Source organism: Macrotis lagotis, chromosome 1, assembly GCF_037893015.1.
Source record: "Macrotis lagotis isolate mMagLag1 chromosome 1, bilby.v1.9.chrom.fasta, whole genome shotgun sequence".
Lineage (NCBI taxonomy): Eukaryota > Metazoa > Chordata > Mammalia > Peramelemorphia > Peramelidae > Macrotis > Macrotis lagotis.
This window is the reverse complement of record NC_133658.1, coordinates 162,118,591-162,262,769: the sequence shown is the minus strand read 5'-3', so window position 1 is coordinate 162,262,769 and position 144,179 is coordinate 162,118,591.

Below are 144,179 nucleotides of genomic sequence, written 5' to 3'. Positions count from 1 at the left end.
TTACCCTCTGCTTCTAGGATCTCAGGGAAATTTTGCTGCATTATTTCTTGAAAAATGAAGTTTAGGCTCTTCTCCTAGTCATGGCTTTCAGATAGCTCAATGATTTTCAAATTATTCCTTCTGGGTCTTTTTTCAAGGTTTTCCAATAAGATATTTCACATTTTCTTCTAATTTTTCACTTTTTTGGAAGAGTTTTATTTCTTCCTGCTTTCTTGCAAAGTCATCAGCTTCCTTTAGTTCCATTTTGCATTTGGAGGAGTTCTTTTCTTCAGAGAGCTTTTTTATCTCCTTTTCCAACTGGCCAATTCTGCTTTTTAAGGCATTCTTCTCCTCATTTGCCTTTTGTTTTGTTTTTTTTCCATTAGGCCTAAAGTGGTTTTTAACACATTATTTTTCTTCAGTATTTTTTTGTATATCTTTCACCAAGCTTTTGATTTGGTTTTCATGATTTTTCTGCATTGCTCTCATTTCTCCTCCCAAATTTTCCTCCAACAACCTTAATTCCTTTTCAAAGTCTTTTTTGAGCTCATACACAGTCTGAGCCCATTTTCTATTTCTCTTGGAGGTTTTGGATATGGAAGCTTCGAGTTTCTCATCATCTGAGTATGTGTTTTGATCTTCCATAGGACTGAAGTAATTCTCTATAGTCAGATCCTTCTTTTTCTGTTGTTTACTCATTTCCACAATCCAAGACTAATTTTTACAGCACTTCTGAGGCTTTGGGGCTGTTTTTTTTTGGGGGGACTGGGACCTTTATTCCTCCAAGGTCTTATGCTCTCTAGCCTGTGCTTTGATATGTAGATGACTACAGCACTGCCCTCTGCCCTGAGGCTATAAGGTGGGATCCTGCTATCTTAGTATGGAAGCCTAAACTGCACCTTGGGTCTAAGTGTAGGCAAACAGCAGAGCCCTACCCCAGGGAGAGCAGAGAAATCTCTGCAGACTTCCATTACAGTCTCTGGGGGTGCAGGCTGCTTTCTGTGTCCTGTGCTCCTCATTCCATGTTTACCCAGGTGCAGCAGAGTTCTGTCACTGCTCTTTCAAGCTGTTGTTGGTGATCTCTGAGCTGGGCTGAGCTGGGCTGGGCTGGGCTGCACTGGGCTGCACTGGGCTGTGCTGAGTCATGTTTTCCAGTCCTAGTGAAAAATATCTTTCCCCTGAAAAAAAAAAACAATAAAATTGATAAACCTCTGGACAATTTGATTAATAAAAAAGAAAGATGAAAAGCAAATTGCTGGTATCATAAATGAAAAATGTGAACTCACCACCAATGTGGGGGAAATTAAAGTAAAATTTCAGGTTATTTTGCCCAACTCTATGCCAATAAATTTGATAATCTATGTGAAATGGATGAATATTTTTTAAAAATATAAGTTGTCCAGGTTAAATGAAGGGAAAATAAAATACCTAAATAACCCTATCTCAGAAAAAGAAATTCAACAAGCTATCATCGAAATCCCCAAGAAAAAAAACTCCAGGGCCAGATGGATTCACAAGTGAATTCTATCAAACATTTAAGAAACAACTGGTTCCAATTCTATATAAACTCTTTGGAAAAACAGGTAAAGGCAGAACTCTGCCTAACTCTTTCTATGACACCATTATGGTGCTGCTACCTAAGCCAGGAAGAATTAAAACTGAGAAAGAAAAATTAAAGACCTAGCTCCCTGATATCAAGGATTCAATGGGAAAAAGGGGCAAAAGAAGGTGGCTTAGCCCTTCCTGATCTCAAATTATATTACAAAGCATTAGTCATCAAAACTGTCTGGTATTGGCTAAGAAATAGAGTGATGAATCAGTGGAATAGTCTAGGTGCAAAAGTAGGAACTGATTATAGTAATCTGCTTTTTGATAAACCCAAAGAGTTCAGCTATTGGAATAAAAACTCTCTCTTCAATAAAAATTGCTGGGAGATTTAGAAATTATTATGGCAGAAACTTAGATTAGACCAACAACTCACATCCTATACCAAGATAAGATAAAAAAAATGGACACAGGATTTAGACATAAAAAAACAATATTATAAGCAAACTAGGAGATCAAGGAATAGTTTACCTGTCAGATCTTTGGAAAGGGAAGCAGTTTATGACTAAGGAAGAGATGGAGGACATCTTTAAAAACAAACTAGGTAATTTTGATTGCAACAAGTTATCACCAGGATAATACATTATGATCAAGTAGGATTTATCCCAGGAATGCAGGGTTGGTTCATTATTAAGAAAACTGTCAGTATAATTAATTAAATCAATAACAAACTTATCAAATCATATGATTATATTGATAGATGCTGAAAAAGCTTTTGACAACATACAGCACACATTCCTACTAAAAACACTAGAGAGAGTAGGAATAAATGTATTATTCCTTAGAATAATAAGCAGTATCTATCTGAAACCATCCACAAGCATTATATTCAATGGGGAGAGGCTAGAGGCATTCCCAGTAAGATCAGGGGTGAAACAAGGATAACCATTATCACCACTGCTATTCAATATCATATTAGAAATGTTCAGTTCAGTTATAAGAGTATAAAAAGAAATTGAAGGAATTAGAATAGGGAAGGAAGAGACAAACTCTGTTTGCAGATGACATGATGGTATACCTAGAGAATCCAAAATATCATCTAAAAACTACTCGAAATAATTAGCAATTTTAGCAAAGTTGCAGGATATAAAATAAACCCTCATAAATCCTCAACATTTCTATATATAACTAGCAAGATGCAGTAGAAAGAGCTAGAAATAGAAATGCCATCTAAAGTAACCTCAGACAATATAAAATACCTGGGAGTTTACCTGCCAAGGCAGACACAGAAACTTTTTGAAAACAATTACAAAAATCTTCTCATACAAATAAAATCAGATTTAAATAACTGGAAAAATATCAACTGCTCATGAGTAGGCTGAGTTAATATAATAAAACTGAAAATTCTACCAAAATTAAACTACTTATTTAGTTCCCTACCAATCAAAATTCCAACAAATTGCTTTAATGAGTTAGAAAAAAATTTAAGTAAATTCATATGGAAAATAAAAAGTCAAGAATCTCCAGCAAATGCATGAAAAAAGTGCAAAAGAAGGTGACTTAGCCCTAGCAGATCTCAAATTATATTATAAAGCATCAGTCATCAAAACAGTCTGGTATTGGCTAAGAAATAGAGTGATGAATCAGTGGAATAGACTAGGTGCAAAAGTAGGAAGTGATTGTAGTAATCTGCTGTTTGATAAACCCAAAGAGTCCAGCTATTGGAATAAAAACTCTCTCTTCAATAAAAATTGCTGGGAAATTTAGAAATTATTATGGCAGAAACTTGGATTAGACCAACAACTCACATCCTATACCAAGATAAGATAAAAAAATGGATACAGGATTTAGAATAAAAAACAATATTATAAGCAAACTAGGAGATCAAGGAATAGTTTACCTGTCAGATCTTTGGAAAGGGAAGCAGTTTATGACTAAGGAAGAGATGGAGGACATTAAAAACAAGCTAGATAATTTTGATTACATGCAATTAAAATTTTTTGCACAGACAAAACCACTGTAACCAAGATCAAAAGAAATGTAGTAAAATGGGAAACCATTTTTACACTTACTGTTTCTGACAAAGGACTCATTTTCAAAATATACAGAGAACTGAGTCAAATTTTTAAAAAGACAAGCCATTCCCCAATTGACAAATGATCAAAAGATGTGCAAAGGCACTTTACAGATGAGGAAATCAAAGTGATCTATATTCATATGAAAAATTGCTCTAAATCACTAATTATTAGAGCAATTCAAATTAAAGCATCTCTGAGGTACCACCTCACACTTCTCAGACTGGAAGAATATGAGCAGAAAGGCAATGATCACTGTTGAAAAGGATGGGAAATCCAGGACACTAATACATTCTTGGTAGAGCTGTGAACTCATCCAACCTTTCTGGAGAGTCATTTAGACTTATGCCCAAAGGCAACAAAAATGTGCATACCCTTGATCCAATCCAACAATACCTCTACTGTGTCTATACCCTGAAGAGATTATGAAAAAGTATAAAAATATCACTTGTACAAAATTCATAGCAGCCTTGTTTGTGGGAGCAAAGAATTAATTGGAAATTAAGTGAATGTCCTTCAATTGGGGAATGGCATAACAAATTGTGGTATATGTATTTGATGGAACACTATTGTTCCATTAGATATCAGGAGGGATGGGAAATCAGGGAAGCCTGGAAGATTTGCAGGAAGCGAGATGAGCAGAACCAGAAGAACATTTTACACCCTAACAGCAACATGGGGGTGATGGTTAACCTTAATGGACTTGCTCATCCCATCAGTGCAACAATAAGGTGCAATTTTGGCGTATCTACAAGGGAGAATGCCATCTGTATCCAGAGGAAGAATTGTGGAATTTGAAGAAAGACCAAAGACTATTAACTTTAATTTTTAAAAAAGTTATTTTATTATGTAATTTTGCTATCTCTTATATTTTATGTTTCTTCCTTTTAAGGATATGACTTCTCTCTCTCACCACATTCAACTTGATCAGTGCATTCCATGAAAACAATGTAAAAACTAACAGACTGCCTTCTGTGGGGGTGGGGGAAGGGAAGCAAGATTAGGGGAAAAATTGCAAAATTCAAAAATAAACAAAATCTTTCTTTAAAAAATTGCCTTACTAAGCTTCAAGTGCTATATAAATTCAGGTTATAATTGATATTGGAGGAAGTGAGGAGTTTCAAAGTCTTTTTAGGCAAAGAACTCAGCAAGAGATAACTTGCCATATATAGGGAAAGTCAGTTCTTGCTTGAAATAACACATAAATACATATAATAAATAATAATAGTAAATATAACACATTTACAGATAAGGACATATAGCAAGAAATAGAAGATAAAGTTTTAGACATGCATGTATAGCTATGAATATAAATATAGATGATAGAAATATAGATACAGCTTGACTGAGAATGAAGCAAGCCACTTGTACTTGAGAATAGAGCATGAAGGGAAAATCACTTGAGATCTGTCTTACCAGTGTTTATGTATGTGTGTATGAATTATACGTATATTGTTTGCACATCTATGTCATCCTTTCCCCCCCTACTCTGTAGAAAGTCAGATATGAGTAAAATAAGTGTTCTCTACTTTATTATGTATGCCTTCGCCATTACTTTTGTGTAAATGGAATAGCTTAGACTTAATGGCTCCCAAATGACTCTTTAAGGCTCTGCTTCTCTGAGGGAGTCCAAGCAGTTTTCTGGTCCCCCAGGCTTCTACCTGCCTGCTATATTTAGGGTTGAAATTAGGATCTGACCTAACCAATAAGTCTTTTTTTCCCCCTTGAGGTTTCACAGCAGCTGTGGTATATCCTTGAGCTCATCTCACAATCTCAAGGGGAAGAAGTAAATCATGAATGGAATAGAAATAGGAAGCTAGGTTCAAGTTTTTTATTCCCTAGCCAGATGTTTTTTTCTTTTTTTTTTTAATCTATATTTCATTGTTCAGAAAAAGGGTCAAAAAGTAGTAGCAACCTGTCTTTCAGTTCAATTCATATCAGGTGCTATACAAAGATAAAGTAATTTTCTTTATGGAGGTTTCTGGAGAATAAATAAGGATGTGTTTGTGCACTGTAATTAAAAAAACTGGAATCCAAATGACAAGTATAAAAAAAATAAATGTTAGCATTATCTACTTAGCATGGTGAAGTTGGAAAAAGCACTGAATATAGAAACAGGAGATCTGAGCTTGAGTCCTCCTTCTGTTATTTATTAAATATATGAACAAGGACACAACTTTCTGAGCTCAGTTTCTTCATCTGTCAAATGGAGACAGCATTTTCACTACCTACTAAGGATGTTGTGAGGAAAGAATTTTGCAAAGCTTAAATGGCTATTTAAAACTAATAGATGGAGAACTGGCCTCAGAAATAAAAAGAACTTAAATTCACATTCTACCTCTGATACAAATTTTATGAAGTTAGGTAAATCACATAGCCTCTCAGTACCTTCAAAGTCTTTCTCAGATTAAGTTGTTGTGCTTACCTTTATTAGTAAAGCTAGTTTCTTCACTGGGATTCCTCTGCCCCCCCAAAATAAAATAATTTTATTTACTTTAATATAAATTTAAAAGTATTTTAAGTTATTTTTAGCCATTAAAAGTAAAAAATAAAATTCCAATACAGTATTACAGTATTTTACTCTGTTTTGAATTATATATTTATTTCTTAAGGCTTAAATATATATATATATGTATATATATATATATATATATATATATATATATATATATATATATATTAGGTTTTTGCAAGGCAATGGGGGTTAAGTGGCTTGCCCAAGGCCACACAGCTAAGTAATTATTAAGTGTCTGAGGCCGAATTTGAACTCAGGTACTCCTGACTCCAGGGCCAGTGCTCTATCCATTGTGCCACCTAGCTGCCCCATGGCTTAAATATTTTTGAGGTCATCTTCCTATTGGTGTTTCTTCTCAGAGTTGCATCTTTCCTCTGTTTCATTATCCATGCTCCCTTCCTTCCACCTTATCATAGTACATTGCCTTGTTCTTCAGGTGGTTTATATTGTCTCAGGTAATTGGCTCAAAGCTTTAGAGTTGGCAGAACTTTATGAGTCATGAAGTCTAGTCCCATTATAGTACTGTCCTGTAGTATTTAACTTGTTGATATAGTTGACCATTTCATCTGAAAGAGGAGGAAAGAACAATCTGTTCCAAGTACAACCAAGAATTGCCACATTTTGGGTACTCTCTTGGGTGATTAGCTCAAAGTTTTAGAATAAGCAGGACCTTAGAAATCATAATGTCCAGCCCTCTTATTTTAAATATGAGAAAATTCAAACACAGAAAAAAAAGGATAGTGATTTGACCAAGGTCATATAGTTAGTGAATGTTTAAGGCAGGATTTACACCTAGGAATTTTTGCATTGAAGTCTTATCTGCTATCTTACATGCTACATCATGCTGCCTCTAAAGACAAAGATGGCATATCAGAGCACCCTTTATACCTTCTTCCTTATATTTTTCCTTGCCTATTCAGGATATAGGGTACTAGGTTTGTTACAAGAAGCTTAATGTTATGGAAAGAGGTTCCTGGCTGTCTCATTTTCTTTATAACAGGCAAAAGGCTTAACAGGCTGATCCTGATACAACTGTCCCATCAATTTTAAGTAGCAATTTAAGATTTATAAATTTTTTTACTTCACAACAACCCTATTATTATCTCCATTTGATAGATGGGGAAATTAATGCTTGGAGAGATTGCTCCATGTATATATACACCTAATAATCTACAGAAAGAGGACTCAAGCTCAGATTCCCTGTTTCCATTTCAGCCCTTACTATATATAGGAAAGGTAACTGAAAATGCCAAAATGTAAGTTAACTTGCTCAACATTTTGATGTCTGAGTTCAGTATTAATTTAATCTTCCTGAAAATAACCTATCCAATTCAGTTCATAATTTTCATTCTTGTTCTATTGACCATATACTTTGAACTCTTTTAAGAGGAAAAAATTAACCTCTTTTCCTTCATAATTGGTCTCATCTCTGACACTGGTTCTTTTTGTGATTAACAGCTCAAAAATCCCTAATACCTACATTCAGAAGATAACAACAATTTCTGACAGAAATCCCTAACATTCTGAAGCAACTCCCAGTTAGTCCCCAAATATGTGTGGGAGATTTGGGGAAAACATCAATCTTTTTTTCTTTCCTTGAGTTTGGCTATAAAATTAAGGAAAACTTTAAGATTATAGCTTCAAAAGATAACAGGTCAAGTAAAGGGATTATTTTTTAGATTGAGAGACCTGGGTAATGATGAAAAAGTAAATTAGAGAGAGGGAAACAAGCAGGCAGAAAGACAGATAGGATAAACAAATAAACACTTATTATGTGCCTGGAGCTGTGCTCAACATTGTAAATATAAGCAACCAAGGTAGCCTGTCCTCATATTGTTTACACTCTAACCAAAAACACAGAAAGGGTGGGAGCAGCTAGGTGCTTTAGTGGATAAAGTACAGGCCCTGGAGTCAGGAGTACCTGGGTTCAAATCCAGTCTCAGACACTTAATAATTACCTAGCCATGTGGCCTTGGGCAAGCCACTTAACCCCATTTGCCTTGCAAAAAAACTAAAAAAAGGGTGAAAAGGAAAAGGGAAAGATGGCATCAGTAAGGTTGATGTTTGTCCTTCATTCTCTAAGAAGACCATGACATGGGGAGGGGTGATGCCATGTCAAGCACATAAATTGGATTTGAGTGAGAGGGTGCTGTGCTAAGTCACCAGCCTCATTTTCTCTTCCAGAACCATCTGGGTCCAATGGTTATATATGAAACAGGATGACTGGAGATGGCTCTGATTGCAAGACAGTCTGGGTAAATGACTTGCCCAAGATCACACACAGTTAGTAAATGTCTGAGACTGGATTTGAACTTCTACCTTACTGTCTTGACTTAAAGGCTAGTGCCCTATCTGCTGCCCTTGGTATGACTGAGAAGGTATGATGAAGAGAGTGTCCCAGAGAGTGTCACAGTGTCATGATGGTATAGTCCTTGGAAAGATGTCAAAAGTTTACCTCTCAGTGATGAGTGAACCTGTGTGTGGAAGATGGAGTTCATGGATGGTAATCTGTTATAGAGGCCTGGGCCTCAGAAAAGTGAGATTGAGGTCATCTATAAGAATCTGAGGATGCAGGAAGCTAAAGTAGATGGACACTGAAGATGTGAGGGAAAGAAGAAATAAGTGAAGGGGACAAACTCTTAGAGATGATAAGAGAAAATGAGATCAAGGTTCTAAGTAGAGGAACTGACCTTGGTAAGAAGTCTTCAGATACTGGAGCAGAGGCCAAGAAAATGTAGAATTTAGAAGCTCATCAGTGAGGGAAAAAATAAAAGTATCATTATGCAATGAGGTTCCAGAAGAGATTGGATAACATTCATTTGCAGAAAATCCAGTTCTCCAGACTATTTTACTGTCCTTTCTTCCTTGGTGGAGTAGTTTTTTCAATATTTAGAAATCAATCAGTTGTAAAGCATTTATTTAGAACTTATTTAGTAAGAACTGGGAATAAAAATACAAGTAGAATGAAAAGTAGTGTCGGTGCTCAAGAGTTCACATATTAGGGGCAGCTAGGTGGCACAGTGGATAGAGCACTGGCCTTGGAGTCAGGAGGACATGAGTTCAAATTCAGTCTCAGACACTTCATAATAATTACCTAGCTGTGTGACCCTAGGCAAGTCATTTAACCCATTGCCTTGCAAAATACCCCCCCCCCCCAAAGGAGTTTACAATCTAATAAGAAAAGGCAACACATAAAAGGAAGCTGGAGTCTGTAGAAGATAGCATGAGATATTCATTGCAGGGGCATGTAGAAGTCTGGAGTGTAGCTTAGAGAAGAATCCTGAATCTGATCTCAGAGGAGTCATCTACTGAGAAGAAGATGCTGAGAGAGAGAGAGAGAGAGAGAGAGAGAGAGAGAGAGAGAAGAGAGAGTCTAGAGTGAAGCGTGAAGAGAAATGAAAAAAGACCTAGCCAGTCTAGGCACCTTCCAAAAAAAAAAGTCATCACAAATGGGGGGGACAGTTTTCTAATCTAAGGTACAGTTAATGATAGAAATCAAGGAACTTAAAAGCTTTATTCCTTCCCTTCTTTTGTCACAATTCAATTCAATTCAAAAAGCACTTTTCAATGTCTTCTAAGTGTCAGACTCTTTACTAGGTATTAGTCATAAGAAAATAAAGAAAAAAATAAACAATCTCTTCCCTTGAACAAATTTTCTGTTATCTTCTCCTTCACTTAATTACACTGAAAAGATGGCTCAGCTCCTTATCAAGGTCCACATCTCCATCTGAAAACAATTATATCATCTTGTCCATTTTCCTCCAAACTTTTACTGTTCTGGCATCTGCATGTTATCATTTATTTTCAATCTCTCTCTCTCTCCATACACACACACACACACACACACACACACACACACACACACACACACACAAACACATATATGTATTGACTTTTCCCCTACTATCTACAATATGCTCATGTCACCACAATCCTCAAAACACTCCCTTGATCGCTCCATTTCCATTATCATCCTAAATCTCTTCTGTCCATTATGGTAAATTTCTTGAAAAGGCCATCCATAATAGTTTCCTCTGCTGTCTGTTCTTTCATTTTTACTTCTTAACCCTTTTCAGTCCAACTTCTGGTCTCATCATGCCACTAAAACTACTCTCTTCAAAGTTACCAATGATTTCATTTGTCAAATCCAATGACATTTTTCAATTTTCATTCTTCTTGACTTCTCTGCAGTGTTTGACCCTGATGATCATTCTCTTCTCATTGATACTCTCTTCCCTCTAAGTTTTCAGAGCACCATTCTCCTCCTACCCATCATACTTTCCCTTCTCAAAGTATCCTTTGCTAGATTCTTATTCAGGTCATGCCCTCTAATCATAACTGTCCCAGGGCCTTCTTTTCTTCTCACTCTATTGTGCTTCACTTGGTGATCCCATAAACTCCCATAAATTTAATTATCATCACTAGGCTAAGGATTCTCAGTTCTATCTATCCTGCCCTGCCTTCTCTATTGATCTCTAGTCTTATATTCTCCAGATATCTCAAACTGAATGTCAAATTCAACATAAACAAACTCAACTTATCTTTCCCCCAAACCCTCCCTATTTCTATATTTAGCTATCATTCTTTCAGTCTCCCAGAGACAAACTAGGTATAATCCTTAAGTTTTCACTCTCTCTCCTCCCTTATTTCCAATCTGTTGTCAAGACCTGTCTATTTCACTAATATGACAGCTTTTAAATATATCCTTTCTCTCCTCTGATACTGCTAATATTGGACTAGTTTAATAACCTGTTTATGAATCTGCCTATCTCCAAAATTCCAAAACATCCTCTACTCAATGTAACTCCTTACATTGTCATTCATTACCTGAGCCTCACCCCACCAACACACTCAACACTCACTCAATAAATTCCAATGTCTTCCAATCATCTTCAAAATCAAATCTAAAATTCTCTGACTACATTCAGAAACTTTCATAATGGACCAACCTTGTCTCTGCCTTTCCTATATCTTAGTACAAATAGAATTTTTATGGATGAGTTTATTTCCCTGTTTGTGAGAGGAATTCTTTGTTATTACTTTCCTTACTAAGATATTTCATTAAATGTCTTATAAAAATGACTCCTTTGATTGATTTGTAAAGTAAGGGTTCATAATTATTACTTTTGAATGGATGCAGACCAATAGGGTCCTTGAATGTTTGAACACACATTAATAAATATTAATAGGAAATGAATGTAGAAGATACCTATAACTATTATTATAATTTTAATAGGAGTTACCAATGTAAAGTAATTATAATAATGTGACCACAAGAACCTAAAGACAACCTTTGACAGCAAAACCTTTATCTCCCTGACAAATAGAGAATTCCAAGAACCAAGAATAATGTCAATTTAGGATATAAATTCACTTACAAATTCTTACCATAAAAACAGATGGTTGAAAATCACGAATAGTATTGTCTCCTATAACAGTGACAAGCAATAAATGAAAAGCAGTGTCATGTATATAGTGCTGGACTAGGAACCAAGAAAACCTAGGTTCAAATCCTATTTCTGATAAAGACTCTGTGTCCTTAGGTGTCATTTAAAAAATTTCCCCATTATACCATATTAAGTAAATAATGCCCATACTTCTTTTTTATGCTTCTTTTGGATTCCAGGTTTTAAAATTACAGTGCTTAAACACATCCTCAATCATTCTCAAGAAATTTCCATCCCAGTCCACTAATTTATAAAAAAGATTGAGTATGATCATTGGTTTCTAAAATTCCTTCCAGTTCCGAAGCTATGATCTTATTTTTCTTTGAAATAAAAGTTCAAGAAAGTATGACAAAGTGTGACAAATAATCAAAATCAAAAGCTTTACTTTAGTAACTTCTCCAGAATTCAGTGGGCATTCTCATTCGCTCACTTATTGGTTTCTGTCTTCACCCCAAGTTCTGAATAGTATCCTTTGTACCAGATGTTGTTACCAGTTTCCTGACCTCTTTTCTCACATCCAGGGACTTCAGCATATCCATCTTGAGCTAGATTATCCATGGTCCAATATTAAGTTGCTCGTGCCTTCTACGAAACAGGTCTTGAGGAAGAACCTTCCCTCAAGAGATTTCTCCCCAACAACTAATATTCTTTCTAGACTCATTCTCATATTCCCACAAATCTATAATCTCCCCATTTAAGTGATGATGAACCCTGATTGCCATTGTACAAACCCTATTCTTTATCCCCAATGTCCACTTCCTCACTTCTTTACACTTCAACCTTAACCCTATCACCAATGTTTCACTTCAGCAATTTAGGACATCCTTTCCTCTGTACCCTCTAAAATGTCTATCCCACAATAATAATCTTCCTTTCATCCTAAAACATTTCCTCAGTCCTCTTACTCACTCAGAACCGGATCCCTACTGACAATAGTATACCCCTTGGCCAGCCTTTCTAATATTGGTAGTACTTTCACTCATAATCCCAATCATTTGTCATAAGGGATAGAAGGAATCAGAATATCCTTTCTCTTTATCCATACTTTGAGAGTTTCCCTCTACTACAATCATTCCAAAGCATCTTCTCCTTTGAAGTTTATTTTAAACAAATGTATTGCCCAATAGAGATACCATGGTTTTTATTTATTGATCCCCAGAACATTCTCCTTCCTTCCTCAAAGACTTTATTTCCTAATTCACAATCTCTCTCCTCTCAATCCCTGTCCTCATACTAGGAGACTAGATAGATAGATAGGTAGATAGATAGATAGATAGATATAGATAAATAGATAGATAGATAGATAGATAGATAGATAGATAGATAGATAGATATTTTGATGGATGGATGGATGGATGGAAGGATGGATGGATGGATGGACAGGCAGACAAGCAGGCAGGTAGAGAGGTGATAAATTCTGACTCAAATATCCTAACTTCCTAATTCCTCAATCTACTCAATTCCCATTGCAGCTCCTCAGCTACACACAGAGATGACACCCCTGGATCTTGTCTTCATACAAACTGTTCTACTCCCATATCTATTAATTTCAAAATTCTTTTATTTTTCTATTTATTATTATTTATCATTATATCAGCTATATTCCACCTTTTGTTGTATCCCCAGCTCTTAGCAGATTGCATGGCACATAGAAGGCACTTTAGTGCCTATTAATGACTGATTATTACTTATAACCCCTTTGCCTTTCTCCTCATTATGACTTCCATTCTTCTACTCTTCAGTTCTTTTCCAGGTTATAATATTTATACTGGTTACACTCTCCTCCCTTCCTAGTCTCAATTACTTGATGGACCAGTTCAACTTCATATTATAATCCACTCAACTTCCTTGCCTAACTTTCATATTACTATGTAAACCTGCTAGAAGTCAGTTGATCATCCTCATTCATTCACTTCTTTATTTCTCTCCTCACCTCAGGTTCTTCCCTAGCATTCTGTAAGGCATCCTTTGGACCACCATGAATTACTTCTTCTACCTCCCTTTTTAGGGCTTATTCAGATGCTGTTGAATTTAGCTGGAGCAAATCACAAAACTGTGATGATTCAGTGACTACAAATTTATGTTACACAATCTCAACTGGGCCTTTACTGAACCAAAGCAATCATTTTATACTTCATCATGAAATTCCCATTGACATTCACCAAAGGAGTTAATCTAAATCATTACTTTAGAGGAAAAGTTGAGGTCATTCCCTCAAGATATTCTCCCCCTTATTTCACTTATCACTCATACATCTTCTCCTATTATCTCTTCATTCATTCCTATATTTCATGAAGAGGTGGCCCTTTTCCTTGTAAAGGAACACAACATTAACATTGGATTTCATCTCTTCTCATTTTGTTTAGACATATTGTCCTCATCATTATCCCCCAATCTTTTTTTCTAATCTTTAATCTTACCTTATCTACAAGTTTCTACCTTGCTGCCTACAAAGACATCCATGATTACCCTTTTAAAAAATCTTTCCTTAATCAGACTACTCCTCCAAGCTATCAACTGATATCTATTCCTTTTTCAGCAAAAGTTCTCTCATCTATACTAAGTTCCTCTATTTCCTCTCGATTAATGACATTCTTGACTTTTCTCTCACTTCCCATCATATCCAGTCAGCTGACAAATTGTATAATTTCTATTTCCACAAATTATTTCACATGTTGTTCCTTCTATCTACTCACATAACCCCCACCAATTCAGGCAAAAAATCATTTGTGTCTGAGCAGATGCAATGGGAAATGTACTGTATACAAAATAACAGCATTGTTTCAGAATGAACAGCTGTGAATGATCTACCTTTTCCAAGCAGTTATGATCCAAAAGAACTCTGAAAAAGAATAATAAAGAATAAAGAATACTAATCATCCCAACGATCTGATGGTTTTTGAATATTGAAGATTGAAGCATACTCCTTTTCATTTTATTTTCTTGATGGAGGGAGTTATGTTTATGTTTACAACATGACTATTGTGGTAATGCTTTTCATGACTACACATTTCTAATCTATATAAATCAACTTACTTTCTCACTGAGGGGAAGTAGGGTGGGGAGAAGGGAATTTGGAACTAAAGATTTTAGAACTGAACATTGAAACTTGTTTTTGCATGTAACAGGGGAAAAGTAAAATAAAATATATTAAAAGTAAAAAAAAATCATTTGTATCTGAACTATTGTAGTAGCTTCCCAGTTCATTCCCCTGACTCAAATATCTCTGTAGATCTATACATATATCTACCTCTATAGAACTCTATCTATAGCTATCTCTATATGACTATATCTACATAGCTATTATATATCTACAGAGACCTATATCTATATCTATCTATATAGACATCTTGTATATACATTAGGATATATAGGATATTCAGGAAAGACTAGCAACTCTGGTATTCAGGGTTGCTTATTTATCTTTGCTGTCCCCTATCAACCACTTCTCACTTGTGACTTCAATAAGTATGCACAATGGTCATACCTAGCAAAACTTATCTAAATAAATGGGCTAAATCTAAGCCTCCACTGAATTTCAGGTCATCACCAGTCATTCTAACTTTTGTCTTGCCTCCGATGTTAAGGATGATTCTGGAAGAGAGAGTGAGACTGATGACTGAAGTTAAAAAGATTGCTTTGTGGTGCCTTTGGACCTTTTTACATATGAAGGATGAACCACATGTTCATAGCTTTTTTACATTTTGGCTCCTCTATTCAATTGTTAGGTCTTTGGGACTGTGTTTTTGCTTTTCTCCATATCCCCAATTGGTTAGCAAAATTTCTGACAATAATAAGTCCTTGATATATCCTTATTAACTGACAGGCATCCCTAACATTTAACAATGAAATGGAAAGCCAATAAACAGAATTTGCAGCAAAATCTTTTCACAAGGATAGCATATAGATAGATAGATAGATAGATAGATAGATAGATAGATATACATAAAATATATCTATATCTTATATATATGTACATAAAAGCATGTATAATATGAACATATACATAGATTACTTATATGCAATTTACAATTCAGATTTAGTACTGCTATACTGTATTTTATTTGATCTTCACATTAACCCTAAGAAATAGGTTCTCAAAATATTATCATTTATTTTACAGGTGAGGGAATTAAGGCTCAGTTAAGTGACTTTCAAATATCTTTTACTTGCATGTGTCCCTTATATGAATAGTCACAATAATGTGACCTGTTGTACATCTCTGGAGACCAACAGAAAGCCTGTGGGTTAAGCAACTTCCTTCTATCCCTATTTCCAATCGACTTATTCCTGGCTTTTCATTGTTACTTGGACACCACTCTATTTTCTCCCTCTCAGAATCAATTTATAAATCATGTGAAAAAAATGAGTCTCATAACTTTAGAATAATTCCTTGAGGGTTTGGTTTTGTTTTTACCAAAAATAATATCATTAAGCTTAAATATTCATTCCTTCATAAGACTTGACTCCAAATGGATCTTGGCTTTTTCCAAAATCAAATCCAAATTCCTCGGATAAAGGCACTGTGTGGGCAGAAGAAAGAGTTTTGAATTTGGGAGATAGAATACCTCTGTCAAAATACTGTAACCATCACTTCATTCCACTTTGACCTTAGGCAAACCATTTAAACTCTCAGACCTTCAGTTTCTTCAATTGGGAAGTGAAAAGGTAGGTTCTGAAAACCTTAAATTTCCTTACTGTTATAAGTCTGAATTCTATGAAGATTTGACATCACAGAGGACAATCAAAAGAATACGTCAGAATTTCTGAGAGAAAATCCTGAAAAAAGAGCACCTGATATGTTTTGAGCTATGGTAGTGTCCTCACAATAGAGATCATTTATAATCTTCTAGAGAAAAAAATTTGAAAACTTCTTTGGGAAAGTTCTGAGGTGTTCATGTAACTGTAGACTGTCAAAGCTGTAGAATAAGGAAGGGATCTTAGAGATCAGCCAATCCAAGCCTTTCATCCTTTAAGATTAAAAAAATATTTGTAAACCAAGAGAATCTCAGAACTTATTCTCCTCTGGTATTTCAAGAACACTTTTGTTTTATGAAAAGCTTTCTTAAAAATGTCAGTGATCCAATAAAAATATCTCTCTCTGCTGAATTCAAAGCAAAGTTCACAGGTGATGGAAAATCGTTAGCTGTGTTCTAATGTATCACAGATGTGTGAGGGGAGGCGAAAGTAAGCACACATATCCAGTGCACCAAATTCTAAGAGTCTCCCCTTAAGAAGAAAATGTCAAGCAATAAAGCTAGTGACCTCTCAGTTTTGGTTGAACTAGGCAAATACATAAAGGAAAAAGTCAATTAGACTCCTATCTCATTACTATAGTCATTTATAGTAAGTATAAGAATTGATATAGCATCTACATAGTGCTAGAGCAACTCTGTGTTTTATTAGAAAAATTAAAGCTATAAATTTCATATGCTGCATTTCCTCCCACCTCACCAGTTTAAAAGTTCCCAACATTAACACTATAGCTGCTCTCATCAAGAATGATCAGCCTTACCTCAAAGTAAGCTGTAGAGAAACAAGTGAAACAAGGGACTAAAAAAAATATAAAAAAGATACAAACTACCTAACAGGAATGTTAAGTCTAGAATGGAAAGGATGATGATAATGAGGGTGACAATAATAATTATTATTATAATTATGAAAAACTAGAGTTAAGATGGCAAGATGGATTGGGAGGGAAGATGAAGTATCCCTGTTTTACCTATGATGAACTAATTTGACAGTTACTTTGCCAATAAACATTTATTAAGTCCTTATTTTGTGTCAGATTTTGTGCTCCTGAAATTAATAAAGAAGTGTGGAAGATGTTAGTATTTGAAAGAAAATAGGAAGTTCTGTTTTGGGATATGCTGAGTTTGAAGTGGCTATAAGACACGTAATTGGAGATGTCCCAAAGGCATACACTGAAGTGCAAGAAATGGTAAAGCCAAGCATATCAATATTATATAATGAGCCACCTCAGGCACCAGTAGATACCTGCTTCTCCAAGGATCAGGAATGGCAATTCTTCATTCTCCACAGGCTCTATTTTTATAACCTTAAATCCTTTCCATGCTTCCCTCTCCTTTACCACCTCTTATAGCCCATAATGTGCCTTTGTGTCCCAGGGGTTTCTGGTCTCTTTACCAACTCTAGTCAGCCTTGAATAACTAGCCTCAGGTTTCAGTGTTATTTTTCCTTCTGTATCAAGTTAATTTGTCCTACTTTGAGCTAGGGCTCCCTGAGCTCCCATCCTCACAGAAGCCTCCCTGAATGCCACTACTCAGTGAGCATGGTAAGAGCATAAAGTGACTCCTTGTATTCTCTTCCTCAGAAAGGAAAAATGCTCCCAGAAACCAAAGACACTATTACAGAAAAGAATGAAAATGAAACAGTTGGTGAGTTTTTGTTTTATTTTGCCCATATTCAGGTCTCCATCATATTTTCTGTCCATATCCATGTCATGCTTTCCCCTGTTGGGGGTAAAAAATATCTTTCTTCTTCCCTGGAACCTTGCACTCTTTCCTCTGGAGCTAAGCTGGGATCTTATCTTGGCTGGCTTCAGACCTCTACCTCACTTCCTGGTCCATCTCCCCAGTACCTGCTTTACAGGTTCAGCTCTATGTTACCTTCCTGTGAAGATTAGCTCAATGAGAGCTGTCTCTATTGGTCTTTGACTCTGTTTATTTCTTTGTTTCTTTGTATTTCTCTAATTATTGGGCCCCCTGAAAAAGGCTACATGATCGATTTTTATCATTTACAAAATGAATCAATGAAAACAAAAGTTAAGATCTTAATCAAAAAGTATTTCTTTTAGTATATGAAACAACATGATGAGATATGCTGAATGCTAGATTTGAAGAAAGGAGAATCTGGGTCCCAATCCTATTTCTAACATTTCTTAGCAACATAGTCATGACCTAGTCATTTCTTCTCCCTGAGTTTCAGGTAAATGTTTAAGACCTATTTATTAAGTAAAAAATGCTTTACTATCTGTAACAATAGAAGGAGTTCTCTCCAATGTAACTGCATATACTTATATTGACATGTTGATAAGTTGATAATATAACCAATTAATAAAATCATCTATTGCAATAATTTCTTAGCAAATATTCTATAATTAACACCTACCATTTTAGATTTTCATATGATACTCCAACTTCCAGCAGTAAAATTCTCTGGTTCTGGAAGTATTCTGTGAATCTAGTACCCAAATGAACAATTACTAGGAGGGAGACGTGACAAGAACAGATATATTAGTTAGCTACCCAGATGAGTGCAAGAAGGCAAAGTTGGGAGGCACATATGAGGTATTTATTTACCCAGGGAATCTGCAAACAACGAAAAATCTTTTAACTTTCACAAAGAATCAGTCCCTCTGTCATACATCACTAATAATAGTCTTTACAAAGGTTTCATATGTTTAGATTGGAAGCATATAAAGAGAATCATTTGTTTAAAGGATGAAATCCTCTTCATACATTTCAAGCAAGCAAACAAATATATAAGAATCAAGATAGGATAGTCATTTTGTATTAGGAATACAGAAATAATAGCAAAATACTCCCTACCCTCAAGAAGTTTACATTTTAAAGAAGACAACACACACACACACACACACACACAAACACACAAACACACATGCAAACATTTTTCAGAGAACAAAACAAATATAAGTTTATTTTAAACCCCAAGACCCTGTAGGTTCATGAAACTTCTATCCTGAAGAATAAAGTTTTCCCTAGCATGTAGCTCTATGATTTCTAGGAGGCCCAAGGCTAAGATCTCACAGAATAAGATATGAGTTATTGTGATCTGTGCCTGTAGAGAGAATATAATTGCTAATTCAAAGTTCATAGATTAGGGATATGATACCCTCTAATATACACCTTCATCTTACAGAAGAGGAAACTGTAGCCAAAGTCATTAGAGAACATCAGAAGTCATGTAGGAATGCGACTGTCAAAATTTAGATACTCAGTGCTCAAAGTAGTGCCTGACCCAGAGATGGCACTAAATTAAAATTTATTGACTGATTCACTTGAAAGGAGACCCTCTCTTCCACTTTATCATATCCATCTAAAAACCTAGAAAAATTCCTTTAAAGAAGTAGACCCTTAAGTAGGCATGAGATTAGGCAGCTTCAATCCTACCTTAGCTTTTCTTCCTTTTCTCTACTTTCCTTGGATGGGATCAGTGGTCTCAGTAATTCATGCCAACCACCATGCCCAACCTATGTGTAGATATGTTAGTATATTTGGAAAAGCAATGAATTGTGAAGCCTGGGATACTGAGATAAGATCTGGAGCTGGTTAATTGTCATATATGATCTTGAATGAGTCATGTCAACTCTCTGTTTCTCAGTTTCCTTACCTATAAAATTAGAGGTTTGGATTATGTGACTTTAAATATCATTCAACTCTGAACAGTAAAACTCCATAATCTTTTGGAGAGGGGAGAGGGAGGAGAGAGAGAGAGAGAGAGAGAGAGAGAGAGAGAGAGAGAGAGAGATTGTTTCTGGATTTTTCCAAAGAAAATAGGCCAAACAAAAATTAGAGATAGCACCTAGAATCACTTAAGTTACAGAACAGAAAAGCTCAAGCCTTCAATCTGGGCATAACCAGTTTCTTTGACTAACTATAGCTGCTTCTAATTCCTTAAGACCTAACATCTCATGGCCTAGATGGTATGTTCTTCTCAGCCTCTCTCTAACCTCCCCATACTTAAAACCCTTCTCCAGGCTTCCAATTCAAAACAAGTGTCTCTAGAATATGCTCAAAGATATTCCTGGATAATGAAATTAGAGAAGTCCAATTTACCAACTTCAAGAGAAAAGTCTTCAAGACTCTTCAAGAGAAGAATCATTTCTCCTCATGTCTTAACAATGTTATTTCTTGGCCTTTTAACAGCTACCCCCCCATCTAATTCTAGAGTAATGCTGTGATTCCCTCATTGTTCTCTTTTCACTGAGCACTCCTCTTGAAAACTATGAATCAGAAATTTTCAGTCTACTTTATCAGAGGCACTTCATTTTGATGTCAGGGGAAGAATAGAGTGATTGTTACCACATTACTTCCCCATCGTTTACTTTGGATTCAATATTTAATGCTAGATGCTATATGGTGACAGGCTAACAGACATTAACCATGGGACATTTCCCCTTGTATACTGTAAAGCAATGAGGGATTATATTTGACCTTTTTGAAACTGCTAAACTTTTTTCAGAGAAAAGGCTTAAAGGAAGAAGGCATAGAGTGCTCCAATAATTCTTTCTTTAGTACTGTGTCACAAATGTGTTCAAAGTGAAGAAGGAATCTGATAATGATGATGGATAATGTTTCAAATTTACCACCTGGCTACTGTTATCCAAGATGTTTATGTTCAAACTCATAGAGAATCAAGAAAATAATTTTTCCAAGTATTTTTAACTAATTATTTTTCTTCTCAGTGCCCCTAAAGATGTACACATGTGTCTTCCAGATATCATTATGTTGTTGAAGAATATGACTGGAGCATAAGTTCCAGAAGTTACTACCAAGCTATGAAGGCTTCACATATGAGCCAAGTACTAGACTTGCTTGTCTGACAACTAAGAATTAAGTTATTCTTTATTGAGAAACTCATTGTCATGTAAGTTGCTAGTTGATCAAATTTTTCAGTTATAGCAGTTCTTGCAAACAATTTCATTAGACCATAGGAAGGTTAATAACCACATTAATGACATCATGAATCCCTGAAATATAGATATATGTGTATCCCTTCGAGTTTGAAAGGAGGCAGTGAAAACTGGATTTGTATGTTAAAAGTTTACCCCATCCCATTACAGAGAAGTAAACACACTCACATGGACATAACACATATACATTCACACATACACACACAAAGTCACCAAATACTGAGTGAACTTGCAAGGTCAAAAGAAAACTGGAAAATTGGTTTGTTTTCTAAGACAAGATTTTTGCTATTGCCTGAGTTTGACTTTTATAACTCTGGTATTGTTTGACATTAAGAAAAAAGAATTACTTCACACTGAGAGTCTCCAGGGAGATTACAGAATTATGTTATATTTTGTTTTGATCAGGTTGCAAGTTTTAATCTTTTTTTATTAGATTTATAAAATACTCTAAATTCTACATCCCAACCCCAAAGTCTTTGCAATTATAAAAGTGCTAGACAAATGCTGTTATTTTTTTCATCATAATCATTATCATTAAAGGCTACATTGAATTTGATCACTCTGTTAGATCACAATTCAAAATCAGTCATCTGGTTTAAATAAGAATCTTCTCTACAATATACCTGAAAAATGTGCACCTGAACTTTGCTTGAAGAGCTCCAGTGATGGAGGAACTGAAGGCAATATATTCCTATAGACAACTCTAATTGTTGGGAAATTTTTTTAAATGAAACCTAAATTTTCATTTGGGCAATTTTCATGCATTACAGCTAGTCCTTTGGGACCAAAATGAAAAGTCTAAACCTTCTTCCAATGAATAAATAGTAAGTGCTTAATAAATATTCGTTTCACAGCCTTTTGAATAGTTGGACTGTCATATATTTCCTCTAAGTTTAGTTTTATTATCTTCATCATCCTCTAAAGTCTAAAGTCTTCCCTCAATATCCCAAAGCTTCCTTGTGGTGTAGAAGTGACCTAGGTTTTCAAATTCTATGCCAAAGAGCACAAATTCTGTATATCCTACCAAGATGTAGCCTTCAAAGACAAGAACAACATGGATTATTATGCCAATTATTTGTGCAACAGCCTAAATTCTGAGAGGCTAATCCACAGATTATGGCAAAAAAGCTAAAGGTGATCACTTAATTACAGAAATTCTTGATGACTTTCTACCAATTTATGGAGCAGTTATGATTTTGCTTCCATGGACAGTGTATCAACATTAAGCCAAAAAAAAGGATTATTGACATTTCAAGGTTAGAGGTTTTTATGAAATACTGAATATGGAAATAAATTCCATTGCCTGCCAAATAGCTTTTCAGTATTTTTTGGTGTTCCAAGAGCTTTCCTTGTTTCTGAAAAATTGTGAATTAGACATGAAAGAGGCTCAGTCTGAATCATCTTAGTATGTAACATGTCTACAGCTAAATGTTGGATGGTGATTATGGAGAAGGAGAAAAGAAAGAGAAAGCAATAAGATAAGAGACGTGAGTTATATGGGATGGAAGCAAGATATGTGTCCTGTGCAAAGAGATCAGCATTTTTATTAGGTAATACAAAGTCACAAGAATTACAGGTAAAAGGGTTTCTCAAATATATTATGACTGGAATAATGACAGGTAATATTATGGCTGGAAGAAAGACAGTAATGGAATTCATAGGCAGAAATAAATTTTGAGACAAGAACTAAATCAATAAGTCATAAAGTCAAAAGACAGATCAATTGTTACATATAACAATTTGCAATTTGTCATGCTATTTGTTGGGAAAGGAGAAGGGAGGGAGGGAGGGAGGGAGGAGGGAAAGGAGGGAGGGAGGAAAGGAGGGAAGTGAGGGAGGAAGGAAGAAAAAGGCTATATTTGTGTTGAGTCCATCAGTTCTCACTCTGGAGATAGCATTTTTTCATCATGGAAGTAGATAACATTTTTTATGAATCCTTTGGAATTGTCTTATATCATTGTATTAATCAGAGTAACCAAGCCTTTCTTAGTTGATTATCAATACAATGTGACAATGATCTGATTCTTCTCAATTCTTTTTGAATTAATTCATATAGGTCTTGCCATGTTTTGTTTGTTTTCTTTTTTTTCTGTTATTACCATTTTCCTCATTCCTTATGGCATGAAAGAACCCCATTACAATCATATACCACAACTTTTTCAGCCATTCCACAACTGATAAGCATGCCTCAATTTAGTATTTTTTGCCACCAAAGAAGAGCCTTTGTAAATTTTTTTTGTACAAAAAGATCCTTTCTTAAACTTTGTTGGGATACAAACTTTGCAGTGATATTGCTGAGTCCTCTAAAATGAGCATTCCAGTTCACACCTCCACCAACAATACATTAGTGTACCTATTTTCCATCATCCCCTTCAACATTTGTCATTTTTTGATAGGTGTGAAACAAGATCTGAGTTGTTCTGATTTACAGTTCTTTAATCAATAGTAATTTAGAGTATATTTTCTTATGACTTATGACTATAGATTTGATTTTTTTCTTCTGAAAAACTGTCCATTCATGTCCCTTGACCATTTAGCAGTTGGGGAAAGGCTCTTATTTTCATTCAGTTCCCTACATATTTAAGAAATGGAGCCTTTATCAGAGAAACTTACTATAATTTTTATATTACTTCATTGTCTTTGATACCTTTAAGTAAAACATTATTTCCCTGATTATCTCTTTCAATTGGGTCTAGTTTTACTTTTACTTATCTAAGATCATAATTGCCACCCTTATCCTCTTCTCTTAAGCTAAAGTATAACAGTCTCTGCTCCTGCCCTTCATTTCAACTCTGGGTCAGTATTTCTAAGTCAAGTATATTTCTGGGACACTGCATACTTTTGGATTTTGCTTTCTAATGCATTCTGCTCTCTGCTTCTATTCTATGAGTTACTTCATCCTATTCACATTTATTGGATTACTAATTGTTCATTTCCCTCTCTCCTGTTTTCCTCTTTTTTTTCTGTCCTCTTTTTTATCCTTTTTTTTTTTTTTTTTTGCCAAGGCAGTGGGGTTAAGTGGCTTGCCCAAGGCCACACAGATAATTAATTATTAAGTGTCTGAGGCCAGATTTGAACTCAGGTACTCCTGACTCCAGGGCCAGTGCTCTAATCCACTGCACCACCTAGCCATCCCCCCTCTTTTTATCCTAATCTCCAAAATTTGTTTGCTTCTGACCACTGCCTCCTCCAATTCCCTCCCTTCTCACATCTCTTATTCGCTTTCTCCTATCTCTCTATTAAAAAGAACAATTTCTAAACCCTAATGAATGCTCTATTCTCCCTGCATGCATTCTGGTCTTTACCTAGAAAGGGTCACTCCCCTGCAGCTATTGTTCTTCTGTGATAAGTTTTCTTGCTCTCCTGCAGCCACAAAAATAGTGCTTCTTTCTGCTTTAGAACTATGACCAGGTCCCCTGGTCCCTTATGACCAATTACAAGCAATCCTCACTGCCCTAGAATTGCAACCCAAAAGTGATTATGGGTAATAGTCGCCAATCATTACCAGCTGTACCCAATTCCAGCAAAAAGTCCCTCGGTACTCCCTTTATGACCAGCTTATGACCACTTTACACTTTACTAAGAACCATTAAAACTGGGCTGTTGCAGTTGGCCAACTATTGCTGCTGCCATGAGTGCTCCAGGCTCCAGGCTGAAACCCACCCTTGTGTCACAGACCCCTCTCCTGCTTTCCTAAATTGTCTTGGGCTAGAAAAAAAAAAAGTCTAAATCTGACCTTTTCTTGGTCCCACCACTACCAAATTTTATTTGAGGAGCTATTTTAAAGTTATTTGGAGGGGAATATTAGAATTGTTCAACTAAATTGCTGCCTGTATGCTACCATTTTAACTTCTGGTATGTAGAGTTTTTAAACTTTAAATTCAAAGTAAAGAAATAGACTGGAAAAATAAGCAAAAAACAAACAAAAAAAAGAACAAGATCATAAAAAGTTACTGTGGTGACAAACTTAGAAGAAAACAACAATATCAGAAGAGCTACAAAGAAAGACTCAAAGGCAAAGAGAATGTGAATTTGACCCAAACCTAATGAAAATTCCTAGAAGAGCAAAGAATCATTTTTCAAAATCAACACAGTAGATAGAGCACCAGTCCTGGAATCAGGAGGACCTGAGTTCAAATTAAACCTCAGACACTTAATAATTGCCTAGTTGTATGACTTTGGGCAAGTCACATAACCTCATTGCCCTAAATAAATATTTTTTTTAAAAAATCAAATAAGTGTGATAGAGGAAAAATTGGGAGGAGTAATGAGAACAATTCAAGAAAATTCTGAAAAACTACAGCTTAATAAAAGAGGTGCAGACACACAGAGAAAAATGCAGAAGAAAACAAACCAAAAAGTAAACCATATTAATAATAAAAATCATACAATCATGTCAAAAACTACAGAAAATTTTGTTTGACAAAACACAAAACCCAATACTGTTAAAAACACTAGAAAGTATAGGAATAAATGGAGCCTTTCAAAATGGGTGATATATTATCTAAAACCAAAAGAAAGCATCATCTATGATGTACATAAGGTAGAAGACTTCTTCAAGAGACCACGGGTAAAGCAAAATTATTCATTTTGTATTGTACTGGAAATTATAACTTTAGCAATAAGATAAACAGAAATTGAAGGACTGGTAGGTAATGAGTAAGCACATTTATCATCTTTATGGATAATAAGATGGTTTACTTAGTAAAGCCTAGAGAATCTAACATATATAACAATATAAATGGAAACAACTAATAACTTTAACAGAGTTGCAGAATATAAAATAAATCCACGTAAACCATCAGCATTTTTATATATTACCAACAAAAGCCAGTAGAAAAGCTTAGCAAGGGAAGTTCATTTAAAATAATCACAGACTACAATAATACTACAAACTGCAAATACTACAGACTACAAATAACTACAATATCCTTGAGAAGCTACCTGCCAAGACAAATTCAAATACTATATATACACACCCAATTTTGTTATTGCTGTATAGGAGCTATTCAGCTGTTTTCAATTCAACTCTCCATGAACCAATTTAGGATTTTCTTTGCACAGATACTGAAATATTTTTCATTTTCTTTCCCTAATTCATTTTATGATGAGAAAACTAAAGTAAATAGGGTTAAGTCTTACTTGTCCAGGGTAACAAGCTAGTGTCTGAAACTAGATTTGAACTCAAATGAACCCTCCTGACTCTGTTCATTGTACAACCTAGCTGCCTATTCATGTACACAATTAAAAAAAACACTTTTCACAAAAATGAGTCCAAGAACTATTAATTGCTCTTTGGTAGACCTTTCCAAAATAATTAAAATGACAATTATATTGAAATTAATTTGCTCATTTAATGCCATGCCAATCAAACTACCAAAGAATTGTTACATGAAACTTGATAAAATAATAACAAAATTCATAACAAAAAAGCTTAAAAATGGAATCAATGAAAAAATGCAAAAGATTGACATCTAACAATACAAGATTTCAAACTATATTTCAGTCAGAATTATCGAAACAACCTTTGATGAGCTAAGAAATAGACTAAAGGATCAGATTGAGTACATAATATACAGCAATAAATAACCATAGTAATCTAATATTTGATAAGTCCAAAGATTCAAATTTTTAAAGGAAAGAACTTATCATTTCACATAAATTTAGGGAGAAATTGGAAAGAAATTTGTTAGAAACTATACATAGACCAATATATCAATTATATACAAAAAATAAGGTCAAAATGTTACATGATATAGACATAAAGTCTAATACTTTAGGAAGAACTGAAAAGCTTACTTGTAATATCTATGGATAATGAAGCATTTATGACTAAACAAGAGATGAAAAGGATCAAGGGAAATAAAGTTGATAGTTTTGATTACATGAAATTTAAAAGTTTTGCACATACAAAAAACAATGTAGAAGGAAAACAGACTATGAAAAAAATCACAGCAAGTTTCTTTGGTAGACCTGATTTCTCAAATATATAAAGAACTGAGCCAAATATATTTAAAATGTTAGCCATTTTCCCATTGATAAAAGATCAAAGGATATAAAAATATTGTCGGAAGAAAAATCAAGACTATCAATACAAAAAATACACAGTTGATTAGAGAAATGCAAATTAAAGCAACTCTGAGTTACTATCTCATTCTTATTAGATAGACTAATATGAGATAAAAGGAAATTAATAAATGCTGGAGAGAATGTGGAAAATAGGTACACTCATGCATTGCTGTTGGAATTGTGAAATGCTCCAAATGATCTGACGAATACCCATATAGGAGAACAATTTAAAACTATGTTCTAAAGGCTACTTGTGCAAAAAATATTTTAGCAACTCTTTCTCTGATGGCGAAATTGGAATTATACCCATAAAATGGAGAATGGCTAAACAAGTTGTTATATAGTACTATGATAAAAATACTATTGTGCTAATATAAATGATGAACAGAATGGTTTCAGGAAAAACAAGGGAAGACTTATATGAACTGATGCAAAGGTAAATTAATATAATCAGGAGAGCATTGTACAGAGTAATAGAAATATTATAATAATGATCAACTATGAAAGATGTATATATTCTTATTAAGACAGTGAACCAAAACAGTTCCAAAGGACTTATAATGAAAAATTCTGTCCATCTCTAAAGAGAGAAATGATGTACTCTGAGTGTAGACTGAAGCATGTTTTCTTCATTTTCTTTGTTTCTCTCTTTTGTATTATTTTTTAGCATCTTGGCAGAAATCTGTTTTGCATGACTGTACATATCATATTGTTTGTCATCTCAAGTTTGGGGAAGGAGAAGAGAGAGGAAAATTTGAAATTTGATTTTTAAATGAATGTTTAAGCCAAGCAAAAATATATTCCCAAAGTATGATATTTAGATCATTATCTTTTACTTTCATATCACCCTCATTTACAAAAAAAGTCCTTCACCTCCTATATAGCTATCCCTTCTAACACAGAGCAAAAGAGAAAAAAAGATTAAACAATAATATGTGTATTAACCATTACCAACATTATGTAAAATTGCATGTTGATAGAAATCTTCAAAGAAAAGTACTTGGAAGGTTAATTCTTATACCTTCTTCCCCAAACCATTCTTTGTATTATAAGTTCCTTGCATTCATGTTGGGTAGTTCACTTATTGTTTTTCTTTCCATGTTCATTTATTATAGTAAATATGTATACTCTTTTCTTACTTTTTCTAATGCCACTTCACATAAATTCAATAAAATCTTCCTGTTATTCTATATCTTCTTCATATACATTATTTGAAACTATGCACTAACTTTCTATGACATCCATATATAATAATCTAACCATTTTGCAATTGATGAACATCGATTTTGTTTCCAATTATTTCTTGACCCAAAAAGTATTTACATATTATTTCATTTACAGAACCTCTAACATTTAAAAGCTGATAATAGTCACAGTAGTAGTAGCAACAGCAGCAGTAGTAGTAGTAGTAGTAGTAGTAGTAGTAGTAGTAGTAGTAGTAGTAGTAGTACTGGTGGTGGTTATAGTAGTAGTAGTTGTAGTAGTAGCAGTGGTGGTGGTGGTGGTGGTGGTTAGTAGTAGAAGTAGTAGTAGTAGTAGTAGTAGTAGTAGTAGTAGTAGTAGTAGTAGTAGTAAAATATGTAGTAAGAAGAAGAATAAAAATAATTTATGTAGTATTTTAGGTGATTTGTACACATAGGTATGGTCTCAAACTCTTATTCTTTGTATGCTCATGGCACTCCTTTAGGTTCATACATATAGAGCTAGAAAGAATTTCAGAGGCCAAAGGTACATATATCTTTTAAGGTTCAGAAAAATACCAGTATAATTTTTTCAAGGTTACATATGTCTCAAGGATCATTGCTCCTCAAGACTTTTTTGGATCTTAACTCTTTCATCTACTATTTTCAGTGACCCTCCCCTCCTTGTGCCACTTGAAAACTTAATAACATACTAATAATGCTTTAACCCAAATTATTGATAAAATAACCTCCTGACATGTTAACATAATTTCATTAAGAACTATTCTTTGAATCTAGCCATTCAATTACTTGTTAAATCAGGTGATGTATTAACATCATGTCTATTTCATATTTTCCCCATATTTTCATAATAAATATAAGAAACAATATAATTTATTGCTTGATGAATTAACTTATTATTAAGCTAATAAAATATTTTACTTATCCAATATTTATCATTTTTCTTTTCTGTCATATTAGCAAATCGGATAGATGTAAGGTAGTATATCTGTTATTTTAATTTGTATTTCTCTAATAAATTCTGATTAAGAGCATTTATGTGACTATTAATAGCTTTGATTTCTTCTTCTGATAATTTTTAATTAATATAATCAGTAAATTTTAATTTGTTAATTAAACATCAGGTTTTGCTAAAATTCTAAATAGGGCAGTCTAGATAGCAGGTAGAGTGCTGGCCAAGCTATTTAACATATATTTCATGTCTATAAAATTATCTGAAGAAGGAAATGGCAAAACACTCCAGTATCATTGAACAAAAAAAAAACTCAACATAACTCAACAACAACAAAAATCTAGGTATACTACCTCCATAACATTTCTCTCATTTTCTAGTAAAGTAGTGTTGTCAGCATAGGAAATGAAGTTGCTCTGACATGACCTTTTTCTTGATAAAAACACATTAGTGTTTTATAATCATTTCTTCCTTTTCTAGATGCTGACTAACCATATCTCTCAGACTGCCTTCTAGAATTTCCCCAGGAATCCAAATCAATATTACTGGAGTATGCTGTATTGACTTTATGAAAATAGAGATTTTTGCCAAACTCCACTCTTGTGATATCTCTCCTTCTTTGTCTGCTCTTTCAAATATTGTTGACAGTGGTTCAGCAAATGAATCGGCTAGTTCTTTCAGGACCTGAGAATGCAGTTCTTCTGGACAAGGAATTTGAGTTCATCAAGGGTCTCTATGAATTCTCTTCTTATATTTTTACTTTCCTTCACAACTGATAGAGTGAAATCTATGCTTTTGATATCTTTCTTTGTCAATAAAGAAAGCACATATGGAAACCATCTGTATTTATAATAGTTCTAAATATTCCAATGATAAAGACAATTGTGTGAAAAATTATTCAAAGCAATTGTTTCACATTGTAGAACCAAAACACCTGCCTGTTTGATGACTCATTATTTCATTTTCAATTAACTTAAAGATGCACATTTAAAATCTGTGTTCTCTATAGTTATTAAAAATCATTAAAAAATAGCAATCACTTAACTCCACTGCCTTGCAAAAACAAAAAAGAATAAGAAAATACTAAGACAAAACATATATCATAGTGAATCAGTTTTATCTAAAATTTATTTTATTGAAGTAGTTTCTATACTGGATATATATATATATATATATACATATATATATATATATATGAGAAGAAAACAAAGTATAGAGAAGTCTATCAGTATAGATATAAAGGGAAAGAGAGAGGTAAGATGCTCTGGTAGCTTGAGGAGTTATTAGGAGCATGAGATTTTTTTTTAGGATGGTCAAGCTTTGAACATATTTGTAGACAGAGGGGAATAAACCAAAAGAGTAGGAAGTTGAAAACAAAAGAATAATGCACCAGGGAATCAAAGTCCTAGGAAAGACATGAATTGATGTGATCTAAAGCATTCAAGATTATTCATTTATCCTGTCTCGTTTGCATAAACTTAGGTACCCAAAAGCCAAAAACATGAAACCCATTCAGGTTCAAACATTAAGAATACTCAACAGCAAAATCATAGTAATGGAATTTAATTTCAAACTCAAATTCTTGTAGTAAATTATATAGATTTTATTTTCACTTCACTATCCTTCATAAAAGTTCTCAAGTTGTGGAAGAAACAGAAGGCATTACTCCCGGAAGATTTGTAGATTGGATATAAACTTGTGTTCAGTTGCCTAGAGTGAGACACTCTAAGCAAACAGATGTCAAAATGAAAAACATATTCAATCTTAAGAATCTCACACTTCTAGTAAGTGGCAGTCACAGGGCAGCCTTACAACCTGTCAACACTGTTCTCACTAATCCCAGTGCCATACCTGGCTTCTTTAAATGGAGTCTGCATTTCAGAACTTCATGCCAGAGCCTTGTGGCAATGGGCAGATGATGTAATTTTCTGTGCCTTATAAAATTTATACATAATATAAATAACAGTATGAAAACTAGAATAAAAATACTTCCTACAATATTTCTTCCAAGATTACACTGAAAATGAATGACTTTTTCCCCTTCATTTGTGCACATGGCAGTATGATCAAGAGAAAAAAAAAATCAGTTTGGCAGACAGGGCACTGAGGTTATTCCATGGATCCACTCTGAACCTGTAAGGCTTAGTAGGAACAATTGCCCATTCTACAAGAAGCAATTAAAAGTGTCTACCTTCCTCCTAGCACCACCTCATTCCAAGATACAATATAGGGACATAGCATGATAAATAGTGAAATAAATCATTCAAAGTGTCCTGGGATAGGACGAGTTTCCTCAATAATTAAACCACAAAAATTCTGAGCTTCACAAGCCACTGCAACAACATTTATCTTTATTCAGCTCCATTTTCAATATGTTAGCACAGTGCCTACATAAGCAAGTACTTAATAAATGTATGTCAACTGACTGACTTGTGGAGGTTATTCACTAATAGACGAGTCACATGTAAGTGCTAAAGAGTGAAGCAACCTTCCAACAAGAGGGTTATAAGGAACACTGCTTGGAATACTTTGAATAGCAATAGAAGGCTTGTAATACACTCATGTAAGTCTTTGACTTTTTCTTTCCTAGCTAAGAAAATGATTATCAAATTTTCAACTTGTACATATAGTACAAATGAAAATTTGAGATCAGTAAAGAGAAAGCGAAACCATTTACAAACTTTAACAGAGTTCATGACTCCTGCACCAGAAATACTGTATGCCAGGCTTCTGAAATTAAAGAAAAAAACTTGGGAAATTGGTCTCAAAAGTCTAATCAGTAATTTTTCATAAATCAAAAGGAGTAAGAGAAAACCTAGAAGTCTAGAGATGGGATTCTCTTTTCAGGAGAAAAGTGACATAGTCCAGAATAAACCAGAGGTTAGGTCAAACAAGTCAAATTGAAGGAATTAGATGAGAAACAAGAAATAATATAAATCATAACTTAAAACCCAGGAAGTTAAAAGGGTATTTACTATCTGGGAGAAACTACTATAATAAGTAATATTAGGTGTTGATATAATATGTCTGATGCCCTAGGGAATATTATTTTATTACTATAATACTTTCCTGCCTCTCCTATATTAGCTTGAAAGCTAATTATTGACCATGTAGTACTTTTCTATATGCTGATAAACCAAATGATAATTAGGAGTCAACCTGAATTGATTACTAATAATTATTTATATTTCTACATTCAAATAACATTTTTCTCAATTCAACTTAATGAGCATTTATTAAGTGAGTACCACATGCATTGATGACCTTTGTAAAGTCCCCATCCCTTTTAATATCTCCATGGTCTTTGATGCTTCTGATAACTCCCTTTTCCTTGATACACTATTGTTTTCTATGACACTTGTCACTTCCTGGTTCTCCTCCCATCTGTTGAACCATTCATTTTCATGCATCTTGTTAAATGCCCATCCAAGAAAGGCTTACTAATAATAGTAGGTATTGCCAAAGATTTTGTCCTGGGTTTGCATTTCTTCTTCCTCTATACCATTTGATTAATTTCAGTAAATCCAATGGATTAATTTTCATCTCTATACTGATGATAAGATCAACTTATCCAGTCTCAACCATTTTCTTAATATCCTATCTCACACCTCCATCTACTTACTAAACATTTCAATCTGGAAGTCCTGTAGACATCTTAAATTTAACATGTCCCCAAAACTGAACTAATTATCTTTTCCCTAAGCCCTCACCTCTTCCTAACTTTCCTATTGCTATTGAGGATACCATTATCCTTGAAACACCCAGGCTCTCAACCTGAGTGTTTCCACACTTTCATTCACCCCTTTTCTCCACATCCAATCTATTGTCAAACTCTATCAATTCTACCTTTGATATATTTCTCATATATTGCTCCTTCTCTTCTCTGACACTGTCACCACCCTGATGCAGATTTTAACACCTCAAACTTAGATTCCTTCAATAGCCTTATGATTGGTCTCCCCACTCCAATCTCTACTCTACTCAGCTACTTAAATCCTTATCTTTTCATTTTATTCTCCTTATTCTATAGATTCAAGCGACTCCTTATTGCCTCAAGGACTAAATATAGAATTCCATTTGACTTTTGAAATCCTTCATAACATGAACATCTCTTACCTTTTTCAGCATTCTTATGCCTTGTTTCTCTCCAGGTATTCTCTAGGAATTCTTGAACAAGATACTCCATCTTCCAACTCTGAGTATTTTCCCCATACTTATAATTCTCTCTCTCTCTCTCTCTCTCTCTCTCTCTCTCTCTCTCTCTCTCTCTCTCTCTCTCTCTCTCTCTCCTATTATCCCTGGCATCCTTCAAGTACTTCTCTTTGATTGGTCAACAATGGGTCCTCGGCTAAGCCCACTTGCTCAGTTATAAAGATTAAAGTAGTCAAATTGTGTCCTGGGAAAGACATAGCTTTAAAAAGCCAAGGTCTCCCACTGCATCCAGGGTCATCCAAGTCCTGATCCATATCTGGCCACTAGACCTAGATGGCTCCAGAGGAGAAAGTGAGGCTGGTGACTTAGTACAGCACTCCCTCACCCAAAATCTAATTCACTTACATGTCACAGCATCAACTAACTGATGTACTGGTTCCTTTTGAGGAAAAAAGGACAAACAACAAGTACCAATGTCTCATCTTCTTCAAGAAGCCTTTCCCAATCTCTTTTAATGTTAATACCATTCCTCTATGATCATTTCCCATTTATCACATGTACATATATATATATATATGTATATATACCTCATATGTGGATGTATGTAAGTATATATATATGTGTGTGTGTGTGTGTGTGTGTGTAATTTGCCTGGATATAGTTATTTACATTTTTTCTTCCCTGTTGAAAGCAGGGACCCTATGTAGCAATTAGTGAAATGTCTGGCACAGAGTAGGTTTTTTTAAATTTTATTTATTTAAGGCAATGGTTTTAAGTGACATGCCCAAGGTCACACAACTAGGTAATTATTAAGACTCTGAGGCCAAATTTGAACTTAGATACTCCTGAATCCAGGGCATGTGCTCTATCCACTGCACCACCTAGCTGCCCTTCTAAAGTAGGCATTTTATAAATATCTGTTGACTGACTACATATTCCTAGGTGCTGAAATGGAAAAAAAACAAAATTGTTGGCACTAATAAATCTTGAATTAATATAATGACTCCAAAAGGCAGAGATAAGAAAGGAGTACATTTTTAGTGACAAGTTCACACAAATATACAGAGTGGCTGGATACAGTATATAACTGTATACAGTTATCGCCATTTAATAAGTTAAGAAGAAGAGCACAGAGCTTAAATTACTTGCCAAAAGTAAATAAGAAGTACATGTTAGCAACCCAGATCTTCATATACAGGATGCAATACATTTTCAGACTTTTTTCCCATTCAGGCTTATGCAATGGGTACACTAGAAGAATGTTATAGACACAGTTGAACTTAAAGCACTGACAAAATCTCATCCATAATCCTTGAGAATGAGATAAGTGAATGTAGGTGATAGTAAAAAAATCAGATCAGAGATCTCTACTTTTCAAAATTTTGTTCGGTGATTTGTATGATTATGTACAAAATGTATTATAACAAATTTTAGTAATCATGCAATTGTGGATTATAATTAAATTCTGTAAGTGACAAAACCAAAATACAATAGACAGAGTTCTGAATTTGGAATGCCAACCTTGATGTCATGAGACCTTAGGTGGATTCTTCTTCTGTCACTTTGTACCTGTGTGACCTTCAGAAACTAATCCACCTCTCTGAATCTCAGTTTCTCCACCTAGAAAACTAAGAGAGTTGGACCTCTAGGGTCCCTTCCAATTCTAAAATTATGATCTTGTGAATCAATATTTAAAATGATCTTCACACTCTGAAACATCATCTCTAAACACACACAAGCTCAAAACATAAAAGTTCAGTATTAGAGTCAAGAATTCAATTTCATTATTTTGGATTAGGAATAGCTGACTTGATAACAGTTCAAATAAAAATATTATGAGATTTCAAAGGACTGGAAGCTCAATTTGAGTTAACATTGTTATGTATATTAATAAAGTTCATTTAAAAAACTAACCATTTTAGACTAAATCAATTGAAATGGACTACTGATATAAAGGGAACTAATACCTCCATTATTCTTAGCACTAGTCAGAACACATCTGGAATTTTATGCTCAATATGCTTTACATTTAAGAGGGCTACTGGATATACAAGAAAATATCTTAATTGATAAAGTGTACAGAAAACATGTCTAAAGAAGAAACCAGATTTTTTGTTGGAAAAAATGGCTTAAGAGAGATATGATAAATTTAATTGATTGAAAAATGTCACATAGAGTTATATATGGACTCAGGAAATAAATTTAAGGGCTATGACTATAAGTAAAAAAGGGAAAGGTCTATCAATATAAAGTAGACTTCCCACAATTAACCATAATGTGTGGTATTGAGTTTCCAATCATTGAAGATATTGAAGTAGAAAGTATCTATGTGGATATCAAAGAATCATAGATGTTAGAATAGGGCGTGATCTTAACCCATAACTGAAAGGAATATGCACTATAAAATATGCTATTAGAAAGAACCCATTACCTCTTTTAGAACAGTTTTATTTTTAGTAACACTTTCCTGACATCAAACTAAGAGATTGAGGCAGGGATTGAATTATTTGATGAGCAAGTTCTTTTCCAAGAAATCATGGAGAAAAAAGCTGGAATTTCAACTTCAAATTATTGTATTCATGCAAAATGTATGTTAAGTATTGACAGAGGTTTCATTAAAGGTACTATTTCCATTAAAGATAGTCATTATTATCATCATCATCAAAATATGCCCATATTCTCAAAACCAAAGATATTATAATACATACTACTTAAATTGTGCTTTGTGTGATTTAAAATATTTTATTTAGATCATCTTTCCATCCTTTTAACAATCCTTTGAGGCATATGGAGCTGGCTAAATAATCCCATTTAGCAAGTGAGAAAACAATTCAAGGACATTTAGTGAACTTATACAGCTATTTAGGAAGAGGAATAGAACTAGAGCAAATGCATTAGGGAACTTTATCTGTACCTTTTGATATTGCCTGAATACCAGTAGAACAAAAAGACTGTCCATATGCTAATCGTTCAATCTTGCTATATCCATTTCCTCTTCTAATTACATATTTTCTAGATGATATTTCTTATGTGAAATATTACACTTGGATCATCTTACAAAATGCAAGACTTATTTATGCTCACCATAAATTAGTGACTGGGGAGTATAAGAATATAAACTTCCATGGTTCACCATATCTAGCTGGCCCCTGCTTCACATTCCATCCAAACCCATCAGCTCTGACTCCCATTCTAACTTTCTACTTTTTGCTGTGGGAACTGTAGTTAAACAATAATGTCCTTGCTAATAGAAAGTCATATAAAAAAAATCACCTAAGACTCCCCTCACTATCCCTTAGACTTCTTAGAACTTAGAATGGTGTTCCCCACCATTCTATTTAAGGTCTTTGAAGACAGGAGCCTCTAATTTTTATAATTGGCCCTGATCTTAAGGCAGTTCTTGGATAGAAAGAGCTTAATATTTGCTTTTTCTTTTATTTCTTCATTTATTATATATATATATAAATGTATATATATATATATGTAGGTATATGTGTGTATCAATATAAAATATATTATGGTTATCATAGGTGACATATTTTTCATTTCTGATTTACATTTTTTGATAATTGAAATAATTGTTATTTGATCAATTTTTTCTCTTATTTTTTCTAACTAGATTTAAATAATGAGAAATAATGGTTCTAGAATCTAATTATAATCTTATGACAAGATTTAATTCAATCACTTCATTTTTCTGATGACATTCAAAAGAGTCAGCAATCTTAGGGTAGCTGGTTGGTTCTTGCCCTTCATTATCAAAGAAAACCAAAATGATATCACTATGTTTGAGACAAATTACAGTGTGTTCAACTGTGACCAATCAATATGAGCTTGGAATGCTCTACCCCAGGTCAGACACAAATATTTCCTGCAAACACCTGGGATGGGTACTCTAAACTTAATGTATGTCACTTTTCCTTTGAGCAGCTTCACTTCTGCCTTCCTCACAAAGTGCAGCACCATCACTGATAAGGGCACTCCATACTGGATGGTCCTGCCCCATGCTGCACAATCAGTTCTACAGTTCTTCAGTGAGACTTTCAGTTTGTCTCAATATTGCTTCTTCTGACCCCCTTGGGGGCATTTGCCCTGTGTGAGTTCTTCATAAAATTGTTTTGTTTTGTTTTGTTTGGCAAGTGTACATCTGGCATTCTAACAACATGTCCAGCCCATCATAGTTTCACTCTCTGCAATAATAATGAAATGCTAGGCAGTTTAACTCAAGGAAAAACTTCAGTGTCTGGTATCTTCTCCTGCCAGTGATCTTCAGAATATTTCTAAGAAAATTTAAATGGGAAACTATTCAGTTTCCTGACATTTCACTGATAGACTGTCCAGATTTCACAGGCATATATAAATGAGGTCAGCACAATGGCTCTGTAGACCTTCACTTTGGTAATCAACCTAATGCCTCTTCTCTCCCACACTTCGTTTTGGAGTCTCCCAAATACTGAGCTAGTTCTGGCAATTCGAGTGTCAACTAAATTGTCAATGTATGCCTCCCTAGAAAGGACACTGCCAAGGAAAGCGAACTTATCCACAGTACTCAAAACTTCTCCATTTGCTAGAATCAATGGTTCCATATATGGATAGGGTAATGCTGGCTGACAGAGCACCTTTGTTTTTCTTGGTGTTGTTAGACCAAAATTAGCACAAGCAGCAGAGAATCAATCCATATTTTGTTGTATCTCAGCTTCAGAGGTTGTATTGAAGGTCCAATCATCTGCAAACAGAAGATCACACACCAACACTCCTTCCACTTTGGTCTTGGCTTGCAGCCTTTTCAAGAATTTGCCATCAGTGTGGTAGCTGACCTTTAGGCTATGTTCATTCTCAATGAAGACATTTGATAACTTGGCTGAAAACATCATGCTAAAAAAGTATGGGAGCAAGGATACATCCTTATTTCCTTTTGTTGGTGACTGGGAAATCTCAAGAGCTCCATTCACTATCCAGAACTTGGACATGCATGCCATCATAGAAGCAATATACAATTCAGATGAACTTCTCCAGGCATCCAAATTTTGACATAATTTTTCATAAACCCTTATTATGATTGCTGGTATCAAGGGTCTCAGTCAGATCTACAAATGTTGTATACAGACCTCTCTTCTTTTCCTGGTATTTTCCCTGGAGTTGTCAGGCAGCAAACACAATATCAACTGTACCTTGAACCTTTCTGAATCCATACTGGTTGTTAAATGTTTACCAGCACACCTCTACTACCAGTTCTCACTATCTGTACAAAATAAAACATTATAGTTTAGATAAGCTTGCAACCCAGTTGCAGAATATAACCAAGTAATTTTCCACTCTGTAGTTGTCCAGTTGTGAGGGGAACCTGCCAGTTTTATAACACACTTCTTTGGCTGAATTTCAGTTTATTGTCTGAGGAATACAAATACACTTCCAAGATAGCAGTCGCCAGCATTTTCTGGCAAAATGTCACTTGCTGCTTGGGGGTGGGAATCTTGAAACAGTTTCCTTGAAATTGTTCCTTTTTAAAGGGCTCCTAAGGCTTTGCGGACATTGCAGCATACTTAGACAACAATACTGCAGTAACTTACATGCAAATGAGTCAGAAACAGATGGGTTATATTTTCCTGGAAATGCAGATGGGCCGTCGTGTTGAAAAAGAAGAATTTTTGGAGTTTTACTAACCCCAAGCAAGAAAAGCCTGAAATCACTGTACAAATGTCAATTATAAGCACCCATCCACAGTCACCAGGGTAAGGGAACACAGGCAGACCAACATTTTACAAAGTTTAGAGAAAACTGCTTTCCAAACTATATCTAAATAGGATGCAGCTTCTATCATTTTTTTGTTCAACACTAATGATATCCAAACCTTACCAGTGTCCTATTCAGAATAACTAGTCTCATAGGATGGTACTTGAGAAAATACATCTCTTTTGTTTGCAGCATCCAAATGATCTGATTTGTGATTTCACTCAAATGATCTACTCCTGAATATATATGCTAGCTCCAATTACCTTACTGACAGCACAAACCCTAGAAATATAACAGGATTTGCTAGCAAAATCATTAAGGAAAGTAAACTTGTCCAGTAGCTTTAGCTGGGTGACAAATCAGAGAAGACAACTGTTCCTAAAGGAAGAAGGCAAAAAAGACTATTAGGTCAGATGCAGACTCAGGGATCAGAGGGCAGTAGGAATAGAGGAATAGAGGAGCACAATATTTGAAATAGGTGTTTGCATTGTTTACTAGTGGATGGCAGAACTGCTTCAGTGTTGAGAGTGGTGAGGGAGAAATGAAAGAAGAAAACAAAAGAAAGAAAGAGAAAGGGGGCAGAAGGAAAGCAGATAAAGAAAAAGAAACCTATATAATGGTACCAGAGAAAAATAGTTGTTCAAAACTGAACAAATAAACAAAGACCAGATTTGTTTTTATCTGAGTAAGAGCATGAAAACGTTGAAGGAGCACCATTCACTATATCCTTGGGTGATATTGGTGAATGGTTCCATGCTAAATAAGTAGATTCTATGTGAGTACTCCCCAATTCCATTATGTTTGCTGTTATGTTATAGTTTGACCAAGTCTCTGAACATAAGAGATCAAAACACTATGTCTGATCTCTTGTCTCCATGTCAATGCACAGGCTGTCCTTCATGCTTGAATTACACACACACTACCTTGTATAGATTGTGTATTTATTTCTATTCATATGTATCATTTCTCCCAGTAGAATGCAAGTTCTTGGGGAGATAGTAGTTATTTCATTATTGTCTTTTCATTCCAGATAAGTTTTTTGGCACATAAGAAGGGATTAATAAGTGTGTTTGTTGATTAATTTCAAATGTAATACCTCCTCTGGAACTTCTTCAAATTAGAACTCAACTGGATGCCCTAAGGGATGATCACCCAAAGTTCAAGTTATTCTATGGGAGTTTTCTCCTAAAACTGTGTGAGATAAACAATACTCATAGGAATCAAATTCTAGAGTCTGAGAGTTGTAAAGGGTTTATTTTTCTTCAAAGTAAAAAGACACCAACTTCCGCTCCTCCCCATTGCCAAGTAGCACCAGCCAGGGAATGTGTTGAAAATAATCATTTGCAGGTCATTTTTATTGTAATTATTTATTACTATAAATAATCCTACCTCTAAATTCTGTCTTATCCCACCATTGGCTGCTAAGACAAGTTCGCAATCTCTTTACTATCCAACCTGTGCAGAACAAATTCAATCCTCATTATCCTAATTATTCACTAATAATCTATATCCTATGGGAAAGTTGCAGTTTTCAATCCCCTATTACCCAAATTATTGATAGCTAATCCACATTCTATTAAAAGTTATATTTTACAAAACCTCATGATGCATTTCCTTTGACCAAATTTGGAGACATCCATTCAGAAAGAGAGAGAATCAGTTTAGTTCTTCTTAAGATTACCTCATGTTCCAAGAAGCATAGTGCTATGGAAACCAGATAGTATTTTCATTTTGTATTTGCTCAGTGACCCCTAAGCTAAGAGGAAGCTTTACTTGAAGGTCATCCTATGTGGTTATCCATCCTCATAAGAATGCTTTCTTTCTATATATGAACAATAAAGCCCAAGGACAAGAGAAAGAAAGAGAAATTTCATTTTAAAGTAACTGTAGGGGCAGCTAGGTGGCCCAGTGGATAGAGCACCGGCCCTGGAGTCAGGAGTCCCTGAGTTCAAATCTGGCCTCAGACATTTAATAATTACCTAGCTGTTTGGTCTTGGACAATCTATTTTATCCCATTTGCCTTGCAAAAAAATAAATAAAGTAACTTTAGACAACATTAAATTCTTGGGAGTCTACCTCCCAAGGTAAAATCCAGAAACTTTATGAGAAATATTTTAATGAGGAAACTTCCCAAGAGACCCATCTCTTATAAAACTATAACTCAGCAAGATCCCATTTACGATCAATAGTCAGAAAAGGGAAGGGAGAAATGTTTATTAAGTGCCTACTATGGTCAAGCCACTGGCCTAAGTGCTATATAATTTCATTTCCCACAACAACCTGGGAAATAAATATTATAATAATTATTATTATTCTTATTATTATTCTTATTATTATTATTATTAGCCCTATTTTACAACTGAGAAAGCTGGGACAAACAGAGATGAAAGATGAAATGACTTACCCAGGTTTATTCAATCAGTAATTATATGGGGCTGGAGTTGAATTCAGATTTTCCTGTCTCTGAAACCCAGTGCTCAACCAGGATATAACTAGCTAGTTAAACATTTCTTAAGCATTTAATATGTAGCAATCATTGCAATGGGGACACACACAAAAAAAAAGTCAAAATAGATTTTTGCTTTTAAGGAGTTTACAAATTAGTAGAATGCTCAAAGCAAAGGTATTAACTAAGAGATGGCATAGTAAGATTAGTAGTTATAAAACATTCTTTTCACAAACCTAGGACTCTCATAAGTATAACAGAAACATTTGGAAGAGAAAGATATACACACAAGATACATTCTTAGAGAAGCACAGAAATAAAGAGCACAAGTAGTCAAGACAACTTATATCTCCAAAAGTACAAGGCCCAGATGATTTTCTTTTAATGGTGTCCTTATGCTGCTCCCCCAGGACACAGTATTTCCTGTCACAGGCTACTCTTCTTCTCTCTGGATCTGCTCCTCTCAACAACTCAACACAGTTCCATAGTTTTACTTTCCTATTCTCTTTATATGGGGTATGCATTGTTCCACTGCAACGCACAATTATCAATGGGGGTGAGGAAACAGAAGAGGAAAAATTCCTTTCTTCCTTGCTGCACTCAAGAAGAGGTCCAAGGGAAAAACAAACAAAAGTGATCCCCTCTCATTTAGCTGGTAGTTTTCTCAACTGCGAGGTATGAGTCCTTACTACAATGCAGGCAAGCTTGATTTTTCATGGTCACCATCATCAAATCAATAGCTAGGGAGTGTAAAATTCCATCAAGTTGATGAAGAAGCTTCTTCATACTTCCTAAAGGATAAACAAAATAAAATTTCTTCCTATTTTCTTTACAAGTTATGAAGTGGTCACTTCCAGTTTCATATTCTTTGTAATCTTGGTATAGGACAATCAAGATGCTAATCAATCAAGGTTAACATTGACTCTCCATTACCTGCCTCTGAGAATCCAAGAATCTACTGCATATCCACGTAGAAGACTGTGGTGAACCAGCTTCTAGAAAAATTCATAATCATAGTCTCCTTTCTCTCTTCAAATCAGAGTATGTACTGGTATTTGATATTTTCCTGTATGTTTATTACATGGCAACAAAAAAAAACCTTTTACTTAGTTGTTGAGACCTAACTTGTTCATACAGAAGAGCCTCAAATTTTGAAGGTCAGAAGAGTCACCAAAATTCTAGCAAGAATATGCTGCTAGCTACAGCAGTCAAGTCTGATGAGAAGCCAGCTGTGAGGAACAACCTGATTATTTCTAGCAATGAATCTGAAACATTAGTCCTGTAAGCAAGGAAACCATTTGACCATTGACTGGATCCCATTCTGACACAGGAGAATATTTGTAGCAACTTCTTTCAGTTTGAAACCAATTATTGCAGGGACTAATGTTTCAAAGGAAAGTGGATTTCAACATTAAGAATTTTTTTGTATTTTGGGTCTTGTTATATCTATAAATATCCATTTGTAAAATCTAATTCATGTCAATTGGGGAAGTTGATGGTTAAGAGATATTGAGGAGTCATTGATAGTGGGGAGAAATTTCAAGATAGGAATTGCCCCCTAAAAATGTTAGTTGAAGATAAAACTATTAATGAGATGTAGTAGGCTTATTCTGGTGATATGAGCTGGTGGTCAGAGTACAGGTTAGAAGAGTGATCACAGAGATTACTCACTATATATTTATATTATTAAATAATAGTATTTATTGCTTTTATCAAAAGTTCTACAGCATTTATACAATGTTATATATGCATTGTTTCCATTAATACAGGCCCTCATAGGCAAATAGAGAAGGAATTGTTATCCTTATTTTATAATGAGCCATTTCCTGTGAAGAATGAGCTTAAGGGTGACTTACTCTATCCTTACTCCAGTCATCCAGTGGCTATGAAGACATGGAAGATGTCTAACTTAGGCAAACTTCAAGAGTGGGTTTTAGACGGCATCTTTTGTGTTTGTGTTTGTGTTTAGCAAAATGCTTAATCAACAGCCTTACAAAATGCTTTAAGTTCTGATGAAGTTTAAATATCAACCTCCTGAGAGATTATAACAGTAACTTTAAGCTACAAATAACTAACTGTTTATGTCTTATCAAAGAATGTTATGAGTCTTTTGGACTATAAACATTTCTTTTAGCAAGTGTTCACAAACTACAATGGGAACAATATAGCTAGCCTTCCGCTTGCTTTTATAAGGTTCTTGGAAAAGGAGAGTGCAGTTCCTTAGGCCCAACAGTAGTTCTTAATATTCTTGAAAAGACAGACTCCTGTATCAAAGTGGAAAATTCCAATGTCCTTGTCACCTCCTCTATTCAACAATCCCTGGAACCTGATTCCTAAGCTTTAAAGAGTAAAGTGAAAGAGCAGGTTACCTAGTCAAGAGAAATGTAGGTTTGAGCCCTGACTCTAATATTTAGTAACTGTATGGCCAGAGGCAAGTCATTAACCTCTCTCATCTTCATTCCTCATCTATAAAATGGGGGAAATAATATATACTAGCTTCCAATTTTATGGTAAGATGCAAATTAGATAATGTATGAACAACTCTCTGTATATATTGACTTTTATTCTTTGTACTAACCTTCATTAGAGTCAGAGACAAATAAAGAGAGGGTACATATCCTTAGAGTTCTTTCCAACAGAGCAGGCTCAAACAGGTGCTAACTTTCTTCAAAGCTGTTTCATCAATCAAGTCCCTTGAGGACCAGACCTTAAGAGCCAGCAACTAGTTTACAAATCCTAACAAGAGCCTTTATGTCCATTTCCCCAAAATGAGTCCCAGTAGAACTAGGGATATACTAGAGGATTAAAACATGTGCCTTCCAAATGCTTTGCTTTTGACTTTAAAAATTATGCCTCCATGATATCAAATACAGAGGCAATTTTAGTCAGAAATTCAATTGAGCCAGGTGTTCAATGTCACCTAGTCCAGATATATAGATAATTGACTCAAATTTTTGCCTAAATGTACCAGATGTTTCAATATAGACATATGGCCTGTGTATCCTTTAGAGATCTAAAAACCATGAACCCCATCTCTTTCAGGAAACCAACCCAAGGCCAGTTACTTTCTCCTACCTACATTCCACTGGAAGCCAGGCAAGGACCCAACATAACAGCCTTTAAAGGGTAGAAAAGACTCCCTGAGGGGTAGTTAAATACAGCTATGAGAAAATTGGATCTTGTATTGCATAGGGCCCTAGTCCAAGCCTTTTTGTGATGATATATTTATTTTTGCTGGAATGATATTCCCCAAGCTTTCTTTGTTTGGTAGTCTCAAGTTTCAAAGAGCCAAGATTTTAATGCCAGATTCAGTTTGAACAGTTTGGAATTTTACCTGAAAGTTTTCAGAAACAACCAAATTCATCTAGACCTCAAAGAAAGCTATCAAATAAAAACAAACATATTCTGCCTGTTTTTAGCATCCTTATACTCATATGCAAGACACAAAAACATATACCCTCCAATGATTCAAGTCAATTTAATAAATATTTATTAAATACCTACTTACCAATACTAAGTATATACCATACAGTATGCTAAATCTTGGGAATACAAAAAAGAGAATACGAGAATACAAGAGAGAGAGAGAGAGAGAAAGAGAGAGAGAGAGAGACAGACAGACAGACACAGACACAGAGACACAGAGACACAGAGACAAAGAGATAGAGATAGAAGACACTTGCTTCCCTCAAAGAGCTTCCAATCTAATAAGACAGAGGATATACAAACAAATATATCCAAAGAAAACTAGATACAGGATAAATAGGAAATTATCAAAAGAGAAAGCACTGGAATTAAGAGTTAGGAAAGGTTTCCTGTAGAAGATGGGATTTTAATTGTGACTTAAAAGGAGTCACATAACATACCGAGAGCCAAGAGACGAGTGACTTGTTCCCAGAACATTCAGAAAGGCAATGTCACTAAAATGAAGTGTTGGGAAGTGAGGCATAAGAAGAATAGAAAGGAAGGAGAAGTTAATTTATAAAGGGCATTGATTAATAAACAGAGGATTTTATGTTTGATTCTGAAGGTTTTAGGGAACCATTAGAGTTATGATATAGTATGGAGGTGGGGGTGAGAGAGAGGTGACATGATCAGATCTGTCTTTTAGGAAAATCACTTAAGTTACTGACTGAAGAATGACTTAGATTTGCGAGAGACTTGAGACAGTGGTCTGGCAGGCAGACCCACCAGCAAGTAAGTGCAATAATCAAGATGGTGAGATAATGAAGGCTTGTACTAGAGTAGGGGCAGTGTCAGGAGAGAAAGGAGCATATTGGAGAAATGTTGCAAAGATACAATAAAAAACCTGGGCAACAGCTTGGATAGAGGGGGGTTTGGAGTTGAGAGATAGTGAGGAATCCAAGACGATTCCTAGGTGGTGATCCTTTGGCTCAGGAGGTCACAGTATTAATAGGGAAGGTAGGAGGCAAGTGAGGGTTTAGAGATAAAGAAAATGAATTTTGTTTTAGACATGTTGAATTTAAAAATGTCTCCTGTGCATCTAGTTTGAGATGTCTGAAAGGCAGTTTGAGATGTGAGATTGGAGAGCAGTAGACGGATTATTTTAAGAATCATCAACTTAGAGATAGTGATTAAATCTATGGCAGTTAATGAGATTGCTCAATGAATAAGTTATAGAGAGAGAAGAAAAGAGAGTACAGGACAGAAACCTGAAGGACACCTATTGCTAGAGGATGTGATTTGGGAAAAGATCCAGCAAAGGAGACAAAAAAGGAGTAAATTGATAGGCAGGAGGAAAACCAGGAGAGAATGGTGTTGTGAAGACCTAGAGAGAAGGGAATATCAAGAAGAAAGTGATCAATTATGTAAAGGGCTTATGGGACAGGCATTCCATGAGGAAATGTGGAAGGGCTGGGAACTATTATAAAATTTCATAAAACTTCTTTCCTGAGAGCTTCATGAAATTCCTCCTAATGAAATTCCTGGTAATGAAACTCAGACTAATAGTATTTTATGATAGAAAGAAAAGGAGACATAGAGGTGGCAGATACTCAATCCAAGTTCAATATGATTATATTTCTTTGTAATCCTATGTTTTTTATGTTGGACATTTAAGAACCTTCAAAAAATTTTCCCTAGAATTCATAATAAAAGAGCTCATGAAATAAAAATAAAGTTAAGAATCTGTGAATGTCATGACAGAAAAAGCTTAATCTGTTAAACCTAATGGATGTAAAAGTGATCTAGTTAAGTGGGATTCAGTGATCAAGTTTAATTCAGCTTAATCATCTGGTTAAGTAGGTGTCCATAGCCTTTATCTCTATTGCATATGTGTATTTTCAGAAGTTACATTCAAAATCAAAGATGATAACCTTCACTGATAAATATCTTCTTAATTCAAGAACATACAATAATGATATTTTCATTATAAAAAGCCATATCATTGCTTCCTTAATTAGATAAGGTCTCAAACTATTATAAATTATAAACATTTAAAAATCAGTACTATGGGCTTTACCTAGACATTTTCCCCAAAACCAATATTAGTACTCTCTTCTAAATGGGTCTCAAGTTTCCTAATATGTTCCATGCCACACTGATTCCCAATGGAGGAGAAAATATAGTTCCAAAGGCAGTTCTACTGTTTCAGATACTCAAAGTAATCATTAATGAGTAGGTTTTACAAAAGTCAAAAACTTGCATGAAATAATATAAAACCTAATTTAAGATAGCTTCCCTCTCATGAGGACCATGTCATCTTTAATGTTTTGCTCTGTATGAGTCCTTTCTAAATGTTTCTAAGTTAAATTGAACTTTAGGTATGAAAGACAATGATGCTGTGCAACTGCACATAATGAAAAGCCAAATTCTCTTAAGAATCAAAATATTGTGAAGCAAAATATTATTTGTTCTCAGTAGCTGAAGGATATATATATATATATATATATATATATATATATATATATATATATATAATGTTCATTAAGCCCATCTAATTATACAGATGAGCTGTAATGAAGTCAATATCAGTGCAAAATTTCCAATAGGGAATTGTGCAAGGTAGGAAGATGCAATTGAATCTTTCATAGTCCAGTCTTCCTTCCCCAACCCCACTCCGACTACCAATGAGACAATCCATTACACAAAACGTGAGCTAACTGATGATAAGCAGCATGGATGAATGACTACGATTGTTCTTGAGGACTCCTGAATAGATCCCTCCTGCCAGGAACAAATAGGGTCTCTTCAAGGGTGAATTGCCATTGCTGGGGCTGAGAGACCTCATTGTGTATAGCAGCTGTTCATTTGATAATGACAAAGATAGTGATGAAAAAGAACACCAAAGCATAAGCTTTTGAGAACTCTATGAATGATTGCACTTTAAATGAGGAGAGAAGGAAGAAAAAGAAAAAAGGGGAGAAAGGGAGATTGGTATTTTTTTTACCAACAATTTGAAAAATTATTAAATAAGAAAATTCAGAGTTAGAACTAATGGATGAGAGTTAGGGATGTAGATTTAAGCTAAACATAAGGACAAAGAAGGTTATGTTTTTACCAACAGTGGAGAATTTTTTTTCCCATGAGTAAAAAAAAATATACACACAAACATATACCCATTCATATAGATATAGATATAAACATACATATGTATATATGTGTCTGTGTAGCTATTTTTCTGTGTATCTGTGTCTGTGCCTAAACATGCATTTACACATGAGTACATTTGTACAAAGAATAATAGGATCAGAGTTGCAACCTCAGAGTTCATTTAACAAGAATCCCCTTATATGATCTCTAAAATGTGATCATTTTCCTGCTGCTTGAATGCCCCCAAAATGACTGAAGAACTCACTATATGAAAAGTGGGTGTGTCCATTCCTTTGTCATACAGCTCTAATTGTTAGAAAGTTTGTCCTTATGTGTAGCTTAAATACACATCCCTAACTCTCATCCATTAGTTCCAACTCTGTCATCTGAACCTAAGCCCTATCTTACATCATATAACTTTATTTTAAGAATTGTCTTATTTAATAATTTTCAAGTTTATATACTAGATTAATCCCCAAAGTTATGCATCATGTATACTGAACCTGACAAGACATTGTACAAGGCCTCTATCTTGAGTCTCCATAGTTAGAAATCAATAAGTTTTTATGTTATTATACTACCTCAGGTTACTACAACTAATAGTTCCAATGTAGGCAGCACAGGCAGCACACTAGACAAATCATCAACCCTTTTGTGGAAGGAACTCATTTTAATTCCTCAAAGCTAAAACATACTACGTGTCTTAAATTAAATATTTATAGAATATGAATACTCTTTTATTGATGCCACATGACTGAAAACAATAGAATATTTAAATTTTCCTAAGAATTAAAATTATAAGTAACCCAAAAGGAAATGGAGAGATAGCTGACAAGTGTAAATATGTTGGCCTTAATGACTTGCACATAGGAACTAGCATAAAAGAATCAGAGTCATAGATTTCAGAGTTGGAAGGGAATTTAGAGAATTTCAAATATGATCCATAAATGAACAATAATTCCTTCTAAAAGTACTGAAGTAGCCTTTCAGCTTTTGCTTAAAGGAAAACCCCCTACCAACAATCAAATACAGCTAAGTTCTTACCTATTCTCAGCCACTTAACTTAAATTTCAACCCAAACATCATTCTCCATAACACAAAAAGGATAGGAGTATAGATCTGCTACTTCAGTGCTAAATAGAATTCTCAGATGGAGAAATTACTTCTACCAATGCAAGTTGGCACTTTTCCTGCAACTAATAGTCTTAAAGAGCTACTTGGAGCACTAAAAATTATGTAATTTCCTAGGTCTTCCTAAATACAAGACTGGCTTGTTGTTCATCATAGAATTCAACCTCTCTAGTGCTCTGGACATAATAATAGATATCTAATTATCTATTTGTATCTGTACATATGCATATCACATTATGGTTATGCATATACTTATACAGAGAGATATGCATGTGTATACATATATTTATATATGTACATACTCAAGTGCATACACTAAAACTCTACTACAGATCCCTTTTTCTAGAAGTTCATAAGCTTAAAAAGATTGAACTAGAAGAAATCTCAGAGACCAAAAAATTCAATACAAACACACATACACAGACACACACACACACACACACACACACACACACACACACACACAGAAACTGCTCCATCTTATAATTGAGGAAACAAACTCAGAAAGTTTGTGGCTTGCCAACAATCATATATGTCATAGACAAGGTGTCCCACAACCAACTGTTCTAACTTTAGAACCAATGGTCTTTCCCCTGTATCATTCCTAGTGACCCTAAGGATCTCGAAGATTATGACAGAAAATGGCAAGCTCTGGATGTTCCCACTGTTAGAAAGGCTTGAAATACATACATAATTATAGAAAGCACATCTATAGTCTGATGATTAGTCTTTTTAAATTTAGAGGTATTTATTACCAGGATTACTACAAGTAATGAGGTTTTTGGCCACAGCAACTTCAGAAGACTATTTACTAATTGTGGAAAACTTATGTTCTGCATCAATAAAGAGGATAATCACCTCGCAGAATCATAGAAATTAGCCATATTGAAGAATTTATGAGTATGCATTTCATTTGGTCATAATAAATATTCCCAAGAGGCAAGCTAGGCCAAAAATATTTGGAGAAAAAACTCAATTTCATATTTCTAATACTTAAATCAGCAAATAGTGAAAACATTGGAAAAAATGTTTCAATTACAAGAATTATGTGAAGTTTTCCTATTTTATGCATTTAGCTAGGTAGCAGGCACCATTTTTCCATTAGTTTTCCCAAAAGCATTATGATTTTCAGCTTTATGGTCATCTAGAGCTGAATTGCTCAGTCTGTTAATATCTCATGTCTATGATTTAGTCCGTTTATGGGTTCACATTCCTCCATTCCATAGACACTGACAGTTTCCCTACTCATGGTCAGTCAGCTAAAGCCGAAGTGATTCAATACAACAACTATGAATTAAATGTCTACAAGGGGAAAGGCAATGTTCTAGGAAAAGCAGACACAAAGACAAGCTGAAAAATGTTCCCTATCCTAAAAGATTTATATTCTATAAACCATCTGACAAATATGAGCCCTTGGTCAAAGATGGATCTAGGAAGAAAAAGTAGAACATCTCTAATAGAAAAATACATATTTATATATATATATATGTATATATATGTATGTATATATATATAATATATTTATATTATATATATATAATATGCATGTGTATATACAGGTATGTATATTTATTACATACACACATATACATGCATATAAACATGTATCAGGTCTCCAGGGTAATTTTCATAGTTATATATATATATGTAGGACAACATTCTGAAGTATAACTGCACTGATAATGTTCCAAAATGTCACTCTAGATTTGCAAGATCTAGAAATTAAGATAATATAAGTAAGGACCTATAGGAACCAGCTAGGTCATGTAAGGAAAAGAGTATTGGACTTTGTGTCAGTAAGCCATGAGTTTGAATCCATTTATTACTTTCTCAGACATATTTGCTAAATGATCCCAGGTAAGTCATTTATTCTTTCTATACCGCAGTTGCTCATCTGTAAAACAAGGATAATAACACTTATTTCACTGGGTTGAAATGAGGATCAAATGAGATAATATAAAGTACTTTTCATGGCTTAAAGTGCTATATAAACCCTTGCTATTATGAAGTAAATGACTGAATCTCACTTGCCCATTATGTAAAACAGCCCACATTTGCCACACCGCTATATAGGCAGTGAAACCTCCTTCCACTAAATAGACATCATGAATTTACATGCATCACACCTGGATTTGGTAATTCAGATCCTTCATACATTTTATTTTCATCTTCCAAATATGTGCAAAACATACCAATTATTTCCCAGATATAAATTACTTGGAGCAGTAAAGTCCTGGACCTATACTCCAGAAGACTTGAATTAAAAACCATGCTCAGACATTTACCACATTTACCAACTGAATGACCTTCTGTAATCATTTAATGGCTGTATACCTCAATTTCCGCATCTATAAAATAAGGATAATAATTGTACCTAATTCACAGGTTTGTTATGAAGATTAAAAAGTAATATTTGAAAAATGTTTTATAAACCTTAAAATACTATGTAAATAACTATTATAATAGATATTATGTTATATAGCTAATTATTATTATTATCCCAGGCTCATAAGATTATCTAAGAGGAAATGGGGTTTGTTTAAGCATAGCTTCCACCCTTAGTGTATCTCAATTTCATCCTATTAAGAAACTGAGTGGGAATGCCTCCTGTGACCCCCACTCCCCCAGTATCCTTCTCCATCAAAAATGACTTCTGTGAATAGGGAAGCAAAAAAGGAGGAAGAAGAAATCCAAGGGGAGAAAATATCAAGCTATTTCAGTAATACTCAGTAAAGACTGTGGGGAAAATTCTAATATCCAGGGCATAGACAAAACTTGGCAGAAAATTCATCCTGAAAAGCATTAGACAAATGCATACACTTATTAGCAAATTTTTCCTATCACTGAATATGACCAAGAACATTTCAATAAATATTAAATATTACACATTACAAATTCATTATGTAGTGAAGCCCAGGATGCTCAATTTGTATTGTTTTGCCTTTTCCCAACTTCATCTTTCTTTTTGTGATAATGTTTATTACACCTTGGGATAGATCTTGGCTTGAGTCTAATTTATTCATAGACTTTTGCTATTCTGCTATTTCAGAGATGCTTCATTTGTAAGATCACAATTCTTTGTTCTTCTTTCCTCTTATGTTTAACAACTTCATAAACCCTTGTGTTTGTGTATGACCATAACACACTTCCTCTTTTCTCCTTATTTACTTGGCCAACTGAAAGAAAAATGTCTGGAATGCTCAGAAATGAGAGATTACTGAGTCATCACTTCACTTACTCCTTCCACTGAGCATATGTCCTTTCTCCTATTCCAGGATGGAATTAACCCATCATTTTTGATGTGGAACACACCTTACTGCCTTGCTGCAATATCTCTTCATCCTCTAAAGTATTTTACAATGTCTTCATTTTCAATTCCATTAAGGTCTTTCTGTAACAAACAAATCTCCGTGGATATTTCTCTGCATGATAATTCTTTCATGACTTTCCATGTTAAATACTTGACCTTTATCTCCTACTAAGTCATCTTTCCTGCTGTTTTTCTTATAGATCACCCTCATTAGTACATCATTTCTCTTTGGTAGAACATTCCCAGCATTTTTTTAATGTGAATAGGTGGAAACTGGTGTCTATCCTTCAATTGTTACATATTTTGCCTTCTTATGGTCAGATGTGTCAAAAAGAGGACTCTGGTTTCATATGAGTTGACCCTCATACCATCCATCTGGGTTCCCGTGCTCAAGTACTTTGTTCAATGGGCTCAAGAACCTATGCCATTGAGAATAGTTACGCATGTTTTTTTTTTTCTCAACTCATTCAACAAATTCATGTTGTTGAAATCAATAGTGAGGAAGTAGTGAGTGTCTAATGCTAGCCTAAGGAGATAGTAGGGCTATATGTAGAATGTTTTTTAAAGATGGGGGAGACCTGAGAAACTTTGTAAGTAGTGGCAAATGCCATGTGAAAAGGAGGACAATAAAGTTTAGAGAGAAAAAGAGTAAACAAGATCCTTTAGAGGACAGGAAGGAATGGGACAAACAACTTGAACGGGAGAATCTTTAGACATATGAACTTTATTTTCTCAACAATAATGATTGGCAGTCCTCTCCTGAAAGAGAAAGGAGAGGTAAGGATGTAAGACAAATGAGGATATAAGAAAATGTTTGGGACAGTTACTGCACAGAAGAACCATCTTGTTACAACAAGAATTTATTCATTCCCAATTTTTTCTGTCAATTTTTTTTGACTTTTGAGTAATTAATTTTGACTGTTTTCATTGCATCATTAGAAATGTCAATATCCTCCACAACGCATTGAACAATTTTCTTCATCTCTTATATCCTAGTCATATTAAATCAATTGGCCACCTTTCCTGGTTTGTAAATATATTTCACACTGTTCACATGTATAGTTCAGTAAGTATATTTCAAACTCATATCCTTAAAGGTTGATTTTATAAATTTAGTTTCGTATATCTAATTTTGGTCATTTAGAGCTCCTACCTTTCCCAAAAGATCCTTACAATCCTCTTTGAATATCATCCTTATTGCTGTAGAGAAAAGTTTCTATTATCCTTAATTTTCCTCCCACAGTTTCCTTTTAGTGGGAAGAGGGAAGGAGGACAGTAAAGGGAGAAGAGAGATTTTAGATTCATAAATCGATTTTTCTCTCATCTATTCATATCATGATCATGTTTCTGTTAAATCAAATGATTGCATGTATATGCACATACAATGTGTCCCAAAAGTCTTGGTGCAGGTTTAAACCTTAATGTCTTTTGAGACCACCTGTATATAGAAATAATTAATATAGGGAATTTTCAGATGAGGGAACTACCTCTACTAACACAAGTCAGCACCTTATCAGTGACTTAAAGTCTTAGAGAGCTATACTGAGAAGTTAAACAATTTGTTCAGAGTCACACAACTTATACATATCAGAGGCAGGACTTACATCTCTCTCACATGTCACTTTCTTACATACATACATGTACATTTGCAAATCTGCACACATTTATGCATATGTGTATGCTTACAAATTTTGCATGTAAAATGTGTCTGTAGAATGTAGACTCCCTAAAGGAAGGGACATTTATATTATTTTCTTTACTTCACTCTAGCACAATGCCAGGCACCTAGCAGAAACATAACAAAGGCTTGTTGACTACAATGAGTTGTTTTTAAATTTTCAACATTGGTTTGGTTCAAAAAAAGTAAGCTTCCATGCCTAAATGGTTTTCTTCATTTAAAAAAAAAATCCACAAGCTAGTCCCTTACTTTAAAATGAATTACCCTTTCCATAACGAATGTCAACTTTGCTTTCTGTGATAAAATTAGAAGCAGTTCTTATTCACAAGAATGCAGTGCTAGCCTTCTGTATTTGTATGCTTTTTTAGTCTATTCAATTTACTTAAAAAAACAATTATTAAATGTCTACTCTGTGCATACACTGTACTTGCTAGGTACTGGGAAAAGTACCAAGTTCAGATAAGACACTCTCTGTCTTCAATGAGCTTTCACCAAAGGAGGTAAAAATGACTCATCCAAAGATAACTAGAATGTGAAATAAAATCAGAACTTTAGAGCTGGAAGGTCTATTAGAGGTCATCTCTGATTTATCCACCTCTTCTTACAGTTGAATAAATGGAGACCAGAGTGGTTAAATGAATTATTGTTGTCCTTTCCAATACAGCTAATATATGGTGGATTAGAAGGCTATAAAAAAAGTTATGGGGGGGTCTAGGTGGCGCAGTGGATAGAGCACTGGCCCTGGAGTCGGGAGTACCTGAATTCAGATCTGGTCTCAGGCATTTAATAATTACCTAGCTGTATGGCCCTGGGCAAGCCACTTAACTCCATTTGCCTTGCAAAAACCTAAAAAAAAACTCATTATTCAAGGTTGATTAGAAGGGGGAAAGTATTAAATACCTTTTTTCATATATACATAAAAATATATGTTAATGTATATATGAGAATGTGTATACATGTATACATATATACATATATACATATTTATTTTATGTGTATATCCATGCATGTGTATGTGGGTATGTTATATGGTATTTACATATATAGACATGCATATATATATATACATTATATGTATATGCATATGAATATATACATGATGATATTTAAGTCTGGTAGTGAATAGAAGGGAAAAAGCATGATACACACATATATATTATATATTATTTATGTATATTATATATACATATACATGTGTATGATGCATTGGTCCTGTCTGACAGAATGTATATAGAACTAATAAGAAACAAGTCTGAAACGTTTAGAGCTAAATTTCTAGGTGAAAAGTTCAGTCTATTAATCTCATGGTCTTTTTATCCATTTACTGTCTTCATGGTCTCTCCCCACATTCCTGTTTTCTTCCTTAATGAATTCCAGATATCATTGACTCAACTAAAATAAGCAACAAGTATCATTGTCTCTGCAAAAGTTATCTACTCTCTATTTTTTCAATTCTAATCCCTTTTTAAGTTTTCTTACTTTGTTTTTTTTTCACCAAAACCCAAAGTCTATTTTCTTCTTTATTTCCTTCATCTATTACAGAAATTGTTTTTATACTATCGGAGGACTCCCTGCATTTCCATACTAGATAAGTGTGTTTTTTTTTCTCTTCCCCTTTTATCCTGGACCCTTGAAATTGTTCCAACTCTGTCTGTCACCTTTTTACTATGACAGATTCTTGATCAGTTTGTAAGCCTGGCAGAAAATCAAATATTTAAAGTCTGTCCAAGCTGTGAGGGATAGAGAGCTCAGGATTAGTAAGTTCTGATGACAACTGTGGGCTCTTGGTCACTCATTTGGGGGTAAATAAGAAAATGATATGTGAGCATCTTTTAGTCTTCAATAAGTTCAAGGCACTTAGAAATAAATGGATGAATTACTTCCCTGAGATTCAAAAGAGCTTGCAGTTATTATTGCTAAGATAATCTTTGAAATATCTTGGTAAACTGCTAAACATATACCCCCAAGATGGCCAAAGATAAAAAGAAAGTCCCAAATTTAGCAAAATATTTATTTTGTGAAAGCAAAGTGTATAAAGTGTATATATATATTATATATATATATATATATATATATATACACATATATATATTCATCTCTTGGAAAATGATTAATACTAATTATAGTATAGAATTATAATGCAACAGAACTGTACCATAATAAATAATAATACAAAGAAACATTAAAAGGCATATGACTTGATGTATAATGAGGTAAAGTAGGCAAGCAGGGTACATTGGTACATGTCAATTATTTCTGAATCAGTTGAATTGTTTGAGTTCATTAATTGAGTTACAATGGACTCATTGAATACAAAGTAAGACAGGTGCCAATATGATGTCCCTGGTAGCAAAAGGCCATCAAGAAGGGACAAACTATTCCAAGACATAAATGAAATTCCTTTAATTAATATTGGGATTGGGCTCAAGAATTACCACAGCTCTTTGAGCTTGGGTGAGTTGGAAAGACCCAGTCTCAGAAACAAAAATATAAACCAATATAAAATATAAGCAAAACCAAATAAACAAAATGGATGAAGTCTAAGACAAAATAAGTTAAAAAATAAAAACTTAAATCTTGATAATTAAAATGACCAAATTTGCATCTAATAAATATTTCACCATGTCACGTTTAATTCTTTGAGGTATACTTTTTTGTTCTTTGTTAAAAGAATTGTTCTCTGGGTGAGGGAGTTAGAGGGGTTATTTTAGATCATGAAGGTGATCTAAAAACAAAAATATCAGTACAAATTGAAGTTAAGAAAAGGTCTTGGAGAGAGAGAGAGAGAGAGAGAGAGAGAGAGAGAGAGAGAGAGAGAGAGAGAGAGAGAGAGAACTCTCTTAGGTCTGGTAAAAGACAAATGTTATCACAATTTTTAAAAAAAGTTATGGGTGGATTATGATGGAATGCTATTCTTCTGCTTATAAGAAATGGTGAGCAGGATGCCCTCAGAAAAACTAGGAAAGATGCACATGAGCTGTTGCAAAGTGAAATATCCTGTGTACAGAGTAACAGCAATATTGTAGGATGATCACCTGTGAATAACTCAGCATTTCTTAGCAATACTGTGATCCCAAACAACTTTAAAGGACTTAAGATAAAGAATGCTATCCATCCCCAAAGAAAGAGTTGATGGTGTCAGAATAAAGATTGAAGTATACTTTTTTTACTTTATTTTTCTCGAGGTTTCTTTTTTGGGGAGGAGGGGGGCATCCATGTTTTCTTTCACAACATGACAATTATGAAAATGTTTTGAATGACTACACATTTATAACCTATATCAACTTGCTTTCTCAGTGAGGAGCGCATGGGGCAGGAAGAAGGGAGAGAATTTAGAACTCAAAATTTTAAAAACCAATGTTAAAATTTATTTTTACATGTAAAGAGGGAAAACTAAATGCTAAAAAAAAAAATTTAAAAAGGTTGTGAGTGGGAGTGAAAGAAAGGGTAGAACAATCCAATGAATTGAATTCAACTCTTGCCAAAAATTCTAGAACAAGTTATTTAAAGGTATGTTTTAGGAAAGAAAAGTGTGATTTAAAAGAAAAAAAAACAGCACAGCTCCATTTATAAAGAATAGAACCTGCTAAAACTAGTCTCCTTCCCTCTTTGATGGGGTAACCAGACTGAGATAACAGAAGAGTACTAAGGAAAGTAGTATACCTAGATTTTAACAAAACATCTGACAGTCTTTTTTTACAATTACCTTTTATTTTTTCGCAAGGCAATGGGGTTAATTGGCTTGCCCAAGGTCACATAGCTACGTAATTAAGTGTTCTGAGGTCACATTTGAACTCAGGTCCTCCTGACTCCACGGAGGACTCTATCTGCTGCACCACCTCGCTGCCTTTTTTGCAATTATCTTGATGGACAGGGTAGCAAAATGTGAGCTAGCACAGGGTAGATGCAGAACTAGGTGACAAACTATTCGAAGTAGGAATATCAGAATAATGTCCTCTTCAAAGGTGTGAATAGGGTGCACCAATATTTATCCTTCATCCTATGCTGTTCAGCATACATTAATCATTTCTTACATTATCAGCTGCTTTTGGGAGGGTTTAGGAGGGAGGAGAATAATTTACATAGGAGCAGTAAAAATTTGTTTTCTGGTCAACCTTGCTCTGAGTTATTCGTAATCTTTGTGGAATAAAACTTCCATGAAGAAATAGAGTAGAAAGAGCATTGCAATTCAAATAAGAGGATTTTGTTTGGAGTTCTGGCTCTCTCATTCACTAGTTCACTGAGTCCCAGTTTACTTATCTATAAAATGAGGGCAACAATTTCCCTTTTAAAAAATTCTAGATTTCTGTAGACTAGACTTTTTGCTAAAATGCCCCAGAAACCTCTTGATCTGAAAATTCTAGTATTCACCCAACAGAAGAACCACCAATACTTCATCCTCTTTCTCTGATTATTTGGTTTTCCTGCAGGAACATCCACTTAAGGAGGATGCCTATGCCAGTCAAGTCTCATTCTTATCTAAAATTTATTCTAGACCTTTTCTTCCATGATCCCAAGATTCTTCATCTCATCTCCCCCCACTTCATCTTCCTTTTTCCAGTAAAAGTGAGCTCGTAGAAGGCAAGATAAGTCTTTCTGCTTTTATTTGTATTCCCAGCACTCAACACATGTACTTAATCAAGACCTGTTGACTTTTTAAGAACTGCTGTGAAAATCAAATGATATAAAATTTATAAGGAGCTTTGTAAATGTCAGCTGTTATTATTATGATAATGGAGGATGGTGACATAGCTTAGAAGAGAAACAAGTAAGTTACAAAGACTACATTCAAATTCCTCCTCTGGTACATTAAGGCAAGTTATTTAATCTCTCACTACCCTCATACAATTGTTTAATCTGTAAATTGTAAAAAAATATTCTGATTAGAAATGATAGAAGAATATTCTGATTGGTAATCAGATGTTTGGTTTTAAAAAGGTTGAGAACAGAAGAGGCAAAAATAGTGGAAAGATCCAAAGACAGGTCACTCTTAAATATCAGTCACATCCCTAAAATGAGATCTTTAAAAAAAAATACAAAATACACAATAATAAAAAAAACAATACTGATGATGATGATGATGATGATGCAGATTTCACTTTGATTTTTTTGTAAGCCAAATTTGGGTGGGAAATACAATCTATATTTTGATAAATAAGGTTGCTATAGTCCATAATGCAATCTTTAATTCAGATATCTTCAATTTAATTGCATTTCTCAACTCCAGAACTTCAATCATACTAACAATAAGCTTCAAATTAGTTTATTTGACTTTCACATCTTCTACATTCATAAATATTACAAGGAAAATATATGCAATTTTTTTACAAGGAAAATATGTGGAATTAGAGAGAAACAAATTCCAGCTCAAGATAAACGAACAATTTCTAATAATTAGAATCCAGTAATGAAATTAGTTTCAGTGGGAGGTAGTCTGTTTCCCATTACTGAAAGTCTTCAAAGAGAAGCTGAATAACTATCAAAGACATAGAAGACATCATTACTGCACTGAATAAAATGTTGTATTAGATATTCTCAAAGAGCTCTTCCATACAATGACTTTAATTTTAACACTAGAGATATCACCATTCTTCCTGCCATCTGTTATAAAATGCCAGAATATCATTTCTCTCTCTCTCTCTCTCTCTCTCTCTCTCTCTCTCTCTCTCTCTCTCTCTCTCTCTCTCTCTCTCTCTCTTCCTCCCTCCCTCCCTCCCTCCCTCCTTTCCGCCCCCATATTCAATTAGCAGTTAATTGTATCTCTCTATCATTTCCACTTCTAGCCCCTTCTTAGAAAGGACGTGAATAGATCATTAGACCTCAAATTAGAAATATTGGTATTCAAATCTGGCCTCAGAATCTTACAGTGTGACTGGGAAAGTCTCTTTAAACTCTTTACCTCAGTTTCCTCAACTGTAAAATAAGGATAATAATAGTATTTACCTTGCAGAGTTGAAAGTATCAAATAAGATAATTTTTTAAAAATATTTAGCATAATTCCTGGTACACAGAAGGCACTATAAAAAGCCCATTCTCTTTCTCCTCTCAGCTCACACATGGCCTTCCTTTAGTTTAAACACTGAGTACCCTTTGAATAGAATATTAAAGTAGTATCTACTTGATGACTTCTTACCTCTACTAGGATAAAACCATTAGCTCAATATCTAAAGACTCAAACAATCTAGTTATCTACTAATTACTCTGGTATTTCACAGTTCTCTCATTCATGTACATTATTATTCCTAGAAAACTGATGTACTTGCTGACCTACACAGACATACACACACACACACACACACACACACACACACACACACACACACGAATATGTTTTTATATGTATACCTATATGTGTATATATGTTTACACATTCACCCTTATGAATATATTTATGAACACACACATATTTTGAGTAGCAGGAGGAAAGATGGAGAAATCTCACCAAATGAATAAACTGTGTCCTTTACAAATATTTACATAACACTCTGAAAACTATAAATTATTTTCACATATACTATCACAATTAGATCTTATTCTGGCAGGTAATATCATTATTGATGATCATGTTTTCTTTTTGATGAAAATGAGGTAGAGACAACCGTGGAACAAGTTACTTTCCTCCTATTGCTCTTTTTTATATTTAATGTTCTGTCTACATTGCACAGGGCCCTAGGTGGCCAGTGGTTAGAGTGATGGCCTTGGAGTCAAGAAAACTCATCTTCCTGAGCTCAAATCTTCCCTTAGATACTTACTAGCTGTGCAATCCTGGGCAAGTCACTTAACACTATTTGCCTCAGTTTCCTCATCTGTAAAATGAGCTCTAGAAATGGCAAATCACTCCAGGATCTTTGGTAAGAAAATCTGAATGAAGTCATGAAGAGTTGGACATAACTGAGAAAAATGACTAATAGTATAGGGATATAAGTTGATTTGTAAGCTCACTGAATGCTTCTTTGAGATGACTCCAGCCTCACATCAGTCGATGGAAGTGAGAAGTATCTCATCCTATCCCCACATGATGTTGATTCCTTCTGACATATTTCTGCATTTTGAGAGCTTTTTTAGTTCCCATAGTTTGGAGATTTAAGACTGTTTGACATGGCAAGACCTATTCAAAATGTTGTTCTTAAATTTTTATGGATCAGTGTTACAACTGAATGACTAAAGGGAAAATAGCTGTTGCTGATAGAGCTGATTAGTTGAATTCTTAAAAACATATTGAGGTCTATATTTTTAGAACAGGGATTTGTCTTACATTAGTTATTGAAAGATAGTAAGCATCTATAAACAGTTCTAATCACATGATCCCATCATGCTAAGTATTGAGTAGTTGCTAAAATTTTTGGAGCCTGCAGTGATGCATTATGTTTGCTATTTCCTTGCATAATCTATAAATAATAATTCTAGCCTCCTTAAAGATAAAACTTTTAGAAATTCTAATTGCAATACCATGATTTTAATTGATATTAACCCTTACATTTTTCATAAATAAAGGGGAAGGAAAAGAAGGAAAAAGTATTTATATATTATCTATATGTGTTACGCACCAAGGTAAGAACTTCCTGTTTACACATATTATCTTCACAATAACGATGAGAGGTAGGTGCTATTAATCCCATTTTACAATTGAAGAAATATGAGGTAAATAAAAGGTTAAGTAACTTGTCCAGGGCCACATAGCTAGCAAATATCTGAGACAAGATTTGAATTCGGGTATTCCCAGTTTCATGCCCAGCACCTTATCCAATAGACTACCAGCACCTGCATTTATTCATTATTTCTTTGTTGACTTGTTTTTAGTTGAGTTTATTCACCCATGGGAGATCGTTTGAATCCATTTTGAATCTTACTATTTCCCAGATTGCATCCAGAAGTAATTTATTCTCCTTATTGTTGTTGTTGTTGTTTATATAATTTCCCCACATTTCTATAACACTTTAAAGGTCAAAAATTTCTTTCTTCACAGTCCTGTGAAGTGGAAAGAACGAATATCAAAGATCAAATAGCTGATGTTCAGTCAGGTGATTGATATATCCAATGTTCAAGTAGTTAGTCAATGGGGCCTGAACTCAAGTTCATCTCTGCTATCTCTCAGTACATCACTCTTTCTATTATACTACAAGCAAGTACTGAATGTCAACTGAGCTAAACACCTGTACAATGCCTTTTTATGTAGCTATTTCATGAGTTCTCGTATGAAGATTCAGCTGAGAATATTCAGAATTTTAAAAATACATAATAAGGGTCTGATATTGATCATTTTTATCATTATATGATCACATATTTTCAATTTGATAATGTTTGTCAATACACTGTAATCTGTCCATGTTAAGGTTGCTTTTATTTTCCTCCACAACTTCTTGGGATTAAATGATTTATTATAAGTATTATTTTCTCACGTTCTTTAATGAATTAGTATATGCATAATACTTGGAATTTTATTGATTCTTTGAATTTAAAGCTAGAAGTGTAGGCAAAGTCAAAGGAATACCAAAAAATAGTATTAATTATAGCTGATAGTTATATCAGTTTTAAAGGTTGCAAAAACATTTTGCACAAATGCATTCCTCTGAGCCTCTCAATAAGTCCATCAGGTAGGGAATGCCACTATTACTGGCTGAATTTATAGTTCAGAAAACTTAGAAGAATTAAGTTACATGATCATTTAAACCTCAAAAAGGAAGTGGATGCCAATATCTCCATGTTACAGATGACAGAACTAAGACTCAGAGCAATTAATAAGAAATGTTTGCTCACTCATATCTTGTATCATAAATCATTTGAACATAGGTCTTCTCAACTCCAAATTAAGTATTCTTTCCACTATCCTATGTCATTTTCTACTACTATTACACACCAATAAAGATGTGCTGTAATTTCTAAGTCAATTGTGGTAAATTGAGGTTCTCCCACTAGTAAAATTTTGTTGTTGGTTTCTTTCTGCACTTAATCTAACATTTCCTTCAAGAACTTAGATATTATGCCAGTTGACACATCTATTTAAGTATTCATATTACTTCGTTGTCTTTGGTACCCTTTTTGGTAAAATGTAGCTCCCCTGATTATCACTTTAAATTAGATTTATTTTTGCTTTTGTGTTTTTTCTGAGGTCATGTGCGTCACCCTTGCTTTTTAACAATATAAGATGCATAATAGATTCTAATTCAGCCAATTTTTGTTAACTCTATGTGTGTCTTTTCTGTTTCAAAAGATTCTCTTGGAAACATCTTATTTCCAATCTGATTTCTTTTCCAGACTAATAATTTTTTCTGTAAAATAATTTACAAGTTAATTTACAAGTTCTTCTAGTTTTTCAGTCCTTTGACTTTGTTTTATTGTTTCTTGATGCCTCTTGAAGTCACTAGCTTCCATTTGACCCATTTTAAGGAATTCTTCCATTTCCTTTTCTATTTATTCAATTCTGATTGTAAGGAGTTTTCTTCAATATTTTTGTATTCTTTACACTTCACTAATTCTGATTTTTAAAGAGTAATTTTCTTCAACATTTTTGGAACTTTAGTTTACTTTTCATAATTTTCTTACATAGTTTTCATTTCTTTCCCCAATTTTTACTCTTCCATTTTTTAATTTTAATTTTTTGTTCTAAATTTTTTTATTTCTTCTTTTAGTTCTTCTAGGAATTACTTTAAAGCCTCCTGAGTATAATCTTTATTTTTTGAATTTCTGCTTGTTAGGTATGTTCAAGTCATTATTTTATATGAGTTTATCTTGAATTTTTCTCTGTCACTATATTAGTTTTACCATCAGGTGATTATTTTGTGTGTTTGTACACTCTTTTGTTCATCCTACTCAAGATTTTGGGCTTTATTTTAGAGTTAGGCTCTGCTTACCTCTAAGAAGAATGATTGACATGAACTTCAGTTTTTAACATCTTCTACTTTCTCTGCTCAATCTTGGAGAAATCTGTGTTGGTGTGTTCAATGTGGTATGATCCAGGGAGAGATCTAATCACTGCCAACATGGATTGTACCATGTCTTCATCCAGATAAAATCTCTGCTCCTTTATAACTATGACTACTCCTTTCTACTCTAGAATTATGTCTCAGAATGGGGTAACTAGCAATAAGTTGCCAAATAGCATGTGATCCTATACATAGTGCTAGTATGAGGGCCTCCTTGGATATCTTTCTGACCAGGCTCCTTTAGCATCCTTAAGCACTCCATAGCCCGCTCCTGGTTCCACTTCCTGCACTATGCTCCAGTCCAGCCCCTACTTCAGGGGCCTAAGGTTCTCTGGACTGGAAAAATTATGCATTGTGACTTTTTCTTAAAGTTTTACTGCTTAGAATTTTCCTTGCTTGTAGATGTTTTGGAGTTTTATTCTTCTGGATTTGTGTCTTGGATTTTCCAGAAACCATATTTCTTTATCATCAGTGTCTGCTTTTGTTTACTTATTTTCCCAAACATACTTCATAAATTAAGACTTTATCCCAAGACCACATTGTATATACTTCTTCAGAGAATATTGGTGTGTCCTGATCTCTGTTATCTGTCCTTTTGTTGAAGGTGCTTCCAAGTATTTATCATTTTGTTCTTTGAGTATCTCAAGGAAACTCAGTTTAATATATTGGAAACTTTCGGCTATATCTTCTTGGGTATGATCTGATTGTTGACCTCTTGGTCTAAATTCTGCATTCTTTCAGTTCAGGTTTGGAGGGTCCAGATGATATAGTTGCAGATTTGTCCTTGGTAAAGTTCCAGTAGATAGTCATTGACCCCAATTTTTGTCCACATGTATTGAAAGTAAAATAATTCAAATCTGCCCTTGTGATAAGCTCCCTTCACCAGCACACAGATATGGTCATTAATTCAGCCAGAGCACTAGAAGTCTCTATAACTCTGGGATCAGAGGGACATAGTTGCAGGCTCATGTGTTCCATGGTCCCACTCTCAGTTACACAGCTAAAGTTCCCAGCAGTGTTCCTAAACTGAAAGCCCTTCCTGGATCCTTTTATTAGTAAAGCCTCAACCTGTCTTCCTAGACCATCTTCAGAAAAGAAAAAAAAAGACATTGTAGTTTCTCCTTGGATTTACCAATTATCATTCAATCTGATGCTCTTTTTAATCTTTTGTGTAGCATGGGAAAGAACAGAGTTAAAATTCTTCCTCTCTCCCACCATTTTCCCAGTTCTCCAGATAAAAGCTATTCAATGAAAAGTTTCTTCACTCACACTTCTAATGGAGTCAACAGCTTTAAAAAATGTTTCCTTCTACTTACTCTAAAAAATAATCAGTCCTGGAGTAAAGATAATGAAGTCAACAGCAAAGGGTTGCCGGCAAAAGAGCATTAGGAATGTGAGTAATTCTCTTTGCTATCTTGTTCCTATTAGGCTATTTCTTTATCTGTGATTGGATGAATGGCAGCTGTCAAAATAGGGAAAAAATGATTACAAGAGATGGAAGTGGCAGGGAGGGGAGAAGGGAGAAATAACCTATCCCACAAATACATATATAACAGCTGCTATGTGCAAACAGGTCTAATTTTTTTAAATGGAATTCAAATGTGAGGGAAACTGTCAGAATTCTGGAAAGGCCCACTGAAATGTTTGAATTCCCAGTTCAACAGAGCACCTGTCATTCAGGTCCTTACATTCTCATAGCCTCTCCCTGTCACCCCACAGATAATAAAAGGATAATAGCAGTGGTCTCTTAGAACTATTTGCATACTTATTGGGATTGAGATGGCTCTTGGTTTTCACATTTCTCACAATCAGCAGGCAGATCACAGCAAAGAGCCAGATTCTCTCTGCCAGGATTTCACACCTCCCACACCCTTTCCTGGGCTATGTGCTGTTTTCTGGAATCAGATAGGGACATGCACTGCTTGACTACCAATTGGAGATACCTGAGTCATCTTGGAGGAGTTGGGGATGGAGAGATGACCCAGCAAAGGATGCCACATGTTCTCAGCTTCTAATTTTTGAAGGTCAGACAGATAGTGATTATGATCTATAATCATATTTATATGTAGATGCAGGACCAACAGTCATTTTAGATAGTGAGGTAAATTCTAATAAAGCCTCTCAGCTGTTAGCTAATTTATAATAGACTCAAACAAAATTTTGTCTGTAAGAAAGTATTACATATGAGAAATCTACTGTCTTTAGAAGTGAAGTGATTTGTTCAAGATCATATCCATCAGTTTCACTGTCTGCCAAATTTAATCCTCACTCAAGTGACTAATATATATATATATATATATATATATATATATATATATATATATATATGTTTAAAATTATTACTTGGACCATTGATATTAGTTGTATGTTGTGTGATAGGGATGCTGAGAATTTTTTCAAAGAATCATAGAATCTCTGGTGAAAGAGACCTCAGAGGAGATTCATTTAAACCTTAAACGACAATATCCCTGACAAGTGTCAATACATGCTCCATTTGAAGACTTTCAGTAATGGGGATTTGGGAAGATAGTCCTAAATGTTTCTCATTGTCTTGTACCAAATCAATCCAAAGAATGATTAAGCCTGAAGACTCATTGGTTTTATAAATATGGGATCCGTAGCAAATATATGAGAAGCAGAGTTATTGTACTATCAGGCATCATTCATCTCCCTAATTTTTTCTCCTTTGTTATTTTTCCTTATCTGCCTACTTCAGTTTTTAAAAATCTTCTTCCTTGGGGGCAGCTAGGTAGCACAGCACCGGCCCTAGAGTCAGAAGTTCCTGAGTTCAAATCTGGCCTCAAATACTTAATAATTACCTAGCTGTGTGGTCTTTTCTTTTAGGTTTTTGCAAGGCAAATGGGGTTAAGTGGCTTGCACAAGGCCACACAGCTAGGTATTTATTAAGTGTCTGAGACCGGATTTGAACCCAGGTACTCTTGACTCCAAGGCTGGTGCTTTATCCACCGTGCCACCTAGCCACACCCTAGCTGTGTGGTCTTAGGCAAGTCACTTAACCCCATTGCCTTGAAAAAAAAATAAATAAAACCTAAAAATAAATCTTCTTCCTTAACATTGGTTCCTTAACCTACTCTATTTACCTGTCAGCCTGCAGTGCATATATATATATATATATATATATATATATATATATATATATATATATCAGTATCCATAGGGAGGTAAGGATATAATAGTTGTTTAGCCCTTCTTCCTTTAAAAATTAAAAGGAAGGAGGTAGCTAGATGGCACAGTGGATAGAGCACCAGCTCTGGATTCAGGACTACCTGGGTTCAAATCCGGCCTCAGACACTTAATAAGTACCTAGCTGTGTGGACTTGAGCAAGCCACTTAACCCCATTTGCCTTGCAAAGACCTAAAAAAAATTAAAAGGAAGGACAATTCTAAAATTTTCCAGTTTTCTTGAAAATCACTTTTTTCTCAGTCTTCCTTGACAAGTTGAAATATATACATGTTGGAAATGATAGATTATTGAAGGAAAGAAGATATGTTAAGTATTTCTGCATAATTTTAGATGTCATTGCTCTTTAGAAATGAGCATCCAAAAAGAGAAACTCTCAAGATTAACATAGGCAATTTAAGAACAAGATGGATTTGAACACTAATAATTCTGGTCTCATCTCACCATTGAGAAACTTTCTCAAGGAGAGGATTTCTGTGTTTAACTATAGTATTATCAATTTTATTATTTTTGTACATGATAGATGCTTTCCACTATTAAAGTCAGATAATCCCAAACTTTCTTTATTCTATCAACGAGACCCTTTATAAATAATTTTATCTCATAGTTAAATGAATAGAAATTCATTTAAATATCAGGGTATGTAAAACATATTGAAAGGTGGTATGATATAATGGGAAAAGTCCTAGATTTGAAAACAGGAGAACAACCTCAGACAGTTAAAAACTGTGTGATCTTGGACAACTCACTTAATTTCCTTATCTGTATAATGGTCATAATAATACATATGTTGCCTGACATGCAGAGTTGTTATGAGGAAAATGCTTAATAAAAATAAAAATACTATATGAATGAGCACTGTTATTACATCAGGAAAAGAGAGATATTGCAAAAGGAGATACTATGTTCCAAAATCAGAGAAATTATTTGGGAATTAACTGCAGCTTTGGATTGTTTGCATCACCATTCACATCTTTTAGGCTGTATATATGATCTATTTGCAGTGAGCATTCAGGTAGGAAAAAACATTGGAAATGAACTCTCTTAACTCTGCCTGGAGCTAGACTGGAGAGAACAAGACATCTACATGCAGTCAGTGCTACTATTTGTGTTGGTAAACAAATATCAGATTTGCCAATCTTGGGTGATATTTTGTGTGGATTGTAAAAGGAAATGCCCAAATAATGGCCTAGGGAGCAGATTTTGTTCTTGACCTCTTTAATGTCTACCTCTATGTGCTGTCTCTATGGTCTTTGCTGTAGAACATCTGTGAACCTGTGAGATACAGTCAAAAACACATGTGGCTTTTCTGGCTTCCCCAGATCTCAAAAGATGAGTCTGTGGTATGGCCTTAGGCTATTGCAGAGCATAGACCCAAAGGACTCACGCAACAACATATAAAAGATATTTTACAAAGAAAAAAAGCACTAGAATGTGACAGGACAGGTGATCCTACTGGGCTACAGAGATGTTTATTAGAATCAGATGGATGATGTAATGAGATATGGGACTAAATGAGATGTTGGATGTGGAAATGAAATGAGATAGTATGTAAGAGAAGACAGATATAATGAAAAGACCCTAGTCTCACACAACTACCTTCCATTGTTCTCATTCCTTTGGCTAATTTAAAAACATCCCTCAATTTTTTTTTCTCACAAACAACATCCTAAATCTATTAATTTCCTCTCCTCTAGAAAATCTTTATTAACTTTCTACCACTCAGCCCAGAAATCAATTTTTTTATTTCAAAGTTCATGGCCCTCTTCTGCCATCTGAATAGTTTATCATTTTTTTCTTAGTTTGGTGATATCATGTTTTGAACTTGAAGTGAATAAGAACTGACTTAAATCCCATTTTATGTTATCATTAGTTGTGTGATCCTGGTTAAGTCACAACATTTCTGACTATTTTCTCAACTATAAAATGAAAAAAATTGGACTTGTAAGTAAGTCAATAAGTTATTAAGGTCTTACTATGTACCAAACACTGTGAAAATGTCTTACATGATGAGCTCCAAGGTTACTTTAAGTTTTAAATCTATGATCTTTTAATCCTATCCCTGTAAGTGACTGAGATAGAATGAAGATAAAACTCATGAGACTGGAATAATTTATGTAACTGAAAAATCAGGTGTTTGATGAAACATCAAAGTGAATAGTAAAGTGCTTATGGAGAAAGAAAATATTTGGGAGAGGTAGAGAAAAACACTGTAAATTCTGAATTCTTTACAAAAAAAATAAGGAAATGATTAAGAAACCAATAGATTACACAAAAGATCTGGATTCAGTGTGATCTAGATAAATTCATGGCATAAAAATTATTCAGAACATTAAAAATCAGAGAAATGAAAATTAATGCATCTATGAGGTTCTATCTCACCTTTCAGGATGTCAATGCTTACAATAAAGAAAAAAATGAAAAAAATTTGGAGGGGTGCAGAAAACAAGCATATTGACACACTTGGTAAAGATGTGAACTGGTATAATCATTCTAGAAAAGGGATTTGGAATTAAGCCCCAAAAATGACTAAACAAAAAAAGTTACCATAGGTACCTATGATACCACTTTTAAAGACTGAGAAGAAAGAGGAAAAGTTCTTTTATGTGTAAAAATATTTACACCATTTTTTTTATTTCAAAGGGAAAAAAAACCTAGAAAACTAAGAAGGGTGCCCAACATTAGGGACTTGCTAACAAATTATGACCTATGGGGATAGTTTCAGACTGACCTGGTAAGACTTATATGATATGGTAGAGAGTGAAGTTACCAGTACCAGAACAATTTAAACTATAGCATCATATTGCAAAATTAATAATTCTGAAAGAATTAATGCTGAACAAAAAGAATTAATGCTGATCAATGATTCCAGAGGACTGTTGAAGAACAGTTTACACCTCAGGATAGAGATAGTGGATCAATATATAAAATGAGAAAGACATTTCTACATAAAATGTACTTAAAGATTGCTCAGGAAAGACAGTGAAGAGAGGGTCTAGAAATAGCAGGGAGGAAAATAAATATATCAACTTCTGATGGTCTAGTATGTTGAGTATCATGAAAAAATGGAGAACTTGGGACTTCCGGCCAAGACGGTAGAGAGAAGACAGGCACTGTTCTAAAGTCTCCTGATCTATCATATGAAACAAACCTCTTAACAGAAATCTTATCTAAAAACACAGAAAGAAAAGCCAGGAGAAAGACAATCTACTTCAGGATTTGTCTTCCACAGCCATGGGTGAGTCCATGGGCTCAGAGGGCAGATCAGCCACGGTTCAGCCTGATGAGCTGCTGAATTGGAGCCGGGGATCCTGAGGGCCTGAGAGCCAGACCTGCTTGATCAGTGGTGGGGCTAGACCATGGGGGCTAGAGTCAACTAGGGAGCAGAGGCATTGGTGTTGGCGCTGACCCTCTGAAGTTTGCCAACAGGGTTAGGGGCAGAGTTCCACTGCAGAAAAGCTGGGGACACCATCTCTGAGCTCCTCAGGTCTGAGGAACTCTGAGTCCATGCCTCCAGTGCTGCTGAGGCCTCTTCCCAGAACAAATACAATTATAAACTACTTCTGCCTCAGGCTCAGGTGTGTGAGCAGAAGAACCAACTCAGCTAACAATAGGGAGAGCAATAACCTCACCCCAGGGTAAAACCCACCATTGATTGAACGCAAAAGTATTCAATTCAAAAGAATTCAAAAGTTTCAATCACTCCCTTCAGGCTAAAGGAGTAGGCCTCAATCAAGGTCACAGACACTCCAGAGAAAGCAACCAGCACCTCCTACTGGCCAGCTGGAGAAATGGCATTCAGTGAGTAAAGCCTCTAGAATCCCAACACCAAACCTCTGTGAACCAGCCCCTCCCTAACTCAAGGTCTTAGCAAAATGAAGAAAGGTCAGAGGAAAGGTGAATCCATAGATTCTTGGAAGGAAAAGACCCTAACTCAGAGACTCCTAGAACCTCTGAGAAGAATATGATCTGGTCTCCAGCACAGAAAGACTTCCTTGAAGAAATATGGAAGGAGTTTAAAAATCAATTGGAAAATTTGGGAAAGACAATTAATACCTTGCACCAAGAAAACAAATCATTGGAAAATACAATTGGTCAAATACAAAATGAGATTAATCTCTCAGATCCTCAATTGGACAAATACAGAATGAGAATAAATCTCTCAAATCATCAATTGGACAAGTATAAAATGAGAATAATTCTCTTAGATCCTCAATTGGGCAAATGCAAAAAGAAAATAATTATCTCAAAACCTCAATTGGTCAAATGGAAAGCTCTTTCAAAAGTAGAATTGACCAATGGGAAAAGGAGTTGCAAAATGGTAATGAATAAAACTCCCCCCTAAAAAAAAGAATGTAGTCTGCCGAAACTAATGACTTCATGAGACAGTAAGAGCTTGTTAAACAAAATTAAAAAAAAAATAGAAACAATATAAGAAAATGTAAAATCTGCAAAACCACTGACCTCGAGAATAGGTTGAGATAGGGAAACCTGAGAATTACTGGACTTCCTGAAAATATTGAAGAGAAAAAAAAACCTGTACATAATATTACAGGATCTAGTGATGGAAAATTGCCCTGATATCATGGAACCAGAGGGCAAAGTTGTTATTGAAAGAATGCATCGATCCCCTCTGGAAAGAGATCCTAAAATGAAAACACCAAGGAATTTTGTGGCCAAATTCCAGAACTATCAGATAAAACAGAAAATCCTGCAAGCAGCCAGAAAGAAACAATTTAAATATCAAGGAGTCACAGTAAGGATTACACAAGACGGCTGCATCAACTTTAAGGGATCGAAGGGCCTGGAACAAGATATTTTGAAGAGCAAGGGAGCTTGGAATGCAGCCAAGAATCCACTATCCTGCAAAGCTGAACCTTCTTTTTCTGGGGAAAAGATGGGCATTTAATTAAATGGAAGAATTCCAAAAATTCCTGATGAAAATACCAGAGCTAAACAGAAAATTTGGACATCAAACAGGAGGTTCAAGAGACACATGAAAAGGTTTTAAAAAAGGTGAGGGTAAAGAAAAAACTGCTATCCATAAGTTGAAACTGGTTATATCCCAGCATGGGGGAAAAGATTCTCATAACTCTTGAGAATTGTAACTCTAACAGAGAGAATATACCAAATGAGAAGTGATGGACACTCATGACACATCTATGGGACTGCTATCCAATGGAATGAAACTGTCTATAACACTACTTGGGAGAAAGACTCTAATAACACTCAAGAATTGTAACTCTATTAGATAGAATATACTTAGCTAGAAGTGACAGATACTCCAAATTTTCTATGACTAAGATAGAATGATTTTTAAAAACAATACCTCCTTAAAAAGGGGGACAAGAAGGAGACAGAAGGAAGGAGGGGGATTGAATGGGGTAAATCTCACTAAACTAAGAGGTACAAAATAGCTATAGTAATAGAGGGTAAGAGGGGAGGAGATGAGAAACACCTGAATCTTCCTCTCATCAGACTTGGCTTAAAGACAACTTACACACATACTCAGTTGACTTAAAAGACATCTAACCTTTCAAGTATTAAAAGGGGAAAGGGGGAAGAGGGCCAGAGAAAGGGAGGGAGAGGAGGAAAAGGGGAACTAACAAAAGGAAGGGAAGGGAAAAGGGAAAAAATGGAAAGGGGAAAGAGAGGGGAGGGGCTGGATATAGAAGGGCAAATCCACTGAAGGGAGTGGTATCCAAAAACAAAATACTAGGGAATATGGATAAAGGTGGGGGGAAGAGGGAAAAATACAAACAGAGGGAAGATAGCATGGAGGGCAATAAAAATTTATTGATCATAACTTTGAATGTGAATGGGATGAACTCTCCCTTAAAACATAAGTGAATTGCAGAGTGGAATAAAAACCAGAATCCTACAATATTCTGCTTACAAGAAACTCATTTGAAGCAGAGAGATACATATAGAGTAAAGGTAAAAGGTTGGAGTAAAATATATTTTGCTTCAGTTGAAGTGAGAAAAGCAGGGGTAGCAATCCGTATCTCAGACAAAGCAGCTGCAAAATAGATAGCATTAAAATGGATAAGGAAGAAAACTATACCCTCCTAAAAGGAACCATAGACAATAAAGTGATTTCAATACTGAATATGTATCCAATGGGATAGCATCCAAATTCTTAGAGGTGAAGCTGAAAGAACTACAGGAAGACATAGACAGCAAAACTCTACTAGTGGGAGAACTCAACTCCCAATCTCATATTTAGATAAAGCTAACCAAAAGAAATAAACAAGAATGAATTTAAGGAAGTAAATAGATTGTAAAAAAAATTAGACATGGTATACTTATTGAGGAAATTGAATGGGGATAGAAAGGAATATACCTTTTTCTCTGCAGTACATGGTACTTATACAAAAATTTACCATGTACTAGGCCATAAAAACCTAATGATCAACTGCAGAAAGGCAGAAATAGTGAATACATCTTTCTCAAATCAAAATGCAATAAAAGTCATATGTAATATTGGGCCAGGGAGATATAGACCCAGAACCAATTGGAAACAGAATAACCTCATTTTAAAGAATGAGTAGATCAAAAAACAAATTATAGAAAAAAATTAATCATTTTATTCAAGATAATGACAATAATGAAACAACATACCAAAACCTATGGGATTCACTGAATGTGACTGTCAGAGGATATATTGTATCTTTAAATACTTACATGAATAAATTAGAGAAAGAGGAAATCAATGAACTAAATATGCAACTAAAAAAATTGGAGAAAGAACAAATTAAAAATCCCCAGTTAAATACCAAATTAGAAATTCTAAAAATTAAAGGAGAAATTAATAAAAGCAAAAGCAAAAATCTATTGAATTAAGAAATAAAACCAACAGTTGGTTTTATGCAAAAAACAATAAAATTGATAAACTTCTGGTTAATTTGATCAAAAAAAGAAAGAAAGAAGAAAATCAAATTGCTAGTATCATAAATACAAAAGGTGAACTCACCACCAACAAGGAAGAAATTAAAGTAATAATTCAAAATTATTTTGCCCAACTCTATGCCAATAAATTTGACAATCTAAGTGAAATGGATGAATATTTACAAAAATATAAGTTGCCCAGTTTAAATGAAGAAGAGATTAAATACTTAAACAACCCTATGTCAGAAAAAGAAATTCAACAAGACATTATTGAACTCCCTAAGAAAAAATCTCCAGGGCCTGATGGATTCAGAAGTGAATTCTACTAAACATTTAAGGAACAATTGGTTCCAATTCTATATAAACTATTTGGAAAAATAGGGAAAGATGGAACTCTGCCTAACTCTTTCTATGAAACCAATATGGTGCTTATACCTAAACCAGGAAGAGTTAAAACTGAGAAAGAAAATTATAGCCCTATCTCCCTGATGAATATAGATGCAAAAATATTAAATAAAATCTTAGCAAAACAATTACAAGTTATCACTGGGAAAATACATTATGATCAAGTGGGATTTATCCCAGGAATGCAGGGTTGGTTCAATATTAGGAAAACTGTCAGTATAATTAATTATGTCAACAACAAACCTATCAGAAATTATCTGATCATATCAATAGATGCTGAAAAAGCTTTTGATAAAATATAGCACCCATTTATACTAAAAGCACTAGAGAGTGTAAGAATAAATGGATTGTTCCTTAAGATAATGAGCAGTGTCTAGAGGCATTTCCAATAAGATCAGGGGTGAAACCAGGGTGCCCATTATCACCACTACTATTCAATATCATATTAGAAATGTTAGCTTCAACAATTAAAGAAGAAAAAGTAATTGAAGGAATTAGAATTGGGAAGGAAGAGACAAAACTCTTACTTTTTGCAGATGACATGATGGTATACCTAGAGAATCCCAAGAAATCATCCAAAAAACTACTGGGAACAATTAGCAATTTTAGCAAAGTTGCAGGATATAAAATAAACCCATATAAATCCTCACCTTTTCTCTATATGACTAGCAAGTTACAGCAGGAAGGCCTAGAAAGAGAAATCCCATTCAAAGTAACCTCAGACAATATAAAATACCTGGGAGTCTATATGCCAAGGCAGACTCAGAAACTTTTTGAAAACAATTATAAAACACTTCGCAGACAAATTAAATCAGATTTAAATAACGGGGTAAACATCAACTGCTTATGGACAGCTTGAGTCAATATAATAAAAATGACAATTCTACCAAAAACAAAACTACCTGTTTAGTGCCCTACCAATCAAAATTCCAAAAAATTACTTTAGTGAGTTAGAAAAAGTTGTAAGTAAATTCATATGGAGAAATAAAGAATCAAGAATTTCCCAGGATTCAATGTGAAAAAAAGGGCAAAAGAAGGTGGCTTAGCCCTTCCTGATCTAAAATTATATTATAAAGCATCAGTCATAAAAACTGTCTGGTACTGGCTAAGAAATAGAGTGGTGGATCAGTGGGATAGACTAGGTGCAGTAGCAGGAAATTATTATAGTAATCTGTTGTTCGATAAACTCAAAGAGTCCAGCTATTTGGATAAAAACTCTCTCTTTGATAAAAATTGCTCAGAAAATTGGAAGTTAGTATGGAAGAAACTTAGATTAGACCAACACCTCACACCCTATTCCAAGATAAGATCCAAATGGATACAGGATTTAGACATAAAAAACAATACTATAAGCAAATTAGAAGTTCAAGGACTAGTTTACCTGTCGAATCTATGAAAACGGGAGCAGTTTATGACTAAGGAAGAGATGGAGAACATCACTAAATCCCAACTAGATGATTTTGATTACATTAAATTAAAAAGCTTTTGCATAGATAAAACCACTTCAACCAAGATCAAAAGAAATGTAGTAAATTGGAAAGTAATCTTTACAACTAATGTTTCTGACAAAAGACTCATTTCTAAAATATAAAGAGAACTGAGTCATACTTTAAAAAAAAGCCATTCCCCAGTTTACAAATGGTCAAAGTATATGCAAAGGCAATTTACAGTGAGGAGATCAAAGCAATCCATAGTCGTGTAAAAAATTGCTTTAAATCATTATTCATTAGAGAAATGCAAATTAAAGCTTCTCTGAGGGACTACCTCACACCTCTCAGACTGGCCAATATGACTAGAAAGTAAAATCATCATTGCTGGAAGGGTTGTGGGAAATCTGGGACACTATTACATTGTTGGTGGACCTATGAATTCATCCAACCTTTCTGGAGAGAAATTCGGAACTACACCCAAAGGGCAACAAAAATGTGCATACCCTTTGAACCAGCAATACCACTACTCAGTCTATACCCCAAAGAGATGATGAAAAAGGGTAAAAATATCACTTGTACAAAAATATTTATAGCAGCCCTGTATGTGGTGGCAAAGAATTAGATATCAAGGAATGGCTTAACAAATTGTGGTATGTGTCTGTCATGGAACACTATTGTTCTATTAGAAATCAGGAGGGATGTGAATTCAGCGAAGCCTGAAGAGATTTGCATGAACTGATGCTGAGTGAGATGAGCAGAACCAGAAAAGCAATGTACACTCTATCAGTAACACGGGGGTGATGATTAACCTTGATGTACATGCTTATTTCATCAGTGCCACAATCAGGGACAATTTGGGGCTGTCTGCAATGGACAATATTATATATATCCAGATAAAGAACCATGGAGTATGAACAAAGTACAAGGCCTATTCCCTTTAGTTTATAAAAAAAACTGCTATCTTATTGTCTGATCTTGTTTTCTCTTATACTTTGTTTCTTCTTTAAGGATATGATTTCTCTCTCATCACACTCAATTTGGATCACTGTACAACATGGAAACAAGGTAAAGACTGACAAATTGTTTTCTGTGGGGGGGAGGGAAGTGAGATTGGGGGAAAAATTATAAAACTCAAATTAAACAAAATCTTTATTTTAGCAAAAAAAAGAAAAATGGATAACTTTAAGTGTCTTCTCTATTAAAGAGAGAGAATAAGTGAAAGGCTAGTCAAATGAGAGTCCCAAGGTACGATTCAAACAATGCTGCCTTTCAAATTCACAATGCATTAGAAATTATTGGTGATGGTACATCACAATTTCCTGAATACATTTTGTCATCAAGAGCAGTATGAACTGGAGAGAGCCTAAAGGTCTCAGTTTAAGCACTACACTTTTAAAAATCTGAACTTAATAACTACCAAATAAAATGAGTTTTTCCATATACACAAAATAGAGCATAAAGAAGGTCTGAATTTGAAATATCTTCTATTATTTTAAGCTAATTTTATTTTTCAAGAATATAGTAGAATAGGAGGCAGCTAGGTGGCTCAGTCGATAGAGCACAGACCCTGGAGTCAGGAGTACCTGAGTTCAAATGCAGTCTCAGACACTTAATAATTCCCTAGCTGTGTGGCCTTGGGCAAGCAACTTAATCCCATTGCCTTGAAAACCTAAAAAAAGAATATAATAGGATCAAAATGTAACTTTTGAAGATATCTTATTTATGCAAGTTATCTCCTAGTCATATTCTCTACTGTGAATTTTAAAAAAAATTCAATGACTGTTCTCTTCCAACTCTTCTCCCTCCCAAAAATAAAAATAAAATAAAATCCTTACAATAAATATGTATAATCAAACAAAGTATGTTCACACATTGATCATGTCTCAAAATGTTTGTCTTATTCTGTAATCATGTAATCTCTGTCAGAAGGAGTCAGTAGCTTACTTTATCATTAGTCTTCTGAAATCTTATTGGCTCTGACATTGATTAGAGTTCTTTAGTCTTTCAAAGTTTTCCTTACAATAATTTTGTTATATGAATAAACTATGTCTGTATATTTCTTTTACATCAGTCCTTGGTCTTTCCAGGTTTCTCTGAAACCATTCCTTCTGTTTTTTTAAGGTACAATAACATTCAAGTATCATAATCTATACAATCAATTATAATTGATTGATACTTCATTAGTATCCATTTCTTCACCAGGCTAAGAATTGCTACAAATATTTCTGAACATATGGATTAAGGTCTGTTCCTTGAACATTACAGAAGTTCCATGAATTTCAAACATTATAGTAGACCAATTTCAGGGGTATGAAGTCATTATGCTTTGGGGTAGAAGTGAGTTTCACATGAAAAACCCAACATTTCACTATTACAATCTTTCCACTGGATTAAGGAACTGTCTTTGATGAAATTGCTCTTAATCTGTAGTTCCACAGCAGGGACAGAAAACATCATATACATCTACAAAATCATAAGTCTAGGCAAATTAATTAAATTTTTCAGTTGACAATTTTGTATGAACCATAAATGAAGTTATATATATATATATATATATATATATATATATTTATATTTATATTTATATTTATATATATACATATATATGTGTGTATACATACACACACACACACACAGACATGTATATCTCCAAATGACCCTTGGCAGAAAAATGCTTCCCCATCCCTGCTACCTGAGATCAGTTTGACTCAGAGTAACTGAGTCAAACTTGGGAAACGATAAAGAAAAACAGATATGTTTTTGCAAGAGGTCTTGAGCAACCAAAGGACTGGTACCTTAGTTCCTTTGAGAGAAACAGTGTGGGAAAAAGATAAATGGAAAACCTTTACCCATTATATAATTTTACCTTTGTATTTCCAGATTCACCATTACTAATAGAATGAGGAAAACTAAATGTGCTCTGAGACCCACCATTCACTCCTTGGGGGTTTTGATGACTTCAAAAGTACACTCTTGAAATGAAAGCACTCCTAAGAATTCTTTTATCTAAAATTATCTATTTTTTAATTTACATATTTTGGGGGATTATTTGACAACTACCTGTGGACAGAAGAATATTAATAAGGGTATTAAGGCTTTTAAGAGCAAGGAGATAGCTTGGTTTCATAGAAAAATGATGACTTTGTCAGAGGAAATGACAAATTCTGTCTCTAATTTTTTTCTACTCTGTGACCTTGGATAAATAATTTCACTTGTCTGGGTCACAAATTTCTCATCTGGAATTAGATGACCTCAACAACACTTCACAGTTCTGAATAAATAATCCTAAAGTACTTTGGACATCATTTAGTTCAGCCCTCATTTTACATTTTTATGATCAAGAAAGGTGAAGTAATGTTACTGGGTCACACAGAAGTCATTGAAAGCTGAAATGTGAGTTAAGTGCATGCCAACAACATTCTACTTCTCAAGTTTTCCTTCTTTTCAGTGCTAGATCTGATCCTACTGATTCCAGTGGAAATTGTGGGTGAGGAACCCAATAAAGAAAATGGCACTGTTTGTTTCCCTATGGCATGATGATCTCAGAGTTATCAACAGAATAGGTAGCTAACAGAAAAACTGTAGGTTTTTACAGTCTCCCAAATATTTGATACAGAGTCTCACATACAGAAGACATACACTTTCTTGGTTCTATTTAACTTCTCTGAATACTCTTTTTCTGTATATTCTACCATTGCTATCATTAAATCTGGTCATTCTCTCTCCCTTCTATACCGTGGTAATCTATTTAACTCTCCCTCCTTTAGCCATCATCTTTATTTAACTGACTCTGATATCCATCCTTAAACTCTATCCTGAATTCTAGTATAATCTCCATTTTGATGTTCCACAGGTATCTCAAACCAAATGTGTTACAAAATGTGTTCCGTTTTCCATACTTCTGTGTTTTGTTCCATTGGATTATCAATCAATGAATATTTTAAGTGCCTACTCTGTTCCTTGAAATAGTTCAGTGATAAAATATCAAGCCCAGAGTCAGAAAGATCAGTCTTCTTGAGTTCAAATCTGGCCTCAGAGATGCTTCCTAAACTGTGTGATACTTGACAAGTCACTTCTACTTATTTGACTTGTTTGTCTCAGTTTTCTCAACTATAAAATAAACTGGAAAAGGAAAAGGGTCATGAAGAGGCAAATGTGACTGAGATAATCAAACAACAAATTCCCAGGTACTATGTTACATGCAAAGTAAGATTACTATACTTCTATATACCTAGGTTAGTGACTTTAATTCTTCCCTTTTGCTCAACTCTATAGTTAAAGAGTTTCCAAGTCTTGTAAATTTTTCCTCCACAAAAATTCTCTTTTATTAGTCTCTTGTTCTTCATTCACTCAGCTTTTACCCTAGATGAGATTTTTCTTATTTGTATGGAACATCCTCTTGGTCTCCCTCCCTCCAATCTCTCCCCTTTCTAATTCCTCTTATGCATAAATATTAAAATAATAATCTTTATTTTCAGGAGTGTGCTGGAGTCAATTCATAAAGCCTTTTTTAGAGTTACTTGATAAATATTCAATATGAAAATTTGTATGTTGAAAATTGACATGTTTACAAATCAGTGGTTGATTTATTTTTCTTATTATCTAGACCTTAAAAAGTGATGGAGAAAATGTTAATTAAGCATATTAAACTAAAAGTGTTGCACATGCATCAGGGTGTGAGGGGGAGGGAGATGATTATTTAGTTTTTATTACATTCCTCTGTTTGTATATAACAACTTTACATATATTTACATTTATTCACTTAATATTATACTATGTGTTTCTATATGTACTTGTTTGTCTATCCTATTATTTTGTAAAGATATTTCCTTTCTTTTTGTTTGAATCACAAAAGCTCAACTCTATGCTTGTCCATAGTATATACATAGAAAATACTGAGTAGTCATGTAACTCCATGAATCAAAAATTCTCAATGACTCTCTCAAAAGTCCTCGGATCAAATGATGGATCCTATGCTTACATTTAAACTTCTCCATAGTTTTGTTTCAGTTTTATATTATATGATTCCATCCTAGTAAAGCTAACCTGATAGCTGTTCCCTGGATATGACTCCCATTTCCTATCTCTCCACCTTTGCACTTTCATTTCTACTTTCCCTCTTTTCCCTTACCTTTTGCAATACTTACCTATCTTCAAAGCACAGCTCTGATGCCAATTATTACAGGTCTACCCATTTTCTACTCCCTCCCTCCTCAATCTATTTTGATCCCTCTCTCTCTGTCTCAAAATTACTCTGTATTGTTTTCCATATACTTTATAACTACTTACTTTAGATATATACATGTACACCACAGAAGAATGTAAGTTCCTTGAAGTCAGGGACTATTTTTATTTTTCCTTTATTTTTTCAAATGACTTTACATAGCTCCTTGCACATAGTTGATGCTTAGTAAATGTTTGTTGAACTGAATGATTGACTTGTTCACTTTTTCAGGGAGATCTCCTTTATTTGTAAAGATCATATCATCTTTTAAAGTAGCTATTTCCTTTTATTATAGGGTTCAATAATCTTTCCACTGGTTTCCACTGCTATTTCTGAGGACAGAAAGAAAATCAATTTTCTGGCATCTCCTAGGAAGCCTGGCTTAAAACCAGGAAAGTAAAAGCAGCCTAAACACTGACTCTATGGTCATGAGCTCATCTGCACAGGGAGACCTTTCAGGAGATTAAAATGCAGTTGAGAATGCAACTCAATTTAATTTTAGCCCATTAAAGCTGAGTAGAAACAGGGAAACCATTGGCTATTTCTCCTCTGCACTGAATGGTTGACCCTAGTAATGCTCAGCTGATATGCACAGATGTTGCAACTGAGGCAACAAGGGGAATAACTGGAAAAACAAGCTAGTCTGAGTGACAAGATACCCGAGTGTTCTAAACCAATGGAATAACTCAATATAGACAATTTGATCAAGAGCCAAGGTACTAGAAATAGATCAAGGACCAGCATTCATATGGCACAGCAATAAATAAAGCAGAACCTATTACCAGCATCTCCAAATATACACTTATCAAGGATATGGGAGTTGCATTGCAATAGGATGAGATGGATAACTTTTCAGTCTTCCTTGAAAAAAGATTATACAATGGTTCATTCCTTTTTTCTAACTTGCTAGTTCTTTATTAGGCAGCATGCTAGAAGTGTTGGAATGGAAGCTTCTTTTGTGTATATTACTAGTGAAAGATCTTGCTTTGCCTCAGTATAAGTATCTTTTTATCTTCTCCTTGCAACACCCAAAATGTATCCCTTGCAGGGAAGGGGGTTTAGATTTGTGATATAATTTGTATTAGGAAATCCCAGAGCATAAATTCCATATAAAAACAGTTACCCAACTGTATTAATTTTAAATATTATAACTGTCCAATTACTAAACAAAATGAAAAGCTATCTGAAGAAATGAACTACATCAATATTGATATTCTAGTAATAACTGAAATTAGAAGACAAAAGGATACCACTAATGGAAAGATGGTTCATAAACCTGACTTAGTGTGGAAAATAATCAGTCTTAAGAGCACTGAGGAATTACTTTATAAGATCTCTCTGGTAGGGGAAAATTTCCCCCAAAAGTGGGAAAAATTCTCCAGAAATATGATTGGAAGACATCTATTATGAGCAAAGAAAGGGGAATAAAATAAAGCAGGATAGCCCAGGTCTCCCTCATAACCACTCTTGCAAAGACTGAGGGAAAGCATTCAGAATGGAGAATGCTAATATATAAAGGGAAATCACAACAGGGAAATTTTTCAGTCCAGGTCAATATAGTGATTTAGCCAGAGGCTGGAATGAAGAAAAAGAAAGTACAACCAGGATAGCCACTAAAGAGACTTCCAGACACAGAACTGGCCTGGGGTCCATGTCTATATATGTTTGGGCACAGGAAGAAGATTAAGCTAAAATCTGTGCTTCTCTAACCCTAGATCAGGGCATTAGGCCAAACCAGAAATGAGTTTGGAATACATTGGGTAATCAGGTCAGAGTGCTAACCAAGGATATGCCTACAATTGTGTTGCTCTGAATCTGAAGCAGGAGTCTAATGGGCCAAAATGTATACATAATTATATAGTTCCAAATTGCTCTCCACTATGATTGGAGTAGTTCACTATGAGATGGTACCTCATAGTGTTTTAATTGTCTTTTCTTGAAGCTATAGTGAGTAAGAGAATTTTTTTTCATATGGCCATAGATAACTTTGTCTAGGTTTTCTGAAAACTTCCTGTCCATCCCTAGATCATATATCATTTAGAGAGTGGCACTTATTTTTTTATAAATTTTACTCAGTTCTCTATATATTTGAGGAATAAGACTTTATGTTTATGATATTTTTAGCAAAATGTATTTTACTTCATTTATCTCTTTCAATTAGTACTATTTTTGTTTGAGATCATACTAGCTACCTCAACCTTTTTTTTTTATTTCAGCTGAAACAGAATAGATTATAGTCCTGCCCATTAGTTTAACTCTGTATATCTTCCCATTAAAAGTGTATTTCTTAAAAACAATATATTTTGGGGTTCTGCATTCTATCTAATCCATTCTGCATGAGTTCATCTCATTCCCATTCACAGTTATTATTGCTGTATATTTACATTTAATCCACTTCCCTTTTATCACCCCTCCCTTCACTGATCTTTTTTTCCCTCCTACTTCCCTGCTAGATAAGATGGATTTCTATGCTCAATTGAGTTTGTAGATATATTCTTCCTCTTTAAACCAATTCTAATGCAAGTGTGATTCAAGAGTTGCCAATCACTTTCCCCATTCCCCCTCCTTTGTAAAGGCCCTTCCTTTTGCACATCTTTTATTTGATAAAAAATTTTCTCCATTATTCCTCTCCCTTCTCCCAGTGCATTCCTTTTTCTTACTCCTTCATTGTTTTTAAAGATCATCCTTATAAAAATTAATTATATTGCCCAGATCTAAACAGGGATCAGGAGCCCATAGTTATAAGACTTTGCCTTAAATCAAACTGCTTACAGACAGGTCCCTGATGTGAGACTCCTTTGACATCCTTGAAGAAAACAACATTCAATATCCAGGAAAAGCAACAATCGGACTTTAGAAGAAGTACACAAATCAATAAACATGTATTAATTGATAACTTCTATTCATTCCACTTTGCATATGCTTAATTTCAGTTACAGAATAAGATATCCCTTCCAGGATATGCTAATAACTTCTAAATTTATCATCATGATACAAACTCAAGAATTGATTGACACCATCTCCTTAACCTCCTCTCTCCTCTTTTTGAAGACTGGAAGATGGAATACCAAACTCCTCCCAATGCCTTCCTTTACAGAGGACAGAAACTGCACTCTCAGATCATTCCACTTTGCATCTGCTGTTTGTCCTGGTTTCAACCCAACTTACTCCTATCAGCACTATATAAATCTAACTGTAAAATAAGCAAGATACAAGTAAAGGAGATGAATATTTTCAAAAGGACAAATTGCCCAGACTATTAGAAGAGGAAATAGAATACTTAAAAAATTCTATCTTAGAAAAATAAATTGAAAAGGACATAAATGAGCTCCCTAGGGGAAGAAAAAGAAAAGAAGCAGATAAAGCTACAAATTCTACCAAAAATTTAAAGAACAATTAATTCCAATGATCTATAAACTGTTTGAAAATTGGTAAAGAAGAACCACCAAATTTCTTTTATAATATAAATATGAGGAGAGTAAAAACAGAAAAAGTAAACTATAAGACAATTTTTTCCCTACTAAATATTGATGCAAAAAATTTTAAATAAAATATTAGCAAAGAGATTACCGGAATATATCACAAAGATGATGCACTATGATCAGATAGGATTTATGGTAGGAATGAAGGATTGGCTCACTTTGGGGGAAACTATATGAATAAATAACAATATCAATAATTTAAAAAATAAAAGTCATATGATCATATCAATAGAAGCAGAAAAGACTTGCCAAAATACAACACCAATACCTATTAAAAACACCTGAGAGGGGCAGCTAGGTGGCAGAGTGAATAGAGCACTGCTCCTAGAGTCAGGAGGATTTGAGTTCAAATTTGGCCTCAGACACTTAATAATTACCTAACTGTGTGGCCTTGGGCAAGCCACTTAACCCCATTGCCTTGCAAATACCTAAAAGAAAAAACACTTGAGAACATAGGAATGGAGTTTTTCTTAAAACAATAAGTGGTATTTATCTAGCAAAAGAGCAAGCATTATTTCTAGTAGGGATAAATTAAAAGCCTTTCAAATTAGAACCAGAACAAGGGAAGGATGTCCATTATTTTTAATATTGTACTAGAAAAATATTTTCTTAAGCAATAACAAAAGTAAAAGAAATTGAAAGAATAAGTTTAGGCCATGAGAAAGCAAAACTTTCACTCTGCACATATAATATACTTAAAGCACTTTAGAAAATTAACTAAAAATCTAGTTAAAACAATTAACAAATTTAGCAAAATTTCAGAATATGAAATAGTCCTTCACATATCATCAGCACTTCTATATATTAACAAAGAAACCCAGAAAAAAAGAGACAAAAGAGATATTAAATGCAATTTAAAATAACTCCAGAAAATATAAAATACTTGGTACCTGTCAAGATAAACAGATGAACTCTATTAGCACACTCTACACAAATAAGATAGTTCTAAATAATTATGTATAATTATACTATATATAATATAAATATATATATATATATGTGAATAGGCAGAGAACATAATAGAAGTAACTATACCAACTAAATTAATTTACTTATTCAATGCCATACTAAATGATCTCCCACCAAAATTATGCCACGGAGCTAGGAAAAATAATAAAAAAAATTCATTTGTAGGAACTAAAAGAATATCAAAGCAAGCAAAAAAGAATAGGAAGATAGAGGACTTCGTAGTACCTGATCTCAAACACTATAATAAAGTTAATTTCATCAAAACAGCTAGAAACTGGTTAAAAAATAGAGTGGTTGATCAATAGTACAAATTAAGTACACAACACACTGAAGCACAGTAAACTAATATTTGATAAACTTTAAGATCCCAATTGTCAATATAAAATTTATTTGTCAAAAATTACTAGGAAAACTTGAAAATAAGGCAGAAACTGGATATATTGTAACATCTCACACTGCATACAAAGATAAGCTTAAAATTTCCCTTTTCCCAACTGATAGATGAATAAGGGATATAATTGGGTAATTTTCAAAAAAAGAAATAAAAACTATAAATAGAAACATGAAAATAATTCTATAAAGTACTAATCATTAGAGAAATGTCACTTAAAGCAAATCTGAGATATCACGTCACATTCATTAGATAAGGATAGAAAAGGAAAAGGAAAAGAAAAATGCTGAAGGAAAAATATAAAATTAAATATCTCATGTATTCTTGGTAGAATTCCAAACTAGACCAACTATTCTGGAAAGCACTTTAAAGTTATGCCTACCAAAATTATTAAATTGTGTATACTTTTTGACTCAGCAAAACAATTATAGCATCCTTACATTGAAGAGATCAAAGAAAAAGAAAAGGAAAAATTGATTCCAATTCTATATAAACTATTTGAAAAAAATGATGAAGACCAAACTCACCTGATTCCTTCTTTGATGTGAATATGGCTATACCTAAACTAGGAAGAGTCAAAACAGAGAAAGAAAATTATAGTCCAATTTCTCTAATAAATATAGAAGCAAAAATTTTAAATAAAATATTAGCAAAGCAATTACAGTAAGTTATCACTGAGATAATACACTATTACTAAGTAGGATTTATTCCTGCAATTCAGGGTTGGATCAATATTAGGAAAACTATCAGCATAATTGATTACATCCATAACAAACCTAATAGAAATCATGATTATCTCAATAAATACTGAAAAATCTTTGGCAAAATATAGTGCCCATTCCTACTTAAAACACTAGAGAGTGTAGTAATAAATGAGTTGTTCCTTTAAATGATAAGCATTATCTACCTGAAATCATCAACAAGCATGATTTGTGGGGATAAGCTAGAAGCATTCCCAATAAGATCAGCTGTTAAACAAGGATGCCTGTTATCACCATTACTATTCAATGTTGTATTAGAAATGTTAACTTTAGAAATAAGAGAAGAAAAGGTAATTGAAGGAGTTAGAACAGGGAATGAAGGAAACAAAGTTTTCATCTTTGCAGATGATATGATGATGTAGCTTTAGAATCCTAAAAAAGTCATCAAAGAACTACTGGAAACAATTGGCAACTTTAGCAAAGTCACAGGATATAAAATAAACCCACATAAATCCTCAGCATTTCTATATATACATGCATATATATGTATATATATATATATATATATACATATATATATGTATATATATATATATATATTACTAACAAGATGCCCAGCAAGAGATATAAAGAGAAATCCCATTTAAAATAACTTCAGATAATATAAAATACTTGGGAGTCTACCTGCCAAGGCAGACTCAGAAAATCTAGGAAAACAACTATAAAATACTTTTAACGCAAATAAAATTAGGTCTAAATAACTGGGCAACTATCAACTGCTCATGGACAATCCAAGCTAACATAATAAAAATGACAATTCTACCTAAATTAAACTATTTATTTAGTGCCATACCAAATTTCCAAAAAATTACTTTAGTGAGCTAGAAAAAATAGTAACTAAATCCATATGGAGGAAAAAAAGTCAAGAATAACAAGGGGTTTAATAAAAAAAAAAAAAGTACAAGAGAAGGTGGCTTAGCTATACCAGATCTAAAATTATATTATAAAGCATCAGTTATCAAAACTGTCTGGTACTGGCCAAGAAATAGAGTGATGGATAAGTAGAATAGATTAGGTGCATAGAGACAGCAGGAAATGATTATAGTAACCTACTATTTGATAAATCCAAAGAGTCCAGCTTCTGGGATAAGAATGCTCTCTTTGATTAAAAAAAAACTGCTGGGAAAATGGAAGATAGTATAGCAGATACTAGGATTAGACTAACATCTTACACTCTATACCAAGGTAATGTCAAAATGGGTGCAGGATTTAGACATAAAAAACAATATTATAAGCAAATTAGGAAAACAAGGAATAGTGTACCTGTCAAATCTAGGGAAAGGGGTGCAGTTTAAGGAAAGATAGGACATTATAAAAAAACAAACAGGATAATTTTGATTAAATGAACTTATTTACACAAGCAAAAACACTGTAACCAAATTCAAAAGAAATGTTGTAAATTGGGAAATAATTTTTTACTTCTAGTGTTTTGACAACAGACTCATTTCTAAAATATATAGAGAGAACTGAGTCAAATTTATAAAAAAAAAAAAAAAAAACGAAGTCATTCCCTAGTTACAAATGGCCAAATGATATGCAAAGGTAATTCTCAGATAAACTAATTAAAGCTATCATTAATCAGATGAAAATTCTTCTAAATCATTATTGATTAGAGAAATGCAAATTAAAACATCTATGAGATACCATCTCACACCTCTCAGATTGACCAATATTACCAAAAAGAATAATGATCAGTGTTGGAAGGAATGTGAGAAATCTGGGATACTAATACCTTGTTAGTGTACCTGTTTCTGGAGAGCAATTTGGAATTATGCCCAAAGGGCAATAAAAATGTGCATATCCTTTGGTCCAGCAATACTACTATTGGTTCTATATCCTGAAAAGATCATAAAAGGGGAAAAATTCCACAAGTACAAAAATATTCAGAGCATCTCTGTTTGTAGTGGCAAAGAACTGGAAATTGAGGGGGTGTACATCAATTGGAGAATGGCTAAACAAATTGTGATATATGTATTGATGAAACACTATTGTTCTATAAGAAATCATGAGGGGTAGGATTTCAGAAAAGTCTTGAAAGACTTAGCTGAATTGATGCTCAGTAAGATGAACAGAACCAGAAGAACATCATATACCTTAACAAAATGGAGTGAGGATCAACCTTGATGGACTTGCGCATTCTATCAGTGCAATAATCAGGGACAATTTTAGGGAATGGAGAATACCATCTGCATCCAGAGAAGGAACTGTGGACCAAAGATTATTATCTTAAATTTTTTAAAGTTATTTTATATGTAATACATAATTTTGCTATCTCAAATGTTTTCTTTCTTCCTTTTGGATTTTTTTTTCCTTCTCTCAACTCTTTCAACTTTTATCTATGCATACCATCAAAGCAAATATATAGATTAAGTCAGATTGCCTTCTGTTGGAGCAAGGGGGTGGAAGGGAGGGAGAGAGAGAGAGAAAGAAAAATGCAAAATGCAAATCCTTGAAAAAAAATGATTGCTCGAAACTGACATTGTATGTAATTGGCAAACAAATAACATGTTTATATAATTTTTTTTTAAAAAAAGAAGTTTAGAGCAGGGCGTCTTAAAATCTTTTTTGTGAATGATGGGTCTCACTTTTAGTCTAATGAAGTCTATGGACCCTTTCTCAGAATAATGTTTGTAAATGCAAAAAAATGAAATATATAGGATTATCAAGAAAACAAGTTGAATTGAAATATGGTTTTCAAAGTACTTATTTTAAATTAACGAGTATCCAAGAAAGAATTTGAAGATTTTTCCATACCCCAAAGAAGGATTCTACTATGCCACCAAATTCCTTTTTCCAGTCATCCAGACCATTGCAGAAACTTATGGAAACGCAATGGCACTTGGGTCTCCAGTGCCAGAGATATTCTGTAAAGTATTAATGATAATTGGAAGCCCTAAGTGTTCTCACATAAATCATCTACATTCAAGGACCCTGCATACCTCCAAGACAGGGATAAATATTTGTTCAATAATGATATCTTAAAATGTTTACAGTTATAGTCTTGCATATATTATCTTATAATTGCTTTACATAGACTAGCTCATTTGAATCTCACAACAATGTTGTGAGAGAGATTGAACAATTATCATAATCCACATTTTGTATAGGAGAAAGTTAAGTCTCTGAAAAAGTAAATGACTTCCACAAAGATTACATAGCCAGTAGATGGTACATTTTGGACTTGAATCCAAGTCTTCTGATTAAAAGTTCCATTGTTCTTTCTACAATATCATTCTTTCTGAACAACAAAATTATTGAAAATTATTATTAGTAATAATGAAATCTATAAACTTGGTATTTATTTAACATTTCTGGTGTGATCTTGGCATAAATACATAACACATCCATACCTACCCATGCATACAACTTAACTTCATTTAATATTAGGGATATCCCAGCATCATCTATTGTTGGATCATGTGCATCAAAGAAACATCCTTCCATTTGTTTCTCTGCCCTAGCTTCTATTTGTGTATATATGTTTGTTATGTGTATATCCTGGAAATTTCTTAGAATATTACTAATACTACTTGATCTTAATGTATGATTTAATCTTCTATTTACTTTTGGTTGACCCTGAGCAACTCACTTCACCTCTTAGAAGTAAGTTTCATCATTAGAAAAATGAGGGCATTAGAATGGGCCATTGCTAATTTTCCTCCTTAGAACCTATGACCTTTTTTGAAAAAATGCTGACATTCCATCATCATCTCTAGTCAATCATGTCATTAGAAGATTTTCCTGAGACAGGTTCAAAAAGTTTTGAAAGGAAAAATAAAAGTCAAAGCATTGGTTATCATTAAGACACCTGAAGAGTGAAGTCAATAGAACTTGAAAGTCAGGAAGACCCAGTACAAGTTTACCTTTGATACCCACAGGTTGTCCCTGGGGAAGCAAGTCCCAGGCAACTCTCTAAGACTCTATATTTTGCATCCATTATTAGTAGAGGGCTTCCTGCATGAAAGTTCTTTATAGCAAATAAATCACTGGAACATTCCATCGCTGAAAAAAAGAAAGGACATCTGAAACACTTTCATTAAAAAAAATAAGTCAGGTTAAGACACCAAAGTAAACTGATAGGTTTTTGTCTTGCATGTGCTGCAAGACCTTGTAGGACAAAGACAGTTTTTTTAACCTCTACTACAAGCACTGGCCTAGTCCTGTGACTTCTGTCTATATAGAAGGCACTCAGTATGTGTTCTGTATAATAATAACCTAAGTAAAAAATTAGCATTCTAAAGTTATATTGTTTAATTATTTGGAGTATTATGAGATAGGATATGCAGAGAATTAGAGACAAATACCTCTCCTCATATCCCCTTGAGATCGGAATCCTAGTATTAAATCCTTAGTATTAAACTAAGTTTCAGACAGTTAGAATGAGCTGTGTAAATCATGAATTCAAAGTCAGACCTTTGGACTCCATCAGAAGTATTGCTTTTTTTGCATGGCATACAATCATGGAACTATAGAGCTAGAAGAGAAGTCAAAAGTCATCTAACCTGAATCCTTCATTTTACCAAGGAGAAAATTGAGATCCAGAAAGTACAAATGATAGCTTCCTTTCATTAAAATGTTTTAACAGGTCTTGAAACATATTCCTTCATTTGTTCCTCAAAATAACTGTGTAAGGTGAGTGCTATCTTTATCCAAGTTATATAAGTAGAGGCTCAGAGAAATTAAGTGACTAATTATCTGAAGAGGAATTTGAACCTATTTTTGCCAGTGAAGTTAGATGGATTCTATTAAACTCTAATCAAATATGTCCAATTCAACAAGCATGTGTCCAATTCAACAAGGGACTAGGAATGCAAAGACAAAAAGAAAAGATTCTATCCTCAATTAGTTTACATTCTAATGGACAGCATACCTGTATAACCTATATCATCACACAGTCACCCTCTTTGATATACTTTCAGACTGGCTCTAAAGTAGTAAAGGACTCAATCATAAAATTAACAAGAACCATAGGAAAACATGAATAAGTCACAAAATCTCCTGACTCTCCTTGTTTGGGGTATGGAAAATCTATCTTCAAATTCTTGCTTGGACACTTGCTATTTTAAAATAAATACTTTGATAACCATATTTCAATTTAATTGATTTTCTTGATAATCCCATATATTTTATTTTTGTACATTTACAAACATAAAATCTCCAGACTGCCCTAGTTTCCAGAGTCAAACACAACAACACTGTAATATACCCATATCCTTACCAATCAATCTTTATTTATTAAGTATTTACTATATGCCAGTCACTGTGCCAAGCCTGGGTATACAATGAAAGGTGAAAAGATAAAACAATACCTGATTTCAATGTCTTTAAATATTAATGGGGGAAAGACTCACATAAATAAATAGAAACATGAATAAGTGATACAGGATTAAAGAAAAGTAACCTAGAAGAAAAAATTCAAGATGGTGGGGACAGTTGATTTCCAATTCTTTCTTACATTTCATCATAAGAAGCATAGCTCTGCATTTGTTTGACCAGAGTACACCAAATGCAATGAAATATATTTCAACCCTAGCTAATTCCTTCAGTCTTTCTGACTTCTATCACCAAAGACATATTTAGGGAAAAATTAATCAAATGGGATGGATCAGATAAAATAAAGCTATACAAAGGAACTGGTGACTAAGTAAGGGAAAAAAGTGAGAAGTGCTGCTTCTCTCTAAGTATCTGTATGTTTAAAAAGGAAACAACCAAAGATTTAAACAAATCATCTTTAAAGTAAAAAAAAATAGTCTGCAATAGGTATAATATTAGACAGCATGGAAAAAATACTTGAGAATCATTGATTCCATAGATTGTAGCATTTAGACATCTATTTACTCTGATAATATATAAGGTTCCTTTTGAATTTAGGAACTGTCTTTGCCTCCAGGAAGATCAAGATTCTAGCTTACTAAAGTAACTATAAAACTATTTGAGTGCCAGACCTGGAGTCAAGAAGACTAACTTCCAATCTGGCCTTAAATGGCTTATTAGCTATATGGGCAGGTCACTCAACCTCGGTCTGCCTCAACTTTCTCAACCACAAAATGGTTAATAATAATAAATTAGTAACAATAGTACCTACATCCCATGGCTACTGAGAGGATAAAATTAGATTATTTTTAAAGTATTTTGCACAGTGTCTGATACATTTGTTGCTTCAGTCATTTCATGTGTGTCTAACTCTTCATGACCCCATTTGGAGTTTTCTTGCCAAAGATACTGGAGTGGTTTTCCATTTCTTTCTCTAGTTCATTTAACAGTTGAGGAAGTTAAGGAAAACAGGGTTAAGTTACCCAGGATAAAAAGGCTAGTAAATGCCTGAATTCAGAATTGAACTCAGGTGTTCCTAACTCCAGACCAGGTGCTTTATCCAGTTCACCACCTATTGCCCATGTCTAATACATAGTGGACCCTTAATGCTGGTTTCTTTCCTTCCTTCCATGTAATGGATGCCTCACACTCCTTTCCATCTTCTAGAAAGAGCAGGAAAAAAAGTTAAAATTCATGTGTTTTTTTTTCCTATTGTCCTGAATGTACAGCATGACCTGTTTTAACTAGCATCAAAGGATTTCAAAGGCAACTGTCCTATTTTTTCTGCTGTATTTATTGCACTGGGGAAACATAGCCAACCTTTTTTAGTGCCAGTATTTGACCTGGAAAAAAATAAAGGAAACCAATTTTGAAATTATAAGGGTGATGAGATTTTAAGTATGTGAGTGCAGGCTTTAAGAAAAAGTGAGAAAAATCAATTATATAGTCTATATTTAATGCAGCAGTAGAAAATTGAAATGTCCTTCCCATCCCCGTGGTTATTAGCCTGAATTACAGTAAAGCCCAAAATTCCAAATGACACTCCCATTTCCTCCCTATGCCATAACAATCCCCCTTAGCTTCAGAGGACTCTAAGAAGACAAAAGCCCAAAAGATATAGGAGGTTGAGTCTTTGAAGCCTACTTAATCAGAGCAATGCCTTAGAAAAGTAATTGAACAAAGACCTTTCATACAGCATGATGCCTCAGGGCAAGAATCCTAAAGTAGTTAAATGGAATGCTCATAGAATACATGATATATTCCCTGTCATAAGGATCACTATGAGATCTGCCTAGAGCTGTTGATTGGCAGATGGGTGTCTCTTCTACCAGGTTTTTCCAGGTACTGCAGGCACTGGGGTGTGTAAAGCTGTTGGAACTGCAATCATAGAAGCTCTAGCAGATTTATTGCTCCTTCAGTAAATAGAGAGCTGCCCCAGGGGCTTGGCTTCTCAAAGGAAGATTTCCTTCTGTAACCCAGCCTCCTCCCCCAAAGGAAATTAAATTCTGTCATTGTTTCTCCTTGAAAAAAAAGGTCACATTTATACATGTGTCCCTGCATGCCAATTGAACAATTCAAAGTCCTTTTGATCTTTTATTGTCAAGTACAAAACAAAGCAATCTGGACTTGAGAACTTATAGGAAGCTTCTGTCCTGTAATTTCCACTAGAAGTAGGAGGTTTTCACAAAGAACCAAGAAGATAGGCAATATATAAAACAACAAGTCTTTATAAAAATATAATTCCATAGTAAGATGGTCAATTGGGTAGATGAAGCACCTAGAGGAAGATGGAAGGGATCTAGGGAAAACGATATTCAATTCAGTGGTGGGGGTGGATCCAACTGGGTGTTGATCATCAGATAAGAAAATGGGGACAGTCACTGGAGCTTTAGGAACACTGAACTTCAGCCTGAGACAAGGACAGATGGGTCCCCTAAGGGGGATGTTCTCATACTCTGCATATCCAATTTCCCTCAGCTTTCTGCTTCTCTTCTAAATCTACATGTAAAGAAGCCTAAGTCCTTGACTTCCAATGGTCCTAACTTTTATTGAGTTGAAGAACCACACCTCACCTCAGTGTCATAAATGACCAGTGGTGCTGAGTCACAGGCTACTAAACACTTATTCCCATTTCTGGGGTTATAAGCTACAAATGGATTCTAATAAATTATTAAAAATTGCTAATTAAAGTGATTTTCAAGAGTGCTGAAGATAAGGAAATGAATAGAATCAAAAAGGAAGCATACATGAAGATCAGGAAATGATACATGAAGATACATGGAGATAAGGAAAGTTTCACTATTTGTCAATATCTACAACATTGTCATCAAAGCAATCTCCAAACAGGACACAAGAAGAAAAAAAAATATGAAAAACTGCTCTGGGTTGAAAAAAAAAGGAACAAAAAACTAATTATTCTCAAAATTGTCCTCCCAGAGAAAAAAGTAAAAAAAATCCCATTTTTCAGAAAGCTGTCCTTCCAATATAAACACACCCCACCCCTGTATATCACCTTTTCTAAGACCATTATTCTATTATCAACAGTACCTTAGAAAACAGCTAGGATCTTCCAAGACTTCTCTTCAGTGAATGTCACACTATAAATGAACAAGACCCTAGACTCTGAGAACTCACATTTATCTTTTGGAATTTAAAAATAGCATCATTGATTATGATTACTATTTGTGTTGATATGACTAAAGAAAGAAAAAAACTGCTGTGCTGAACACAATTCTTTCTGGTTGTATTGAGAACACTGTTCTTTGATTCCCAATATAGCTATGCCTTTGCATCAGAACAAATTTAGGAAACAAATATTGGGCTTTGCTTCAACCATTCAGATTTGGCATGCAGCTGAAAGGAATGTCATATTTCTTTTAATAGCAAAAGCAAAAAAAAAAAAACTGAGTTGTCAAAGTTAATAAGAGATGACCTCCTTATATAAGGAAAGACTCCTTTTTTCTATTCCTATATATTATGCAAGACCAGTACATAAAACCAGGCAGCTGTACCTCCTCCAACTTTAATTTAGAATGAAAGCCAAAAGTGTTAAGAAAGGAAAGATGTTTGATGTATGCACCTGAGAAACTCAAATCTCAAAGGGACTGACAATAAGAGCAAAGCAGAGTGGTCCTAGATATCCTTTTTTACACGTACTTGAAATTAGAGATCATATAAAAAATGTCCCTTAATTTTTTGTAAAGGTTATTCTCCAAATACTTTCCCTTCATCTCCCACTACAAGCTGTTCTTTTATAAACTTTTCAAATGCCTGAAGAAACTATTTAAGTCATTGTTTACAAAAGCTGCTTAAATTTTCAAAATTCACAACCAAAACATTTCAGGAATTCTAGTGACTTCAGAGAACATCACATGTTCTATCTCCTGGATAACTGTCAAGCACAAAGAATGAACTCTTCTTAATGAACTCAAATAGATCTGTTAGAGCACCAAAAGATAACTTGGATATGTGCAGAGACCAGACTCAAAAGTTTTAGTAGATAACTTTGAGCAGATCATATCGAGCATTAAAAAACCCTTCACTGAATTGAAGCCTCTTAAAAGGGTTTAACCTCATAACCTACCCAGTAAAAATAAATAAAGAGCATGGAACACAAGAAAGTTTGAATTTACTTGACATATATAAATATATACATATATATGTATGTGTGTGTGTGTTTATGTACATATATAGCTACATACATATGAGTATGCCTCTGGTCAAGTCAGCTCACTTCCCTGGGTTTCTTTTCCTCGTGTGTAAAATGAGAATACTAAACTAAAATTCCCATAAGTTTTCTCCCATGTTTAAATTTATGATCGAAGGATATGATGTACAAATAATGAATTGAAGTCGAATAGACAGCCCAGTGAGTTAGTCTATCAGACCATGTAGAGGGACAGTTTGCCCAGAACTGAAAAAAAGAGAAGAATGGACTGGATGATATTTCTAAAACTGGGGAATATTTTCATCAATCCCAAGATAATGCCAGATGACAAAATATCCACATTATCTCTCACTCATATCACATAGTTACAAATCATTAAACACCAAAATCTTGGAAAAGTCAACATTATAGGTTACTAAAGGCAAGGGAGAGAAACCTGATAGGTTTATGTCTATTAAAAATTATTATAGGGACTTCTATTTTTAAAAATTAATATGAGGCAGCTAGGTGGTACAGTGGAGGAGCAGCTAGGTGGCACAGTGGATAAAGCACTAGCCCTAGAGTCAGGAGTAGCTGAGTTCAAATCCAGCCTCAGACACTTAATAATTGCCTAGCTGTGTGGCCTTGGGCAAGCCATTATTACAAAAAACCTGCATGAATATAAAAGGGTCAAATTTGAGAATATATTGAGGATGAATGACAATAGATGAAAAATATATTACCTCAGTTTCTATTGGTATCCATGAAACAGAATATTAGAAGGATCTTTTATGGAAGATTTTAGAATTAGAGAAAGAAGGGACTTTGGTTATTATTGTCCAGTTGTTTTAGTTGTGTCTAACTCTTTATGAGTACCTTTGGGGGATTTTTGGCAAAAATATTATAGTAGTTTGCCATTTTTATCTCCAGTTCATTTTACAGAGGAGGAAAGTGAGGCAAACAGGGTTAAGTGACTTGCCTAGGGTCACACAGCAATGTCCAAGGTCAGATATGAACTCAGAGAGAAGAGTCTCTCTGACTCCAGAGTCAGAGCTCTATCCATTATATCACCTAGCTGCCACAAGAAGGATCTTTAAAGGTTACCTAATCTAACCCATTTGTTTATTAAATAAAGAAACTAAGGCTCAGAAAGATTAAACAATTTGTCCCAAGGTAAAGAGGCATAATTCAAATATGTTTTCTGATTCTAAAATCCGGTGATCTTTCTTTGGTACTCCATTTCCTTTTCACTTTTATAAAAAAAAATGGATGTGATGTGCACAGATTTAGAAAGCTTAGATAGACTGTTATTTGCATTACAGAAGGGTCCACTCACACTGATGAGATCATAGATCCATCAAAATTTCAACATATTTGTCATTCTCAGCAATTTATAAAGAAAGGCTTAATTCAATTTTCCTGGGATGGGCTTTATTCTGGGTCTAAATGCATTATCCTTCTCAACATCATTCTGAAGCTGGCAGGTGGAACAGTCATTTAGAATTAGTAAGCTACCTGAATTCACTAATTTTGACTTAAATGTATTATATATTAGAGACATTAAACAAGAGGCACTGGGTCTTAAGAAGCAATCAATATCAGATTAAAATGAAATTGGGAAATATTTAATAAATTAAATCAAATTACTATAAGATGTATTATATTTTAAAATAAAGTCAATCCCACAGGCATCCTTATTTAGCAGCCCCCATTTGATACCACTGTTGTAGAAAATAATATCAAAGATCTTTAGACTAATGTCCCTAATTCTGACCCCTATTAACCTTAGATGCAACATCCAAATTTCAAAGTAAGAGGTGTAAAGGGTTAAAGTTAAGAATGCTGGCCATGAAGTTCTCTTGAGATAACATGAGACCCAGATGTTTTCACAAGGTCAGAATGGTCTGATAATAGCAAATATCTGAGTGTGCTCTGTACTCAGGCAGGAGCTCTGGTCCTTCTTTACTTAACCATTATCTTACTCCTTTGAAGTTGATAGAATAGAGAACATCTATTGTGAAAGAGGAAGCCTGGGAGCAATCCTTGAGTTATACTGCTTTGCATACCTAAAAGAGGCAAATAAAGTCCAAAGAGTGGTCTCCCATGTATAAAAAAAAATGACTGTCTGCTTGCAAAGGCAGAGATGTAGTGGCCTGTTAATAAAACCTCTTACTCTTCTCTCCTGGTTTGAACTCTCATTATTGAACACGCTGGTCATGTCCAGCAGTGCCCCGAAGACCTTGGAAAGGTATGACCCAGCTGCCCAAAAGGAAAAGTCAAAGACTGTTCAAAAAGGGTCAGTGAAGTTATGAACTTAAAACTATATCCTTATAGATAGTCATTCAATCATTCTGGAATAAATTAATGGCTCCTCTGTTTAGCTTTTAAAGTCCTATATAACCTTCACCCAATCTACCTTCCCAGCTTCATTGAACATTCCTTCCCTTCCTGCATACTGTTACCTAACTAAAATTTATCTTCTGCTTCTTATTTATAATATCCATCTACCAATGCTATTCCTTTGCACAGGTCAAATGCCTTGAAGGTACTATTTCCTTGTCTCTGCTACTGAGCCCTTCTTTAATTTAAGATGCAAATGAAGCATCATATTGTGCTAGAAGGTTTTCTTGATCCCTACTTCCTCCTGAACCCTCCCTCCTAGAATAGCTCCAGTTAAATATAAGCAGTTCTATATTTATTCATGTATACATGTCTGTACATTCATATGTAATTATTATTGATAACTTTCTATCATTTTATTATATGGGGTATTCAGAGAGGACTAGCACATTTGGGTGAGGATTTACTGAACCTTTCTCAGGGTTGCTTCTATCACTCAACTCTCACATGTGACTCCAATAAATTGAAGCATGTTCAGTGGCCATACCCCATATCATATCCACAGGTGTGCTAAACCAGATTGAGGGTTACCAATGGGCATCATACCTGTTGTTGATTTAGGGGAAAGTCTACTCAAAGTGTTTGAGGGTTTCCCCTGAAGAATGGGCAGATTAGAATGCTTTGTTCCAGGTGCCATAAAGTGCTTAGGGTGTGGTGATGCCAAGGTCATCCACTGTATTCCGAGGCATTGTCAATTGTCTTGAATTTTTCTTGCCATTGGACTTTAATGTCATTGGAAGAGAGGAGGGAGGCTGATGATTTCGTGCTATTCTGCTTCACTTAAACCTAATTCACAGGCAAATTAAGATACCACCTTGTGATGTCTTTGATCCTCTTTGAAAGTGAAGGGTGAATAGAAATTTGTCTCCCCCAGTGCTTAAGGACAATACCTGTCACAAGTAGGTTTTTAATAAATATTTGTTGATTAATTGATTGACTTGCCCAATTACTTAAGCACTTGAAAGTAGTTTTACCCTGATAAAATGTTGCTCATTGCACAATTTGCCCTAAATAATAACTATTTTCCAAACTGTAACTTGCTCATTTTCCTCTATCCAATAAGAACTAAGCAGTATCAAGGAGATGAATGGCAGTAAAACTAGTTTATAAAAGTTGACAAAGTAGGAACAACTCTGGATTGGAGTCAGCAGATATCCTGAATCCTAATTCTTCTACTTAATGCTATAATTCCTATATGGTCTTGGCATTTCATTTTTCTGATCCTCAATGTTCTTTTCTATAAAATAAATTCATTGGACTAGAAAACAGAGTTTCACAAACTGTGAACCAGGGGCTTCTAGGATTCCTCAAGATCCTTTCAGAAGGGTCAAGATAGGGGCCGGCCTCAGACACTTAATAATTATCTAGCTGTGTGGCCTTGGACAAGCCACTTAACCTCATTTGCCTTGAAAAATAACCTAAAAAAACAGAAGGGTCAAGATGTAACACTATTTTCATAATAATAATGATATTTTAATTTCTAATGTCATAGATATCAGTAGATAAATAAAGGCTATCTCAGGGTGAGTTCTCAGCAATAATTAAAAGGATAAAGGGGTCCTCAGACCAAATAGTTTGAGAACCAAGAGAATCATCTGATATTTGAGCCAAACAATATTTATTTAGTTGACACATGACTTTTTTTCAAAAATTCACTCTTCCCTCCACTCCACCCCCTTGTGTCACACTGCAGGTGTCCATCCACATAGGGAATCTGCATAGCAATACAAATTGCAGCTAAACAGTTTGGTACTGTCCTAGAGAATTCAAGGTATTCTTTATCCACACGTGCAGCTGAGGCACTAAATTTCTTAATTGGTTATCTTTTCAATGAATATTTAATTCATCCTTTTTCAACATAAGAATGGTAATTTGTTCTGCTTATAAATTAAAGCATAACCCTCTTAGTCTTACATCTGAGTTGTTCAACTTCACGGATAATATGCTTTGTCAGAATTCATTCAGCCAAATTCTTGCAAGTCCAAAATAACCCAAAAGTTGCTACTAGTTGGGAATCAAGTATTTAATCAAAATGTTTGGAGATTGAAGCCAAAAACCAGCAATTGCTCTCCATGATTCTGGACTCCTGGCTAAAGAAAGTAATTGAGCAAAACAAGGGAAATGGAAATGTAATAAAACCTTTGCAATTCAAAATAGTAAGAATTTTTCTCTATATAAAAGCCTAACTTTCTGGTCTAAAGGACATATTGTGGTATTTTGACTGGAGCATTAACCTTAGGATTAAGGAGAAAGAGTTTTAAGTTATTAACAAGCAGTTTGATCTTGAATGAGTCTCTTCAATTTTCTAAACTTGAATCTTTCCATTTATAAAATGAAGTGATTGCATTGAGAGAATTGATTGCATTCAGAGAAATTTGTTTATTAAGCTTGTTCTTTCCACTATACCACCTGGAAATATATTAGTTGCTTGTCTGTAAGAGAATCAAAGGGTTAATTCTTTTTTAAGTCTCATTCTTTACCTCTCCTCCTACTGACATATAAGAGAATTTTTGTGAGCTAATTTTCTCCTCAAAGTTAAGTAAGGATTAGCACTTATTCCAAATGAGTTAAAATGTAGAATTGGCAATGGGTGAATCAAGAAGTTAAGTAATTTATAATAGAGTGTTAGCAGTGTTGAGCATCCTCTTTAAATGCAGCAAAATGATATCATAGCTTGAAATTCTTTGTCATAAGACAGGAAAGTAAAAAATTCCTAAGGAAAATTCAATGGATTAGGTCAAAGGGGGTCAAAATGATATTTGGAGAGTGCTCGGTGATGTCCATGAAGAAAAAGAAATATGGAAGTTAAGGAACTTATTAACTAGTCATCAACTAAAGTCATCCTAGTCCATAAATTGTCCAGAGATTGAGGCTGATCGGTCCAATATGAGTTCCAAAGTCTCTACCACAAGTTCAGCACAAATAATCTATATGAGCATATCCATATGACATAATCTATATGACACTTGAACCTGGCATCTAAACTGGTCAAAAAAAAAGAAAGAATATGTACCATACACACACACGCAAACACACACACTCAACAGGGAAAAAGGAAATTAAGGGGATGGAAGATTGAAAAGAAGCAGGTGATGATTCCTACAAAACAAACTCTAAGGATGTACAAAAATATTTATGGCTTTTTTTGAGATGGTAATTTGAGGGTGCACTGAAATTAGAGAATAGATAAACAAATCATGGTTTCTAAATGTGATGGAATAATACCTACTGTGCTGAACTCTCATCAGTGATGAGAGGATTAATAATGAAATATGCTACCCATCCCCTGAAGGATTCAGAATGTGATTGGAAGTGGCCAAAGTATAAGTTTGTTTTGACTGATGATTCATGTGTGCATCGAGTTTTGTACTTCGTGTGTTATCAAATGGGGGGGGTAGGAGGGAAGAGAAGAGGGCAGATCTAGATGGAATAAAACAATTTTTAAAAAATAAATATAAACTTTTTGTGGAACAGGTGGAATTTTACCACACATACTGGAGAAAGAAGAAAAAAGTCTCTAGATGTCTCTAGATCTATGCATCTCACATTTTCTTTGGGCTACCATAATTCTGTTTTGCTTATCAAACACAGGGCATTCTTTGATGAGGGCACACTGCTGGGCAAGTATCACTTATGAGACACCACTGATACTAAAGCTGTTCAAAGATACCTTGAAAGTGTCCTTTTATCACTTCTTCTGACTTCTATGTAAATGTTTGCTTCATGTGAGTTCTTCATAAAATAGTCTTTTAGGCTAATGTAGTTTGACATTTGGGCTATGTGGATAGCACATCAGAATTGTATTCTCTGCAGTAGATTTTGAATACTTGGCAGTTTAGCTCAAGAGATGACTTCAAGGTCTAGTACCCTATCTTGTCAAGTAATCTTCAGAATCTTCCTAAGGCAATTTAAATGAAAGCAGTTCAGTTTTCTAGTATGGGACTATCAGACAGTGCAGGTTACACAGACATATAATTGTGAAATCAGCATCATGGCTCTGTAGACCTTCAGTTTGGTAGACAGCCTAATTCTTCTCTCCCTTCTTTCAGAGATTTCCAAACACTGAGCAAGCAATGTGTGAGTCAATGTGTGAGTCAATCTCATGAATCCAACCCTGAAAAGTATAGTGCCAGAAGTAAATGAACTTATCTGGAGCATTCAACATTTCTCCATTTGCTATAACCAATGATGCTGACTGGTGGAGAACATCTGTTTTCTTGCTGTTGATTATCAGATCAAAATTAGTCAACTTTAGTATGAGCAGTTGGTTCCCAGCCTTATAGATCTCTGCTGGGATGAAATAGATACAAGGATCTTTGCCCCACAAGAGGATCCAATACTTTTTCTTCAGTTGCAAATTTGGCCAGAAAGGAAATGACTTCAATCTGGGGTTCACAGTCAATGACTTTAACAGGGATTGAGTCCTATGAGAAAATGCTATGAAAGTGCACAGCCTATAATCAATGTAACATTTGTCCTTCATTTTTTAGAAGATAACATCAGAGAAATGATGCCTTAACAAGCACATGAATTGGATTAGAGTAAGGAGATACTGTGCTAAGTCACTTGCCTCACTTTCTCCTCCAGAGCATCTGGGTCCAGAGGCCAGATATGAATCAGAACGACTGGAGATGGCACTGAATGTAATGCGATCAAGTTTAAGTGACTGGCCCAAGGTCAAAAAGTTAGAAAGAGTCAAGTGTATAAAGCTGGATTCAAATTTCTGTCCTTCTGACTCCAAGACTAGTGTGCCACCTAGATGCCCATACTGATCATTGTGGGTCCATGAGTGGTGAGTTGTTTAGATGAACCAGAGGACTTTGACTCACTTCAGGGCCTCATAGAAGTATTTTGAATTGTCATTATTTTTAATATTTCATTTTATTTTATTTCAAAATATGTTTTACCCCAGCTACATGCAAAATCAGTGTTCAACATTTACTTCCAAAACCTTGACTTTCAAATTCTCTCCCTCCCCCCCATTAAGAAAGCAAGTTACTTAGTGGAGGTTAAAAATGAGTAACTATCAAACACATAATTACAATAGTCAAGCTGTAAAAGTAAACATAAGCCCACCCCACCAAAGAAAGAGAAAACTCAAGAAAAGCAAAGTGAGGAAAAAAAGTGGTGCTTCAGTCTGTATTCAGACACCATCAGCTCTTTCTTTGGGATGGATAGCATTCTTTATCATAAGTCCATCAGAGAAATTACTTCAATAATTTTTCCCACAGTTGCTATTGCTAACTGTATGGCCCTCCATCCTATTCCCCCCCACTCCCATTTATTTTATACTCTCTCTCCTTTTATCCTGTCCCTCCTCAAAGTTTTGTTGTATCTGACTATCCTCTCCCACAATCATCTCTCTCACTTCTATCACCTACATCCCTCTTCCCTCCCATCCCCTTTCTCCCAAGCTTTTTTCCTCTCCTATTTTCCTCTAGGATAAGATAGATTTCTATACCCAATTGAGTGTGTATGTTATTTCTTCTCTGAGCCACTTCTGATGAGACTAAATTTTCACTCACTTTCCCTTGCCTTTCCTCTCTTCCACTCCATAGCAAAATATTTTCCTTGTCTCTTTTATATAAAATAACTTACCCCATGCTACCTCTCTTTTCCGATTCTCCAAGGACATTCATTTCTCATCCTTTAACTCCATTTTTAATATATTATAGTTCAAATTCAATTCCCTCCTGTGCTTTGTCTATATATGCTCCTTCTACCTGTCCTAATAATTGAGGTTATTATGAATCATCAGTATCATCTTCCCATGTAGGGAATACAAGCAGTTCCACATCATTAAGTCCTTCATAATTTGCCTTTCCTGTCCACCCTCTCTATGCATCAACTAAGTCCTATACTTGAACATCAGACTTTTTGTTTAGTTCTGGTAATTTCATCAGGAAATTTTGGAAGTTCTTTATTTCATTAAATATTCATCTCTTCCCCTGAGAGAGCATGTTTAATTTTGTTGAGTAGTTGACTCTTGGTTGTAATCCAAACTCTTTTGCCTTCCAGAATATCATATTCTAAGCCCTACATGCCTTTCATAAAGAAGGTGCAAAACCTTATGTTAATCTTAATGCAGCACTACTATATTTTCATTGTTCCTCTCAAGTTGCTTATAATATTTTCTTCTTGACTAGGTAGTTCTTAAATTTGGCCATAATATACCTGACAGTTTTCATTTTGGGATCTATTTCAGGAGGTGATCAGTGGATTCTTCCAATTTCTATTTTACTCTCTCCTTCTAGGACATCAGGGAAATTTTCCTGGAGAATCTTTAAAAATGAAGTCTAGTGGACATGACTTTCCGGTAGTTCAATAATTTTTAAATTGTCTCCTTTGGATCTGTTTTCCAAATCAGTTGGGTTTTTTTTCAATGAGTATTTCACATTTTCTTCTAGGATTTTTTTTCATTCTTTTGGTTTTATTTTATTGTTTCCTTGATTTCTTACAATCATCAGCTTCCCTTATCTCCATTCTATATTTGAAAGAATTTTTTTTATTCAGATAGCTTTGGTATCTCCTTTTTAATCTGGTCAATTCTGTTTTTAAGACATTCTTCTCCTCATTGTCCTTTTGGACTGCTTTTTTTCCATTTGACCCAAACTGATTTTTAAGATGTTATTTTCTTCAATATTTTTTGATAATTCCTTCACCATGCTGCTGAATTGGTTTTCATGATTTTCCCACATCACTCTCATTTTCTCTTCTCAATTTTTCCTGTGCCTCCCTTACTTTTGACTTTGTTATCTTCTGAGTGTATATTTTGATCATCCATGGGACCAAAGCAATTGTCTATGGTCAGATTTATTTTCTTCTATTGTTTGCTCACTTCCATGGCCTAACTCTTTGTTAAAGTGGAGCTCTGCTTCCAGAGTAGAGGACACACTTTCACAAACTTTTGAGGGTTTTTGCAGTTACTTTCAGAGACACATCTGAAGGATAAATAAGGAAAGTTTTTCCATGTCCCCTGAATAACCTCCTTGCAAGAAAGTTCTCACCTAAATGGCCTCCTTGAACAAAAAATAATTCATATCTGGGGTGATGGCCAGCCCCCAAATCAGCAAGGTCTAAGGACACTTGCTTATTTTGAAACCAACAGGATATACTGCTATTGGTCTTGTGAGAAATTACGGCACCTTTTCGTGCCATTGGAATATTGCCTTCTTCATGTAGAGGGTCTACTTAAGGCTCACACTGGGAAAGAGAACTTTGGAATCCAGTTTCTACAGAGGATACTCTGTGAGGAATTTTCCCAATCAGGACCCTGAAAGCTGTTCTGTATGATTCCCCGTACAGATCTTCCAATGTTGGTGTTTTCCATGGGCTGGTAAGGTGTTTCTAATATCATTTCTAACTTGCTGTCTCTTACTCCTGTCAATAATTTTATAATATTTCCCTGAATTTATAGTGATTTATATTCTCATTTATGTAGCTTTAGCCTTCTCTCTCTCTTGCTATTGCTAGTGATTTTATTATATTGCTATGGTAACAGGTAAGTTGCATCCTCCCTTTTTGTGAATAAATTTCGTCAATTACTCTTTTCCATTTTAAGTGTGGGTCATTTTGTAGGAGTAAATACAAACCCCTAAATCAATAATTCATACAATCCACTAGCAACTCAATTTCTCCAAGGTCTTATGAGAGACTATGACTGTTCTCCTGGCCTGTGCTCTGGCCTGTGGATGACAAGCACTTCCTTCTTCCCTATAACAGTGAGGAGAGTCCCTGCTCTGCTATGGCAGTAAAGCTTTTTTTTCTGGGACTGCAGTCCCAGACTGCAACCGGAATCTGAGAATGGAGAAGTCATAGGGTCCTGTCTCAGAGATAACGGAGAGATCTGTGCAAGCTCCCCATGCCCCCTACCACCTGTGTACTGAGCTGAGAGTGGCTCCTTGCTAGGTGGCATCCCAGGTCTGCTCCTGGTCCCTGGAGGCCAGGGTTGTACCAATGTCTACACTGAGGCCTGCACTAGACTGGGCTCCACTCTCATTCTGTTGTGGCAGAGTTTTCTGCTGCCCTTTCCAATTGTCCTTGGCAATTCTTGTACTGAGAAGTCTGCCACCCACCTGCTCTGCAGGCTATTCCTGGATGACTAGAGCTAGTTTGCTCTGCCACAGTCAGGTTGTGCAGCATGCCCTTTCTATCCCCAGTGAAACATCCTATAGATCTTTCAAGTTGTCTTGGGCTGGGAAATTGTTCTACTCAGTCTTTTTGTGGGTTCTGCTACTCTAGAATAATGTTAGGGTCATCATTTAAGGTGGTGGAGTGGTCTAGGGAAGAACTTGTGGGAATTTCTGCCTTTACTCCAACATCTTGGCTCCACCACCCCCCATCGTCATTATTGACATAAAACCAAATCTTATGGGCCTTCTTAAAGAGCCAAGAATTCTGTGTCTAAGTTTCATTTACACTTACTCTTCACGAAATTAATTGCTACCTTCTTAAAGAAGGATGAGCTGTCCTGCTGGTAAATCCTATGAAGGTCTTGTTTGTCATTTAACAGTTTCTGAATTTCTCCATCATTTTTGTTAAACCAATGTGTATGTTTACAAGTGTTCTGACCCAGATAAGAAAGGTAATGTTGTCCATCTAGTCTTTTAAAACTTTTCACTCCTTTTCTGCTCCATTGTTGGTAATTGTGTACTGGCTTAGCTTTCTCTCCACATCAGCAAATAATTGTGCACCCATGGAGAAGTACTCTTGGGCTACTTCTTCTACTGAATGCAAATGTTTAGCTTGGAGAGGATGAGTCTATGATTGGTCCAGCACTCTGCACCATGAATCATCTTCATCACTCTCATATTTTGCCTGTATTTTCTTCTTAAAATGACACAATCTATTAAATGCTAGTGCTTACTATGAGGGTACATTCATGGCATTTTGTGGCAGATAGGTAAGTGGAAGACAGTATTGGTGATGCACAAGCCTTTAGTAGTGATGCTGTTTTTTTCTCATTCCAATTCTCCCAATGCTTCCCTGCCATATCTGATAATCTGTGCCTGCCCTGGGGTTAATGTCACCCAGAATTACAAGTTTGCCTTCTTTTGGCATATTTATAATGAAGGTCTACAAATTTTCATAAATATCTTTCTTTGATTTTATAATGGTGGTAAGACTTTCCAGAAAGTGGAAGTCACATTTTCAAAAGCCTGACATTCACTTCATATGGGAGGCATACAAGCTTGTTGACTAGATTAGATAGAATTGTGAAACTTTTGCCAGCTTCCCAGTGCTCCTTAACTTAGCAGTCACTCAAAAAAAAAAAAAAACATGAGTCCTGTTATCACTTCTGTGAGCTAGCCTTCATTTGACAGTCTTGTTTCACTCAGGGTTGCTGTTCTTCTTTCAGGTGCACTGTATTTTTTGTTGTCCATGAACATGCACTCATTTCATATACCAATGGTAAATTAAAATATCTTCACAAAAATTTTTATAAATTTTTCTGTGTTTCCACCATGAGGTGGAAATCCTGTTACTAACCTGCCAGTTAATAGGCCAGAAATTGGTGAAGACAATTTTTCTTCATACTAGAAGATGAGCAGTGAGTAAGAAAGCTTCTCAGATACCCAGGGGTTACTATTATTTCAATCCAGTGAGAAGGTGATCCTATGGCCTCACCACCTATATGCAAGATGGTGACTACTACTCGCAATACATTCTCACCTGCTGCTTCATCCCTTGTATATCACCACAGGACTTCAAGGGAAGTAACAGGGAATAATAAGATAATAAAATAGTTTAAAAAGTAAAATATCAAAATAGTAAGTTAGTGGATGATGAGGGATATCTTGATGTCTTGACTTGTACCAGAATGGATTTAAGTAAAGCAAAGTTATTCAAAGTCATCAGTCTCACTTTTCTTTAGCAATTAAATGTTTTTGTATGAAATTAGAGAAGGAAAGAAGACACTAAAAAAGAGCTAGCTGTTGCAGTTGGTCTGCAGCTCATGAAGGATTCATACACAGGAAAATGGCAAATACAAAAAAATAGACTGCTATGTTCTTCAAAAAATATACCTTAATCAAAAGCTAATCTAGAAATTCTCTTAAAACAGATGGAAAAGCATGTTAGAGGGAAAAAAGATCCTAGTGAAACTAGACAAATCTCCTAGTTTTGCAAATGCTGAGTCTGCATGCCAGGGAAAGAAAATAATTAATCCAAGGTAATTGTAGGTCAAAGTTACAACTAGATTCACCTTCTGATTTTCAAGTCATTTATTTTTCTAGTATTCTGGAGAAGAATTCATAAATTCATACTAATCTACAAATGACTTATTAAATCCTTTCCAGAAAGTAGAATTTATAGAAAAAAGGGGGACTGAACATAGACAATTAACAAGTGATTAAAATGGAGTCAGAAGAGGTTACCAAAGGAAATAGCAAGTTTGGGGAAGATTTGCAGGATGGTAGTATTGGAAACAACTTTTGCAATCCTTATAATTTTATCCACAAGAATTAAATCTAGTCAGAATAAGCCTCTTCCTCATCAAGGAAAAGATGGAATATTTAAATAGAAACAAGCAGAATATCTACTGAATTCAATTTATGTGAATTCAACAAACAGTAAATGTTAACTCTGGGCAAAAATGTCTTTTCTAGGGAATCTTCATAAACAATATAAAAACAAAACACACTCTGTCCTTAAGAAGCTTATGCACTCTATTGAGTGAGTGGGAAGAATTTAACATAATATAACATAACACAACAAGGTAATATTAAGGTAGATCTAGAGTTGTAAGACCTAAGTTCAAATCCTGGTTCTTTCATTTCATACCTATAATTTTTTGACAAGTCATTTTATCTATATTGATGGAATTTTCCTTACTTCTGATGAAGGAGTAAGATAGATAATCTCTAAGGATTCTTCCTATCCTAATATTTAATAGTTCTGTAGAATAATCACATTATTTAAAAACATATTTTGGAATCATTTCTAATTACACATAAAACAATTTTATTATTAATTTGCTTTTTAAATTTGAATTCCAAATTCTCTCCCTTCTTCTCTGCCACTTTTCCCTGAGATGGCAAGTTGCAGACATTCTTAAGTGGAACCTTATGTTTCCATAAGAAATATCAATCATTCTGTAGAAATTTTGACTGAATTTATCCTATATTTAGAAGAATGTAATTGTAAAGTTTATACTTGCATGCAAAATTCCAGCATGTTCTCTCATATTGAAAGAGGAAGGAATAATGAACTGACTACTGTTGAAATAAATAACTTTTGAATAATACAGAATCTAATTTTAGTGTTCCCTATTTATAAATCTTTACTCAAGAAGTCTAAACTAATGATGTCACTAATATGGTGTCACAGATTGGGAATCAATAAGCAAATTCATAAATTCAAGTTGCTACAGTTTTTAATTGAAAATCCTAATTGCCTATTTGAACTAACCTGTTCTGACCTAATTCCTGACAAGTAAGAATATCAGTGTCTGTTATTCAGTGGTCAGGGAAAAAAAGTATTTATATGTTACAATTGAATGATTTAGACACATCTATGTCCTTTGGTTAGTATTTTAATAGAATCATGAATAATTCATGAGTTTTAAGTGAAGAAGTATCTATTATATAGAAGCAAGTTAATTAATAAATGAATCTGCAAACTGTTTTCTATTGAATGCTAGCTTCCAATAATGATAAAGACAAATAATAGCTCTTTCTGTCCTCAAAAAAACCCGAGAAGGAAGATGCTATTTTTATTCCTGTTTTACAGATGAAGTAACTGAGAGAAACAGAGGTTAAATGACTTACTCAAGGTCACACAGCTAGTAAGTGTCTAAAGCAGGATTTGAATACAGAGTATACTTGTTCTATAGTCAGTGTCACTGAGCTCTTTCATATGCCTGATATGTACATATGTATGCATGTATGTTGCATAGATAGATATATACCCACATATATAAGCATGTGTGCATACACATACATTTGTATATGGTTATGCCTACATATGTGCTTATTGTGTGTATGTTATATGACATTTGTATGTGGTTTCTGTTATTTTAGTTGTGCCCAACTCTTTACTACAACTCCATGTGGAATTTTCTTCGCAAAGATAATTGCCATTTTCTTCTCCCATACATTTATAAATGAGGAAACTGAGACAAAAGGGTTAAGAGACTAGAACAGGATCACACAGTTAAAAAGTGATTTGAATTCAGGTCTTTCTAACTCCAGGCCCAGTGTTCTTATCAAATATGTGTGTAGACATACACATATATCCATTTATACATATATAAACATATATGTATTGTGTGGGTGTGTGGGGGCAGATAGATAAAAGAATAGATAGACAGGTACATATTTGGATATATATATTCCCTACAGTAGATGAGATGGAGAACAAATAAAGGAATATAAGATAGTCCAAACAGTAATTTAGCATATTGGAAAAAATGCTAATTTCAGAAGCCTTATGGCATTTGATTGTTTTAAGTCATTACTGATTCTTTGTGACCAAAGTGGAGTAGTTTCCTTCTTCACTTTCTTCTCCAGCTTATTTTACAGAGGAGAAAACTGAGGCAAACAGGATAAATGACTTGCCCAGGATCACACAGGTAATTAAGTGTCTGAGAGCAGATTTGAACCCCAGAAGATGAGTCTTCCTGACTCCAGAGCCATTGCTCTGATCTGGCACTACCTAGCTGAACTAAGATTCCTTATACCTGAAATCAGATCTAAGCTTTGTCACATACTATCTGGTCTGCCCCTCTGGGTCCCAGGTTCTCATGTGTGTTATGGAAGTGGTAATGGATAGCCTCTCGAATCCCTTCTAGTACTTAATCTACAATCCTTTGATTACATATTTGAAGGCAAAGCCTATATGTTCATCCTTCATACTATTTATTTAGCAACTACTTTAGGTAATTAACTTCATTCAGAAAGTCTACTAAAAGAGATGGGTCTTAAATGAATCACTGTATCATTTTAGTTGGACATAATCAGATTAATCACAATCTCCTCCCAAGATGAAATTTTATACCTCCTATCTAAAGGGAACCTTGGTCAGACAGATTGTAATGATCCACCAGTGTCCCCTCACAACCATACAGTCCACCATGAAGCACATTTCAAACTCTTTGATAATATGAGCATAAAGAAAAAGTGAAAGAAATGGAGACCCAGGAACTATGTTTCCTTCCCCTAATAAGATTGACAGTGACCAATTTTAGATGTCAGTTGCCTGACCTTGGAAAATTTTAATATGATATGCAGACATGTAAGTTATGTGCCTACATCCATCCCCAAGCTCCATCAATTAATTGGTCTTTCTTTTCCAAGAAGTTGCTTTTGAATGAGGAGAAATATCATCCAACCCCAATAGCAATTTGTCATGTAGGAAAGCAGTATGGGTATTCCCATCTGCTCATCTGGGTAATTCAAAATCTAGGTCAAGTATCCTGTTGATAGTATTCATTTAGCACATCCTGAGCACCAGAATATGGAAAAAAAGAACAAGTCCCTGGGGTAGTCACCATCAATGTCAAACCAGTGACAAAAAGCAGTATCATTGCAAGTAAAAAAAAGCCAGTCCCTGCGGAACTCTGTCAAATGGTACAGATTAACATACATAAAATACTTAGTAATAAGGCCACAAGGTGACTCCTCCATCCTATGGACTGAGACAACATTTCTGGGAGGAGTTTGAAGCCAAAGTGTTGTACATGTATCATTGGAATCATCTTAAGAGTTATGGACTTGGAAGTAAATCAGGAATTCTGATAATAAATAATACTAAAAAGTATACACTTCCTCCCTTTCCCTGATAATTGAAGTCTTTTTCCCCCAGTTCTTGCTTCTCCTACTTCCAAAGAGAGGTGAGGCACCATGATCAAGAAACTGTTGCATTTTATTACCCATTACTTAGACCTAAAGGCAAAATATATGCACATCAATAACCTAATAGGGAAAGGAAAGCACTCTATTTACTTGTTGTCCTATATCTCCTCATTTAGTAGGACTGTCTAGCAGGAGCACTAGGCTCAAAAAACAACAAACCTGCAGTTGTAGGTGGACTGTTCCTTCACATCCTGGAATAGAAGTTGCCTCCTGTATTCTATGCAGCAATGAATTTATCATTTATTAAATTTATAGATGGATATAAAGGTATATACAAAAAATATATACGTAATATATATATATATATATATATATATATATATATATATATAATTTCTTATTAAATGCCAGACATTTGGAAATATAAAGAACCACAAAATGATTATGGTAATAATAATAAGAATAAGAATAACAATAATAATAATAATCCCTGCTCCCAAAAAGCTCACAATATAATGGGGGGGGGGGACAACAAGCAAGCAACTATATCCAAACTGGAAGTAATCTAAGAAAAAAACATGAAGTTTAGGAGCAGAAGGTGATATTTGGGTTGAAACTTGTAGAAAGCCAGAAAAGCCAAGGAGTGGGAGGCAAGGGAAGAGAATTCCAACCATGGAGGGACAGACACTGAAAATTCTTAGTGTGAGGAGCTAAAAATGTACTGTGTAAGGAATAAAAAAGGAGGGCAAATCACTGGATAGTAAAATCTATGGAGAGTAATAAAGTATAAGAAGGCTAGTAGAGAATGCAGCAGACTCAGGAGTTTCCATAAATGAATGGAAACAAAAATTATATTATCATTTGTGTTTTCTGGAGATTGGGGTCATTTGTCCTATTATTACTTTATATATACTATCAGGGCAGCTAGCTGGTCATGGTTAGATGGTTGGGCTTGGAGTTAGGAAGACAATTCAAATCTCAACTCAGACACTTAATAGCTGTGTCACTTAATCTAACTACCTCAGTCTCTTCAACTATAAAATGAAAATAATAATAATAATAATAATAGTGTCTATCTCCCAGGTTATTGTGTGGATCAAATGAGATAGCTGTAAATTATCTGACACATAGTAGTGACTTTAATAAATATTTGGTCCTTCCCTAAGAAGATGAAGGTCAGTATTATGTTCATTATGGCTGATCAGAAGTTATGGTGAAGTTTAACATATACACTATTGTCTGGGAGTGATAATGACCCCCACCACCACCACCACCACCACCTTTACTTTGGCAATGGACAGGAGCATGCCAAACAACTTTGAGCAAATTGCATGTTTCTACCAATGTTGACCTAGAAATATTTCAGGAAGCAAAATGAAAAATACTTTGGCCACAGCCAGGTCATAACTTTATTCTCCCTCCCAGATTCTAAACAGAACTTCTAACAAAAACAGCAGAAAAAAAATCAATCATTGAAATCATTTCCAATCTCTCTAATTTCCCAAAATCTTTAACTGTCTAAGCCAGTTCTTTTGTTTCTTGTAGATATACCATTAAAAACAAAGCCAAAAGACAATCCTAAACTGTTCATTATTATAGAGCTACATGAGACCTCTCCATAGTTAGACTGTACCTTTTAGAACACTTCCATTCAAGTGTTGCTATAGCAATGTGTCAGGAGCCTTGAATGGTAGCATTTGCATTAATCAAAGTCAAGGCTATGGAACTTGTGACGCAGTAGAAGCACTTAGTGAAATTCCTATAATTACATTCTTCAGGCTTTGCTGAACCTCACTCTTGAATTATCCATAGGGGTTGCAATCTTGTTTAGCATCAGATGTCTCCTAAATGCTGAAAAAACAGAAAAATAGTCAGGAATTCAAGTAATACTTCATTTTATGAGGAAATGAGCGTAATCTCTGCAGAAAGCAAGCCTTAATTAAATTATAAGTACCATATACTGTTAAGTGGTGCAAATGGATCCTCAGCACTTGCCTTTGACAACTTGAAAAAGAAACTCGCCAGCCCCTAAAAGATAAATACTTGAGGGTTCCAGATTGCTTTACACTCCTCTTTGGTATTAATCTCTCTTACTTATAAGACTAACTTATCAAATTATGTTTCATGATGCTCTTTTTTGTTTATTTGTTCAATTATTCAAAAAAGTACTGCCTTTAATCTTCAAAGACTACTGACCCCCATCAGGAGACTGGTGTTTAGAGATGCTTCTCTAGTGGCAGGATTGGACTTATATTTCTATTTTATCTTTTTTAGTGTCACTTTGATTAAATAGTGATTTGATCACTGTAACCATGTAAAAACCATGATAATTTGCATTTATATTGTACTTTAAGGTTTATTAGGTGCTTTACAAATAGTATTTTATTATATTCTGACAACTCTGAGAGGAAGTTGCTATTACTATCCCCATTTTTAAAGATGGGGGAAACAGGCCCACAGAACATAAGAGACTTGCCCAGGCTAATAAATGTATGAGTCTGCATTTGAATTCTGATTCTAGGGTTAATGCTCTATCAAATGCACCATCATCACTACCACCCACACCTACACACTTACACACACACACACACACACACACACACACACACACACACACAGACACACACTCACCCACTTCCTTGGACACCTTACCCACTACTCCTTGTCAATCTAATTACTAACCATCCTTCAATGTTCCATTATAGCTCTATTTTCTCTGTTAACAATTACTCAACTACCCTAGATCATCTTTACAGAATCATTGGACCTTAGAGCTGGTAGATCTCATGGATCCTCTAATCTAAATTCCCAATTCTTCACATCATTATCTTAGGAGGAAAAAAAGTTGAAATTAGTTATCCATAGTCAAATGCATTCAATAAATTCTTATCCCATGAGAGAAGGTCAGATATGAACTCAGATTTTGTTACTCTCCCTCAAGACAAAGTTATTTCCAGGGCTTTAAATTTCTAGGAATGTAATCTCTCCTTTATCCTTACAGTAATCCCTTTGTTCTTTGAATTCATTTAATTTCAAATCAACAAGCACTTGTTATGTGTTTACTGAGCTCAAGGCAATATGTTCCACACTAGGGATACAAAGACAAAAATGAAAAACAGTGTCTACTTCTCAAGAGCTTTCATCCTACTGGAATCCTAGAACATAGAAACAGAGAGCAAATACTAGATATTGGAAGGGGGAAAATCACGACAAGGTAGAGGGATCAAAAATTCTTCCAGAATATGATACAAGAGCTTAGTGTTGGAGGAAGTAAAATATTCTAAGAGGAAGTGTTGAAGAGGGAGCTCATGTCAGGCAAGAATGACCAGTAGGTAAGTAAAAAGTGGAATGCCAAATTTGCAAAACAAGCAAAAGGACAGTTTGGCTGGAATGTAGAATTCATAAAGGAGAGTAATATGAAATATGAAGCCAGACTGTGAATGTCTTCAAATTCCAAGCCAAAGAATTTAAGCATAAAAAATTACCTAGAGGAAACCTTTGAGGATTCCTGATAAGGGTGGTGACATGGTCAGCTATTTAGGAAGACTATTTTGGCATCTCTCTGGAAGATAATTTAGAGTGGAGATGCTAGAAATGGGAAAACTAATGAGAGAAGTAATTGCAATAATCTGAATGAGGATTGATGAGAGCCTAAACTAGAGTAGAAGCCTTATAAATAAAAAGAAAGGGAGAGTTGCAGGAGATAAAGGTATGGGAGAAATGATAATAAACACTCAGCCATGTATAGAAATTTTATGTAAAAGAAAATGAAGAATCATGGATGACTTTAAGATTTCAAAGCTGAGAAGTTCTGAGAATGGGAGTGCCTTAAACTGAAAAGAGGCTGTTAGGAGGATAAGCAAAATATTGTGAGTTCCATTTAGAATGTTCCATATGAAATGCCTAGGAAATACCTAAGTAGAGGTCTAGTTGGTCATTAATACTGTAGGACTAGCAGTCAGGAGAACTGAGAGTTGGATATACAGATTTGAGATTACCAGCAAAGGGCTCCAGTTCTGGGCTCCAGCATCCCAGGTTCATGTTTGAGAGGAATCTAACTCTTAAAGAGTGTGGATGAGGCATTTCCTATGCCCTGGCTCAGTCTACCCCTGCTCCATGGTAGAAATCTAGAGAAGAATCTCTAAAGTACATCTTAGGAATGATTTCTTTCTAAAGCAGGGGAGGGAATGCCCAACCAGGAGGCTATGTTTGGTCTGGTTCTACCAAGGCAGCTGAAGGTGGGCCTCAAAATTCAATAAATCTAGGAGATTTTTAGGGTGAATTAATTAAATGTCTGACTAAATAAAGCAGGTTAATTTTTAAATTTTGGTCATTGGTAGAAAAAAAAATTCCCCCCATCCTGGTCTAGAGTCTCAACAAAAGGGGTTATAAGTATCTCTTCTAGAAATGCACCCTGTAGATCTGATAGAGATTGACTATTTATTTCCTCCATCAGAGATAAAATTTTTAAAATACAAAAGACACATAAGGAAGTACTGACAAATGATTAAAGCATGCAACAGTAATTCATCACTTCTATTATACTCTCCCAGGAACTTGATACTTAAATAAAACATTAAAGCATAAAACACTTTGTGGGACTGCTGAAGAGGTATTTCATTTTTACCTGGGATCTTAATCATCTGAGCAGTTCTCAAGGTTAGTCTAAATCTCCTGACTAGTCAGGCATGCACAGTTCTACATACTGACAATGGTCATCATCTGTTCTGCAAAGAGTTTTTGCAGTTCACTTCCTACTCAAAGGTTAACATTTAAACTCATGAGATTCTGGGCTTGTTTCTAAGGCTAGGAAAAATCTCTGTCTCATTATTTTTTTAGTCATCTCTGCTCAGGAAAAGAAAAAAAGGAGAAGAGGCAGCAGAAAACTTTGAGATTTAATTGCTGATTTAGCAAGACAAGTATATTTTTTCATTGTTATTTATAAGGCAGAAGCTCCAAAAAACAGTGATATTCTCTAAAGAGAGAAAGGTAGTAGTAGTAAATAATAATTATTATTATTAATAATAATAAAAGGCAGCTAATATTTTTAGTGCTTACTGTGGGCTCTGTAATTATTATCTCATTAACTCCTCACAACAACCCTAGGAGGCACTATTATTTTCCTAATTTTACAAATGGGGGAACTAAAGCAAACAGAATTTAAGAGACTTGCCAAAAATCATCCAACTTGGATCTGAGACCAGAGTTGAACTCAGGTCCTTCTGATTCCAGACCTAGCACTCTAGCCACTGAACTATTCACCTGCCTAAAATATAAAAGTCCTTTTCCTTGTAAGTCTATTTAATAAGCATAATTTTTTTCTGTTTATTAGCCATTTATTGACCCAGACCACCTCCCTCTCCTAACTTCATCATAAAACCCCAGAGACCAACCAAGAGTATTTAATCATTCAAATCCTATTACAAGAATTGAGAATAAATAATTTCCTTGGAAGTAAACCAAGCATGGGGATATTAGAACTGAAAAGGACACAAGTTTATGGAATGCTTCCCATAGGCTCCATGAGATTCTAGATGTATCTAGAAAGGAAATAATTTCCCTTATTATCTCCACTATACCTAGTCATGTCATTCATTTGGCATTTATCTTGAAACTGATAAATATAGTGAATAGTATACTAAAAAATGTCAAGAAGATCAAGGTTCAGATGCCATCTCCAACTTTCTTTAACTAAGACCACAGGTAAATCACTTAAACTCTCAGAATTTTAATTTCCTTATCTGTCAAATGGAGAAAATAATAAATGCAATACCTCCCCCACAGAATTGTTGGGAAGGTCAAATGAGATAATGTATGTAAAACACTTTCCAAATCTTAAAGTGCTATATAAATGTCAGCTATTATTAGTGCCTGGTACCTTCTAATTTACCTGACAACCAGTTATAGGAGCTGGAAGATTTAGAGTTAGAAAAGCTCTTAGAATCCATCTAGTGTAAGCCTTCCACCTCCAATTTCACTTTACAAACTTCAGTGGCTCCCTATCACATCCAGAGTAGAATACAAAATCTCCTAATATCCATGGCCCTTTGTAACTAAGGTCTCTTTTCTTCATACCACAGCCTGACAGTCACAACCCAAAGTGTCACTGGCATCCTTGTGTTCCTCAAATAAGTCCCTTTGTCTCCCAATTTCTGCCATTTTCCCTGGTTCTCCTTCATACCTCTAATCCTTTCCCTTTCTCTTTGTCCCTCTTGACTTGCTTCAGTTTCTGTTAAAATTCCACCTATAGGAAGCCTTTTCCAATCCATATTAGGGTTTCCTTCTGTTGATTATTTCCAATTTAATCTTTACATAACTTATTTGAACATAGTGGTTTGCATGTTGTCTTTTCATTAACCTAGGATCTTTTGGGGAACAGAGCATGTCATTTATTTTGTTTGTATCCTCTTTGTTTTCAGGATCCAAGATCCCTCCCCTCTTTTTATATCTTTTTACTATAAGGAGACACCCTGCTTTTCAGAACTAAGGCCCAGCAAGCAAACTATGCCCTGAGCTGAACAACACTCCTTTGTACTTATAAACTCTGTTGCAATTAAATCCAAGAACTGATGGTCCCTGAGCTCAGGCAAGCACCAATAGACCCAGATATGAAACTATGGTATGGACAGACTTTATCACCAGGTTACTTTGCCTCACTCTATTGTTTTTATTCCTAATCACTATTGCTACACCAACTATTTAATTCTTTCCCTAGCCACAAATATATAAATCAGGGATGCTTTTCCTACAGGTTTAATTTCCCTTCCCCAGTAGAATAAAAAAACTTTTTTGTTTGTAAGAAACCATTTAATACAACTTCTGAATTTTACAGATAAATGATTCAAAGTCCAGGAAAGCAAAATTATTTGCCCAAGGTAACCAATAACTTCAGTATTCTACACCTGGTTCATCTGATTCCAAATCCAGTTCTTTTTTCCCTGCCCAACACTGTTTCCCTGCTGTCAGGACAACAAGATATAGTCTACACAAAAACAAATCGAAAGAAGGAAAGGGGTTGCCTTCAACCAGGGGAGTAGCCTTTGAAAATCGTGCTTAAAGCAAAGAATTGGAACCAGATATAGCTAAATGGTACAGTGGATAGAGCACTTGGCCTAGAGTCAGGAAGTAATGAGTTCAAATCCCATCTCAGATATGTAGTAGCTATATGACTCTGGGCAAGTCACTTAACTCTGGTTGCCATGGTTTTCTCATTTAAAATGAGTTGGAAAAAGGAATGGTTAACCATTCCAGAATCCTTGCCAAGAAAACCTGAAATGGGGTCTAGATAAATTTGAAACAACTGAACAACAACAATAGCCCAGACAAGAGAAATAGAAGCAAAGCATGGGAGACAGATCTTGCAAATAAGGCAAATCCTGTATCAGACAGGAAACTTCTTAGGCACTTCCCACTCTAGCATTAACAGTGATTAGCTTTTCAAGGTATCACTTCAGAACCTGGAAACTAGGAAACAGGAAATAGAGGAATTTTAGATATTATTCTTGCACTTAACACATTTTCTAGCACATGATAATTAATTGATTGATTGATATGGAAATGTGATTTCCCACACTCCTAGGGTTGGTCCAGAAACCAGGTAAACCTCCAAAAATCTGGAAGTTGAGGTAAAGTTTGTCCTGGCACACTCATGATTTCATGTCACAATTCTTTCCCCATCCTTTGAAAATTCAGGCCAATGAATGAATCATCTGAATATAGTCATCCTGACTGATAATTGATGTGCAAAGCAGAAAAATATGAGAAATGCAGATTTCTTCCCATCCTGTTCCAAATGTACCCTACCTTTGTTTTTCTTACATTATACAGAACAACTTCCTCCCCACCCCTTAACCACACAACTCTACCCAAACACAATTATGGACCTTAATTAAAAATTAGCTGCTTCTCTATGCATTGAATACATCCTTAATGGAATAATAAAAATCTCAGAGAAGAAACACTTCTTAGTAATGATCAGTAGTCACAGCATCAGCTCAGCAAGTACACTGAGGTTATTCTTGTTAGCCTACTGATGACTTAATAAGTCAACAAAATGTTTTTAACACCCTGAGCTTTCAATTAGTTGTGAAGTCTTCCAAGATTACATTTGCATAACACTAAGTCATTCATTCATTTCTCATAGAATATTCTCTAATACATGGTTCAAATAGTTTTCCTAATTCTAGACAGTGGTTCAAATGTTTAGTTCATTTGGCAATTCTGGTGCAATGAAAGTTTATTATTGGAGACTTCATGAACCTTTGCTTTTTCATTTTAAGTTCCTTTTAGAGAAAAACACTTGTGGCTCTAAGGTCATTTAAAAAACATCATGAAATACTGCATCGTTGTACAGCATGATTCACTTCTAGCTTTGACTCTTCCTGACGTTGTGACTATGAACAATTTACTTCACATGTCCAATCCTCAGGTTCCTTATTGTTAGACTGGGCATATGGATATAGCAAAAAATATAAATATCAATTATAGTACCCAGCAGAAGCAGCATGAAACCTTGCCACAAATCAGATATATTTAATTCATGACATGAAAAAAATATAAGTAAGCAAATGCAGCCTAAGTGTAGGTATGGAAATTAGTTACTAAAATGGCTTTTATATTACTGAAGGAGATCATGCTTTATCTTATCACACCCTCTAATTGGCAATGTTGTAGAACAAAACTTTGCCCCTGACTCATTATATCTCTAAATATAATATTGTTTGACTAGTAAAACTCATGAGTAGATGTGAGGTTCAAAAAAAGTTATTTATGCGAAAGTGCTTTGCAAACTAATATATTATTCAAATGTAAAGTATTATTAATAAATTGCCTTTTATATTTGGCAATATACTAGACATCATGAAAGGTAGCTAAACTGTTGTTGGAACATTAAGTATTTATTCATCAATTTATGGGCCCCACTCTCTAAAATATTATGATCTTTTAAAATATTGTGATAACCTCAGAATTAGGAGTGAGTAGATAGCAATCTTTCTGAACTCACTTGCAGCAGTCTTCCTCTGATCTGGACTTAGCCATTGCTCCTTATTAATACCAACCCTTTTTTGATCTTCTAATAGAAAATTCTATTCCCTTTGCTGGAAAAGATCAAGCCCCAAATTTGGGAGGAGAGGGATTTTCTCTGATCCATTTCTAGTATTTTCCTGCCTTTGATACCAGAGCTTTGCAATAATAAGCCCACCCCTCCCTCATGGTCCTCACCTACCTCAGTGAGTTGTTCTTGTGTTGAGGATGCAATGTTTCAACATTTCAACAGACTGATTAGGAAGACAGGAGGACAGATTGATGGAATTTGGGTGTGCTTGTCTAAGAGTAGCCTCTCCAAATCTGGACTATCCCTGTTTTCCATTCACCCTCCTGCTGTAGACTTGAAGCTACTGTACCCAAGTTTCCAGTGATTTCTTTACTTTATCCTTTGAGTGTTTCAGGCCCTATTTATAATGTTAAACCCTGAGCCTATAATCCTCTGAATTAAAATGAACCATTGCAAACACCTATTGCTATATATTTTATTGGTCTCTGTGTCATTTTTGATTCAAACCTCTTATAAGTTTCCAAACTTCTATTGCAGATGAGGATAAAATTGTACTGTTAAAGGAATGTGATTTGAACAAGAGCCAGAGATATATGGGATATATATCAAAAACAGAACAAGATAAAAAGGATTTAAATGATAGTACAAGAGGTTTATTTACTACAAAAATAACTAGAAATTGGAAGACATGCCTAAGGAGATTGGAAAATTTTCTTTCTTAAATGATTTATACCAAAGTTTACAAGACAATTGGAGGAAGAAAAGGTCAAAGAGAAATAGGAAAGAGAAAGCATTTATTAGGTACTTACTTTGTGGTGGGTAAGGTGCAAAGTCTGGGAATACAATGAAAGAAAAATAAATCTTTCCTGCCCTTCAGTAGAGTGCATTCTAATAAAGGAGGGCAATGTAAGCATAGAAAGACCTCTGTGGACCACTCTAGAGTGAAGTCAGCAGAACCAGAATAACCAATAGGGATAATGGCAACGATAAAGATGGAAGTGAGGGAGGAAGGAAAGAAGAAATGAAGCAGGAAAGGAAGCTGCCTAACAAGGTGCAGAGAATTCCATCAGTCTGACTCTCCGCAGTAGCTTTGAAGATCATGCTTAATTTCTTTTTAAAAGTTTGCAATAAAGAATTGAAAATTAAGTAAATGTCCATCAATTAGGGAATGGCTTAATAAACTGTGGTATAGGTATGTGATGGAACACTATTGTTCTATTAGAAACCAGGAGGAATGGGAATTCAGGGAAACCTGGAAACATTTGCATGAATTGATGCTGAGTGAGATGAGCACAACCAGAACATTGTACACCCTAGCAGCAACATGGGGGTGATGATCAATCTTAATGGACTTGCCCATTCCATCAGTGCAACAATCAGGCACAATTTTGGAGTATCTCCAATGGAGAATACCATCTGTAACCAGAGAAATAATTGTGCAGTTTGAACAAAGAGCAAAGACTATTACCTTTAATTAAAAAATATTATCTTATTATATAATATTGCTATCTCTTATACTTTAATTTTCTTCCTTAAGGATATGATTTCTCTCATCACATTCAACTTAAATAAATGTATACCATAGAAACAATGTAAAGACTAACACATTGCCATCTGTGAGAGGTGGGGGGGAAGGAAGTAAGATTAGGGGAAAAATTGTAAAATTCAAAATAAATTAATTAATTAATTTTAAAAAAATTCAATACGCATCAGGGAGTATCTGCACTCCATAACCTCATGTCCTTAAACTATTCAAGAAAAAGAAGACCAACAGATTTCTCCCATCTATATAGAAATATTTCAGGATTGTATTACTTGCAGTCTGAGTCACAGCTGTCTGACTGCTTGAGACTGTCTGCAGCCACCTATGGTTGTCTGTACTTCAAATTCCAAATGAACTTTGAAGCACTGGCACCATTTTACCTTGACAGTAGGTATAATCTTGGTTTGTTCTTCTGTCTCAGAAGTCTTCCATTTTCCATAGATTTTTACAGGATCCTGATTACAAGTGATTTTGTAATTTATCCACTTCATACTAGCATCCCTTCACCTTTAAGTATGGAAGATGTCTTTGAAATATTAAGTAGAAAATAAATGGGGATGATGGTAAAGAAAAAGTTATAGAATTGACATCAACTTCAAAGAATTTATTCTTAGAACTAGTAATGCCTTTAAGTCATCTAGTCTATCTTAAATAGCTTGCCTTTATATAGTTTTACATTTACTTTTATGTATGTGTATATATATATATTAATTTTAAATTTTACAGTGTGCTTTCCATATGTAATTTCATTTGAACATCACAACAAGTCTATACTGTTGGTACACCATTTTTGGAGGAGGAAGTGAACCCTCAGAAAGCTTAAGTTACTTGCTCAGGGAGAGAAAGTTAGTGTCTAAAGTGGATTTAAATCTAGCCTTAGTGAATCTAAGTCCAATTCTTTCTACAATACACAATTCTGAATTTCTCCCAGAGGATCATTCCAAACATATGGTTCTTAGGTCAAATCAAGAGGATATATTTGTCCTTTGTCCATGTAGCTAAAGGAAAATTATTTATTCTCACAGCTGCTAATTTTAACTCACAAAAATGTTGACTAAGAGTTCTTGCTACTCAATAGCTAAGAAGCCTTGGAAGTCTTTTGTTCTCAATCTGTTTTGATGGACAAGAAGTGAAGTCCCAAATTAAATCATACCTAGATTAAGTGTGAACCAAAGGTCTCTCATTTAATCCTTAAATAGGAATACTACAAATTCCTTTGAGTTCAGGAAAAAAATAGCTTTCTTCCAAATTAGTCCTGCTTTTACCTACTATATTTCTCTACCCTACTGCCTGTTTTGGCATTTTATTTTATGCTTATTGGTTGATATCTCTATTGTGAATTTCCCATTACCAGAATTTTAAAAATAGATTGATCACCAGTGATAATGAATTTTTTCTTCCTGTCTCATAAAATGACTCCAACATGGAGCCTCATGACTCAGTTATGAGACAGTATCAAACCAAGACTTGATTCATAGACCATAGGACGTCAAAACTAGAATTCCAGCCAAACTGACAGGATCAAATTAAGCTCACCTAAATATAGATACTTAGGAATTGGTCATTCTAGGGATAAGCATGAAAAAGTGCAAGTGAAGAAAATCTAACCTAGGACATGAATTCAAAGGCAAAAATTAAATTCAAATTAAGTGGTCTACATTTAAACTAATCCAGTGTCCTTTTCAGTAAGAGATTCAGATGAACCCTATAATAATGAACATCTTACCTCAATAATTTCTTGTGAAATGAATATTATTAGCCAAACAATCAAGATTTGTACCAGCTGTATATGCCAGGAAAATCAACAATGAGGCTAATGTTAGAGTAAAATATAATTGGGAAATTTTATCAAAATAAAACAGGACAATAGATAAAAAATGTTAAATGTTACTATGTCACCATTTATAAGATGTATGGACTCTTTCCTTCTGGAGTTTGATATCCTTGGACTAGAGTAGCAATTCAAGAAGATAGCAATTGGAGTTCCAACAGACTGACAGGAAGCATTCAAGGAGGTCTGGCAGCAGATATGGGCCCCCATCCTCTTTAAGATCAGATGTTAGGAAAAGAAAGCTTATCCTCTATTGGCCTAGAGAGTATAAGACAAGGAAAGCAGTACATGCAAACAGATGTCAGTGTCAAAGCATAACCAGCAATAAAATGAGTACAATACTAACACTATGTTGGCAATTTACTGAAATGGTGATCATTAAGGATGGCAAGATTTAAAAGAGTCTGCAGGCATAATTTAAGCAACCTGCTTAATCACAATCTGCTGATTAATAATAGCATCCCTTTGTCAACAGTAGAGAACCTAGAGAGAGGAATTTGGTCTACACAGGCATCAAGCTGTAGTATCATACACAGAATGCTCTATGATCATAAAGAAGTTTAAAGTTTTAACAGCTTAAATGGCTTAATAATTTAAGACTACACAAAGACATTTGGAACATTTGTTTTTTGCATTTTTTTGTTTTATTTTGTTTTGTTAATCCCAGGCAATGGGGTTAAGTGACTTGCCCAAGGTCACACAGCTAGGTAATTATTAAGTATCTGAGACCAGATTTGAACTCAGGCACTCCTGAGGAATGGTGCTCTCTAGCCCCTGTGCCATTTAGCTGCCTCTACAATATTTGTTAAAAATAAGAATGGATTATAAACATAAGAGATACCTGGGTTTCAATCCAGGGTTGCCACTGAATTTTTGTGTGACCTTAGGTAAGCATTAGTTGATGGCTATGGTATTGGTCCCACAATCAGGAAGACCTGAGTTGAAATCTAGCCTCATATTCTAGTTATGTGATACAGGACAAGACACTTAACCTCATTTTACCTTAATTTCCCTATCTGTAAAATTAGAATAGGGGCAGCTAGTTTGTGCAGTAGATAGAACACCAGTCCTGGAATCAGGAGGATCAGAGTTCAAATCTGACCTCAGATACTTAATAATTGACTAACTTGTGACCTTGGGCAAGTCACTTAACCCCATGGTCTTAAATAAATTTTTAAAAATTAAAAATTATAATGATAACATCTTTCCTTCCAGGGTACCATGAGATTCAAATTAGATAACATTAGTAAAGTACTTAGAACAGAGTTCGTAGAACAGAGATTGGTATATAGTAAATGCAATATAAATGCTTAATATCTTTTCTTCCTTTTCTCCTTCCCCATCTGAGCTTTGATTTCATAATTTCTGAAATAAAAAGGACTGCAATCTTTGCTACTGGGAAAGTTGAGGCTGGTGGATCTCTTGGGCATAGGACTTCTGAGCCACAGAAGAATAAGCCAGTCTAACCTCCACAATACGGTGAGCCCCTGGGAGCAGGATGCTTATAGATCGTCTAAAGAGGAGAGAATCAGTTCAGGTAGGAACTGAAACAAGTCAAAGTTTACAAACCAGTCAGTAATGGCATCAGTCTCTGAGTGGTCACTGAAATTCCAACTTGGGCAAGATAGGGAGATCTCCATCGCTAAAACAAACAAAACAAAATAAGGAGGCTGAATTAAGTGCTATCTAAGGTCTTTGTCAACTTAAAAAGACTGGTCTTAGTGCTGCATCAGTAAGACTACTTCCTTAATAAACCCAGGATGAACAGGATTCCATGACTGTTTTCTTGTCCTTCACTAGTGAGCTTATGCCATAGTTATTGGAAATAAGACCACATGTGTAGAGGTCAAGGTGAAGGAGATTGCTGTTAGCACCTGCCCTTTCCCACATTCTGATGGATCATCTGCTTTGTCACTGCACTATCATGGACCATACCATCAGCTATATCAGTGGTCAGAATGTGGGAAAGGGCAGGTGCTAACAGCAATCTGTCCTATTCCCTATCTTACCTTCACTTGTAAAGGCTAATTTTTGAGACTATATAAATGAAGTATGTTTACTATATATAAAATACTTTGCTAAGAATTGTGTAAAAAGAAAAAGCAAAACAATCCTTAATCTCAAAAAGCATCCCTTCTAATAGAGGAGAGAGAATATATGGAAGACTTCAGGGGCAATTCAGGTGGAACAATCCTATTGTCCTTATGGTGCAGTGGCAAATCAGCTCTTCTTTAGTCTCATTTCCTCTGAAAAATGACTCACACTGTGGAAAGCAGGAAAAACAAGGGGAGAATACAGGGAAAGAATTACCTAGATAAAAGAAAAAATCATAAGAAAAATAAAGATGACTCTCTGAAAACCCTAGCTGTATTTCAGGGCAATTGTTTACAGAGTAATATGTGTGGATTTGCATAAATTACATAGTGTAATCTAATTACATAGCACTTTACTGTATGACAGATTCAGTTATGCTATGACACAAATTATGTCTCCTGTGTATATTAAGATGCTTGGCATATTTCTCACATTACAACAGAGAAGCTCTATAGAATAAGTGTGATTGTTGCTTTTTGCCTAAGCTCAGAGTTATAGCAGAATTCAACTACACATTTGTATTCTGCCTGTTCTCTCCTTTTCTTCAAATTATCTTATCATATATGTATGTATACAAGTATTTTACAAAGTGTATCCTCCAGAGAGAAAGTAAACTCTTTGACATAAGAAAGGATGCATTAACCACTCACCATCTGTTTTGTCTCTGCACCATCAGGATGCTGGGACTTTTCCATCTTACTCATAGTTAAAACTTTCTTATGGATTGTATCCCCTCTAGGGTAACTGATGAACCTCAAATCTATCAGTGAGTTAGGGGGTGTCTAACGTCAGAATGTAAAAACTTCCCCAATGAAATGGGTGGAGGTGAACAACTTGTTCCAAATGGGTATGAAGGCAACAAAAAAGACACTGTGAGTGTTGAGAGTATGGTCAGACATTGAAGACATCAAGACCATCACTGCATCCTGGGCCAACACCAGTTATCTTAGTTTTTATCTTGTCACTAGACTCTGATATCTCTGGAAGAAAAAGTAAGGCACTTTGTGCAACTCTGCTTCACTTCAATTCATTTCACAAAGAAGTCAAAAATGTCACCCCATGATGTTATTGGACCTCTTCAAAAACAAAGGACAAAAACAATACCCACTACCACCATATGGGCAGCAGAGACTGTCACATTTTAATCTCTGTATTCCCAGTGTTTAGCACATTCTTTGCACATGGTAATCACTTAATAAATATTTACTTTATCCATTCATTATCATTTCTGTTTCTATACCCTGGTGGCATCCTATGAATAGAATGAACCTCTCAGTTTTCTTCAAGGTTTAACACATGCATTCTATTAGACATGAGACCTTTCCCTACTCCCAGTTACTAATACTATTCCCCTTAAAAATTAATTTGTATATTTTCTACATATTTCCACAGCAGTAGCAGATCCCAACTTTAAGTCATATCATAGGCTGGAAAATGAGAGTCAAAAAAAAAGAATCTTTTCATAGAAAGTTACTATGGTGACGGGAAAGATCACAATACAAACTCAGAAGAGGACAATGACCAAAACTCTGTAAGCAAAACTTAAAAAAAAAATTGAATTAGATTATATTGACATGGATATAAAAAAAATTAAATAATCCCAGTTTGGAAACTCAGATGTAAATACTAGTTGCTCTGGGTCATGGGGATTGAAGAATAAAATTTAGTCTGCCCTTTTCCCTGAGCTCCACAGCTACCTTAAACTTCTTTAGCTACAATAGGAGTTGAAGTGGAAGGAAAGGATGCTGCTAGATTAATCTTTCCCAGAAATCATTGTCATAATTGGAGAAAATGATAATCACAGTTAGGCATATATTCTGGGGCTTAGGATAAAGTTCAAGTTAAGTGACCCATATTTAAAGTAACTTAGTGGCCTTTTATCTTTTCAATAAGAGGCTCTAATCAATCCTATACAAATGAACATCTTGACCCCATAATTTCCTGTGAATCTTCGTCTTTCATCCTGACTGTCTCCAATTTCCATTATAAAATCCTGCCCATGTGAGGAGAAATATTAAATTGTCTTTATGTGACAACACGATATAAATATATCTTATATTATGGCTTCAGGAAATTAGTCAAAATAAATACAATACATGCAATTTTGTGTTTTTCATAAGAAAGTTTAAATCTTATGAATTCTTATGCACATGATTGTGCAGTCTTTGTTTTATTGTTAATGATATGGTAATTAAATAAAGAATGAATACTTTGAAAAACTCTTAAATCTCATGTTTCTAGTTTGCTCTAGTGAGATTGATGAAAGATATGACTATAAGTCAATGTTTGGAAGTACAGACTTTTTTAAGATGGGAAAAATATATGCATATCTGTGCGTATATTTTCCTTGAGTTGCTTTTGCACTGACATCCAAGGTGAAAAATCATATACCTTTTCTGCATCCCAAAAGCTTCTCAATGAGAGCACAATGAAGAAAAATTCTTTTGTAACTATATTCATAGACACACATACACACACACACACACACACACACACATCAATTCTTTTGGGAGGTGGGGGAGGAGAAGGAGGAGCCTAATTATGTTACTTTTGATATATGATTGGTATAGGTTTGCAGAACAGAGACAAATCAGAAAAAGAGGATCAGAACCCACCAGGAAATACAATGTAGTCATTCAAGAACCAGATCCCTAAGCTATATATTTTGTAAAAGCAAAAATTCAGCATCAGCTTCTTGATCCAATGACTGAGGAATGCTCAAGTAAATTGAAGTAGGTTAATGGAATGGAATACTATGGCACCATTAAAAATGACAAGTGTGAATACTACAAAGAAATATGGAAACACCTATACAAAAAAAACTACACATCAAAGTCAGCAGGTAAGAATTAATGTGTGTGTGTGTGTGTGTGTGTGTGTGTGTGTGTGTGTGTGGCCCCCGTTCAAGGGCGAGGAGTCTTTATGAGTATATGGATAGAAGAGGGAATAAATATAATATCATTGTTCTTATTTTGATTAATTTTGTTTATGATTTTTCTTAATCTAAATGAAAATAATTTTAATCTAGGTGTCATTTAGAGATTTATTACATATTTGGTTTAATTAGTTATTAGCATTTGTTGATAATATTAAGTTTATGATAACAAAAAAAGTTAGGAGCAATAAAAGGGGGCCAAAAGGTCTCTAAAGATACAAAACAGGATTGAATATAAATATGTACATTCAAAGATACTTCCTTCCTAGGCATTGATATCATCTCTTATCTTTCAGATCTTCCTACCTATTTATTGCTCCTTGGTTCTTAAAATGAAATCTTTTATGCCCTTCCAAATCCATTCATCTGTTTTCTAGTCTCCCTGCTATGTTGTCATATTCAAACTCTTAAGTCTTAAATATTGCCTACCCACTCACAGTACTCAGTCCTCTCTACAAAATAGAAGTTTCTTCAATAGGTGTCCCCAGAATAGTAATTGTTTTATTCTTTATATTTGAATTGCCAGCATTGTGGATTGATTTCACAGAGTACTACTAGTTGACAGATACAGAGTGGGGTATCTGCCTCGCTTGACTCTTTCATCTTGTCTTAAGTTTGAACCCACAGCTCCTTCATGTTAACTATTAACCCTCCCATTCCAGGTCTTTTGGAACTCAGAGCTACAGGAATGGGAGAGTGGGTACATCTCAATTGAACCTCCTTTTCAAGAATGTGTCTGTGATGTCACTTGTATTATATTTAATTTCCTTTTCATACACAGAGGGTGGCACATAGCTGACTTTTGGCAAAGGCAGAGTAACCACATGTGTATTGTATGATTAAGGACAATCTAAATTATCCCTACCCCAAGGGGAAAAATAAATTCCCCCTTTAATTTGCTCAGTGACACCTGTAATACCTTTTTTAAAATAAAATACAAAACTAATAGGAGAAAAATAATTTTTAACAGAATCATTTGGTAGGATTCTGGGTTATCCCTTATCTTAATTTTTTTGTTTGCTTTTTCTTTTTAAAAACTTGAGAGAAATATAAGTATTAATTTTAAGTGTAAGAAAATATCTGGTTAATGGTTAAATCTCCCATATGACGTTGTTGATTGTCTATACCATACATGGTTAAATGGAAATCTTTTATGAAGTAGAGAAAAAATAGTTAAAGGTTGATTAAACTCCCTTTTACTAATTTAGTCCTAAAATTCCAAGTCTTTTCCTTGCCGCAATGCTCTAGCAGCCTTCTTTGCCAGGAAAATCCTTCCACTGCATCACTTTCCTCTTATTCATCCTAGAACCTCCATCTTAAAAACAAGTCCCCAAGTTAACCATGTTCAATTTTTCATTCTTCTCTTTACCTCATGCCTGTATCATGTCCCTTATACCTGTACCTACCCCCCCCTTCTCATTTTCAAATTCTTTTTATGTGTTTATGTGTTATTAGCTCATATTCTTCAGGAGGATAGATATTACCTTTTTAATTTTTTTGCTTCTATTTGTATTTCCACATTGGAAGTGATCAAGTGATTCAATGGAACGATCTCTGGTTCTAAAATTAGGAAAGCTTGAGTTCAATTCTTGTTTTAAGACTCTCACTAGCAATGTGACACTAGGCAAGTCATTTGCCCTCTCTTTGCCTTAGCTTCCTTAACTGTAAAATGAAGATAAGATGTTGTTATAAAGATCAAATGAGAGGATATTTGCAAAAAGCTTAGCAACCACAACGGTCAGCAAATAGCCCTTTCCAAATGTAAGGGTTTCAGATATATGAAACAAAATATGGAGTAAATATGGAAGGGGGGAAGCCTACCCCACCTCATTGGACACACAAATGCACTTGGAAACATGGCAGACAGCAACATTTCATTACTTTACTTTTCACTTCCAAATGCCTGATATATGAATTTCCCTATCCACAAGCTCAAGCAGGTTCTTACTTAAAATTAATTTAAAGATTGGTCTGATCCAGCATTTTACAAATTGAGCTACACAGAAGAAAATGTAGACTTTCTGAGCCATGGATTTATTACAGATTCTGAAGGAGTTATTCCTTCCCTGGGACTAAAAGTGAAAGATTAGCCTTTAAGCTACAAGGAAAGTATTAGCAAAAGGAGGATTACCCACCAGCAGACTTCTTGCTACCCTCTACTTATGGTTTCTCAGCCAATATATCATAAAATAGACCCTTATTTTCTCCTTGTAGAAAAGGCTGAAGGATAACAGAAGATGAGATATTGACTCTGGAAAAATAGACTAAACTCAATGTTCCCAACAGATCCAATAAGTTATGGCATCCAGAGAAATCTTCCATTCCTCTATTTAGCTCCTATTATATGGAGGGGTCTGCATGATCCAGGAAGAAAGTCTAGATAAGCCATTGACCTTGTCCTGAAAGAACCTACCACATTTTCAAAAGATAGGACAATAAAAAAGATGTATTAAGGAATATTACATAACAGATACTTTAGGAAAGTACAGAACAAAGCATTATGTGACAAAGAGAAGATTAAAATAGTAATATAATATAATAATAAAGATCGGAGGGAACTCCCTAGAGGAAGTGATATTTAACTAAACTTTAACAGAATGGCTTAAATTTAGCAGGATCCAACAAGGAAAGATGGCACAAGAGGGCATTCAAAGAATGGGGTCACAAAGGCATACTAATTTGATTAAAGCACAAAGTATATGATAGTAATTCACATGAAATCAGTCTGAAAGTAGAGAGTAACCCTATATTTCAGGGAATTTTTGCTATATTATTTAGCTTTTTTTTTTTTGCAGACCCAATTTTGTTTCTGGGACAAGTTGGTGAAATGAACAATTAGAGGTATTCATTACAAAAATGCTCATGCTAAACAGGAATTCCTGTCAACAAAATGGTAAATGCAGTGGTTTGAGCATACATTGACCCAGATCCACCTTCAGATTACCGAACTCCCCTGAAGAGTCACGTTTTTTATCTAATTCTGTTTCTATCTGGATTCCTCCAGGAAATTTGAGTTATGACTAAAGTTTAGTATCTCCCCAAATTAGTAATCACTCAAAGTATCATTTATGGAAGAGCCCTTATTTAACACACAAAAAAAGGCATAAACCAGAAAGGATTCAAAGGCAAAATTTATTTTAAAATGTAAGCCCTAACATACAAATATTACTCCCCCCCCCCCAGAAAAGGAGTCAGTTGATAATTTGCATTCACTTTTGACCTGCACTGTCAGAGCAAATCACAGCAATTATCATTGAAGGTTGACAAGAATCAGATCTCTTGCTAAATCAGTTTTCAGTTATAATATCATCTTCCTATATGGTTTTCTCCTCTTTACTGAGAATTATGTTATTAAGGAAGTCTCCTTGGCAACTGGTGCCAGACACTTGAACTCAGGAATTCTCCAAGGGCTCAGTCAATCATTCTTTGTCATTCCAGAAAAGAGATGCTGATCACCTTTGATACATAAATGAAATGCATCTTCTATGATCTCCAATTTCCCTCTCCTATGCTCACTCCAACCTCCTGGCTGTCCCTTCCTATAATTTTCTGTCCTCTTAAACTTTCACTCACTGCTCAGACTGATCTAGTCCAGAAGTTAATTCAAGTTTCTACTCTTGTTATGCCTCTTGAATCTAAATTATCCCTTCCTTTCTCTCCCCCCCCCCCATTAAAATGCCCAGTCACTCAGAATAAACATCAAAACTAATCCATCATATCAAATTTTATACAAAAGAACAAACAGCAGATAACTGGCATGTTGTCTTAACTTCTTTTTTTTAGGTTTTTGCAAGGCAAATGGGGTTAGGTGGCTTGCCCAAGGCCACACGGCTAGGTAATTATCAAGTGTCTGAGACTGGATTTGAACCCAGGTACTCCTGACTCCAGGGCAAATGCTTTATGCACTGCGCCACCTAGCTGCCCCCATGTCTTAACTTTTTTAAGTTAATATTTAATTTTAAAACTTTTTAACTCAATGGAATATATTTCTATTGTAGAATATTCGGAACATAAAACAAATTAATCCCTCTAATAATAATATGACAAACTCTAAGGTTTACTGTCTCTAAAATTCCAACATGAGGCAGAAAAAGAGTTAGTCCATTTTTTTAAGAAAGCTGATGAAGCAAAAATGGCACCTTTCCTTGTGACTTTTAAAATTTTTCCTTAGAAGACACAATGCATTAAGTACTCTTGCCAAAGTGGTAAAGCAAGAAGACTTCAGACCTTCCTTCAACCTGAGAATAAATTCAAATGCAGAGAGCTAAGTAGACTCAACAGGAATCAGCAGATAATACTACATATATTCAAAAGTCAACAAGTCAAATCATCAAGAATAATCAAGCACCGTTTATATGTCAGACACATACTGGCACTGGAAATAGTAGGATGAAGCAATGAGAAACAAAACAAATCAAATTAAAGAATTAAATCATTTTTATCAATGATACTTCCTAATCATCAGGAAATTTTTAAAAGCATATCCATCCTTTTAAAAATAATGTGATAATTAAAATTTGGTGAAAAGGGAAAAAAAATCAGTCAATATAATTTGATTGAGTCAATCTTTCTTTTTGTCTAAAGCAGGCCAAAAATGTTTCTTGAATTTAAATACAGTGACTGCACTGACTAATATTTAATTTTTAAAAGCCAAATGATACTGAAATTTTGTTTAAATCTCCAAATCTTGAGTCCACCAGATGGTACTATTTACAAAAATAGTTTTTAAAAAATTTAAGTTATTTTCTGTGCCTTTTAGCAAGCATCCAGTTCTTCATGAAAGGAATTCAAATGCACATGCTCAATCTCCACCATAAATTACCATTTTTGCTTAAGTATCCTCCTGCCCGAACATTGTATGTTGGGTCTCTGCAGAAGGAAATGAAAATAATACACATTTGGGGCAATATTGTGGTATAATTAGGGTGTGTTGAATGGAAAAAGAATGTTGCTGCAGACTACTCATTAGTACACCATCTGTAAGCAATTCGCCTGAAGCATCTTGGGGTTTGGTGTGAATACAGTTAAAGTGTGAGGTTTGACAAGGATTCATGGGTCTTTGAACTCCAAAGTCTTCTGGCATTAGTAATGATTTGACAGAATCAGAGAAAGTATGAAAGAACATAACTGGCTATTAACAAATAGATCCATATTAAAAGAATCCTCCAAATTATAAATATAGCATAGATGGATGGAAAAAAAATTCTCACAGGGCATATATTTTACAGAAAAAAAATGGAGTTGGATGAATAGTATTTTTAAATAATACTAACTGAACATTCAAGAACAAAAGAGATCCTTCAGTTCACTAGGTTATTTACTTTCTTGACTTTAGTAGGACTCTAATTTAGCAATCCTATACAAAATATTTTTCCTATTCTTAAAGCTCTTTTGGGATGGGTTCTTGGAAAGCATTGCTTGTGAATAATGAACAGACAAGTTATCAAGTATCTTGGAAAACTACCACAACATCATCCATGATCACAATCAACTCAAGTCTTATTAGTTCTCTCTCTCCCATAATGTCCCCCTTCTCCATTCTCAAGGCCTATAATCTGTTTGAGGACCCCCTCTTCTCCCACTAAGACTATAACAATTGTGTGCTAACTGCTCTCTGAATCCAGTCTCTCTCTTCTCTGATCTGCAGATTAGTCTGATCTTGTCATTCCCTGGCTCAAAAAGGATCATTGGCCTAAGATAAAATATAAACCTCTTTGTTTGGAATTTGAAAACTATCCAATCTGGCTACAATTTTTCTTTCCATATTATTCCAAATTATTCTTGCTCACACATTCTGTATTTCAGCTAATTGTTGTTTCCTAAATATAAACACATATAACATCTCTTACGTCCATATCTTTATAAGGAATACATTATTTTCCTACTGCTTAGTTCCCTTCAAGGCTTCGTTCAAGTGCTGCCTCCTTCTAGAGGTAGTTCTCATCCCCCAAATTATTAATTATCCCACCAAAATGTATGCATCTTATATTTATTTCTCTGCTTATATGTTATTTGAAGGCAAGACAAAGAGTCGAGGACCCTGAACATTACTCTATAATCAGCCTTCCTGGTAGTGATGCCACTTATTTTTATACCTGACTATGGCAAGTTTTCTCTCTAGGATCTCTAAAGAATTGGGAATATGACCCAGAATTATTCAAATCGCTATGGGTTTCTTTATCCTTCAAGAGAATATATTATTTTCAGGAAACACTGACAATGGGAATCCTTGGTCAAAGACAAGAAAGGACCTTTTCAATAAGGTGATACTGGTTAAGCAATATTGAATTGCTCTAGATTAAAATAATATTTAATTCTGTTCACTGAACAGAACAGGATGGAGATACAAAATCCAGATAAGATATGATCCCCATGCCTTCCTGAAGTCTTTTACCAGATTCCTAAAGAAGGCAGAAGGTCTAGGGCAGCTGTTGTGGAGCAACTGCTACCATGTAGTGCTGGCTTAAGAGCTATCTCTTGAATTGACCCTTCAGCACCACTGAAGTGAAGACCTGCACATATATTAATTCTAGTTATAGCCTATCTTGCTTAAATACAAAACTTCAAAAAGTAACTTAGTCATGGGGAGAAAAAAAAACATTTCTTAGGTTTGAAATATTAGCCATGGTAAAGGAAACAAATGGCTATTTCATAGAATCCTGTATTTAGAGGTCATTGAGTCCAGTCCTCTCAACTTAAAGTACATTTGTGTTGAACAACTTGCCCAATATCACAGTTGACAAGTGTCAGAGATGAAATTTAAATATAGTTTTCTGAGTCCTACTTCAATGCTCTATCCACCACTACACACAGACTCTATTTCTTATACATCATGCTTCCATTTGAACCATAACTTTCTTGATCAAGTCTTAAAAGACTATGACTGGGAGTGCCTTGGTGGCACAATGAATAGAGTACCAGCCCTGGAGCCAGGAGTACCTGAGTTCAAATGTGGCCTCAGACACTTAATAATTGCCTAGCTGTGTGGCCTTGGGCAAGCCACTGAACCCCATTGCCTTGCAAAAACCTAAAAAAAAAGTTATGATTGACTACTATTCAAAAATGCTCAAACTATTTCTAGGAGAAAGTTTATTTCCCACTCTTCTATCTTGATTTTAAGAAGGTTAAATGCATCCTCTTAAATCTATTTTCATTTGGATTCTCATTCCCTACACTCTACTTAAAATATCTGAAATCAACAGGAACAGAGAGCAATTGAAAAAAGTTATTTCTCTTTTTACCTAGGTAATCAATGAAAAAGTTCATCTTGATTTCTTGAGCTTTTGTTTTGAGAACAAAAAAGGATATACATGCCTGATGTTAAGTTGGAAAGCTTAATGAAATCTTTCTTTATATTGCTTCAAATATATACTAGTAAGGTTTGACTCTCTCATTAATTTAACATAAACATTTGTCCATAGATTGGGAATTGGGGGTTGGGGGTGGGGGGGAGTGTCACTGACCTTTTGCATAATCATGATTCTGATCAACAGCTAAATACTTTGCTTTTACAGGATAAAGATTTCCTGAAAGTCTCAGTAATCAGCAGAATTCCATTTGAAAAAGGCAATCATAACTAACAAAAGCTTTAGATCCTAGTCATCCAAAGAGGGTCTAGCACTAGAATATATATGGCCTGAACTCTATTCAATATTGGGTTGTAGGTACTATCTCAGGCATAGGAAATTGAATAAAACCATGGTTAAAGCCATGTCAACCACCACACATGTGATTTGTCTCACAGGTAAGAGTATTAGTTTCATATATCAACTAATAATTCTTGGGATTCCTTTTGAGAGTCAGTCTGAATCACTTCACCTGGTTCCTGGAAATAAAATTTCCCAGAGTCCCCAAGTCAATCAATATTTAGATCTTTTTTGCCCTGGGTTAGGGTTCTCAGTCAACTCAACCCAAAGGAAAATTGCAGGATATTTATCCCTACCTACTTGGTACAGATTCAAATTTTCATTGATTCTTATTGCCTTGGCTTGGAATTACCTCACTCATTTATTTCAGGTGACCTTATTTCTTGAAATCTTGGCAGGAAATCCCCAAATAATGAATTATTGTCTCCACAGCTGATATCAAAGGTCTGTAACATCACAGTGAAAAAGGTTCTAGTATTTCCATAACTTTAGAGATTATCTTCTGCTCATTTATGACAACATAAATTCAAGGATTATCTTGCTTCCCAAATCAATTCTCTATGTCCAGATATAGTGGAGAAAACTCTAGACCATTACTCCAGAGATCTGAGTTCAAATCCCACCTCAGAAGAGCTCTATGAACATGGGAAAGTCATTCAGCCACTTTGTGCCTCAGTTTCTTTTTCTGTAAAATGGTTGGACCTAGATGACTTCTAGGAAAAGGGAAGGCCCTAAAGTCCCTTTCATCTTTAAATCTTTGCTCATATAGACCAGAAATTGACCTAGATAACAATAAATTTGAAAGATGAGGCCCACTTGGAAATGATTATAACTCCAAAATAAGGTATAGATATCCTCATCTCGATGGCATCTCTGCAGTACCAGAATTCTAGTCAGCCCATTCACACCTTATTTAGGATGAGGAATTAAATGACAGAATTAGGGATAATTTCAGTGGATCAAGTTATTATAAATTTGAGTCACACAGCTGTACAGGACCTATAAAAAGGATCAGGCAGATTTAATAGAGTTCAGTGGGAGAGAACTCTAGACAGAACTGGACACAATAACAGTTATCTTGAGTACTTTACAAGAGAAATAAATCAGTACACAAACCATGTAAAATTTAACAATATTTGGGTTTCAGAAGCCAGAGAAAGTTTTATGAAAGTCCCCCCTCCAAGAAATTGATCCTTTAATTATCACTTAAACTCTTCTTAAATAGCTCAACAAACATTGCTTTCTCCTAGACCCAAGTAGCTCAAAGCTGTCAACATTCATTAATGTGAGCAGTCAACTAGTTATCTTTTATTTGAGCCCTAACTTTTTTTGGGGGGGGGTTTTTTGTTTTTTTGCAAGGCAAATGGGGTTAAGTGGCTTGCCCAAAGCCACACAGCTAGGTAATTATTAGTTGTCTGAGACCGGATTTGAACCCAGGTACTCCTGACTCCAGGGCTGGTGCTTTATCCACTGTGCCACCTAGCCGCCCCTTGAGCCCTAACTTTTAAAAATTGATACATTGTCTTTCTGAGGTTGATTATATAATTAAAACATTTATATTCTTCTTACAGTGATTTCACTCAAATCACCCACACTTATCTATCAAATATATTAGGCTGTTAAATATTATTTCACATTGACCCAGGAAAACACCCATTTACCTCTTCTGCTCTCTAAAGATGGATAGCAAGACTCAAACTGGCTGAAGTATGGTTAAGGTTTCTGTCTGAATGCTGTAGCACTGAGACAAGGTCCCCATATCATGAATAGGCCTCTAAGTCACTCTAGTTGTTCTATCTTGCAAATTAAGCCACCAAACATTGTGAAACAATTTCTATGAACAATTTGCACCCCCCCCCAGAATTACAAGGAAAAGAATAGTTTCCAGAATGTTGGAGGAAATGTAAAACTTAGAGAATTCCCAAGATGATCCTAGAGGAGAACATTTTAACTTGAGGTCTGTGGAGTTTTATATCTTTCCAGTAACTGTATTTCAATATAATTGGTCTCTTTTGCAAAACTGCACACTGTGTTTTAGAAATGAGAAGTATTCTACTGAGAAAGATGACATAGGTTTCACCAGAAGTCTAGTGAGACCTATGCAGCTGGTCTGGTCTGTCCCTGAAAGCAGTTACCATTCCTTCTTAATTTTTGGAAGGAGGTTCTAAACCTGGGATTTCCTTAACAATGGAAATCAGCTTCATTCTGCCTGAGTCACTGAGTAGTTAAATGACTTAAATATTTAAGGATAAACAACATGTGGTATACTAGATGAAGAGCTGAGCTCAGAGTAAGGAAGACCTAGGTCCCAGCATACTTCTACGGTGTGCTGGCTGTCCTACCTTGGAAAAGTCATTTTTTTTTTGTTTTTGCAAGGCATTGGGGTTAAGTGGCTTGCCCAAGGCCACACAGCTAGGTCATTATTAAGTGTCTGAGGCTGGATTTGAACTCAGGTACTCCTGACTCCAGGGCCAGTGCTCTATCCACTGTGCCACCTAACCACCCCATTGGAAAAGTCATTTAAGCATGCATTACTTATTAAAGTTGAAAATGCCAGTTCTATTGTAAATAAAATAGCTTCACTTGATCCCTTTCCCCATGACTCTACTACTCCACCCTCACACATATGCACATATACCATGAAAAAATGATTTCCCCTCTAGTTAAAGTCAAAAGACCTGAGTTCAATATCTGACTCTGCCAGTTATTTGCAGAGGTGTGACCTTGAAAAGAACATTTAGACTCTTCATCTTGAATTTCTTCATCTATAAAATGGGTATGGATTATACCAATACCACCTATCCACATGGTTTCTGTAATGATTAAATGAATTAATGTATATAAAAATACTTTGTAGCTGTAAAGGCACATACACATTGGAGTGATTATTAAACAACCCTTCAACTTTAATACTTTGTAGGTATGTTTTTCCACAGTGAGTTTTTTAAACATGGACTTTTTTTATTTTCGTGATACTGGGACTAAGTGACTTTCTCAAGGTCACACAGCTAGGTAATTAAGTGTCCGAGACCGGATTAGAACTCAGGTCCTTCTTATTCCAGGGCCAGTGTTCTATTCACTGTGCCATCTAGCTGACCCGAATTTAGACATTCTTGAATTACAGGATGAAAAGCACTCACCTACACAATCCTTTACAGATACATGTTGCTGAAGACTAAATTTTGAAGTTTTTCTAAAAGAATATAAACCTCTTCTTGTATCCAGATACCCTAAAATACTAAATCAATATTCCAGGACACATTACAATGGGCACAGCTGTTCAATAGCAACTAGCTCACCAAAAATCCAACAGAGGGTTCTAATCTAATGTAACTCAGTGGATAGAGTGCCAGGACTAGAGTCAGGAAGGCCTGAGTTCAAATTCAGTCCCAGACACTTACAAGGAACTTTGATCCTAGGCAAGTCATCTACCCTGTTTGCCTTAGTTTCCTCATGTGTAAAATGAGAAGAGGAAGGAAATGACAAATTGTTCCTGTAACTTTGACAAGAAAACCCTAAATGGGATCATAAAGAGATGGACATGACTGAAAAATGATTGAACAGGATGAGTGCTTCAGGCCCCCAGTGGAAAACTTGGAAAATGATTTGATTCTATTTGCTAAGGAAGTGAAAAATTAAAGGATTTCTTGAAGTATTGATAGTACCAAAGCTGGAAATATAACAATTTCTAGAATCCCCTTTCTGTACTTCATTTTTATTAGATTGACTCCCTATGCTAAGATAAACTACTTCCTCTATTTCTAATAAAACCAAACCAAAGTAAATTTTTCTCTCTTCTCTTGCCAAAGGAACCCCATAGACATGAGCTGTCTATATACTTACTGCTCAGAGGTTTACAAACTCACAAATTACATTTAGAAAAAAAATTAAAATATGATTTTATTGATTATACTTTCTACTCTATATTAAAAGATATACAAGAGATTATAGATAATCTAGATTATGCCATCCTGCAGGATGTAGCAAGAGGTTTGAAGTTCAATATGACAGGCTTGTTAATTTAATTGCATCCTTTCCATATCAAGCTTCATAATAAATGCAAAGAGGAAGAAAATTCTATGAATCCATCATTTGTTTTCTAATTCTTTTTTATTGTCAACAGACCTGACAAACTTTATAAAACTAAATTTTCTTTTGAATTTTTTAGTCCTTTCTGCTCCCATATTTTACTTCTCTAGTGTTCAAGTAAAGATGGAGGAATTCAGAAAAACCACTGCAGTGTATCAAGACTGAGCATTGATGAGCTAGCTCAAGGACAAAATAGGAAATTTCTAGGTTTTTTAACCCAGATCTGTTATTTTATTGGTGTGGTTTACTCCCTACCTGTCTTTCTACCAATACCAACTGGCAACTGCTCTATAACTGAGTGCCTTGCCAGAGTCACAGACCCAATATATGTCAGAGGTGGAACTTTGACCTCAATCTTTCTATCCAGAGCACCCCAATATATCTCCCTTCTACCAATACAACTAATTCACAGTTTACTATCTTAGAAAGTTGGCTCTAGTTTGGAAAATGTGAGTTGTCCACAAGCATACTATGTCAGTGTCAGATTCAGGATTTGAATGTGAGTCTCTTAATTTCATATCCAGTGGACTTTCCACAGCAGTATTAATATAATTGTATTTGGACATTGTTTTCCACTGGGACTTTTTCCCTATTTTAATTTATGTCCTTTAGTTTTTTTGGTGCATTATATCATTCATTTCCTCATATGACCAAGTTTGGCCTGGGTATACTCAGATCACATAACATGGAGGTAATTAGCATCCTGTGCTTTCCCATAGCATGGGTGACTGTAGTTTTCTGTGAGTGGCTGCTTAACCAAAACAGGCAGTGATTTTAAAACTGACCAAATTAAAATAGTACCTCCTTTATATGTGTTTTTTTTCTAGTGTTTCTTCTAGTGTTTCCTGAGGGTGAAAATCATAATCAGCCCACACCATGAACTGATGGGAGGGCAGAAGAGCTTTCTATCCCTCACTTTTATCATTATCAAAAATAAAAGCCTAGTATCATATTTCAAAGAAATTCTAGAGCAAAATTGACCCTGTATTCTAGAACCATATGGGAAAATGAAAATTAAAAGGATTGACTGATCATTACTCAAAAGAGATCCTTAAATAAACCTTTCAGGAATATTATAGCCAAATTTCAGAATTCTCAAGTCAAAAAGAAAATACTTCAAGCAATCATAAGGAAACCATTCAAATGCCATGGAGCCATAGTCAGGAATACACAAGATTATCTATCAGTTGAGTTAAAGGAGCAGAAGATTTAGAATACAATATTCTGAAGAGGCAAAAGAGTTGGATTTACAACCAAGAAAACTTACCCAGGAAAACTGAGTAAGCAATCCTCCAAGGGAATAAACCAGTATTTATGAAATAATGATTTTCAAGCATTCCTGTTGAAAAGACCAGAGAATAGAAAATTTGACTTTTCAATACAAGTCTCAAGGGAAGCATAAACATGCAAAGATGAAAGAGAAATCACAAGAGACTCAATAAAGTAAAACTGTATAAATTTATCTATGGGAAGATGATAAAGATAACTATCATTATTAGGGCAGTTAGAAAGATGCTACATAGACAGGGCAATGAGTGTGAATTGATTATGTTGGAATCATACTTTAAAAAGTGTAATGGGGGAAGATGTATGTCCTAGGAGAAGAGGAAAGGGAGACAAAGAATGTTTGTGGGGGGGAATTATCTCACATAAAAGAATTTTGGGGGGGTGTGGGATGCTTGACCTCCTTTGCAAGAAAGAAGACTTTATACAATCAATTAAGTAAAGAAACCTGCCTTACCCAAAAGGGAAGTAGAAGGGACAGGGGATAAGAAAATGGAGTGAGTAGATTAATTTGGTGATTCACTATTATGCATAGCAGTTCTTTTTTTGTGGTGGCAATGAATTTGAAATCAAGAGGATAACCAGGGGCAGCTAGGTGGCTCAGTGGATAAAGCATTGGCCCTGGAGTCAGGAGTACCTGGGTTCAAATCCAGTCTCAGACACTTGATAATTACCTAGCTGTGTGGCCTTGGGCAAGCCACTTAACCCCATTTGCCTTGCAAAAACCTTTAAAAAAAAGAAGATATCCACCAATTGGTTAATGGTTGAATAAGCTGTGGTATATGATAATAATGGAACTCTCTTGTGCTACAAAAAATGAGTAGGGTGGTTTCAGAAAAACCTGGAAACTCGTGAATTGATGCAAAGTGCAGTGAGCAGAACCAGGAAAACTGTATGTAAAAATATCAATAT